General features: G+C 40.3%; 4 protein-coding genes and 1 long non-coding RNA gene across 5 annotated transcripts; 3 read left to right on the top strand and 2 right to left on the bottom strand.

Annotated features, from left to right (window-relative positions):
• Positions 1–1,603: 1,603 nt before the first annotated feature.
• Positions 1,604–10,484, top strand: lyplal1 (lysophospholipase like 1). The gene is made up of 4 exons (XM_062992135.1): positions 1,604–1,688; positions 7,823–7,922; positions 8,170–8,339; positions 10,399–10,484. The coding sequence occupies exons 1-4, from the start codon at positions 1,604–1,606 to the stop codon at positions 10,404–10,406; spliced, it is 363 nt and encodes a 120-aa protein (XP_062848205.1). The 3' UTR covers positions 10,407–10,484.
• A 35,359-nt stretch (positions 10,485–45,843) lies between these two features.
• Positions 45,844–47,460, bottom strand: LOC134310527 (uncharacterized). Its single transcript, XR_010011318.1, has 2 exons — positions 46,839–47,460; positions 45,844–46,070 (listed from the first exon to the last, which is right to left on the bottom strand). It is a non-coding gene; the product is annotated as an uncharacterized LOC134310527 (long non-coding RNA).
• A 3,541-nt stretch (positions 47,461–51,001) lies between these two features.
• On the bottom strand, positions 51,002–63,253 carry preb (prolactin regulatory element binding). Its single transcript, XM_062992133.1, has 10 exons — positions 63,211–63,253; positions 59,698–59,856; positions 58,525–58,711; positions 57,103–57,329; positions 56,943–57,023; positions 56,722–56,849; positions 56,424–56,597; positions 55,888–55,960; positions 55,644–55,803; positions 51,002–52,422 (listed from the first exon to the last, which is right to left on the bottom strand). Exons 2-10 carry the CDS (start codon positions 59,830–59,832, stop codon positions 52,328–52,330), a joined length of 1,260 nt encoding a protein of 419 aa, XP_062848203.1. The 5' UTR covers positions 59,833–59,856; positions 63,211–63,253; the 3' UTR covers positions 51,002–52,327.
• Positions 63,254–70,040: 6,787 nt separating this feature from the next.
• adcy3a (adenylate cyclase 3a) lies at positions 70,041–107,231 on the top strand. The gene is made up of 17 exons (XM_062992132.1): positions 70,041–70,715; positions 78,674–78,823; positions 84,700–84,830; positions 84,937–85,048; positions 85,983–86,110; positions 90,662–90,820; positions 90,935–91,100; positions 91,226–91,345; positions 92,724–92,866; positions 93,136–93,297; positions 95,162–95,249; positions 96,399–96,515; positions 100,596–100,754; positions 101,138–101,254; positions 101,331–101,457; positions 103,345–103,469; positions 105,814–107,231. Exons 1-17 carry the CDS (start codon positions 70,041–70,043, stop codon positions 105,994–105,996), a joined length of 2,862 nt encoding a protein of 953 aa, XP_062848202.1. The 3' UTR covers positions 105,997–107,231.
• Positions 107,232–117,315: 10,084 nt separating this feature from the next.
• On the top strand, positions 117,316–143,809 carry wdr26a (WD repeat domain 26a). Its single transcript, XM_062992131.1, has 14 exons — positions 117,316–118,012; positions 127,277–127,376; positions 130,323–130,379; positions 130,467–130,603; positions 133,912–134,009; positions 134,760–134,916; positions 136,526–136,664; positions 136,825–136,965; positions 137,052–137,171; positions 139,124–139,269; positions 139,349–139,427; positions 141,517–141,646; positions 142,145–142,339; positions 142,439–143,809. The coding sequence occupies exons 1-14, from the start codon at positions 117,714–117,716 to the stop codon at positions 142,459–142,461; spliced, it is 1,821 nt and encodes a 606-aa protein (XP_062848201.1). The 5' UTR covers positions 117,316–117,713; the 3' UTR covers positions 142,462–143,809.
• The last annotated feature ends 370 nt before the right edge of the window (positions 143,810–144,179 follow it).

Here is a 144,179-nt window from a genome sequence, read left to right as displayed (position 1 = left end):
AGAGCTCTGTTTATTAAAGATAAAACTCCAGATCCAGAATGTGTTTAAAGTGAAGTGTAGATCCAGACATTCCACTAATACTTTACTCAAAACAGAACACACTGGAGCTGGTGGGTAAGTTTTTATCAATCAGGCCTTTTTATAGAACTACACAGCTCAGAAATTCTGACCTACACAGGGTTCCATATAGCACGAAAAAAAAAAACAATAGTCACATGACTGAAGCTAAAACATACATAAAACTATGTAAGATGCTGGTTGGACATAGCTTAATGCTTCATTGATCTGTCTTTGCTATATACTGATCAGGATCATGGAGTCTAATCAGGGTCATTGGGTCTGGAGCCAGTTGGTATGTCACTGCTTCTTTAATTTTGCTGCAATGCAGGTTCCTTATGTTAAGTGGTTACTGTGGATAACATTATTAAATTAAGTTTTATTTAAGTTTTAACAGGAGGCATATTGTTGTAGCTCTGAAAGTGTTATTTTCCCATTCTTGCTTAATACAAAACTTCAGCAGCTCAACAGTTCAGGGCCTCCATTGTCATTAACAGCATGTCATAATGCACCCCACGTTTCAGTAAGATACAGATCTGAAATTCAGGCAAGCAGGAACTCAGTGGTATTTCTGCTTTCTCCTTGAGTAACAGAGTTTCAGGTTGCATTTATTAAAGCAGTGATGGACTGTGTAAAGTGACAACAGTTTTGTGAAGTACAACTGTGCCCGTGTGGCTATATTTATCACAGTAGCATGACAGTTTCGTACACAATGTTGCTTGAGGGCTTGAAGGTCATGCACATTAAATAGTACATTTCTTATTGGCAGATACTAGTACGGATGTTCTATTTACAGTAGAATTTAATAAATTATGTCAATATATGTATTACAAATGTGCTCTTTGTTTAAGCTGTACATATGTTTGTGCCAGTATTAAATTACATTTATATTTATATTTACACATTCTGGTTGCTTGCTCTGGTTGGTCGCAACATGAAAGTAAATGGAAACCTTGCAAGTTGTTGCAAGTACTAAAGTGCTTTATAGCATAACAACATTATGTTACATTTGTTGGCTGCATTTTAGTGCGTTTACTACGTGATTATGGGCAGCACGGTGGCCCTGGGTCCTGTGTTCGATCCTCAGGTGGGGCGGTCCGGGTCCTTTCTGTGTGGAGTTTGCATGTTCTCCCCGTGTCTGCGTGGGTTTCCTCCGGGTGCTCCGGTTTCCTCCCACAGTCCAAAGACATGCAAGTGAGGTGAATTGGAGACACTAAATTGTCCATGACTGTGTTCAATATAACCTTGTGAACTGATGAATCTTGTGTAGCGAGTAACTACCGTGTCTGTCATTAATGTAAATAAAGAGTGTAAAACATGACGTTAAAATGCTAATAAACAAACAAACAAACAAACAAACAAACCACGTAACTATAATATACCAGAGGCAAGGGTAGCGTTCGATTTTAAGTAAAAAATTGGAATGCAAATCTACAAGCCATATACAACACACAAGTCATAGACATATCATATACAGATCAGTAAAAAAAAACACATCGCGCGGATTGACTTTTCTCCAACTATCGCGAGAAGACACGAGCTGAAAATGGCCGCGGTTCAGAAGTTACAGAAGTGTGCAGTATCTCAGACTGGAAAACACAGCGCGTCTGTTATCTTTCTGCATGGCTCAGGTGCCTCGTTTAGTTTCTGATTTTAGTCTTAATATGGTTTAACTAGAGTTTAAAAGTGCTTTCTTTTTTAAATTTCGTTTTCATAAAACTCAGAAGAGGCTGTTACAGCAGTATATATGAGCTACTATTGTGGTGTAGTTAGTAAACATATGAGCAGTAAGTGTATAGTGACATTAACAGGCTAATAAATATTGTTTACATTCCAAAACTGCAGCTGTAATGAAATGAAGACTTTTATATAGAGCTAGAAAGTATTAGTTTAGTTTTATTATTGTTTATTTTCTATTAGAGAGATAGGAGCATTCCCTTTTTAAATACGTTATAATTAATCTAGTGTACTGAACAATTTGCCAATAAAAAAAAACTATTCATTATACACATCTAATTATTGACATGTTTAATTCATCTACTACATTCATTATAATAATCTGATATAAGATAAATATATTCTATTCATCTGTGTAGTACATGCACATTTAAATAGTGGTTTCTTAATGGCAGATCCTAGTACAGGTGTTATATTTACAGTAGAATTTAATAAATCATGTCTACATTTACATGAATATAAAATCTCCTAACGTAGTCTAATTTATACCGGAAATTATGAACCTCCTCATTGCACTCAAATTATAACTTAAAATCCAACACCACCCTTGACAGAAGTATCATAATTATGAGGTAAAAGCACTAGAACGTGAACACAATTTTATGACCAACAAACAAATGTTAATGTAATGTTGTTACATTAAAACCCCCCTAAGTGTCTGTTTTGACACCCAATTAATTTGACACACTGTTTAGCGTATACACACTGATCAGCCATAACATTAAAACCACCTCCTTGTTTCTTCACTCACTTCATGCACTTTGTAGTTCTACAATTACTGACCGTAGTCCATATGTTTCTCTGCATGCTTTGTTTCATGCTGTTCTTCAATGGTCAGGACTCTCCCAGGACCACTACAGAGTAGGTATTATTTGGGTGGTGGATCATTCTCAGCACTGCAGTGACACAGACATGGCAGTGGTGTGTTAGTGTGTGTTGTGCTGGTATGAGTGGATCAGACACAGCAATGCTGATGAAATTTTTAAACACCTCACTGTCACTGCTGGACTGAGAATAGTCCACCAACCAAAAATATATCCAGCCAACAGCACCCCGTGGGCAGCGTCCTGTAACCACTGATGAAAGTCTAGAAGATGACCAACTCAAACAGCAGCAATAGATGAGCGATCGTCTCTGACTTTACATCTACAAGGTGGACCAACTAGGTAGGAGTGTCAAATAGAGTGGACAGTGAGTGGACACAGTATTTAAAAACTCCAGCAGCGCTGCTGTGTCTGATCCACTCATACCAGCTCAACACACACTAACACACCACCACCATGTCAGTGTCACTGCAGTGCTGAGAATGACCCACCACCTAAATAATACCGGCTCTGTAGTGGTCCTGACCATTGAAGAACAGGGTGAAAGCAGGCTAAAAAAGTATGTAGAGAAACAGATGGACTACAGTCAGTAATTGTGGAACTACAAAGTGCTTCTATATGGTAAGTGGAGCTGATAAAATGGACAGTGAGTGTAGACACAAGTAGGTGGTTTAAATGTTAAGGCTGATCTGTGTATGTATAATTCAACCTAACATGCAAACTGGTCATTATTATTTTTCTGTAAATTTACATTTGCCCCTGTAGACCTGTAGCCAATTGTAGCATTTTTATACACATGCTTGCAAGCAGTGTATTGTCACCTCTCAGTGAGAAGATCCTTGGGTCGATTCCCGGCTGGAGAGGTCCGGGTCCTTTCTGCGTGGAGTTTGTAGGTTCTCCCCATGTCTTTGTTGGTTTCATCTGGAAGCTCAGGTCTCCTCACACAGTCCAAAGACATGCAAGTGAGGTGAATTGGAGATACAAAATTGCCTGTGACGGTGTTTGACATTAAACTTGTACTGATGAAACATGTGTCACCTGTAACTACCAGTCCTGTCATTAATATAAGCAAAGTGTAAAACATGACATCAAAATCCTAATAAATAAGTAAATTGCATGCATGACAGTTGGTGAATAACTTGAATTTAAATACATTCTACAAGAAAGAGTAAAAAAAACTTAATAAAGAATAGAAAGACTTTTTGCAACACAAACTTATATCTGCCAAAGAGGGTGTACAAACCTTTGCAATTTTTTTTTTAAATATTTACTTCTGTTCACACATAAAAAAAAAATAAACACGTCATTTGGCCATAGTTGACCAAATATTTGCACAAGGTTTTTAAATCATAATGCAAATTATTTTCACTGAATAAGATTTCCCATTGTAAGCAGCCACCTTTAATTTTAAGGTGCACAAATTGCTTAAAGAACAATATACATCTGTTGTGCCTGGTATAGTCATACAAGTACAAACACCCAATGCCATTCTACAAGAATATATTGCACTAAAAATGGTCCCCCACTTAAATAAATCTGTGCTGCCAGTTTACTAAAATAGGCTGTGTGTGTAAGCTTGTACCAACTATTAGAGCACTCAACACTTTAATTATTTTCTTATGACTCTGCTCTCTGACATAGCCTTCTTATTCTGCCTTTTGCATCAGTTTAGATTTGTTTGCTTTCAAATACAAACCTTCCTTTCACCACCTACTAATTGCTTTAGGTTTCTCATGCACACAATTTTTCTCTGAATCTGTGTTGTTTTTTTGGGACGCTTAACTACTTCTTTGAGCGAATAATCAGATCACGGCCAAACAGCATGATTAAATACAGCTGGTTAACGTGATTTACTGCCTGATGTTGAAATATGAGTCTATTATTCAACGCTAAATATAACAACAATCATTTTAAACAGTCTGTATATACAGAGTCTTAGTGGTGCATAAAGCATAAAAACATATTTAATACGTGAGGCAAAACACAGTGACACATTCTGCATAACTCGGCCCTGATTATTCTTTTTATTGGATTACATGTTGGAATTGCCACACTTATAACAGAAGAGGATTGAATGGGGATTAATCGAGGCAAGCTGTGATCAAAACTGTTTAGCGCTATATTGGATTGTATATTATAGTATATTAGTATTTTTAAACTAGAAATTAAATGGTTGGGTTTTAGTTATGATTCTTCACTGTTTCCATACTGTAAGATTTTTATTTTGCATTATAACAATTTAAAAATGTTATTCTAAATGGGGCTCTTTATTTTCTACATTTGACGTTTGCATCAGCGAACAAGTACATCCAAGGCCCCTAAAGGGTGGGATGGCTCGGTGGGTTGCACTGACATCTCACAGCGAGAAGGTCCTGGGTTTGATTCCAAGGTGGAGCATTCTGGGTCATTTCTGTGTAAAGTTTGCTTGTTCTCCCCGTGCTTGTGTGGGTTTCCTTTGGGAGCTCCGGTTTCCTCCCACAGTCCAAAGACATGCAAGTGAGGTCAGTTAGAGATACAAAATTGCCCATGACAATGTTTTACACTAAACTTGAACTAATAAATCTTGTGTAACCTGTAATTACCTGTCCTGTCAAGAATGGAACCAGTGTAAAACATGACATTAAAAACCTAATAAATAAATAATAGAAATGTATTGCTACTAAAATTGTGTTTTATTACAGTACTTAATAGCCACATTTTTTCAGTGTGTCTTTGCACTATTGTCTCTCGTTGTCTGCACAGGAGATGTAGCCTGGCAGTGTTTTGTTATACTGTATAACTCTGTATTGTATAATGACAATTGAATTGAATTGATTTTAGTTAAGGAAATCATAAAATATCAAAGGTTAGCATCACTTCCATGTGCAATGTTGTTTTCATAAATTTTTTTTAATGCATTTTCTCCCCATTTGCCTTCCGATTTAGCGCAGCCAATTTTGTCTTCCGCTGCTGAGGGATACCCGATTGCATCCGAGGAGAGCACGCTGCTGTACACGCCTCTACCGACACGTGCACAGCCCTCCTCTTCTCGCCCCTGCATTCTGCACAGGGGTCTTTTTTTACACAGCGTATGAAGACCCACCCACCCACACATAGACCGTCCCCCACCCTGCAGATACGGTGGCCAGTTAGTATCTGCTGCAGGCACTGCCAATTATGTCTGCCAGATGGTGCCCAGTCGACTGGTGGCAACACCGAGTCTCGAACTGAGGAGTTCAGAATCTCGGTGCTAATGTGCTTGCGGAATATCCCACTGCGCCACTTGGGCGCCGTTTTCATACATTTTCACCAGATCCTTAAGATATGTACAGGGCGATTTAAGCCCAAAACAAGTGCTTAATTACATTAGCAAAAAGGAAATCTGATGCCTTTTCATTACAAACTCATGTTTGCATTTGAAATGTACTCTCATTTGCCATACTTGAAGTGTGTCTGTGGAAATGAGTGTCTAAATAGTCAACATAGCACTTGTAATGTCAGGCACTGCTGTTGGGCAAGTTGTTGTTCCAGTTCGTTCTAAAGGTGTTCAGTTGTGTTGAGGTTGGGGCTCTGTGCAGGCCATTGAAGTTCCTCCACACCAAACATGTCAAACCATGTCTGTATGGACCCTGCTTTGTGCTCAGGGACACAGTCAATCCTAAAATGTAATAAAAATAATTAATTTACTTTAATATCAGGAGTTTTATGAACCTTGTAGTGAACACCTGTACTCAAAATCAGGAGGGCTGTGTACATTCTAGTGGTGATAGTGTTGGTACATAATAGTGATGATTGTCTGTGTAAAGTCTTGATTAGCTACCAAAAGCTATAATTTTGTACTGTAAAGAATTATCACTGTAGTCTGTTTACAATGCACACCTGTACATGCTCATAATTTTATGATATGATTATTAAACAGGTCACATGTGCAATGGCATTTTATAAATCATTCATAGGAACTTTAAGTAATTGTATGTCCATATATTTATAAACGAGGCTTGGAGAGAATTAGACATCAGTCCTGCCAGTCGGCTGTAACCTTATCTGCAGTGAGAACAGGGTGTTTAGGAAAGCTGGCACAAAATATGCCAGCATGCACATTACTAATGCCCCTCTGTCTTCCTACCAGTGACATTAAATGCCTTAAAAACAAGTGTAGCTTTTTTGTAAGAGCAGTGGAATAAAGGCTGCACAGATTATCTTACCTTCACTAATCCTTAACCGCACTATTTGCAAGTGCACCCAACAACCTTTTTAGTGATTGGCAGGTTGCAATGACTCACTGAACAAGTGGTATTTCTGGCCATACTTTCTCTTAAAAACTATTTGACCACTTTCTAACTAAATGCACGGCTGATAAGATAGTTTTTAGTAATATCTAATGCCAAGAATGTAGACACCCCTTCTGCTGTTTTATTTAGACCACCTATTCCAACAAGAAATGTGCCATGCCATGTCTATAAATAACAGTTAATAATAGTCATGCATCATCTGACAGACAAATGTAGAAAATGCTAAGATTGTCTACCATCTGTTTCTCTGAATGCTTTGTTAGCCCCCTTTCATGCTGATCTTTAATGGTCAGGACTCTCCCAGAACCACCACAGAGCAGGTATTATTTGGGTGGTGGATCATTCTCAGCACTGCTGTGACACTGACATGGTGGTGGTGTGTTAGTGTGTTTTTAAACACCTGCTGATTGAGTTTTTAAACACCCCACTGTCATTGCTGGACTGAGAATAGTCCACCAACCAAAAATATCCAGCCAACAGCGTCCTGTGGGCAGCGTCCTGTAACCACTGATGACGGTCTAGAAGATGACCAACTCAAACAGCAGCAATAGATGAGCGATCGTCTCTGACTTTACATCTACATGGTGGACCAACTAGGTAGGAGTGTCTAATAGAGTGGACAGTGAGTGGACACTGTATTTAAAAACTCCAGCAGCGCTGCTGTGTCTGATCCACTCATACCAGCACAACACACACTAACACACCACCACCATGTCAGTGTCACTGCAGTGCTGAGAATCATCTACCATCAGTATTAGTAATTGTAGAACTACAAAGTGCTTCTATATGGTAAGTGGAGCTGATAAAATGGACAGTGGGTGTAGAAACAAGGAGGTGGTTTTAATGTTATGGCTGATTGATGTATATTCACTGTTTTACACCATATCCTTTGTGTTAATGTGTAAATGCTATTTTGTTTGTTTATAATGTTAGGAGACACAGGACAGGGATTACGAGCATGGGTTCGTGATGTGTTGGGACAAGACATGGCTTTTGAGCATATCAGAGTGGTCTACCCCACAGCTCCAGCAAGGTACATCAATCAAATATTTAACTTATGACCGGTCTTGAAATTACTGTCACTTTCTGTAACTTTTTTTTTTTTTGGAATATTTAAAAATAGCCGTCATTGTGGCACAGACCCACAATGAAGAAGAAGTATGCAGTCACAGAAAGCACAGTTGTGGAAATCATTGAAATCCCAAAACTTGCGTGACATACATACAAGTGTTTTTAAATTAAATTAATGATTTCACATTTTATTTGTCTTGTCTTTTCAGGCCGTACACACCGATGCACGGGGCACTGTCTCACGTGTGGTTCGACCGTCACAAAATCTCTCGTGACTGCCCAGAGCACTTGGAATCCATCGAAGAAATGTGCAGTAATTTAGGAGCCGTGATCCAAGACGAGATCCGAGCTGGTGTATCCAAGCACAGGATGGTCATAGGTACGAGTCCTGTTTTATTGGGCCTCCTTGCACCTCGCCTCATCTTACTTCTCACCTAATGCTTACCAACTCTTATACTTCACTTGATCTAATTAAGTCGAGCTTTAGGTCGGCGCTCTTGTATCTTTCCCTCGGATAAAGCGAAGAATGAAACTTATCGTATTTCTCGTTCCTTTCATATGTTGCCAGCAATGAAACTGAAAGGAATTTCTGGACCATTCTCAGGTTTCTGCACGGCTTTATCTGAAAATATTTTCACTTATCAGGTTCTCACACAATCCACTACGAAATAAGAGTTGCAGGAAATAGAACACAGAAGGAGTAAAGTTCCCTCAGGAAAAGTGCAGGGGGTTGTACATAAGATAAGTCACTCAAAGGTTATAAACGTTAATGCTGCCAGAGTGCTAAAACCAATCAAACAGTCGGGGAATTGTTAACTGTCGAGGCAATAAACATACAAATATCCATAAATAGAATTCAATGCAACGTGCAAAGGGAGAAAACGCACAGCTTTGTGTGAAAAACTCTGTGTTAGAAGGACAGAAAAGCCCCTTCACCCAGTTCCAAAGAAACTGATTGAAAAAACACATGTTCCTGTGAGACTGTTGAAATATTATCTTCCTAAATCATAACATTTTGCCATTAACTATAAATACTCACTCTGCACGCTGGAGTAACGAAGTGGTCTGTACCCAGAGTCCACTTCTCAGCCTGACGGACTGACAAGCGCCAAAACTTTCCATGGAAAAGCTTTTTCTAGCAGGCAGTCGTAGGCTATTGTGTACGTTATTTAATTTTTTAGGTGTTCTGATCTATGGGAAAAGCCCTGGAGAAATGAGGTATCGAACACACGTGCAGGAGTCCTTTAGCCACACAATGGAGTGCTTGAAACCATGTGGAGGAGAACTAAGGCTCCACTTTACAGACGGAGGTGGCAGTATGAAGACTGAGGAATAGATTTCTTTTTAGTAGGGATGTCCTGATCCCAGTTTCCCTGTGCACTCTGGCGACCTCTGTCTGCCTTATTACACTCTTGCTGGCTAATGAGGGTCTAAAGCTAGCACAAGCATCCGGCATGTGTGCAGCCTCCAGATGCATCTTTACACCAGCCAGAGCTACTGTCTGTCGAGTGCCCGGCCAGGCTGGTAGCACTGTTGAGTGAAATCAAGAGAAATCAAGAGAGCCTCTGCAGCTGTGGGTTAATTAGACTGCTGCGTCATCTGAACTCAATGTAATACATTTATTTATTTATTTATTTTTTGCATTTTCTCCCCATTTTCCTCCTGATTTAGCTCACTCAGTTTGTCTTCCGCTGCTGAGAGATACCAGATTGCATCCAAGGAGAGGACGTCGCTGTACACGCCTCTTCCGACACGTGCACAGCCCTTCACTTCTCGCCCCTGCATTCTGCACAGGCGTCTCTTCTGCCAATCAGGGTCCTTACACAGCAGCATATGGGGCGGCACGGTGGCTAAGTGGGTAGCACTGTCGCCTCACAGCAAGAAGGTCCTGGGTTCGATCCCCAGGTGGGGCGGTCTGGGTCCTTTCTGTGTGGAGTTTGCATGTTCTCCAAAAACATGCAAGTGAGGTTAATTGGAGATACTAAATTGTCCATGACTGTGTTCGATATAACCTTGTGAACTGAAGAAACTTGTGTGAAGATAAACTACCATTTCCTGTCATGAATGTAACCAAAAGTGTAAAAACATGACGTTAAAATCCTAATAAACAAACAAACACAGCGTATGAAGACCCACCCACCCACCCACACATAGTCCGGTCCCCACCCTGCATATACAGTGGCCAATTAGTATCTGCTGCAATCATGCCCGCCAGATGGCGCCCAGCCGACCGGTGGCAATGCTGAGTTTCTAACCAAGGAGTTCAGAATATCTGCGCTGGTGTGCTAGCAGAATATCCCGCTGCGCAACCTGCGCGCCAGTGTAATACATTTTTAATTTAATATTTTTATTTTAGCTGAGGATCATCTAATAGCGATTTGAGTAGCAGTATTCTTAAAATAACAGCATTGAAAATTTGCCGATTTTTCTGTGCGCAGACTGTTAACGATGCAGACGGACCTCTACCAGAGCTTCTCCAATGTCATGGGACGGCGGACGAGCTGGTGTCCCATGCCTGGGGAGAAGAGACCAGCAGGCTGCTAAAGAAATTTGGCATGACTACCACTTTCCATTCTTTCCCAGCCCTGAACCATCAGCTGTGCCTGCCTGAGTTGGAGCTTTTACGCTCCTGGATCCTGAAGAAGCTTCCATCTGAAAGCTCTCCTCATACTTTACCTTGATCTGTTGTCCGGATCATTTATGATTAATTGTTCTATTTGTTGTATTGTTGATTTTGTCAGGGTTTTTTTCTTTATAAACTTTGTACTGCTTCATAAACTGTGCGGACTACTTTGCACCTGCTAGCGATAATTTGTTTACTATGCAACATATCCAGCCTGTATAAACAACCCTGTGTAGAAGCCTGAGTTAATACAGCTGTAAAACCTTTCTCTGGTGGTTATACTCTGCCCACATGTGTTGCCCTTCAAAAAGCTGCAGTTATCATGCACATTTCCCAGCTGGCAGCAGTAACCACATAAAGGTTTTGGCTGAAGACGGTGCAGCCGTGCTGCAGTGCTGGCATGGCCGTTTCCCTGTGCTGCCTGCTTTCATTATAGCTGTGGTCAGGCTGGAGTGGCAGGTAGAGCTATCACACCGCAGAGCAGGAATGCCACTCAGCTTTGCGGTCTAAAGCTGGATCTTAACCCGTTTGACACCCTGTCCGTTTCCTGCAGGTTTGTAGTAGCGCTCTCACTTTTTCCCCCCCTCAGCACCAGTATCACTCAGTATTATGAAATCTGCTGAACACGTGTTTGGAAGTCAGGACTGTTTGCTCAGGCTGCAGCACAGATTGCTTTATTAATGGTTATTGGGGAAGTGTTTAGTGATTTCACAGTGTTTTAATTGAGGGTGTTTGGACCCTTCTCCCCGATTGCGCAGTGAAACTACAGACCAAATCAGCCATAACATTAAACCACCTTTTTGTCTCTACACTCACTGTCCATTTTATCAGCTCCACTTACCATATAGAAGCACTTTGTAGTTCTACAGTTACTGAATGTAGTTCATCTGTTTCTCTACATACTTTGTTAGCCCCCTTTCATGCTGATCTTTAATGGTCAGGACCCCCACAGGACCACCACAGAGTAGGTATTATTTAGGTGGTGGATCATTCTCAGCACTGCAGTGACACTGATATGATGGTGGTGTGTTAGTGTGAGTTTTTAAACACCTCAGTGTCACTGCTGGACTGAGAATAGTCCACCAACCAGAAATATGTCCAGCCAACAGCACCCTGTGGGCAGTGTCCTATGACCGCTGATGAAGGTCTAGAAGATGACCAACTCAAACAGCAGCAATAGATGAGCAATCATCTCTGACTTTACATCTGCAAGTGGGACTAACTAAGTAGGCGTGTCTAACAGAGTGGACACTGTATTTAAAAACACCAGCACAACATACACTAACACACCACCATCATGTCATTGTCACTGCAGAGCTGAGAATGATCCGCCACCCAAATAAGGGTGGGAGGAGTAGTAATTGGTCGTGTGTGAGGTACTGATAGAGAGCTTATAGTTTATGGACACTTATATAGTTATATAGCTTAGATAGTTTTTGGACGCTCAAAGAAGCTTTAAGGGGAAGATTTTCATGTGATGATGATGCAAAAGCAGTGGGGCATCAGTGGCTACACGAAAAACCCTCTGTCTGCACAGAGCCCTGACCTCAGACCCACTGAACAGCTCTGGAATGAACTGGAACATCAGTTGAGGCTTTCGGGACCAGCATCAGTTTTACAAATGCTATTTTGACTGAATGGGCACAAAGTCTTGTGAGAAGCCTTCTCAGAGGATTGGATGTTGTTAGAGCTAAAATGATCACATAGAGGTCACTATGTTTTATTACATTCATATATTCATTCTGAATATATGTTGTATGTATCAAATTCTAAATGTGTTTATATTTACAAACTACAATGATCAGTTGATCAGTGACTTTAGAAATCTTGTTTTTTTTTATCAATTGAATAAAGTTTGGGGAGATTTGACAAATCACAGATTCTTCTTTTCCCTGTATTTATATGACCAAATGTATGCACACACAAATCTTGATGGCACAATGTGGCAGTTTTGGTTCCTTTACAGATTTGCTGGGAAACACATCAGTATTAAAGTCATATAAGTCATATAATGATCACAAACAAAAGCAGAAACTTAGTAGGCCATGCATCATATGAGGGATATTCAAAAAGTTTCTGCACTTTTATATTATGGTTGGAGACAGTGAGAGTGGGAGGAGTAGTAATTGGTTGTGTCTGAGAGACTGAGAGAGAGCTTATAGTCTGGATTTAGCTGCATCTGATTGTCACCTTTTTAGACGCTCAATAAAGCTTTAAGGGGAAGAAGATTTTCATGTGATGATGTAAATCAGTGGTACATTAGTAGCTATGCGCTCAACCAAAGACATTTTTGCTGATGGCATTAAAAAGTTGGGAGGACTCTGGAAAAAATGCATCGGAAGGTGACTGTGTAGAAAAATGATGTAATTTGTGTTTGAAATGTTTCATAAATAGAGTTTAAAAAAGTGCAGAGAATTTTTAAAGACCCCTTATATATTTCTGAGCCAGCGTAATTTGGGGATAACCTAAAATAGGTGTTCAATTGGTGCAGTAGGTGTTCTGATTATATAGTCATAAAAAGGACAGTTCCAGACATTTTTTGAAATTCCAAGACTTCCATGACATACTTGGCTACACTTTTAAATGTAACTGTTTAATGTTTTGGTTTCTCCACCAATGGCAATAATTCTGGCTTGCAGTGGTATATTAATTCATCTGAAATGTGTTGGAGTGGCCAGAAATATGAGCTTTGTGAAGGCCAGTCAGGTTCAACCAGACTCAACAAATCATTTTTTTGTGCCTTGCTTGGTGCCCAAAAAGAAGAATTTGTTTTATTGAACTGGGAAGGACACACTGGTTTACAGTTGGCACTTTGTTTTCAGGCAGCCAGCTCTAGCAGGCCAGAAATTTGACCAATATTTGCAAAAGCTGTCATTCAATGACAATTCTAAACTGAAAACTGCTAATGCCTAGTCCACACTACACGATTTTTGCCCTGATTTTCGCTCGCCGACTAGTCGCCGCTAGATGTGGCAGCTCAGGAGCAACTCGACGTTCGCTTGGCGATCTAAACTCGGCTCTCAATCGTTATGTGTGAACTACTCAACAACTCGATCCGTGGCTCATCGAGTGCTCGCCGACTGAGGAGAGATATCTAGCATGTTGAATATCTGGATCAGTCGGTTGCAACTGGCAATGAGTGTGGTGAGGGGGATAATATAATTTCTATCAGAATACATCGGCAAACACACAAGCGTTACAATATTTGTGAACTTATCATCCACGCCAAACCATAATACCAACACTGCATTACAAAAAAATATTTATTAACCTCCAACTCGCTACAGAACAAAACAATCCCTGCTGGTTGCGTTGCCAAATCCACTCGGATTCATTTATTTTTCTCTTCGATTTATTGCATATTAGCGCACAAACAACTTTGATCGCTCGCTACTTTTTGATGTGCATTTTTGGACGTGGTATCGTTAAACCTTTCGTCACTTCTCGCATTTGTTTTTGTGACAAAACGTAGTTTGGGAGACCAGAGAAGCTCGCCTGAGAATTCAGTTGGTGATAGATGGTGTAGTGTGAAACCCCCTATCGCCGATCAGTCGTGTAGTGTGAAAGCCACACCGACTTGAAAGACTCCCGATTACAAGAGATCCAGTCGTGTAGTGTGAACTGTACAGCGACCTGACGACTTGGAAAGTCGTGTAGTGTGAACTTGGCATAAGCTCTTCAGTACAGTACACGTTCTGCTGTCAGTATTTTATACACCTGTTAACATTGAATGACAGTAAAATGGTAAAGGATGTCCACATACTTTTGGCAATGTTTTTGATTTTGAAGTTCTAATCTAGGTTGAGTAATATCAGCTGACATCAGCGTAAGTGACTTGCCAGAAAGCATCACCAATATAATTTCATAATTAAAAAGAAAATGTTTCCCATTTCATTACATCACTTCTACGCTTGATTTCATTTTAGCTTATAAACCAAATGCCCAAAACAGTTTGGCAGCAGTAATGTCGTGTTTTACTGTGCCAGAAAAGCCTGTCCCAGAGAATTATATTCTGAAAAGTGTGACATTCTGTAATTTGCACTACCATTTTTCTACACTCTATCATGTAAACCCCATATGCCCAGTGCAGTCTTCTGCACATCAGTCAATGTCAAGGTCATTTTGAGTTAACCTAAAATAACCTACAGTGTATGGATAAAAGAATGATAACCTATACCCATATATCTGTATCAATCTACAGTATATACACTATATTGCCAAAAGTATTTGCTCGTCTGCCTTCACACGTATATGAACTTGAGTGACATCCCATTCTTAATAGATACATAGGGTTTAATATGATGTCGGCCCACCCTTTGCAGCTTTGAAGGCTTTCCACAAGGTTTAGGAGTGTGTTTATTAGAATTTTTGACCATTCTTCCAGAAGCGCATTCGTGAGGTCAGACACTGATGTTGGACGAGAAGGCGTGGCTCGCAGTCTCCGCTCTAATTCATCCCAAAGGTGTTCTATTGGGTTGAGGTCAGTCAAGTTCTTCCACACCAAACTCGCTCATCCATGTCTTTATGGACCTCGCTTTGTGCACTGGTGCGCAGTCATGTTGGAACAGGAAGGGGCCATCCCCAAACTGTTCCCACAAAGTTGGGAGCATGAAATTGTCCAAAATCTCCTAGTATGCTAAAGCATTAAGATTTCCTTTCACTGGAACTAAGGGGCCGAGGCCAACTCCTGAAAAACAACCCCACACCATAACCCCCCATTCACCAAACTTTACACTCGGCACAATGCAGTCAGACAAGTACCGTTCTCCTGGCAACCGCCACCCCCAGACTCATCCATCGGATTGCCAGACGGAGAAGCGTGATTCGTCACTCCAGAGAACACGTCTCCACTGCTCTAGAGTCCAGTGGTGGCATGCTTTACACCACTGCATCTGAGCTTGGTGATGTAAGGCTTGGATGCAGCTGCTCGGCCATGGAAACCCATTCCATGAAGCTCTCTACGCACTGTTCTTGAGCTAATTTAAAGGTCACATGAAGTTTGGAGGTCTGTAGCGATTGACTCTGCAGAAAGTCGGCGACCTCTGCACACTATGCGCCTCAGCATCCGCTGACCCCGCTCTGTCATTTTACGGAAGTGATTGGAACACCTGAATTCAATCATTTGGATGGGTGAGTGAATACTTGAGGCAATATAGTGTAACTACGGCCACGCTTTGCCTCCAGAACAGCTTCAATCCCTTCTGGAATGATCTCACACAAACGCTAAATGGTTGGACCATTCCTTAAGACAAAAATCTTTTAATTCTTTAAGGGATGGAGGAGGTACAATGATTGGATTGGATTGAGTCACAATTGTAAGTCATTATATACTGTATAAAACATCCGCTAAATGACAAACAGATGGTTGGGGTTCAACTCCCACCGCTGCCAAGTTGCCACTGTTGAGCTTATGAGATAGACCCTTGCCCTCAATTGCTTGGATTGTAAACTACTTTTAATAAAGACATTTGCTGAATGCCTGAAACGTAAGTGAAATGATTGGGGGAGCATAGAAGGTGCTTGACTTTATCCAGGTACAGTATTATCATTGTGAATGTTAAGACATCATCAGAAAATAGTGCTGGTCCTCTAAAATTACCTTAATTTTATTACCTGTTATACAACCATGCAATTCAATCACAGGAGTTTAGGATTCCAACCAGCTGGCTGCCTTTACTGTTACGGACACACGACCGTACATGACAGTTGGCAACAGTCATTGTAGGGTAAAAGCATTCTTTGGCCTCCTCCAAAAAAGTCTTTGGGCATTCTTCTTGGATATAAAACCTTTTTGAATAGCTGCTCGGCCATAAAGTTTTGTGAACCTTGGAATGTTTATAAAGGTGCCCAAATCATGCTGTAGTTTTTTTGTATCTGTTTTATAGGGCATTTAGTAACTATCCTGTAAAGTGCTAGTTAACCTTGTCAGAAGTCTAAACATCCCTGTTACAATGTCAGATTTTTGTGATGTTAAAAAAGATAAATCATTTTAGGACTTGAATGTGACCTATAATATGTACAATTTAATTATAAACAAATTATAATATAATATTTATAATTTTTATTATAAAATTTAAATTAAAATATTTTAGGGGGGAAATAAAACTATAAATAAAATAATTAAAAAAATAATAATAATTAAAGGCCGCTCAGGTGGCGCAGCGGTAAAAACACACGCTAGCTCACCAGAGCTGGGATCTCAAATACATCGTATCGAGTCTCAGCTCTGCCTGCTGACTGGGCTGAGCGTCCACATGAACAACAATTGGCCTGTTGTTCATTTAGGGGAGGGATATTAAGCCGGATAGGGACTAATGCAATTATGACCTCTGCTGGCTGGTTGATGGCGCCTGCACAGGGGTGGGAAAGGAGTGCGTTGATGTGTTTCTCCGTACACAGAGCTGACAAGTGTCGGAGGGGGCGTGGGTTAGCTTCGTTCTCCTCAATCAGAGCCGGGGCCCTAGTGGAGAGGAAACATGACGCAATCGGGCAATTGGACATGGGAAAGTCGGGAGAAAAAGGGGAAAAAATGCATAAACAAAATATTAAAAACATTTACAAAATACAAAATATGCTAATGTTTTCTTATAGCACTATATGATTTTATGACAGCATTAAATCTTTTTGGGTCAGAGTCTATCAGCATGGCACATGTATATATTTATTTATTTATTTATTTATTTATTAGGATTTTAACGTCATGTTTTACACTTTAGTTACATTCATGACTGGAACGGTAGTTACTCGTTACACAAGATTCATCAACAATCGACAATTTTGTATCTCCAGTTCACCTTACCTGCATGTTTTTGGACTGTGGGAGGAAACCAGAGCTCCCGGAGGAAACCCACACAGACATGGAAAGAACATGCAAACTCCACACAGAACGGACTCGAACCGTTCCACCTGGGAATCAAACACAGGACCTTCTTGCTGTGAGGCGACAGTGCTACCCACTGAGCCACCATGCCGCCGCATGGCACATCTTGACTTTTGCAAAAAGGCCTTCGCGCACAGGCCTCCTCAAGTCACCCCACTGAATAACAATTGCATTCAGGTCTGGGCTCTGACTGGACCATTCCAAAACTTTGATCATTTTCTCGTGAAGCCATATTTTTGTTGATGTGAGGGTTTGCTTTGGGTCATTGTCATGCTGAAAGGTGAAATTCCTCTTCAGCTTCTTGCAGAAGCTTTCATGGGTTTTTTCTTCTGAAATCGATATTTAGAATTATTTATAAATCCCTGGTTTCAGCTGAGAAAAAAGAACCCCAAAACATAATGCTGCCACCACCATGCTTCACTGTGGCTATGGTGTTCTTTTGGTGATGCACAGTGTTGTTTTTGCACCAAACATATCTTTTGGAATTATGGCCAAAATGTTTTACCTTGGTCTCATCAGACTATAATACATTTTTTCCATGTGGTCTTATCGGACTGGAAGTAGGGTTTTTGCAAAATGTTGCCAGGCTTGGGTGTTAGTCTTGCCACCTTACCCCACAACCTAGACATATGAAGAATATGAAAGATAGTTGTCACATGTAATACACAACCAGTACTTGAAATAAATTATTGAACCGTCTGTTATGTTGTTGTAGACCTCTTGACAGATTCCTGGACCAGTTTTCTTGTGTTTTTGTCAGTTTTGGAGGGACGTCTTTTTGGTAATGTCACTGTTGTGCCATATTTTATCCACTTGTTAATGAGGTCTTCACTGTGTTCCATGGTATATGTAATGCCTTGATAATGTTTGTACCCTTCGTCTGACTGATACCTTTCAACAATGAGATCACTTTGATAATCTCTCAGCTTTTTGAGGACCATGATTTTGCTGTAAGATGCAACTAAACATTAATTAACTAAATGTTAATTAAATATTATGAAAGTCTCTCCAGACGAGCTGAACTTTAGATGGGGTTAATCTGAGTCATTTTATTTAATAGCTACTGTTTACCATGAGTTTGAATGTAATTGGCTAATTCTGAACAAAGCCACATTCTTAATCATAAGGTGGTGTGCATACTCATGCAACCACATTATTTTAGTTTTATTCCCCTATAAATGATTTCAGTCTAGGGTGGCAGGGTGGCAGGGTGGCAGGGTGGCACGGTGGCTCGGTGGGTAGCACTGTCACCTCACAGCAAGAAGGTCCTGGGTTCGATCCCCAGGCGGGGTGGTCTGGGTCCTTTCTGTGTGGAATTTGTATGTTCTCCCTGTGTCTGTGTGGGTTTCTTCTGGGAGCTCTGGTTTCCTCCCACAGTCCAAAAACATGCAGTCAGGTTAATTGGAGACACTGAATTACCCTATAGGTGTGTGTATGTGTGTGTCTGCCCTGTGATGGACTGGTGCCCTGTCCAGGGTGTTACTGTGTGCCTTGCGCCCATTGAAAAGCTGGGATAGGCTCCAGCAACCCCCTCCTCCCCCTCCCCACGGGATAGGCGGTTAGGAACGTGAGTGATTTCAGTCTGTTTTTTATTTGAATTGCACAGATTATAGGTCACATTACAGGTGGAAAGAAATCTGAAATGATTAATTTTGGTATGATTTACTTACATTACAAAAACCCAGGCATTTTAACAGGGGTGTGTAGACTTTTATATCCACTTTTTGTTTGTAAATGTGATTGGCACTTTAAAATCAAGCTTTTTTCAGCTTGTATTTCTGCTATTTTGTAATATTTTCTTTCTTAGTTGTAGTTGTTTAAAAAAAAAAAAAAAGCTTTCTCCGGTCTTGCAGCCTCCTACGCCATCACACTCAACCCCATCCCTCACTCTTACCCTCCCTTAACACACCTCTTTCACTCACCTCTTTTCGAGAGCCAGATTTGAGTTCAGTCATTTTTATGATTTAATGACGGGGCTAAATGGGGGTAATGAAGAAGGCTCCATGCCGTCTACGTCTTACGAGTTGAAACCAGGTGAGGAAATGAAGAAATCAGTCAGTGTCTTTTAAAGGAAATTACCTTTGCAATCGAGACCCAGAGACGCGGCTGTGGTCAGACTAACGACGGCACGGTATCAGACTCCTTTTAGTTGTCTAACATATATAATATCCTTTCACGTAATCTAACAATAACAGTACTGTTTTAATCCTGTGAACTTCTCATGACTGGGTTCCGAATGACATGACCTCTTTATATTTTCTCATATTACACTCCCTGTCTGTCATAAGCAACCTACCCTTTCGTTTGAGGAGCTCACCTTTCTCTAAATTGCACTTCGTCCACTTATATGATAATCCGCTTCACAGCGCATGTGTTAGATGGAAAGAATGCTAATTTGGAAGAGGTGCAGAACTTGGGCTTTTTTGGCAGCCAGTTTCCACTGCACACCACTTTCCATGTGGTGCCGCTCCAGAGGCCTGGGGAACGCCTGTTTAGGGAATGAAAAGATGTTGACAGGGTGCAGATTGCTCCTTTAGAAGGTCAGTCTCTACTGGACAGCTGACCCTCGACCCAAGACAGCATTTCTCTGCCGAGCTATGAACGAAAGTGACAGATTACATCGTGCAGATATTAGCATGTCATTCAATTTGAGAATGCATCAGGTAAAACGTAGCTCAGATAAGTCTAAGCCATCTTACAATATGAACTCCATAACCTTCACCCTTGAGTTGAGGTTTATAACCCAAACAATAGTTTAAATCATATGTCAGGAGTGTGTACTGACTTTTTTTGGCTGCTTTTAACTAATCTGTCTCGGTTTTCTGCATTTTTCCTGCATTAACCCACTACTTTTACTCAGTTTGTATAATATGGAAGAAGGTAGGAGCTTGTTTGTTCACTTTTCTGATATAATTTAGTTTTGATATAATTTAGTTTGGATATTATTCAGAGGAAACAGGAAGTATTGTTTTTCAGGCTTGGATGGTTATTTTCACTGTGCAAATGCCTCTTGTCTCGGAATGTGGGAAATGTAAACTATTGCAGCCTAGTGGAACATCAGGTGGCGTCGGTACCACAAGGCCTACACTAAACAATGATAATAACAATAAATAATTTGGCAAACAAATACTGCTACTGGTCATACTTTTGCCTAATGTTCTGCATTACACATGGTATCAATGCTAATGTGTACAGGTTTACACTGTGTTGGGAACCTACCTAATTAGGACTCTCAGACTCAGATGCTTTATAATACAAAGGTTTGATCTTAGGGTGAAGCCATTCTTTTGTTGATGTGGTGGTTTGCTTTGGGTCATTGTCATATTGAAAGGTGAGATTCCTCTTCATCTTCAACTTTTTAGCAGAGACATGAGGCTTTTGTGCCATAACTGACTGATGTTTGGAACTGTTCATAGTTCCCTCCACCTTGACTAAAACCCTGCTTCCAACTGAGGAACTGAGGAAACAGTCTCAAAGCATAATTGCTGATGTACAGTGTTGTTTTTGCACCAAACACACCTTTTGGAATTATGACAGAAGATAAAAGTGTAACCTTGGATTCATCAGACTATAGCTCATCTTCCCCCTTTCCCACTTGCTTCTGGAAGACGTGATGTAGGTTTTGCAAAATGTAGCCAGGCTTGGATGTTTTTCCTGCCACCCTACCCCACAACCAAGACATATGAAGAATACAGGTGATGATGGTTGTCACATGTAGTACCAAACCAGTAATCAGATACATTATAATACAAAGATTTGCCAATGACGTTGATTATCTTTACAGCTCCAGTTTAGATATTACTTCCTGGGGTTTTTTTTTACTACTGTTTTTTTTTTCTTCTGGACCAGCTTAGGCATTGGTTTGGATGCACATTTTACTAAAAAATGGTAACAAATAAATGATAGCAAACAAAGACTTATGAAGTTATAAGAATAAAAGCATGCTTTCACGATTCAGCATCAGTGCTGCTTTACTTGTTCACGTCACACAAGGTCAACATATTGAACCTACAAGTCTTTATTCCTGCCTGAGAAATACTTGACTTTTAAATAAGGTATGATATCTGCTTCCAATCACTCCCTGGGTCAGTGTGGGTTTTCTCTGTGTATAACAGTATCCATCAACATTGCAATACCATGCCAGTGGGTGGACTGTTACACTTAAATCCTTAGTGACATTTACAGAATAAATGGACATCTTTTCCATTTTTCTATTGTGAAAAGCAAATTAATCTTGGCCAAACTGCTTTACAAACAGTTGTTATTACACACAAAATAGTATGAAAAGTAGTCCTAAACCTTTTTTATTTTTTAAATTTAATTAAGTTCAACCATAACATTAAAACCACCTCTTTGTTTCTACACTCACTGTCCATTTTATCAGCTCCACTTTCCATATAGAAGCACTTTGTAGTTCTACAATTACTGACTGTAGTCCATCTGTTTCTCTGCATGCTTTGTTATCCTCCTTTTCTGCTGTTCTTCAATGGTCAGGACTCTCCCAGGACCACTCCGGAGTAGGTATTATTTGGGTGGTGGATCATTCTCAGCACTGCAGTAAGACTGACATGGTGGTGGTGTGTTAGTGTGTGTTGTGCTGGTATGAGTGGATCAGACACAGCAGCTCTGCTGGAGATTTTAAACACCTCAGTGTCACTGCTGGACTGAGAATAGTCCACCAACCAAAAATATTTCCAGCCAACAGCGCCCCGTGGGCAGCATCCTGTGACCACTGATGAGGTCTAGAAGATGACCAACTCAAACAGCAGCAATAGATGAGCGATCGACTTTACATCTACAAGGTGGACCAACTAGGTAGGAGTGTCTAATAGAGTGGACAGTGAGTGGACATGGTATTTTAAAACTCCAGCAGCACTAACACAGCACCACCATGTCATTGTCAGTGCAGTGCTGAGAATGATCCACCACCTAAATAATACCTGCTCTGTGGTGGTCCTGTGGGGGTCCTGACCATTGAAGAACAGGGTGAAAGGGGGCTAACGAAGCATGCAGAGAAACAGATGGACTACAGTCAGTAATTGTAGAACTACAAAGTGCTTCTATATGGTAAGTGGAGCCGATAAAAAGGACAGTGAGTGTAGAAACAAGGAGGTGGTTTTAATGTTATGGCTGATCGGTGTATGTACAACAGACAATCACGTTGGTCAGCCGAAACATTTAGTATTTTCTTTGCACTTTTGTCAATGAACACGTCATATTTTTATGTTGCATTTTAAAACTGTCCCAACTTTTTCTGGTAATTGAGTTCATATAATTTCTCCCTCTTTTTCTCACTTTTTTTCTTCATCTTGGTTCCTGACAGAACAGTTGAGAAGACTACACGGCCACCCCTGAGTTAAAAGAAGACTACGGTTTTCCTTTGCTTTTCCTTTGGTTTAACTTCTGTTTCTTAATGTCCTCTTGGGGCTTCTCAGATTTGTATGGTGAGTTGCTGGTGCGTCTGTTTCGGTGGACAGCAGCACAAGAAACACTTATTAGACCCTGGTGCCTTAGAAGCGGTGGGGAACCACCATGATTGGACCTCCATGCTGGTTGGCCTGCATAGTTACACTCCGTGAGCTCCGAGCCCGAGGGCCAGTTTTGCTGGGAGAGGTTGTTAAGAGGAAACTTTAGCTTAGCTCATCAAAATCATTCTAATTCAATTTATCCTTTCCTGTTCCTTATGGATGGCTTCATGACGGGTAACATGTTAACGAGGCCTTAAAATCCTGCTTGCTGCATTATGCGTGGAGCAGTAACCATGTAAACAAGGTAGCGACTGAAAGTGTGTACCTCACTTAAACAGCAGTAATGCACTTTCAATTAAAGAATGAGAACATATGAGGGTATGCATAGTAAAACTGAATAAGTGTCCACATTCCTCTATAAACTGATTATTGTCAGAATAATTATAATCATTATTAAATTGCTTAAGAAATCTCATGCTGCGATAAATGCAGACTTGCTTAACATGATGATCTCAGTCATAAATGTACTCGCGTCTCGGTTCAGACGATTCTTTCTTACTAGTCATTCTGCATTCATTTCATATGTGGTAATGTCATTGCACTATGACTCATTTGGAGACTCATTTCTCTCTTTGCACTTTCACTTTCCAGTTTTTTTTTCTGTGTAAGTCAATTTTATCTGGAAAGCTTTACAACTTGCCAAAAGAACACTCATCCTTATTTGAGACGTAAACACATGGTATAATATCTTAGAATAGAGATGTTAAACACCTTACAGCGGATCAGACACTGCTCGAGATTATGATGTCACCATGGCACAAGCGTGTAGTAAGATTAGTCATACTGTTACTGAGTCTCAGTGATATCATCACTGTTTTGTGAATCACCGGCTCTGTCTGCACTTTTAGATTTTGGTGACAAATGCATTATTTTGATACACAGTCACCCCCAGTACTACTGGCACCTATGGAAAAGAGAGTATGACTAATCTTACTACACACCATGGTACACACAAATCTCGAGCACAGTCTGATCTGCTGTAAGATATTGAACATCTCAATTCTATATATACAGAATATATATATATATATATATATATATATATATATATATATATATATATAACATTAAAACCACCTCCTTGTTTCTACACTCACTGTCCATTTTATCAGCTCCACTTACCATATAGAAGCACTTTGTAGTTCTACAATTACTGACTGTAGTCCATATGTTTCTCTACATGCTTTGTTAGCCCCCTTTAATGCTGTTCTTCAATGGTCAGGACTCGCCCAGGACCACTAAATAGTAGGTATTATTTAAATGGTGGCTCATTCTCAGCACTGCAGTGACACTGACATGGTGGTGGTGTGTTAGTGTGTGTTGTGCTATTATGAGTGGATCAGATACAGCAGCGCTGCTGGAGTTTATAAACACCTCACTGTCACTGCTGGACTGAGAATAGTCCACCAACCATAAATATATTCAACCAACAGCACCCCGTGGGCAGCGTCCTGTGACCACTGATGAAAGTCTAGAAGATGACCAACTCAAACAGCAGCAATAGATGAGCGATCGTCTCTGACTTTACATCTACAAGGTGGACCAACTGACAGTGAGTGGACACGGTATTTAAAAACTCCAGCAGTGCTGCTATGTCTGATCCACTCATACCAGCACAACACACACGAACACACCACCACCATGTCAGTGTCACTGCAGTGCTGAGAATAATCCACCACCTAAATAATAAGTGCTCTGTGGTGGTCCTGTGGGGGTCCTGACCATTGAAGAACAGGGTGAAAAAATATATATATTTATATATACGTATATATATATATATATATATATATATATATATATATATATATATATATACAGTATATATATATATATACAGTATATATATATATATATATATATATATATATATATATATATATATATATATATATATATATATATATATATATATAGGTGTGTAGCTTTTTTGTAGCAATTGCCAGAGTAATGAAAGTCAATATTAAATACATAAATAATATTTTTTTAATGACCCTTTAACAGATTGCCCCATAATGGACTACTTACTCCATGATGGTGTTTCCTACCTTTCACCTGGTGAATTGTATCCATCATGACCCTCAATAGGATAAAGCCATGGTAACTAACTGGCAGTTAATGAATGTGTATACAGATAAAAGTGTGTCGACTTTATCTGGTTTGTAGCAACTGCCTGATTAATTACTCACCTAAAAATCCACTGTTAGGTAAATCAAGTTTAAACTATTCTGCCAAGAAAAATTCTGGACATAGCCAGTTATGTCTGTGTAGATGCCCGGTTGACTAATTGAACCGCTTAGATGGTGAGCTAGCTTAACAGACCATTTTGGCCATTTCTATTTGTTCCTAGTACTTTTATTTCTGTATTTTTATTTTATTGGTCATATACAGTATTAGGACCTCATGAATACAGGGGCTTCACCTGCCCCATCGCTACAAGGAGAGTTTGATGGAAAAAGAACTAAATATTCATTGTTAAGGATCTGTGATGTTTTGTTGTTTCCTCCAAAGTCACTGAGAAACATGTAAGGATGGTTTGATGATTTTAATTACTAGGATAATAAATGAAAACCTGTCTTCCTCTGCCAAGACCTGAGTCATGTTGTAATGCATGCTATAAACAACTGCATGTGCCCAACCAAACCCTTTTTCTTTTCTGCTTTATTGTTTGTTTTGATTCTGCAGGCTTGTAGTTAGCCTTATCCCAAATGATTTCACACTCTGTACATTAATTTCAGAGCACAGTTTTTTTATTATGAGGCCAATATTAAGTAATTTATGATTATTCTCCCTGGCTCTTGTTATTGTTAAATGCAGCAAGGTGGGTTTATATAGTTGTATGGGCACCATTTCCCAAAAAGCCTAGCTACTGTAATTGGACAGGTTTGTGTGAGGTGTTATTTACATTTTCAGCATTTAGCAGACGCTTTTATCCAAAGCGACTTACACAGTGAGCAGAACACGATGAGCAATTGAGGGTTAAGGGCTTTGCTCAGGGACCCAACAGTGGCAACTTGGTGGTGGCGGGGCTTGAACCGGCAACCTTCTGTTTACTAGTCCAGTACCTTAACCACTGAGCTATCACTGGCCCTTATGGGAAGGTTCTGCTCAAGATAAAGCAGAAGATAAATAAATAAATAATAATTGTGCTGGTATGAGTGGATCAGACACAGCAGCGCTGCTGGAGTTTTTAAATACTGTGTCCACTCACAGACCTTGACCAGCTTCAAGCGGATAATGAAAACAGAAATTAAAAGAAAAAAAATAATGCTCTGAATATCTTCATTAATATACATGAACAGACACCATCCTGTAGATAGATCAATCAGATTGTACCTTGGTGTTCCAGTATGTTCGGAGTAATAATACAGGAGTGTGGGTCGGTGTATAACCAGTCATACACGCTAGTGTGTTCATGTGCAACTGTCAGCGCACCTTCACATTCTCACAGGAACCTGATAGGTTTTCCTGAGATTAGAAAAGCAGTCGCAGGTCTCCGTCAGCAGACGATAGTGGTGTTGACTCAAGGGCTTGAGGGGACACTCACTTTTTTGTGGTGTTCAGGGGTCGGGCAGCTGGAGTGACAGAAACGTGCTCACATTTTTTTTATTGTGGACTGCTTTATTTGGGCTCTTCAGGCCCTTCAGTGCCAGAGCAAACCTCTCAGTTGAGCGAGCGTGGCCCAGCTCAAGAATAAACACTCCTTACTCCAATCACAATATGCACAGCCTGGTGCTGCTTATTTTGAATTGAGATCACATTGAAATTTCACACTATTAACATTTCAAAGCGTGGTCGAATCGAGTGCATTTATTTTATTCTCTTCCTTAAACTTCAAGAAGCTCTTTTTTCATTCTTAACTCAATAGGATGAGGAAATCTAATTTGTCATAAGCTTGCATTAACAAACTCCCTCCCGTCCATTTCAGTGATTCGATTAAATTTTTAAAAGCATTCTGACATCACAGGAAGACAGTAACCGTCCCCGAAAGTTTACACAAGTGCCTGGGGTAGGTTCCGTTTTTAATGCTGGGCTCACGGCCAATATACATATTATTTCTACATTCGTACTTCCACGGAATTGTACCTGCACTGTGTTCAGATGCCATCCATGTTCCCCCCATTTAAGGCCTGATGTATACTTCCATGTCTAAACGGCTCACACCACTGAGTAACAGCTGCTAATTCCTTAATCAAAGGCCTGTTTAGTGATATCAGCCTTTACTCAGGTGGCACAGTCCCAGGGTCCTGTGATTTGTTAATTCTCCTAAATCTTTAACTAACTCTAGAAACTGAGTAAAAAGTTTCTATAATATTGAAGTTAGTGTTCCACAATCCAAGATTGCGAATAATTTAGGTCTTTCACCATCTAGAGTTCATTCAGGGAATCTGGATAAATCTCAGTCTATGTAGGGTAAGAACAGAAACCACTACTGAATGTGTGTGACCTTCAAGCCTTTAGACATCATTGTTCACATGGGCTCAGGGGTACATCAGAGAACTTAGTTAACACAGTCCGCCACTACATCAAGAAATGCAACCTGACGCGCCCAGTTGTTTTATGTATATATATATATATATACTGATCAGCCATAACATTAAAACCACCTTCTGGTTTCTACACTCACTGTCCATTTTATCAGCTCCACTTACCATATAGAAGCACTTTGAAGTTCTACAATTACTGACTGTAGTCCATCTGTTTCTCTACATGCTTTTTTAGCCTGCTTTCACCCTGTTCTTCAATGGTCAGGTCCCCCACAGGACCACCACAGAACAGGTATTATTTAGGTGGTGGATCATTCTCAGCACTGCAGTGACACTGACATGGTGGTGGTGTGTTAGTATGTGTTGTGCAGGATCAGACACAGCAGTGCTGCTGGATATTTTAAATACCGTGTCCACTCACTGTCCACTCTATTAGACACTACTACCATCTGTTGCTGATGTTTGAGATGGTCATCTTCTAGACCTTCATCAGTGGTCACAGGATGCTATTGGCTGGATATTTTTGGTTGGTGGACTATTCTCAGTCCAGCAGTGACAGTGAGGTGTTTAAAAACTCCATCAGCATTGCTGTGTCTGATCCACTCATACCAACACACACTAACACACCACCACCACCATGTATGGCTGATCGGTATATATACTGTATATTTAAACTTTAGAAAAAAACGATACTCTCTGAAGTATCTAAAGAAAAAAGCTGATTTAACATCTTACAAGTAGCATGATATGTTTAGCCATTTTGACATTCTGAGGTGTATTTCAGCGGTGTAAATCCATCCAGCGGCTGATACACAGCACTGCATCACAGACGCTCTGTTTTCTGTATCAGCATCGCATGCATTGTTAGTAAAAGTTCGCCAGATTTTCTGAGCTGTGACATTTTGTTCCAGATTCACAGGGCATTCTGCAGTGTGTTGTTTATGAGATCGCTGATTGTTTTAACAGAAAAGTTACTTTTTTAATTTATGATATTTATAGAAGTGTAAAGCCAACCTCTTAAGTAACACATTCTTTAAAGAGAACAGTTGTTAAAGCCGTTCTTACTTTTAACGAAGTGAAAAGCCGTTTAATGCATTTCATATGTGGAGAGATGATTACTGGCATCTTTGATAATGTAATGTAGGGTTCAAGAGAGCAATCATACATGCATGTAAACTCTCTCTAAACGTCAAAGCATTCAGAGTTTTGATCAGTCTGATTTTCTTTCTTTCTTTTTTTTGCAATGCAATACGACCCTGCATAGCTTTTAAGGTCTAAAAGTATTAGTTCACCTTTATGCCCAGAGTTTCTTATATCTTATATGTTTTAAGGTTATAATACATATACTGTATATGCAGAGCGTGGGATGCCAAAAATTGTCTTTGAAAAGGCTGATGCGGTTTTAAACTGGGTTATTTGGTTCTTAAGGCCACCCAACACATAAAAAACTTCTTAAGACATGCCAGTGCTCTGGCACCAATGTAAAGCGGTTATGTCTAAAGCCATTAGCTTTTAGGTTTTAATTCTAATTCTTTATTTTATATTAGAACCCGTTCCCAGCATTGTGACATTCCATAAAACCAGAACATTCTGACCATTGCTTTTGAATCAAAGCGTCGATTTAATTGCTCTTCTAAACTGGTTCAGAAATAATGATTACATTTTTATAACATTTTACCTCTTACCTATATATTCATGTGTAAAATAGAAATTTGTCCCCTGAGTGTCGTAAGGCACAACTGTAGCGGTCATATAGTATGGGATTTTCATAAAACAGCTGACGTAAAGTTTCAGAATCCTTTGTGTTGTAATGCTGTGCAGAGCCATGTACTGTTTTAAATTATGAATAGTGTGCATTACAATTTTTGCACTTGAAATTAAACTCTTTCATATGAATGTATATACACCGACCAGACATAACATTATGACCACTGACAGGTGAAGTGAATAACACTGATTATCTTCATCACAGCACCTGTTAGTGGGTGGGATATATTAGGCAGCAAGTGAACATTTTATCCTCAAAGTTGATGTGTTAGAAGCAGGAAAAATGGGCAAGCGTAAGAATTTGAGCGAGTTTCACAAGGATCAAATTGTGATGGCTAGACGACTGGGTCAGAGCATCTCCAAAACTGCAGTTCTTGTGGGGTGTTCCCGGTCTGCAGTGGTCAGTATCTATCAAAAGTGGTCCAAGGGTGGCGCAGGGGTAAACCGGCAACAGGGTCATGGGCAGCCACGTGGGGAGCGAAGGCTGGCCTGTGTGGTCCGATCCAACAGACAAGCTACTGTAGCTCAAATTGCTGAAGAAGTTAATGCTGGTTCTGATAGAAAGGTGTCAGAATACACAGTGCATCACAGTTTGTTGCGTATGGGGCTGAATAGCCGCAGACCAGTCAGGGTGCCCTTGCTGACCCCTGTTCACCACCTGAAAGCGCCAACAGTGGGCACGGGAGCAATGGAAGAAGGTGGCCTGGTCTGATGAATCACGTTTTCTTTTACATCACATGGATGGCCGGGTGCGTGTGCATCGCTTACCTGGGGAACACATGGCACCAGGATGCACTATGGGAAGAAGGCAAGCCGGTGGAAGCAGTGTGATGCTTTGGGCAATGTTCTGCTGGGAAACCTTGGGTCCTGCCATCCATGTTGACACGTACCACCTACCTAAGCATTGTTGCAGACCATGTATACTCTTTCATGGAAACGGTATTCCCTGATGGCTGTGGCCTCTTTCATCAGGATAATGCACCCTGCCACAAAGCAAAAATGTTTCAGGAATGGTTTGAGGAGCACAACAACGAGTTTGAGGTGTTGACTTGAACCTTGAATTGGACCCACCACGACCCTAACTTGGATGAAGCGGTCAATAAATGAATGAAAATGAGAATGCTTGGCTGGATGATTGTCAACATTTGTTAGTAATGGAAGTAGCTGAAATTAATTTTAAACATACTCAGATCAGCCATAACATTAAAACCACCTTGTTTCTACACTCACTGTCCATTTTATCAGCGTCACTTACCATATAGAAGCACTATGTAGTTCTACAATTACTGACTGTAGTCTATCTGTTTCTCTACTTACTTTTTTAGCCTGCTTTCACCATGTTCTTCAATGGTCAGGACGCCCACAGGACCACCACAGAGCAGGTATTATTTAGGTGGTGGATTATTCTTAGCACTGCAGTGACACTGACATGGTGATGGTGTGTCCACTCTATTAGACACTCCTACCTAGTTGGTCCACATTGTAGATGTGAAATCAGAGATGATCGCTCATCTATTGCTGCTGTTTGAGTTGGTCATCTTCTAGACCTTCATCCGTGGTCACAGGACGCTGCCCACGGAGCGCTGTTGACTGGATGTTTTTGGCTGGTGGACTTTTCTCAGTCCAGCAGTGACAGTGAGGTGTTTAAAAACTGCATCAGCGCTGCTGTGTCTGATCCACTTGTACCAGCACAACACACACTAACACACCACCACCATGTCAGTGTCACTGCAGTGCTGAGAATGACCCACCACCCAAATAATACCTACTCTGTAGTGGTCCTGTGGGGGTCCTGACCATTGAACAACAGCATGAAAGGGGGCTAACGAAGCATGCAGAGAAACAGATGGACTACAGTCAGTAATTGTAGAACTACAAAGTGCTTCTATATGGTAAGTGGAGCTGATAAAATGAACAGTGAGTGTAGAAACAAGGAGATGGTTTTAACGTTATTTAATGTTATTTTTATGTAGAACTGATTTCATCATAGTCATTAATCTAGACTTTAATGTAGATTTTTCTCATGTTTCACATGTAGCACAGGTTGTTGAAGGTTTTTTGCTTTATTTTATAATGTGCTTTACACAACCCATGAGTCATTTAAACCATGTAAAACGAGTCGGTCTTTTGAATCCATGCTTACTTTCTGCTTTGTAGGACCACAATAGTTTAAGTGTAGGTCGCAGCTGTGAAGCTCATCATGGCCTTCAGATTGGTAATGTTTTACTGTAATTCACCTGATAATGAAGCTGCCCACATGTAAGGAAGAGGTTAGCGGCCACCATATGGGAGTGTGTTCCAGCGGGACAGAGCGGAGAACAGCTGGACAGGGCCTCTGATTTATTTCACCTTATACCACTTAAATTCGCCCCTGCCCGTGTTTTCCCAACCAACCATAAAGCGGTGTGAGGGACCGAGCGTTCCCCCCCTGCCATGCACACCCACACCATTTAGCCATTTTTACTCACACGTGTTGCAAATACACATTAAATCCTCCTGGTGGGGCAGAGAATCATGCCACACTGAATCACAGTGTTTGTTCTGTGAAGCAGATGTATAATTTTATTGAGGCATTTATATGTGTGTGAGTCGACTGTGGGAAAAAAAAAAACTATGCTGTCAGCGAGAGAGAAGCCCCCCGACACACTGACTACAAGCCTGTGTGTGTGATGCCCCCCTCAACACATCCCCCTCACTGATGGGAGAATTAGGGAGCAGACTGCATGTCGCTGGGTGTTTCTGTAACTCTTACTATCTCGACCACAATCTCACCACATACACACCCTCTTATTTTAACTCTAAACAATTTGCTCTTTATTTGCTGATTTATAAGTCAAGCTTTTATAGTTGTGTTTAGTGTTGGGAGTGTTTTTATTACTAGCAAGGATGATAAAGGTAATTTTACAAATTGTAAAATGTTGTACTGAACCTAAACTTAAAATCTTAAATGTTTAATGGTTAAAATCTCTTAAATTACTGATCAGGTTATACATTCTCATCACACTTAAAGAGCAGGGCTGGTTGAAAGAAACAAGTAACAAAAATGTATTCATGGCCAAATACTGAATAAACAAATACAGTGGACCCTTGAGTTACGAACGGTTTACCATACAAACATTTTGGGTCACGAACAATCTTTTTCAACTTAACGGATTACAAACCGAAATTCATGAAACACGTGACGTCACGAACAAGTTGACTCCGACCGTCTCTCTCTCTCTCTCTCTCTCTCTCTCTCTCTCTCTCTCTCTCTCTCTCTCTCTCTCTCTCTCTATATATATATATATATATATATATATATATATATATATATATATATATATATATATACAGTGAGCAAACATGCGGACAGAGGACAGTGTTTTTCCGGTGTTTTATTTATATTTTGTAAAATTCAATATTAAAATGTCCCCAAATAAGGTGCAGAGAAAGCGTAGTGTTGAAAAATTAAAACATCTATTGCATTTGCTGTTGTGTAATTATCCTGCCAGTAGCTGTCGCTGTGTATCAGACAGAGGGGACAGTGAGTAAGAGAGAAGAAGGAATTCGGCTCAGTAAAGTATTCTTTCTTTCGAGCAATTACACCTAAAAAATACAACACTACTGAAATAAATAAGGAAATAATAGAGAAATATGAGATTTATTGTTGTTTCTGGTAGATACATTTTATAAAAAAAAGAAGGAAATGTATTATGGTGTATGGTACAGAACATGTACTGCACTGAAATGTGGTGTGTGTTTTATGTACAGTACAGTACTACTGTGTATTATTGTTTATTATTGTTTATTACAGTAATGTTTATTGTATAATTTAAGATTTAAGGGAAAATACACTTGAATTTATAACAAAAAAGAGCATTTAAGACATTAGAAAGGTTAGGTAAGGGGGTGGCTTGGGAGGTCTGGCACGGATTAATTCTATTTACATTATTTCTTATGGGAAAAATAGGTTTAACTAACGAACATTTTGACTTAAGAACAGTCCTTTGGAACCAATTAAATTCGTAAGTCAAGGGTCTACTGTACTAACAAACAAAACTATACTAAATACTAAACTACTATGTAAACTGAATGAAATGCATCAGTAGCATATTTATTTGAAATATTAAATAAGCATGGCAAAATTCATTGAAGTGTCTCCAGTTCAGTGGCATTTTAAAGCAGCCTGTAACCTTACTGTAACCCTATACAGTGGTACCTTGAAACTCAACATCAATTGGTTCTGGGAGTGGTGTTGAGTTTAAAAGGCATTGAGGTATTTTTTCTAATAAGGATGTATGGGGAAACCTGTTAATGCATTCCATGGTCGCATGGAATTGCATATATTTCAGGCTTATGTAAAATAAAGGGGTTGTTTTTGATACTTATACACTGAAAGTATAATATAAAAACACAAAAAAAAAAAGGCGCCCAGGTGGCACAGCGGGATATTCCGCTAGCACACCAGCGCTGAGATTCTGAACACCTCCGTTTGAATCCCTGCTCTGCCACCGGTCGGCTGGGCACCATCTAGCGGGCACAATTGGCAGCGACTACAGCAGACAATAATTGACCATCGTGTCTGCTGGGTGGGATGACTGGACAAAGTCATTCTATGTCATTCTTTTAATACATTAAGCCTTTTTATCAATTAGATTAGATTCTCTCTGAAAAGCTGATTCTCACCATTTCTCAGAACCCAGAGCTATAACACAAGTTGGAGCGGCAGTCGCACACACATCGAGTTTGAGGTAAACGTCAAGTTTAAGGCTACAAATTTCTGGACGACGAGCCAACTCAAACAGCAGCAACATGAGCGATCGTCTCTGACTTTACATTTACAAGGTGGACCAACTAGGTAAGAGTATCTAATAGAGTGGACAGTGAGTGGACATGGTATTTAAAAACTCCAGCAGTGCTGCTGTGTCTTATCCACTCATACCAGCATAACACACACTAACACACCACCACCATGTCATTGTCACTGCAGTGCTGAGTATGGTCCTGTGGGGGTCCTGACCATTGAAGAACAGGGTGAAAGCAGGCTAAAATAGTATGTAGAGAAACAGATGGACTACAGTCAGTAATTGTAGAACAATAAAGTGCTTCTATATGGTAAGTGGAGCTGATACAATGGACAGTGAGCAACTCATGGCTGATCAGTGTATATATTAGTACACTGTCATGTTCTTGTCTCGTGACCTGTTTTTGTCAAAATAAATACATTATAAACCCTCAGTCACAAAACACCCTCAGTGTGTTGGCTTTTATTAGCTGAAATACCATCTGAGCGTGTGTTTAACCTCAGACACATCACCCATGTAATTTAGGTGCCGACACTCGTACTGTGTGATTTTGTGATTCTGACTCATTAGCCGAAATAGAAGTCAATCGAGACAAATTGAGGGGTGGGAGGCCACAGAGTGCCCCTCTCTGGCTGGAGGCTAATTGAAAGCGGGTAGACGCCGGGGCGGACAAAAACCACTCGGCAGAACTGAGTTATTGCAAGAGCCACTGTGCAACACACACCGCTTTATTGTGGCCAGACTGCTTCTGTAGTCATGGACCGGATCGGAAACAATATCATGTCAGCAAGGGGAATGACATACAGAAAACATTTAGCTACCGCCCCTGACCATGCCACATCTATGCTGAACACATCCTATTTCTTTAGAGTAAAAAACAGGGAACTTTGGTTTGTGTTGTTGGACTGGAAAAAGGACTGTAAATCTGATTTAATGGTTGTAATAAAACATGTAATGACTTATTTTGTGCTGTCATTACAGCACGAAATACAGTGGTTTAATACTGACCTCATTTTTCAAAAGGCTCCTGTGAACTCATTTTGGTCAAGTTATTGCATATATATCAGTAAAACAGGCCCAATATTGATTACCATTATGGTTACAATAATAGGCCCTTCAGAGGTCCTTAAGAAGTGAAAGGAAACCTGAACCTCTTGGTTGTTTTTACTGTTTTTGGCGAGCCTGTATTTTTCAGTCTGGTGTGTTTACGCGCTGCTTTTAGCCACACGCAGTGGCTTTCCACTGGGTTTGTGGCGACCCACAGACTGACGTCAGAGTCAACGGGACCGTGCAGACACTCGTGGTGAGATAGAGGACGGGGCTTTTCTCTCTGGAACGGCCAGCGTACGCATGGCTCTGAATCACAGCAGGGTTTCCTCCCATTTACCGCAACAATTCGGTCATGGCAGAGCGGCCAGGTGCGGTTCGTCTCAGAGCGTGGCACGGAGCGTGTCGAGCTGAGCGAGAACGATCGGAGTCAGAGCAGTGGCAGGGAACAGGGACTAGACTCTGGTCCAGACTTCAGGGCTGAGTCACTGTCTGCCGTACAGACATGGGCTTGAATCATTTCTGATCAGGGGCCCTGCAATTAAATTCTTCTGACACACATTTTTTGCTATTTTCTTCCATCCCGTCCCCACAGCGCTCCATCAAAAACAAACTTTTGCTCTTACTTTCCTTGTCAGCCTTTTCGCCCTACAGATTAAGCTGTGTGAATCACATTTAACTCTCGACTCGACCACCAACAATCTAGTTAGCTGTATTTTGTTTTGTTTATTTCGAGTTTCCATGTGCTCATCAGCTGGGCACTACTGGTTTGTCTAAGTGTGCTTGTACCCATACAGCCCTGATAATATTTTTTTGATAATAATTTGTGGCAGTTTTGTATTAATTTGACTAGGATTTTATTTGTTGCATACATATGTACAACAGTACAGTTTTTATAGTGTCAAAATTAGAGCTAGATTTTGTTATTTAAAAATAATTTAATGTTGCACTGGGTCAATGTGCTTAACCTTTCTTCCCACTAGCTACATTTATATGCTTATCCATTAATAATCCAACTAAAAACTCAATCGGAATAGAATATGTCCTCACATACACCTCAGTCGGAATAGACTAGTCCAAATAAGGCCATTCTAAATACAATTTTTTACTTGATTGAATGAGGTAGGTAATCCTTTAAATACGAGGGTTCTTCAAAAAGTTTCAGCACTTTTTTTTAAACTCTATTAACTAAGATTTCATCCCAGCGTTTTACCAACTTTTTAATGTCATCAGCAAAAAATGTTTTTGGTTGAGCGTGTAGCCACTGATGTACCACTGCTTTCACATCATCATCACATGAAAATCTTCTTCCCCTTAAAGCTTCTTTGAGCGTCCAAAAAGGTGGAAATCAGATGGCGCTAAATCCGGACTATAAGCGTCTCTCTCAGTCTCTCAGACACGACCAATTACTACTCCCCCGCCCTCACCATTTATAAAAGTGTGAAAACGTTTTTGAGAATAAGTAAAAATTCGTACAATAAAAAATAAGTCATTCCCAATCGGACAGTTAAATTCTCAATTAATTCCCAATTACATTCCCAATCGGACAGTTTAATTCTCAATTAATTCCCAATTACATTCCCAATTGGACAGTTTAATTCTCAATTAATTCCCAATTACATTCCCAATCGGACAGTTTAAGTATGTTCTGCTCATGTGTGTTTGCGTGCAAAGCGGTGGGAGTGAAAAACTGATCTGCAGAAGAGACAAAGTTTATTAACTTATTACCTTATTAATTAATACTGCAAATTATGTGATTCGGAATGTTTTAGAACATGAAGTTGTAGGACACACCTGTAGGACTGATAACATACTGCTGTTGTTCTTACTCTGACTGGACCCACGTGATGCTCATTGTCATGATAACGTGTACATTAAGTGGTATTAAACACATACCGGTAGCAGAGCTATCACTTGAACTTACGAATTTGAGATGTTAGCTTTGGTGTGCTACACCTAAGCACCTTCTTTGCTTTGTTTTTTTAACTTAATTTTGATTTCCATGTGAGGGCAACATATTGCATAATGATATAATACGATGAGCATAATCACTTTGAAAAAACTATTCTTATATTTTACTACATTTTTAGTATCTTAAACAACGTATTCCACATGAAAGAGCTTAATACATTTGAAACATGAGTCGATATTTTAAATTGGACACAAGGCTTAATACTTTTTAAGGCACAATATGCTGTACAGGCACAGATTAGTTTTAAACACAGATGAAAATAAATGTAAAATTTGTATCTGTGGAATTTAAATCTGACCCATTACTCTTCCGCTGCAAAGTGGTCAGGACGAGCTGGTGGTAGTGAAATATTATGTGGCTTAAAACATGCTGAAGCAATAATACTCCGTAATGTGTTCCATCTCCCATGAAGCGCTGTACCTGGTGCCACTCTGGCTACCCTCCACCTCATACAATCACATAGCCACCCCTCTCCCCACAAAGACTCACACACTTCTGAAAAACATATGCACTAGTGTATACGACTTGACGTAAGTTTACACATTTGAGCATATACACTTGCCATAATCTTTCAAACATACACTTACTAAAGATTTTATCTATATAAATACAATTTCATGCCCTAAATGATCTTTTTAAATGCCTTTCAAATGCTTCCACACGCACATGCAGGATGAGCAATCTGCCAGAACAAAAGACGCCTTTGACTTGTTTTGAGAGGCGGTATTCTTTGATGGCTCACAGTAATGGATGAAAATGCTTATTGAGCAGTTGTATATCATACATATAAAAGTTTTACTTCAGCAGAAAGAGATTAACAGGCTGGTAATTAGAAAATGCTCTCCATTTGGCTTTGTAGATGAGTAAGACTGAAGACAGATTGAGTCACATACAGCTGGTTTAAGACATATAGTAGGGTAGTGTGTGAGAAAAGTATGGTTTACATGAACAAAGGAGACATAAGGCGATGCTTTGACCTACACTGACCTGCCCTAACCACTTACTCTCTGGAGATGTACTGTAGTTGCTATGGAAAAGTATCCTGGTGCCCTTACTGACCTGTTTATACACCCTGAGAATTAAATGTCAAACTTCATTCTGCTGGGTTTGGGTCTATGTTTTGACCATAGTCATGACAGATGCTTGTCAAAATGTGCATTTTATTTGAAGGACCACTGTAACAAACAGTGTTGGTTATAACTAATAGCTATAATATTAATACATTTTAATTTAATAATTAAGTTTATTTTTAACCTAATGTCACCTAGAATATTTGCAAGAGACGAATCACCAGTGATTTAAAAAAAGATGCAGAGTCTTTTGTAGAAGTCCTGAATACCACAGACACAGGTGTACAGCACTAAAGCCCTCACTGAGGGACAAGTAGGTGACATCTCAGCACCTGTGTGGAGCTACACATAATTTCTTTGTTTTGACATGTGGAACAGTAACTTCTAAACACCCACTAAGGAGCCAGTTTTTAAAAGTCCTCTGATTATTAATGGTAACTGGCTTGAACATGCAAGAATAGTCACTTTTACTGTACATGCCGACCTGTAGCCTATAATGCATTTTAATAGCTTCTCTAGTGGTCTGTAGTTCTGATGCATTGTTGTACAAATTTTTAATGAAAGCCTGGCAACATTAGGAACTTGCCATGTGTGTTGCTTTACAAACTGGACCTGGTCAGGCTGAGGTTAAAAGCTTTTAGCCAACATTGTAGTTAAGTTAGCCATACAGCAGTGACTTACTTGGAATTTATTCTAGTTTTATAAGCTTAATATATTCAACATCCAGAATTTAACAAAATGAGTTCCTTTGTGTTATGAGTTATGAGATGTTTGTCCAATTCATAGTTAGCAAGCTTACCAATTTTGATTCATTCTAATTCCTGACTAATTGCAAACCATGTCACTACATTTTAATTAAACAATTTATAGTCAGGCTGGGTAATAACCTATTAACTGTTAGACAGTGCACTACTGTAGTAGATGCTTACTGGATTTTGGATTGACCATGTATTAAAATTAAGAGCTTCTCCACTTTAAAGGACAACACAGCGGAGCAGTCTTCTTAATGGTCATAGCAAAGTTTAATATGAGCGTTCTTCAAAAAGTTTCCGCACTTTTTAAACTTCGTTTATTAAGAATTTCAAAAACACAAAAACCTTCTGATGCATTTTTCCCAGCGTCATACCAACTTTTTAATGCCATCAGCAAAAAATGTTTCTGGTTGGTTGACGCACCGCTGCTTTCACATCATCATCACATGAAAATCTTCTTCCCCTTAAAGCAGGGGTGGGCAATTAAATTTTCCAAGGGGCCACATAAGAAACTGGGACTGTTGTGGAGGGCCGGACCAATATGGTGAACTTAATTCTGCTCAATAATAATTTTATCTCTTTATTAAAAGCAGTAAATTGTGTAGTTCTGATAATCTGTTAATGTTTAGATGTTACAATCACAAAATTAGAAGTAGGCAAAGTAAAAACATCAACATTATTTTACTATTTAAACAAATGCAAAAAAAAGCTAATGTGAACAAAATGTGCAGGTTTTTAAACTTTACACTATTTTGTTTGGAGTCGAATTACACTGTTTTTCAGTCCTTTGTTATTGTTGGATATTCTTTTTGAAATCACAAAGCTGATCCTGACTGCTGCAGTCCTGGATGTGTTGAACTTTATAAAAGTCCTTGTTGCTTTTGCAGTTTAGTTAGAGAAGCTTCAGGTGTGACGCTCTGCATCGGTCATGTTCTTGTATTTCTCTGTTTAGTAGTGTAACAGCAATTTAAAGTCTAAATTGTGATCGTTAAACAGCTTTACATCTGACTTCAGTTAATAAATAATTCAGAAGTTCACGTCTTGTTAAAAACTCGACCGTCAATCACACTCAGTTCTGTTCGCTGACACATTACGGTGAAGCTGGATACACTCGTAAAACAAAACTTACGGAAATTTAAAGACATAGCGGTTCCGTCAAAAACAATCCTGTTATATTGCATGTTTGATGTACATTTATTTACGTCTGATTTTTAATCATGCGGGCCGTACAATGCTTAGGTCTGCCTTAAAGCTTCTTTGAGCGTCCAAAAAAGGTGGAAATCAGATGCCGCTAAATCCGGACTATAAGCTCTCTCAGTCTTTCAGACATGACCAATTACTACTCCTCCCTCCCTCACCATTTCCAATGAAAATATAAAAGTGCAGAAACTTTTTGTACATTTTGAACTTTGCATGAATTTGTTTTCTCAGTTTCAAGGGAGAATTGGATCACCACTGGAAGTTTTTTAATGCCAAACTGCTTAATTCCATAATTTTATGTAATTTTATGCATAACAATTTAACATCCAAAAACCTGGTGTAAACGGGTCTTTAGACAGAATTTGACTGAAATAAGAAAGCAGCCGGACAAGCAATATTGTTATGGCCTACATTGTCAAATTTACTTAATTTTAATAATACAAGAACTAAACATTGACCCTTGTCTGAAGACAGGAACATATTTACAATTTTGACTAATGTAATCTCTGTTTACTTTGTACCATGGTTAGGTTTAATACCTGGACAAAACAGTTTGTTTTGGTCAAGTCATAGTTATATTCATGACAGGACAGGTAGTTACAGGTTACACATAATTTATCAGTTCAAGTTCAATGTCAAACACTGTCACAGGCAATTTTGTATCTCCAATTCACCTCACTTACTAGCTTTTGGAAACTGGAACTTCTGAAGTAAAACCCATGCAGACACGATGAGAATATGCATCCCCACACAGAACCCAGGACCATTTTGTAGTGAAATGACAGTACTACCCACTACGCCATCCTGCCGCCCAGATAAAACACATAAAAGATACTTTTTACTAAGAAATGTAAAAATATAAATCATAAACAAATAATAAATTGGGCGGCACGATGGCTCAGTGGGTAGCACTGTCGCCTCACAGCAAGAAGGTCCTGGGTTCAATCTGTGTGGGTGCATGTTCTCCCCGTGTCTGTGTGGGTTTCCTCTGGGAGCTCCGGTTTCCTCCCACAGTCCAAAAACATGCAAGTGAGGTAAATTGGAGATACAAAATTGTCCATGGCTGTGTTTGACATTGAACTTGTAAACTGATGAACCTTGTGTAATGAGTATATACCGTTTCTGTCATGAATGTAACCAAAATGTGTAAAACATGACGTTAAAATCCTAATAAATAATAATATGATAGTTTATTAAGATCTCAATTTGATTTACTTCTACCTAAAACTGTTTGGAACATGACCTGCTATTAACAAGGAGTTAATTATAAAGAGCATCAGTTTATATTTAAAAAATGTAGAACTGGTGCTAGTCAGTTGAGCATTGGTCGTCCCTAATCTCTTAACATCCTTAACTGCCTCCCTATAAACTAACAATGCCTAAATAAAAAGTGTTTTCAAGATCATCCTCACATTTTTAAAGCAGACTTTGCCGGATAAAAAAAGTTAAAGACTGTATTATGTTGTTGGAAGTAAAGATGAAAGAAGGGAGCAGTACCGCCATGCCTCTCTGTGATATCCCAGTTGTTTGTGGTGCTGACACAAGCAAAAGACGGAGATGCTTGGCAGCACCCTGCCTGGTTTACATTATCTTTCATGCTTACTTAACTGCTCTATGTTTAAGAGAAGGTTTTATGTGAATTTGACCCCAGGAAACCTTTTTCATCTGGCAGAATGGACTTTTTTTTCTCCAGCTAATTTGAAATGCTTGATCTTGCAGTGCATGTGAGGCAGCAACATGAGAGGCTTTTATTTATAGTGGAAACATGCATTTTTTATGAACTTTAGCTCACAACTTTGAAATTTGGTCACGGCATTGTTCACGGCAAACTATAACTCGGTCCATAAATGAACTATTTTTGTAGAGAGTAGATGTGAGGGACTGAATGTTAAGACTTCTTTGTGTGAACTTTGATGATTACAGTTCTCACAGGACCTACTGTACCCGGTATTTCAACTTAGAGACAGTTATCATCAGGATTTCAAAAACTAAACTGGACAGTTGTAGCCTAGCGGTTAAGGTACTGAACTAGTAAGCAGAAGGTTGCTGGTTCAAACCCCACCACTGCCAGGTTGCCACTGTTGGGCCCTTATCACACAATTGCTTACACTGTATAATGTAAGTCGCTTTGCATAAAAGTGTCTGCTAAATGCTGAAAATGTAAAACTAAAATTCCTGATCCTAGCCTCCGGTCTTAGTTTCCCTCCATCTCCCAAAACCGGCCAATGGTGCATTGGATTTTCTTTATTTTTAAGTGGTTAAGTGTATATTGCCCTGCAATTGATTGGTGCCCTGTCCAGAGTATATTACTGCTTTGTGCTCAGTGTTTCCATGTGGTGCCAGACCCACCACATAAGGCACAAATACATCCCAAAACAAGGCACCAGTCCATTACAGTAACCACTATATCCTGGTAATAGTCATGGTGGATCCAGAGACAATCTAGAGAATACCCTGGACCGAGTGCCAGTCCATTCATTGCAAGGCATCACACATTCACTTGCCTGTACACATGCTGTGCTTTTTTGGGGAACCTATTTGTTCTCCACATATAACAAATTTGAGCTCCAGGATGGCACAGCGGTAACAACCAGTGCTGACATCTCAAGTTTGCAAGTTCAAATCTCAGCTCTACAGCTGGCTGGCAACTACACGGAGAACAATTGGCTGGTCTGAGGATGGGAGGCCGTAGAGTTTCCTCATAATTGCTGAAATTACTGCCTCTGCTTGCTGATCAATGGCCCCAGAGAGACGGGGGATAATAGGGATCAGTGTGTGGCTCATCATGTGTGATACGGATCCCTATATGAATCCACCTCATGTAGGTGAAAAGAAGGGGCATGTGTTAGTTAGGAATGAAGGTCTGCAGCAGTAGAGATGAAAATACAGTTCTTAGACTAGTAAAAAAAATTGAGGGGAAAAAAAGAAACCAGAGCTCAGGATCAAACCTAGTTAACGGATACTGTGTGAAATGTTGTGTGACTTCCTGGAATAAGAGCCCCAGATGACATTTCAGCAGTCCTGCCATTCCAAACTAGTGTTTCCTCTATTTAGAGACAATAGTACACAATAGTGAAAGGATTCCTACATGCCCTAAAATTGGCTTTGTATATTTTTAGGATGATTATTTTTAGTTTTCTGGAATTTAGTTTCAGATTACATCATACTGTTTCTGTAGAAATCTGACAGCTTGATTGTGATGGTAGCATTCAAGATGAGTTACATTAATTATCTACAGGGTTGAATAAAATTAAGCCCTTTAATCATTTTGCTTGAACTGGCTTATTAATAACGTTTTGTTTACCCGTTGGTTGAGAAATGGAGACAAAATAGAGACGTAGTTTTGTTCCCCCTAAATAAAGGAAAGGTGGTTCACAAAGAGCATGTCTGTTCAATGGTACTAGACCATTTGGTATGACAAACAGACCTACTTTTGTACTCCCGACATGACCTAGTATACCAATAAAAATTAAAATGTGAATTAATAATAATAATAATAAAAAAATTAATAGAGAAAACAATAGGTTGTGAGTAGGGCTGGCACTGTATCGGTCCGATATTGGCCCGATCACTGGATCGGATACCGAAAGGAAAAAAACGTGTATTATAAAACGGATAGTTCCGGTCCTAAAATCTAATTGGCTGAGCCGCGTTCGAAGCCGTTGTAAAATCCCCGATAAACACACCTATGACCACCTCACATCATTCCATATTAATACGCCACTGAAAAGAAAAAGTTTGTGTTATTTTCGCCCTCATGTTGCCTAGCAACACTGTTAATCGAACTACCTTGCGTCGCGGAAGAATGCTTTATTGTAAGTTCATACACAATAAATACATTTATGAATTAAACATTGTTGTATTTATTGTATTTTATGTTGACCGCCGTTTTATAAAAGCAATAAGCCGAGACCGTGCATTACTGTTATGATTTTAGCACGGGAAGGAAGTTTTAGGCACTCCGCTTCACGTCGTGCCAAAAATGTCATTCCCCGTGCTAAAGTCACAGTAATGCACGGTCTCTCGTGGCTTATTGCTTTAATCTGATACTGTTGCTTAATGTAAATAACACAATGTAAATAACACTTAATGTAAATAAGGCCATAAGATACGTTCCAACAGAGTGCCATTTATTGCCAGCTTGCATCTTGATGACATCATTAACATGTGCCACTGATCTACAACTCATCCGCAACAGCCATTCAGAAATTAAAACACACTGATCTACTTAAACTTTTAGCATTTTAAAAAATCATCTACTACTGCCACATCTAAAACAGTTTAAACACAATTAAAGTCGCTTTATAAATGATAAATCACTCACCTGAGATAAAGTAAATCTATCTTGTCCCGGCTTGGAGATCTCTCACATCCTCAACGATTAATCCATTAGTGTTATAAACACACATAAATAAAACAGACTACACCGTTTCCCATTTAGCCACAGATGTCCTCTTCAAAATCCAGCAGGGTTTAATAATCTAAAAACGTGACAGAACTTTAACGGAAAATCTCAACTCTGCGTCAATTGTAATTGGTCCATCGCGTTTGATTGCTCGAACGTAAGTGAAACCAAAAATGCTGCTAAATGTTCTGTGTGTAAAAGTTAAAATAAAAACAGCAGTTTTGCATAAGTGTGATGTTGTAGGTTCTGTATTTTTTCCTTTAGAATATTTGTTACACAGTCTGAGCATTGTTATTTAGATAGCTAGTTTAACCATGGTGCATTGAGACATGTATTATTACTGCTTAGTTGTTTGAGAGGAGAAATGACGGTATCGGATTGGTATCGGTATCAGCAGATACTCAATTTGCAGTATCGTATCAGACATAAAAAGTGGTATCAAGCCAGCCCTAGTTGTGAGTATATAAGAATGTCCATTATACCGTCTTTACCAAACTGCAGTTCTTTTACAGGCCACACTGATCTGGAGCCTTTAGGTTATTTTAGGCAAGAAAAGGGACATTATTTTTTCTTTGTGGAGTCTGAGACACTGGTCTGTCTGGAGTGTTCATTTCCTGCTGGGCTCCAGTGTAGGTGAGAGGTGGGTGTTGCGTTTCCTGCCCACTGCCGCAGGCCCTGAATGAAGTGAAGGGGGGGGTTTAAAAAGTTAAAAATCTCCTCTAGAGTTTGTACAGAGGGATGACGTTTTACGCGGCCTGCGTGACGACTGCTGAACTTTGGAAATGTCATTTTCCATAGTTTTCCAGTGGAGTAGACAGAAACGCGGTCATGTCGCAGTAAACCCCTGAATTACTGAGGTGGTTTTTTGGATGTCACACCACAAACCATGGACCTCTGGTCTTAAGGCAACATTCCCACGTCTGAAATGAAGTGTGTGTGTGGGAAGGTGGCAAGAGGGAAAGATGGTTAGGTCAATAGTACAGTGGCACCGCAGCACCAAAACAGACTTGGTTAACAGCGCCACCTGTTGGGTTTTTGGTCTCTTAAGTCTACGGGGTGTCCCTAAAGTCTGGACACATAGGAAATATCACTTACTATAACTACATGTTTACTAAAATACAAATACACATCACAAATACATGTAGTGGAAAACACATTGAATATGTTATTGATTAATATTCTAATTAAATAAAATGTTGAAAATATTTATTGAAATTTATTGAAAATATGTATTTTGCCTACGTATCCAGACTTTAGGGACACCCTGTATGTTAAAGGTACGATATGGTTTTTCTTTCTGTTTTTACTCTCTGTTTCACACCGAAAATAAACTGTACAGTTAAGGTCAAAAGTTAGATACAACAAGGAAAATTCTATTATTATTATTTTATTACAGTATTATTATTAATAATACTCTACTCCAGACGTCTCCAAAACTCCTATGTATAATTCATTCATTGTCTGTTTTACCACCGCTTTATCCTCTTCAGAGTTGCAGTGGTTCCGATTCACTGGGCAAAAGGTAGGAAACACCCATGACAGGTCGCCAGTCCATCACCGGGCAAACACACATTACTTAACAGGATGTTTTTGGGCACCTGGAGGAAACCCACACAGACACAGAAAGAACATGTAGACTCCACACAAAAAGAACCCATACTGCTCCACCTGAGAATCAAACATAGGACCTTCTTGCTATGAAGTGACAGTGCTACCCATCTAGCCACCATGCCACCCCTCAAGTGTATCATCAATTATTCTATTTAATTTTTGACCCCTATTTTAATTCTTCCAAGGTTTATTCTTATTATACTGATTCTTCTCTGATGACCTCTTTGAGTTCCATCAATAGCTCCTCTTGTTTTCTGTCACTTATGTCTAGCATCTGAAATTGGTTCCTGGAATTCAGGTTCCTTGAAGGCAGGTGGTATGTTCACCTGGTCATATTTTTAAGTCTGATTGTTTGATTGTTGTAGCTTCACTCAGAGCTTGCACATTAGAAGATTGTGGTCGGTTCCACAATCAGCTTCAGCCACATCTCAACAATTTAAATTAAGCTCGTCCACCTATTGGTACAAAGAATCAGGTGGATTTGGTATCATTGAACTCCATCTAGTGTTGTCTTGCTTGAAGCTATGTTAGCTATGAAAGAGACTTTGTTGTTGTAGCCTAGCGGTTAAGGTACCGGACTAGTAATCAAAAGGTTGCTGGTTCAAGCCCCCCACTGCCAGGATGCCACTGTTGGGTCCTTGATCAAGGCCCTTAACCTTCAATTGCTCAGACAATATACTGTCACAGTACTCTAAGTCGCTTTGGATAAAAGCGTCTGCTAAATGCTGAAAATATGAATGTATAAATGTACTCACAAAAGTTTATTAGTCGTTCTCCAAGGCAGTGTTGTTCAACATTATTTCCCTAAGTCCCAGCCTCCCATAAGCATCAACAGTTTGTTGATGATAAAAGCCAGTCCATTTCTTCTTTTCCTTGGTTATGATCTAAGTGATTTTGTAGATAGTGTATTCTTCTAATTGAAAGTGTTCTAATCCTGTCCATTTCAGTATATGATCCCAATGATGCTGATGTGTAGACATTCCACTTCCATGTTCATGATTTCCAGCTTGCTATGATTCATACTTGAAACATTCCAAGGTCCAATTGTAATTTTATTTGAGCAGCTTTGAATTATCTTTGCTTGTTAACCTCAGAAACTAGGCATTTAATAGTCTGTGGCCTAGCCATGCCATACATGCAACCTGTACTCGAGATGAGTGAAGGACATGAGGGACCCATCTTCTGGCACTAAACCGAGAGTCATTGTGTTGTTGTATTCCACTTGTTTTTCTTTGTAGAGTACAGCAGTGGTTCACACAAAAATGAATTGAAGTAATTGCCTTTGTCACCTTTGTGATTGCTGCCCAAAATAGGTGGTGGTGTTAGTCTGGCACCTCGCTAAGAACCTTCTGCCATGGGAGGAACCTGACAGGAAATAAAACTACAGACAGGATAGATCTCTGCTTCCCTGACGCACACATCCTTCTCACCTCAAAAAGACACCTACTGATATTTCTATAATATTCTTGTAATTTATCATAATATTCTTATGTAATTTAAGACTCACCAGATAAAATTTGTCATGAATAATAAGCTGCTTACATTTAGCCTAACACGAACATGAAAAGGCTAACATTTGTTTTTGCTTTTGGAGTGCTTTTTAAATACAACCTTTCTGACCACCCACACTGCCCAATCCCACACTGAAGCACTATAATGCAACTGCTGGTTTTTCTTCTTACATCACTACTCCCATACAAAGCGTCCACAATTATGTTGTTGGCCTGATCTGCAGCCTCCCACAATCCTCTCTTGTGACTTTTCTACACCAGCCCTCCACTGAGTTTCAACTAAAGTAAAGCCAGGACCTCCAAGGTCTCACAAATGCAGGCATCAATCAGTGTTTCGTGATACCTTAAAATCATTCTGCTTTGTTGGCAGGTGAACAACATTTGTAAAACAATCAATAAAAGAAGCAGATCAGGTAAACAACTCAGGCTTGCTTTACACAAATGTGTGTGGCAAAGATATTAATTTATTTGGGTTAGAAGTCATTAATGTGCATTTTTTTTCTTTCACTGAAAGTGAATTTCTGGTTTAAGACAGAAAAAACTAGCCAGCCAAAAGAGTTGGTTGACCAACCAAACCAGCTAAATACTACTTTTCCAGGCCGCTCAGGTGGTGCAGCGGTAAAAACACATGCTGGAACTAGAGCTGGGATCTCGAATACATCATATCAAATCTCAGCTCTGCCTACCGTCTAAGGCTGAGCGGCCACATGAACAACAATTGGCCTGTTGTTCAGATATGGGCGGGACTAAGCCAGATGGGGTCTCTCTCTCTCTCTCTCTCTCTCTCTCTCATGACTGGTGCAATTACAACCTCTGCTGGCTGAGTGATGGCGCCTGCACAGAGATGAGGAAAGAGTGTGTCAGGGTGTGTCTCTCCATACACAACGCTGAGCTGCACTGCACTCGTCAAAGTGTAGGTGATAAAATGCATACGGTACGTGTCGGAGGGGGCGTGGGATAGCTTCGTTCCCCTCAATCAAAGCAGAGATCGGCATTGGTGAGAGAAAGCATGAAGCAATCGGGCAATTGGACGTGCTAAAAAGGGAGAAAAAGGGGAGAATAAAGAAAATACACAAAAAGAAAAAGAAAATATACACTTTTCCAGTGGGCTCAAGTGTTGAATCCGAGTCTTTTTTTATTTTCCCTTTTTCTCCCCCTTAAGCGCATCCAATTGTTCAATTTGCATCGTGCTTCCTCTCCGTCTATGCTGAATCCTGCCCTGACCGAGGAGATCGAAGCTAACCCACATCCCCTCCGAAACATGAGCAGCAGCCGGATGCATTTTGATGAGTTTGGCGCCACCTAGAGTTGCATGCGGAGAGACACACCCTAAGGGCACTCTTCCTCATCTCTGTGCAGGCGCCTCTAATCAGCCGGCAGAGGTCGTAATCGCATTCTGACAGAGAGAGACCCACATCCGGTTCTTTGTATTCAACAAATTCACTGTCATAATTTTGACCATGTAATGTACTGTATCTTGGTACAAGCTATGTCTTACTGTGTCTGAAGAAATAGTGAACGGATACCGCAGGTGGTGCAGCGGTAAACTACGCTAGCACATTAGAGTTGGGGTTTCGATTACATCGTATCAAATCTCAGCTCTGCCTTCCGACTGGGCTGGGAGGCTGCATGAACAATGATTGGCTGTTGTTCATAGGGTTAGGGGTAAAAAGATAGATCATAGGTCCTCTTAACTGGTGCAACTGCGGCCCCTGCTGGCTGACTGATGGCGCCTGCACAGGGCTGAGGAATAATGCTGATGGGGGTGTGGCCCTCCATACACGGTGCCCATCAAGTGTATGAACTAGACTCGTGCAGGTGAAAAATGCAGTCTGTACTCACTGTACGTGCCGGAGGGGGCGTCCTCAGTCAGCGGTGAAGGGTAAGTATAGAGGATGCAATCAGGGTACTTGGACACGACTAGATTAGGGGAGAAAATTGGGGCAGGGAAAAGTGGGAAAAATAGAAAATTAAATAAATAAATAAATAAAAATAAAACAGTGAACGGCATAGACAAAGCACAATGTGGACCTGTAAGTACGAAAAGTAAAAAAAAAAAAAAAAAAAACATCTTAAACACAACTTGTTTAACTGAACAGAACAAATGAAGATTTGTTGAGGGAGAGGTGTTTCAGTTACTAGAAAAGAGCACTTTATACATGATTGTGCTCTTGAGTGGTGGTTTATTAAACCACGGAAACAGTAATGATTTAAGTCGGCTCTATATACAAAGTCTTCACATAGATCACCAATAAATTAACTTGTTTCTTCCTTCTGGTTAATTATCCTCTAAAAAATGTGCACACATGAAAAAAATACTCGTTTATAAACAAGACATCATAATACATGCACAATTATATTAAGTAAATATATTAAATTATCTGTTTAAAGTGATCTGTCCTATATGCATAAAATTTAATTCAAGGGATTGGATGATTTTTATTATATTCAATTCAGCTAACCACTTACTTCATACTGATCCAGGTTGCAGTAAATCTGGCACCATCCAGAAACACTGGGCGCAAGGAAGGAACGCTTCCTAGATGGGGTGCTAATTCATAGCAGGGCAGCGCACACCCAGACATTAACTTACTCCCTTACTTATACCTAGGGGCAACTTAAAATAGCCAGTACTCCTTCTAGATGTTTCGGAAGGCAGAAGGAAATCCATATAGACATGGAAAGAATATGCAAAACGTCTCACAGATGGTGACTAGAGGTGAGAATCAAATTTAGAACCTCTGGAAATCATAGCAAACAAACTGGAAATAATTGATATTGGCCGGTTCTAGTAGATTACACTAATTAAGTAATTGGGTCATCATCATTTATCGTGTATCCACAGCACATACACCATATGGCCTAAAAGATGAGCATCTGACCAGAAGCTTGTTAGACATTAAATGTCAATACATGGGTATTAATATGTTGTTGTGTTCTCCCCGTGTCCGCGTGGGTTTCCTCTGGGTGCTCCGGCTTCCTCCCACAGTCCAAAGACATGCTAGTGAGGTGAATTGGAGATACTAAATTGTCCATGACTGTGTTCGTTATAACCTTGTGAATTGATGAACCTTGTGTAATGAGTAACTACCGTTCCTGTCATGAATGTAACCACAGTGTGAAACATGACGTTAAAATCCTAATAAACAAACAAACAATATGTTGTTGACATTGTTTTCATCTATACCAGCCCTTGTGTGCCTGGAAAGGCTTTCCACAAGATTTTAGATTGCATCTTTGAGCATGTGTGTCTAATTAGTCAGAAGATCAGTTGTAAGGTCAGGCCCAAGTGTTGGACAAGACAGTTGTATACCCACAAAGCGAATTCACAATGTATAGTAAGTAAAGCTTATAAAACAGTCCATATGTGCACAGCTTTAGGAATGTAAACCAAGTAAAGACATAAAGATTCTTATTCCCTTTTATTTTGTATTTTCTGTGATGACATTGTTCACCAACTCGGTCCTTATGTCTTGCTGTCCTCTAGTGGTGTAATGTGGCTAATGTCTAAACCCCCTTGTTTATTGCACGGTACCCTACAGAATAGTAAGGACATTTGTGAAAGTTTGAGAAGTTGAAGGTGAGGCTGTGATGGCATTCTTCACCAGACACTAACTGTAAACAACAGCATTAGCAACAACATCAAGATTTTCGGTTAGCTTCACTGAAGTTGTCACAGTGTGTGATTTTCTTGACAATACTTTAATGAAAAAACACTTAAGTTTGTTTTTTTATTAAATACAGCTATTGTATTTGTATAACTCTTGTTTGACCAGCTTGACCCATACGACCCTATTTGTTGCACTTGGTCCCTGGTCAAAAAAGGTAAACTAATTTAGCATGGGTACTTAAGTACAGTAGGGGCCACTTGTCAATGGAAATAACGACTAAATTTGGAATACAGATTTAAAAAACATACCGTATCATAGGGTACCGGGCAGTAAAATGTCATACAAAGGGTAGCAGAACAAGGCAAACCTCCTTTCAGTGACATTTGACTACATGTACACAAAGACAAAACATAAATGTTCGGACAAAGAATGATGAAATGCAATTGAAACAAGTTATTACAATAAAATAATGAACACATTAATAGGGGTATGTGTAACTAAGCATTAAATATTAGCATTCTAATTTGAAGATAGTATAATTGCTTTTACATTCACCTAATTGACAATCTTGACACATCTTTGTAAGACTATTCTCAATTATTCATATAAATTGTATTTTTAGACTGTAAAATAAAACACAGGAATATTACTTTTTAGTAAAACGATTTGAGAAGTAAACTTATATATATATATTTTCAGTTTGGCTTGAATAACTAAAACTATCCCATTAAGGCTCTTGCTGTGTGCATTCATGCATTATACAGTACCTGCAGGAGGAACAAGCTGAAGCATCCATCAGGTAAAAGAAAACAATTTTACTGTCAAGTCCATGATGCAGTATTATAAGATAATTGTGTGGATGAACAGACATATAAACAGATTTAAGTCCCAGTTCTCTCATTTTTATGACTACTGTGAGCAAAGGTGAAAGCTCAAACAATGATCAATTCCAGTATTCGCTATCTCAGCAGAATTCGCTCATTAATCATTAGTACAACTATTCCATATTTCAGCAGTTCATGTTCTTGTCGGTCTGCCATGTGCTTTGAAAGCAGAGTCGTTCCATGGTGGTAAAAGAGGTTTTCCACCACATTTTTCCACCACTTTGGGAATAAGCTTGTATTAAATGAACCCTGGGAAGAGATGCTGCAGAAGCAGAATGACACCCACTAGCAGTGCAGCACACAGGAACAACACCAGCCATATTGGAACTGATCCTGCACACAACAGAAAGAAAAACATGTTTACAGGATCTCAGAGATTACACAATAGTTTTAATAGTGCATAAGAGGGACAGCTATTCCCCCACTTTTGTTTGTTATTTAATATGCAGTTAATGTTTCATACTTCTACACTATATGGCCAAATGTATTTGGATACCTAACCATAAACTTTTTGGATATCCCTTTTTAAATTCTTGGGCATTACAGTAAAGTTGCTATCTATATTTCCCCCTCTGGCAAAATGTTATTAATTCCCAAAGTTACAAGGGTCTAATGGACTCACAAATTTAAAATCAGCCATACATTGTTAATAATATAGGCAGTAAGCCCTGTCGTCACCAAGTTGCCACTGTTAGGCTCCTGAGCAAGGTCCTTAACCCTCAATTGTTTGAATTGTATTCAGACATACAGTGGGGCCAAAAAGTATTTAGTCAGCCACTGATTGTGCAGGTTCTCCTACTTAGAAAGATGAGAGAGGTCTGTAATTTTCATCATAGGTACACTTCAACTATGAGAGACAAAATGAGAAAAAAAAATCCAGGAAATCACATTGTAGGATTTTTAAAGAATTTATTTGTAAATTATGGTGGAAAATAAGTATTTGGTCACCCACAAACAAGCAAGATTTCTGGCTCTCACAGACCTGTAACTACTTCTTTAATAAGCTCTTCTGTCCTCCACTCATTACCTGTATTAATGGCACCTGTTTGACCTCGTTATCTGTATAAAAGACACATGTCCACAGCCTCAAACAGTCAGACTCCAAACTCAACCATGGCCAAGACCAAAGAGCTGTCGAAGGACACCAGGAAGAAAATTGTAGACCTGCACCAGGCTGGGAAGAGTGAATCTACAATAGGCAAGCAGGTTGGTGTGAATAAATCAACTGTGGGAGCAATTGTAAGAAAATGGAAGACATACAAGTCCATTGATAATCTCCCTTGGGGCCAAGATCTCATCCCAAAATGATTATGAGAACGGTGAGCAAAAATCCCAGAACTACATGGAGGGACCTGATGAATGACCTGCAGAGAGCTGGGACCAAAGTAACAAAGGCTACCATCAGTAACACACTACGCCGAGAGGGACTCAAATCCTGCAGTGCCAGGCGTGTCCCCCTGCTTAAGCCAGTACATGTCCAGGCCCGTCTGAAGTTTGCCAGAGAGCATATGGATGATCCAGAAGAGGATTGGGAGAATATCATGTGGTCAGATGAAACCAAAATGAAACTTTTTGGTAAAAACTCAACTCGTCGTGTTTGGAGGAAGAAGAAGAACCCAAGAACACCATACCTACTGTGAAGCATGGGGGTGGAAACATCATGCTTTGGGGCTGTTTTTCTGCAAAGGGGACAGGACGACTGATCCGTGTTAAGGGAAGAATGAACGGGGCCATGTATCGTGAGATTTTAAGCCAAAACCTCCTTCCATCAGTGAGAGCATTGAAGATGGAACGTGGCTGGGTCTTCCAGCATGACAATGATCCCAAACACACCGCTCGGGCAACGAAGGAGTGGCTCCGTAAAAAGCATTTCAAGGTCCTGGAGTGGCCTAACCAGTCTCCAGACCTCAACCCCATAGAAAATGTGTGGAGTCCGTGTTGCCCAGCGACAGCCCCAAAACATCACTGCTCTAGAGGAGATCTGCATGGAGGAATGGGCCAAAATACCAGCTACAGTGTGTGCAAACCTGGTGAAGACTTACAGGAAACGTTTGACCTCTGTCATTGCCAACAAAGGTTATGTTACAAAGTATTGAGTTGAACTTTTGTTATTGACCAAATACTTATTTTCCACCATAATTTACAAATAAATTCTTTAAAAATCCTACAATGTGATTTCCTGGATTTTTTTTCCCTCATTTTGTCTCTCATAGTTGAAGTGTACCTATGATGAAAATTACAGACCTCTCTCATCTTTCTAAGTAGGAGAACCTGCACAATCAGTGGCTGACTAAATACTTTTTGACCCCACTGTAATTGTAAGTTACTTTGGATGAAAGTGTCTGCTAAATGCCAAACATGTAATGTAATACAATGTAATATTTAAATCAGAATGACTAGCTGATACAAGCAAATTTATCTTCTGTTTTAGAAAACAGGGGTGGCACGGTGGCTCAGTGGGTTAGCACTGTCACCTAACAGCAAGTAGGTCCTGAGTTCAATCCCCAGGTGGGGCGGTTCAGGTCCTTTCTGTGTGAAGTTTGCATGTTCTCCCCGTGTCCACGTGGGTTTCCTCCGGGCGCTCCGGTTTCCTCCCACAGTCCAAAGACATGCAAGTGAGGTGAATTGGAGACACTAAATTGTCCAAGACTGTTCGATATAACCTTTGAACTGATGAACCTTGTGTGTAATGAGTGACTACCGTTCCTGTCATGAATGTAACCAAAGTGTAAAACATGACGTTAAAATCTTAATAAACTAACAAACAAAACTTGGACAATGAGATTGAAATTTTTTCTAATATGTTCTGGTCCATCACTAATGTTTTTTTTAAATGACAAGTATGATGCTCTCTTCGGTTTCTTAGAATCAGCCATGCAACCTTCTTTTCTCCAAACATGATGAATTATATTATTTATACAGTTTCATCCAGCCGTTCTGATCTGTCCAAATGTTTGTGTGTAAATTTAGATAAGTATTCTCCCTCCTTCTTATGCAGAAGTGCTTTATGCAAGAACAGACACTGTAATGCAGATGCTTGCTTACTGCTTGTTGTTCCTGCTGCCCAAAGTTGTCCTGCAACATTCTCTTAAGATTGACAGTAGGCTACTTTCCTTAATATTATTATTGTTAATATTATAAGAGCATGTTGTAAAATCTTGTGTGGCACACAGTTACATGCATGTTTACAGAGTCAGGCTTTGGTGTTGCTTTATATTTTTATGTCTAAGATCTTAAGGAAGCTCCTACACCTTCATGTTGCTACTTGTTGCATTAAGTCCTTTTAAACAATGGCAGAATTTTTTATAAATAGAGCAGGTGCAATTTTTTCACCGGAACACATTCATTTCTTTTTTGCAGCATTAGTATCTAGAACTTGATATACTTGTTTGTGCATTTTTCCTCCCAATCTAGTCATATCCAAATACCCCATCGCATTCTCACTTCCTCTACTCCTACTAACCTCTCTGACCCACTCTGACCGAAGAGGACCTTGACTTTTAAGTCTATTTTAGAAACTATGCGTATCTTAGCTCAGTGTATATTATACTTACTCCGATTGGGCACTGCATGCATCTGGCAACAACTGTCTACAGCCACACTTAACATGGCAACTTCATTATTTCCCTTCACAGGTTTGCTTTTAGGGGCATCAGGCAGGAATGCCAAGTCTGTCACCACAATACCATGAGATTCCTGTACATAGTACAGCTTCTGCAAAATATATACAATTTAGAAAGAAATTAGTTTATTCTTGCTTACTACTGATGGATTACAGGTGTCTATATGTGTCTTTACCTGCAGCGAGAATGCAATATAGATGGCTACCGATCCTGTGACTGTGCCCAGACCAAGAAAAGTTCCTGAGTCACTTGGGAAATAAAAAATGAAAATAAATAAATAAATAAACAACATTAAAAAAATCACAACAAACCACATACTGTATACATTTATTAATTCAATCACTGTCAGTTTTACCACCACTTTATTCTGGTCCGGGTCATGGTGGGTCTGATTCAATGGGAAAAAATGTAGAAAACATTCTACATGGTCGCCAGTCCATCACAGTGCACACACACACACACAAACATTTACACACTCCAGTTAATACTGAATGTCTTTGGACTGTGGAAGGAACCCGGAGAACCCAGAGAAAACCCCCATGGACATAGGAAGAACATGCAAATTCCACACAGAAAGGACCCTGGCTGCTTGACCAGGAAATCAAACCCAGGACATTCTAGCTGTGAGGCTTCAACGCTACCCACTTAGCCATCGTGCCATCCCACCACTCGTACAACAAAACGATAATAATAAAAACACTCAGTGCCTACCTTACACTCAAACAGGAGATCACTTCATTACCACATGGTTTAGTGAGCAAGGGCAGGAAACTTTTTCCATCCCATTTCGTGAGGTAGCATGGGGGTGGTTTACGATCTCGTTTGTGGGGAATCTGGACAGTGTACAGCCTTAATGAATCTTTTTGGTCCTCCACCTTTGCAAACCTAGAGGAAAAGTCCAAGCAAAAACATTTTGATGATCAGAAAAAAATAATTTTATACAATATAATTAGTTGTTTTGTTATAAAATTTCTAAAAATAATATATATAAAATCTAAAGATAACTTACCGACAGGACTGGTAACGATACATCTTCTCTTTTATATGGGGCATGTTGTCATGCCAACGTAAGCCCAGCATCAGCTGATCACCACTCCATACGCTACATGCAAAATCTCGCCCGACTGTTACGATGTGCTAAACAAAATACAGAGACAATGTCTACCTATGTCTGCCGTAGTTGTTTACGAATTACATTTGCATGTATGACCTTTGTTGCCATAACGATACCTTGTTATCAGGACTGATGTCTACATCCTCCATTTCATCTTGGTGTGCTTTGAAGTTCAACTTCTCCTTCAAGGAGGGGAACTGAAAGAGGAACAAACGTCTAATGTTAATTAGCAGCAATCAGCTCAAGTGAGTTAAAGATTCATCTAGGCATGCTCACCTCCCACGCTCTTAAATAACCATCGGCTCCCCCTGTGAGAAGAAGCTTTAGGTCGGAGCTGAAGCGCACACACTTCTGCAGCGGGTCCTGAGTGCTGAGGTCTGACTGCACCTCTCCAACACGCTGCACTAAAATCTGCACTGATTCGTCCTTCATCTGCGAAACATCGTTACCTCCATTCTGGCTTTTTCCTCCTCTCCTTCTGGCACCTCCCTGCTCTTCAGGTCCTGCACATTTACAATCATATAGCACACCAAATCAGTTGACCAGAGGCTTTTCAAGCTTTTTAGGACTACTGTACATGATTAAACATTGGGAAACTCGATAATGACCCTTAATCTCCTTTAGCTGTGATGTTTTCTAAAAACACCACCAGAGATGTAATGATAATGACCCGAAGAATACTATCCTCATGGTCAAGCATAGAGGTGGGTCAGTGATCATGCGGTGATGCTTATTTGGTGCACAATCTTGACCATGTGACTGGCATAATGGAATCAGAAATACCAAGTCATTTTGAGGAGGAATGTTATGCCTTCTTGAAACTGAAACCTAGTGATAAGTGGACTTTTAGCAAGATGATTGGATGGGTGGATGGATGGATAGATGGATGGATGGATAGATAGATAGATGGATGGATGGATGGATTAATTAGATAGATAGATAGATAGATAGATAGATAGATAGATAGATAGATAGATAGATAGATAGATAGATAGATAGATAGATAGATAGATTAGATAGATTAGATAGATAGATAGATAGATAGATAGATAGATAGATAGATAGATAGATAGATAGATAGATACTTCATTAATCCCAAAGGAATTTAATTAATGATCCCAAGCACACTTCCAAGCTTGGTCCACAGAGTTAAATCCCATAACAAAATCTTTAATTTTGTCTACATTTAAAGACAGCAGTTGCAGCATGAAAGCTATCAAACCTCAATGACCTGGAACCTTTTGCATAAGAAGAATGAGTGAAGATCCCACAAGAGAGGAAATCACTTATTAGAGGCCATCAAAGCAAAAGTATGTTCCACCAAGTACTGAGGTTGGGGGTTAAACAACTAAATTTTTTTTCATTTAAACTCCAAATTGTGTCTAAATTGCTTGTTTTTGTTTATTGATATGTCTTGGACGGATGAACAGAAATGGTGTGAAATGCTAGTCTGCAGCTCTCCTCAGCCAGTGAGTGGTTGGTGCAAGCAAAAAAAATCCAAACAGATACAGCTGTAATATTATTAAATTGTGCTATACTGAATCTATGTACAGTAACAGCTGTATTGCATGCACCATGCAGACACATTATTTTAAAGGATGTGCAAAAGTAACACACAAAATAAACACATAACATAAAACATGACCATGTTACATATGTCTATGTTAAAGCAAGCAGGGATTACAGTCTTATACTAACCATCCTTTGCTCGTCCCTCTTTAGGTGCACGTTGCTTGAAGCGCATCACACTACAGTTGCCATCTTGTCCTGCAGCGATTACATCTCCTCCCAGTGCCATATTCATGGTGGCACATGACCCTGTTTCATGGGTGTGCACCAGAGTGGCAGTGTGCTGGCTGCCAACCAGCTCTAAACTCAGGAAGTGCTGTAAGCAAAACTCAGAAGGTTCACCATCACACAACTTTCAAGCCTGAGCAAAATAAAATAAATTTAATTATTTAAACTATGCTGGAAGTAATTTACACTGATCATAGAACAAGTATAAAGTATAATAATACATAGTAGCTGCACAATATATTACAATTAAGAGCTTTGATTCCTGCATGATCTTAAAATCTCCCAATATACTGTACAACTGGTCAAATGGTAAAGAAGCAAAATTTATGGTGTGTTTTCGGTAATCACAACCAGATAAATCTATTCGGTGAAGACTAATGCATGCCCACCTTTAATAATAAGTCATCACAGGTTCACCTGCTTTAAAACATTGACAGACATAATGTCATTGGGCAGTTGTAGCCTAGCAGTTAAGGTACTGAACTAGTAACCAGAAAAACACTGGTTAAATCCCAACCACTGCTAAGTTGCCCTTGTTGGGCCCTTGAGCAAGGCCCTTAACCCTAAATTGATTAGACTGTATACTGTCACAGTATCGTAAGCCACTTTAGCCATAAGCTTCTGTTAAATGCCAAAAATGTAAATGTAATAGTAAGGTGTGGAATATTGCAATATGCAAGTCGTTTCTTCAGCTCTTGCGTCATGCGTCATCCAAAAACACTTGGACAGGGAGCCAAGTTAGTCACAGGTCAACACATGTTCTCTTACTCACTCACACAAAGGAAAATTTCGAGTGGCCAATCTACCATCTATATGTTTTTGGGACATGAGATGAACCCAATACACCCAATGGAAACACACATGACCACGATAAGATCATGAAAAAATCCGGACAGACAGTGACTTGAGGTGAGGTTTGAAACCAAGTCCTCAAGGACCTTTGTTGCTGTAAGTACCTCTCACTATTTATTGTGCCATCTGCAATATGCCATTTCTGTCCATGTTGTGCAGCCCTTACATATTTAAGTAATTGCAGATTTTTAGTACAAAAAAAAGCGTGATAAATATGCTCACCACTCCATTCTTAATTCCCGTCTTCGATGCTCCACCACCTCCGGCGGTAATGATGAATCCAGTTTTAGGGTCGATTTTAACTGTGTAGAGAGGGAAGGGGGCACGGTACAGGTGTGGTACCTTCCGTCTGCCCATGATTGTATGTTTTCACGAGGAATCCTGTATTTGGGAGAGATAGTGTTTATTTAAGCAGCATACAATCAAACAGTGTCATAGAAAATGGAACTTAGTAGTGCCTGAGTTACTTACAACAGACTATGCTACATTTTAAAGCAAAAGGCAGAAGGCATTCATAATGTGAACAGAAATAATCACATTACATAGCCAAAGGTTTATGCACACTGCACATGACTGTCTTAAACAAACTAAAGGTTTAATATTAGTTTTAGTTTGTTGCCTTTGCTGCTTTAACTAATATTGAATCAAAAATCCTGCCTGCAAACACGTCCCACTTTATTTGGAATGTGTCAAATGGGGTTCCGATCATTGGTCTGGGCACGTCAATCAATGTCTACTGCGACTAAACATGAAAAACCATAAGTTTTTGGACCTAGGCTTGTATAAAAGTCTTAGTCTTAGTGCAATAAGAAGGAATCTTTCCAAACTGCTGCCGTATTTGGGAACATCATTCTCTAGAATATCAGTGCATGCTAAATACTTAATGCATTTCAAAATGTATTACTGTATATTTATTTTAAAAGTACTCTATTCTTGAAACACCGATAGTTCGAAACCCGGCTCTGCCATGCTGCCACTGTTGGGCCCTTGAACAAGGCCCTTAACCCTCTCTGCTCCAGGGGCGCCATACAATGACTGACCCTGCTCTCTGACCCCAGCTTCCAAACAAGCTGGGAAATGCGAAGAAAGAATTCTGTTGTACTGTACACGTGTATATGTATTCATGACAAATAAAGGCATTCTATTCTATTATATTAAATAATAATTAATACCTACATCGATCAGGCATAACATTATGGCCACCTTACTAATATTGTGTTGGTCCCCCTTTTGCTGCCAAAACAGCCCTGACCCATTGAGGCCTGGAGTCTACTTATTGCATCTCTGTGTGGTTCTCCAGCTGCACCACAGCACACAAGAAGGCCATACAGAGGGTCATCAACACCACCCAGAAAATCATTGGGCACCCTCTCCCATCACTAAAGGAGCTCTACAGCACCCGCTGTCTCAGGAGGGCACACAAAATTAAAAAAGACAGCACACACCCAGGGTACCGGATGTTTGAACTGATGCCCTCGGGTAGACGGTACAGGCAAATCAAAACAAGGACTAATAGACTGAGAGACAGTTTTTACAACAGGGCCATAGCTCTGTTAAACACAAACATGTGACACATCATGTGTCATTCAACGGGTATTGTGCAATTGCAATTTCATTCATTCACTTTAATGGGACATGTGCAACTTATAATTTAAAAAATTTAATTGGACATTTATTGGACATGTGCAATAGCTTCTTTTCCTGCTTCGGTTTTGTTTAAGTGCTTTTTTTATATTTATATTTGTATATACTAGTACTATTGTTTGCTGTGGTTGTTTTTTTCCTTGCACCGAGAGGGGGGGGGTTGTATTTCAATTTCGTTGTATAAGTGTACAAGTACAATGTGCAATGACAATAAAGGATTCGTATTCGTATTTGTATTCATATTCGTATTCGTATTCTTCAGCAATCTGAACTACAGTAGCTCGTCTGTTGGATCGGACCACACGGGCCAGCCTTCGCCCCCCCAAGTGCATCAATGAGCCTTGGCCGCCCATGACCCTGGCGCTAGTTTACCACTGTTCCTTCCTTGGACCACGTTTGATAGATACTGACCACTGCAGACTGGGAACACCCCACAAGAGCTGCAGATTTGGAGATGCTCCGACCCATTCGTCTAGCCATCACAATTTGGCCCTTGTCAAACTCGCTCAAATCCTTACACTTGCCCATTGTTCCTGCTTCTAACACATCAACATTGAGGATAAAATGTTCTCTTGCTGCTTAATACATCCCACCCACTAACAGGTGCCGCGATGAAGAGATAATCAGTGTTATTCACTTCACCTGTCAGTGGTCATAATGTTGTGCCTGGTTGGTGTATTTAGTACACAACTTCTGCAAACTGTACATCCTGTGATGCAGCACTTTAGAACAAAAAAGTCTGACTGACCGGACACACTTTGGCCCAACATGGTCATGTTTTCTAAAATTGTGTGGCCTGTCACTAGCATATGAGCTGGGGTTGCTTTAGATTTTTCCATCAAACAACAATAACACTGTTGTAGTAGAGCTGTGGGTTACCAACAGGAAGGTTGTGGGTTTGAATACAATTACTGACTGTAGTCCATCTGTTTCTCTGCATGCTTTGTTAGCCCCCTTTTCTGCTGTTCTTCAATGGTCAGGACCACCACAGGATCACCACAGAGCAGGTATTATTTGGGTGGTGGGTCATTCTCAGCACTGCAGTGACACTGACATGGTGGTGGTGTGTGAGTGTGTGTTGTGCTGGTATAAGTGGATCAGACACAGCAGCGCTGCTGGAGTTTTTAAACACTTCAGTGTCGCTGCTGGACTGAGAATAGTCCACCAACCAAAAATATCCGGCCAACAGCGCCCCATGGGCAGCGTCCTGTGACCTCTGATGAAGGTCTAGAAGATGACCAACTCAAACAGCAGCAATAGATGAGCGATCGTCTCTGACTTTACATCTACAAGGTGGACCAACTAGGTGGGAGTGTCGAATAGAGTGAACAGTGAGTGGACACTCATACCAGCACAACACACACTAACACACCACCACCATGTCAGTGTCACTGCAGGGCTGAGAATGATCCAACACCCAAATAATACCTGCTCTGTAGTGGTTCTGTGAGGGTCCTGACCATTGAAGAACAGGGTGAAAGCAGGCTAAAAAAGTATGTAGAGAAACAGATGGACTACAGTCTGAAACAAGGAGGTGGTTTTAATGTTATGGCTGATCAGTGTATAAACATAATCTCCAGTAATTTATTTGCATATATGCCAACCGTCCATGATCACCTGCATCAGCTGTCAAGATGGACTTTAATGTCATGCATGATCCTCTTGTCAATCGGACATTGGAATTAAATCAGATCTGCTGTATAGATTGACTGCTGGTTTGCACTTTGTTCAGTCAGTCTGTATTTGCTCAATCAGTTTCGATAAATATGTGGACACAGCAGTGGCAACTGCCGGGTGACTGACAACATACATAAAAGACAGGACACATTTTAATACTACATAACTACATACTGTAATCTGTAACACGTGATTACACAATAATCCGACCTGACAGGTATTTAGCCAGATTGCTAGCATCACACAAGCTCATACAACCGATTCCCTGCTTCAGGCAGCTACTCTGCATTTCTACCCGCACCAGCTTTTCTCCATACCTCACAATATTGCATTAATAAAACATGAAATAAAGCACATATTTCATAACAGACTTAATATAACACAGAACACATAAATATTTGGACACTTCCTTACCTACACGTCAGCAGCGCATATCTCGTATGTGCGTGTCCGGCGTCCGCTATTTGTTACGTCTGTTTCAAATTTACCGTACAGTCTATAATAAACGCGCACATCAATATAGTCGTTCAACATGTAGGTTATGTTTTAAAAAGCTAGGTTTTGTTACTTTGTCATTCACGTTTTTGAGCATTTATATCAAATAAGTATAAATCTAAAATTTCTGCTAGTGCATTTCGATTTATTTATATCATAGCCATGAAAGATTAGATTCTTTATTCGTTTGAAGGTTTGCATTATTTATACTGGAAGTGAAAGTGGAAGAAGACGAACCCTCCAAAATAAAAGCGTAATAGTCAAGTTCAAACAATATTGCAGTTAAAAAGAGATAGAAATAAGAGTGATGTGATTCTCTGTAGTTCTATAGTACTGGTCTGTAGTTTAAAATCACTTTGTTTCTTTTTGTGTGGCACAGCTGTCAAAAGACGATTTATGGCTCCACAAACTTTACATTTGTTGTTTATTAAACATGCAATATTGGGAGGGATATTTAAGGTGTTTACGGTTTTTTTCTGTTTAAGTGTTATTCAAATATTTTGTCATTAAAAACTTAAAAAAGTTAATTCACTTTCACTATAATTTACGACGGCGTATTAGGGCCACTGTAAAAAATATTTTTAAGTTTTGATTTCGAGATTAAAATCAAAATATTATGGGCCGCTCAGGTGGCGCAGTGGTAAAAACACACGCTGGGACCAGAGCTGTGATCTCGAATACATCGTATCGAATACATCGTATCGAATCTCAGCTCTGCCTGCCGGCTAAGGCTGAACGGCCACGTGAACAACGATTGGCCTGTTGTTTAGATATGGGCAATTCTACCTCTACAGTACCTTGCAAAAAGAGTGCTTCCCAAGAAAAGAACAGGTGGATTGTAGTTCCTGTGGGACCAGATCCTGATGGCTGTGCACAGCATGACAGGCACAGGGCACTTTGGAAATACTACGATCTGGAGGCAGCTGGCAGAAAGGTTTTATTAGGTTGACTCGAGTGCAACCCAGGGGCATTGATAATGGGGCCTCTTCTGGACCTCATCCTTAGTCAGTGGCCAAATGACCAGCTGCCCAAGCAGTTCATGTGCACTTAGCTGGCTTATGAGAATGCTACAGCAGTTTGGATTCTGACAGCAGAGGTATCAGAGACCTGAGAGTAGGTCTGGCTTTACAGTTTTTGCTGCAAGGGCTGCACACAAAGACTCTCCAGTGATTGGATGGGGCAGTGCACAGTACTGGAGAAACTTTCTAACATGGTGTGTTGGGTTGGCACCGGTACACTGTGTCAGGTGGTGCTGCACTGGGACTGGTTGGCCCCGTAGACCCAGAAGGAGCCACCAGCAAACCTGAGGTCCCTTTCACCATTTTTTTTCACCCCACAGAGTCCCAAATACAATTTAGACCTAGTCATGAGAGCAAATGTGTTGCATCACTACGTATGGTTGAAGGTGTAACATTTTTCTGCTTACTAGAATTAATAAAACTAGCTTTTAGCTTCAGAGAGTACAGGGAGAGGAAGGTTAAACTGGTAAACTGGGGAAGAAAGTTTGTCTGTCAGTAAAACAATGACCCAAATCCCACTGTCACAGCAACATTTAAGTGGTTTAAATTAAAATAAATCTTGAATAGCCTAGTCAAATTTATAAGAAACATTTTTTGGACCAACGTATTAAACTGCTGTACACCACCACTCCCCAACTAACTAACAGAACTTTTTCTGTTTTCAGTTTTGTAAAGGGTAAGTGACCAATTTGCTTTATGTTGGGCAAACTTAATTGAGACTTATCCAAAAGACCACTGACTATTATACAGTAGTTGCCTGTAACTTTTTATTCATTTATTGAATTTCACTTAAGTTTGAAGCTAAAGACTTTTTAAGGCACCAGAAACAGTGGCTCATGAGACAGATTAATAAATTAAAGAAATAAAATTGGTGGTAAGGTCATTTGGGGTAAAGACTTGTGTTCCAATAACAGTGGACTGGTTTAATGTTAAAATGTTTGTGGCTTTATAAAAGTCAGCCATCCAGGCACTGATAACAAGGGCACCACAGGATTACAATGGAATAATCAATAACACCCTGAGGTGATGTCAATGGAAACATTCGGACTCAGACATTGTGTGTGTGATTGTGTTTTAATCTGTAATGATTCATCTGACGTATTCATTTAACACAGCAAGTGACCTTTATAACAGGGACATCTGGCTCAAAAGTGCATGACAAAAAACAGCAATTATTTGTATAATTTGTGGCAAAAATAATAGTATTAAAAAGATGTCAAAGTATATACAGTACAAAGTTTAATCTTATGTGTTGCTTCAGTTTCTGAATTTCAAACCAGGTGGAATCACTAATATTGTATTATTTAAAATAACAAATCCTCATCATCCTGATTGTAATAACTTTTACATGTTTTTTTTTATTTTATTGTGGGTGTTTGGTTTACTGGCTACTAATGTATGTAATGTTTTAGGATGTAGCTTACTCCATCCTGCATTTTCTCCCTTATTTTTAGCATGTCCAATTGCCCAACTGCGTCATGCTTCCTCTCCACCAATGCTGATCCCCGCTCTGATTAAGGAGAACGAAGCTAACCCACGCCCTCTCCGACATGTGGGCAGCAGCCGTATGCCTTTTGTCACCTACACTTTGACGAGTGCAATGAGGATCAGCACTGTGTACGGAGAGACACACCCTGACAGCACTCTTTTCCCGTCTCGTAATTGCATTATTCCAAGTTCACACTAAAGGGCAGGGACTGATCGTCGATAGGGGTTTTTCACCTATCACCATCTGGAATTGCAGGTGAGCTTCTCTGGTCTCCCAAACTACGTTTTGTCATGAAAACAAACGCGATAATTGACGAGGGTTTAATGATACCATGTCCAAAAATGCACGTCAACAATTAGCGAGCGATCAAAGTTTGTGCACTGATGTGGAGCGTAAAATCAAGGAGAAAAAATAAATGAATTTGAGTGGATTTGGCTAGTCGAGCAAAATGCAGAGGCAAATCTAGCGCCGACCAGTCGGCGAGCGAAAATAAGGGCAAAAATCGTGTAGTGTTAATTAGGCATTAATTATGAGAGAGACCCTATCCGGCTTTAATATCCCACCCCTATCTAAACAACAGGCCAATCATTGTTCATGTGGCCGCTCAGCCCCGCCGGGGGGCAAAGTTGAGACTCGATACTATGTATTCGAGATCCCAGCTCTGGTTCCAGCGGACTTTTGACCAGCTTTGACCCTGATCAGAATACAGCAATTTTAAGAGCTCCAAATAATCTGACTGCATGTCTTTGGACTTGTGGGAGGAAATCTCTGCACTTAGAGGTAACCCACACATGGAGAACATGCAAACTCCACTCAGAAAGGACCTGAACCACTCCACCTGGGAAACAAACCCAAGACCTTCTAGCTGTAAGCATGGCTGGATTACTGACCGGGCCAGTGGGGCCAGCGCCCAGGGGCCCTTGAGGTCAGGGGGCCTTGGGGGGCCCTGGCCCAAAACATTTTGCGATGCCTATCAACATTTATGATACAATATATTTTTATTTCCGAGGGCCCTCCATTTTAAGGATCCTCTGACTATTAGGGACTTTGACCCCAGGGCCTCTTGGGGGCCCTAGCCATGCTTTTGGGGCCCCTAGCCATGCTTTTGGGGGCCCTAGCCATGCTTTTGGGGGTCCTAGCCATGCTTTTGGGCCCCTTATGAAAATGGATGAGGCGTTGTGGCACTGCTCTGACTTCGACTTCTGGCTATTAGGGGTCCTAGGAAAGAGGGGGGCATATTTTTAGAGGGCCCTGGTTATGAGAGCCCCTACCAGGGGGCCCTAGAGAAGAGCAGGGCATACCATTAGAGGGCCCTTGATCACGAGGGCCCCTGCTATGGGGCCCTTGACTTCCATAGAAGTCGTTTACCATGGCTCCTTGACTTTCTAGGGACCTAAAAATTGCCAGGCAAGCTACCATATTTCATAACAGACGTTTTGTTGCAAATATGCGATTCAGGCCCTTACTTAATGTTTCTGAGTTTGTATTGTTTCAAAATTATTATGTTCAATTTCTCTTAAGCGCAGAGACAAATTAATTTAGCAATTTTGCAATTATTTAAATTTGAGACAAGCAATTTCAAGCAGTTTGAATGCATACACACACTTAACTGAGCTATTTGATGTTCTTTTCATGCCTGACAATATGTCCAACAGTGAGCTCACTTTAAAGGCTAACTCACTCGCTGCAGCATATCCTTCAGATCTGAACATGAGCCTGGCAGATGAATTGATACAATACAAATCATTCATAACAGAAAAAGAAAAATGTCCTAGTAAAATGCTCAAAACCATGATACATTTGAATTTACAGTCAACCTTTCCAAATGTCTACATAGCACTTAGACTTTTTTTTGACTGTGCCTATCACAGATTGTGAAGGGGAGCGTTCATTCTCCAAACTGGCTCGTATTAAGAATGAACTCGGGATTAGGATGCGCCAAAACCGCCTGAACTCACTGTCACTTCTGGCCATTGAATCAGATTTGGTCAGACAGCTTAATTTGGATGAATCAGTGGATGACTTTGCAAGAAAGAAGAGTAGAAAGAAACTTATATAAAATAGATTCTTGTGTTAGGGTTAGTTATTGACAGGTTGTTTAATGTATTAATTTATTTATGTTTTTGGAGGGGGGGGGGGGGGGCCCTGGCCAACTCTTTGCCCAGGGGCCCAGACTATCCTTAATCCGTCCTTGGCTGTAAGGCGATAGTGCTACCCACATAGCCATCGTGTTGCATGAAGTTACAGTTTAGCTAACTAACAAACCCCCAACATCCCCCTGGTGTTTTTATCTTTTTTGGGGGGGCGGGGGGGGGGGGGATTGGGTAACTCAATGAAACTATGCACTTTATTTACACACACAGTTACTAAAAGTTTGTACACCCCATGGGTACAGAGCGGGTGAAGGCACAGGGAAACAGGGTGGGAGGGGCTTGTGTGTGAGCTAATAGAGAGAGTGTCAGTCCGTTTGCGTTTTCGGGTTTTCCGCAAGCAATGCAGTTAGCTTTAGTGATTGTAACCTGATCTATTCCTCGATCGTTTTCTAAAAACCGAAAGCATAAATCGGCAATCCACAGTCAACGGTGAGTGTTAATAGCGAGGGTGGGAGTGCTTCAGTAATACGGGTATGGGCTGGATCTGCAACCATCAGCAGCTGGATCTCCGGTGGCTGTTCTGCGATTGAATTTCAACAGCATCTGGGATTTATTTTTCAATCACAGCCGTCATATGATGATCACACAGCATGAGGAGTTACCTGTAACAGGACGCAAAGCTTTGTGATCATGTGGATCGTGTACAGATCAGAGATTATAAAGCGACAATCAAGCAAGCATCATTCCAGCGTTCCTGTTTTGCAGCTGTGTGTCGCGATCTGTTTTCCTGAAGTGTAGAAACCTCTTTAGATCGATTTAAAACAGCTAATGTGCCCTGTATACCATGCATACCATGCCAGCTTTGCGTAAGGATTGTTTTTATTTGTGATTATGATGATTCTGCATTTCCACGTTTCATGGAGACAAACATGCGCTGTGTTCCTGTGCTCACAGAGCAACATGTATTTCCTGTAAGTGCTCCTTTCACCCCCCATGGATCATCATCATATGTTGTGCAATTTGATGGACTGATCTGATATATGCAAGTATACTAAATTCAGGATGAAAATTGAAAATCCACATTATACCAGGAAGGCCTTTTTAATCATAATAGAGAATGCCATTGGTTCCAGGGTTGCATATTTTGTCAGCATTTTCACCCGTTCATTTTGACTCCTTCTTGTTTTCCATCATCTACTTCAGCTCAATGCTTTTTGTCTTAACCACGTCTCATTACATGTAAATCAAAATAATAAGAATAATGGTATTGCTTCCTTACTGAATCCATCATTCATTGTCCTTCACCATGGAAACCTGGCTAAAGCAACCATGATGGCAAACCGGGCAGGAAACACACACTGATCTGCACATATGTAAACAAACCGTGCTTAAATCGAAGAATCTATTGTAAACTGGCATTTCTGTGCTTGCTGAGACTTTTCGTTTCAGTTGCATCTAGACAGGGGCACCAGTACACATTCTGATCCCTCTGGTGAGCTATTGCACTGGTGCCCCCCTGCACTGGACATTTTTATACCCCAGGGACCTCATGGGATGCATCCCTGATTGTTCTGTGGCCTTGCTGGATCGTCTTTCGACATTTCTTTGAGGTGTAGATAATATCACGAGTACAAAATTTGGGCCCTATGACAGGCTAATGCCCAGGTGCCCAGGGCACCCCGTGTACTCAGAGTACTTGGGATTATCCAGACTCCTACTTCCCCCTTTTTGTCACACTTACTTGTGGAGCTAAGAGAGTTTTTAGATATAAAGAACCTAATAAATCACAAAGGGGAGCCTACACAAAGGTAGACAATGCAGTCACATTGGTGCTTGCCATGTGTCCCTCTTTTATACTAGGCTGTCATCTCAAGTGCCAAAGAGTTCAACCCTGTCAGTAAAAGGATCCAGGTTTATAATGGCTGGTATTAAGTATTTAAGTCTTTGCAGGACATGAAAATCAGGAGACAAAATTGAATCCAGTCCTCACGTCCAGTAACTCTCAGGGCCGAGGCTTGTTCAACTGGAGTCAAGACGGTGCCAGACAAGCAAGCACAATGTTCCTTGAAGAAACATTTTAGGATCTATTTGCGTAAATACTTACAGGGACAATAAAGACATTTTTTATTCTTTAGATTAGTAATCGAAATGCCTCGGAATCGGGCCTTCTCAGAGCCAGAGTACTCTGCGGAGTACTCGGCAGACTGCTCAGTCACGTTACCGTCTGACCCGGGCCAGAGTGTTGGACGTACCCATGAGGTCACGGTGCGCAACTCAGGCTGCTGTTTGTGTCTCCCTCGCTTTATGCGTCTTACATTCGCCCCGGACTCGTTGGAGAACCTGTACCAGACCTATTTCCGCCGGCAGAGACACGAAACTCTGTTGGTACTGGTAGTGTTTGCGGCTCTCTTTGACTGCTACGTGATTGTAATGTGCACCGTGGTCTATACAAGCGATAAGCTGGCATCTGTGGTAGTAGCATGCGTAGCCCTGGCTATAGACATCGTTCTCTACCTGCTGTGCCGCTACGGTTTGCTGCCTGAGCGCATCTCTCGACGACTGGTTCCTTACGCCCTGTGGGTGCTCATAGATGCTCAGATCTTCTGTTACCTGGGACTGAACTTTGCACGCTTCCACCAGGCAAGTGACACGGTGGGCTGGCAGGCCTTCTTTAGCTTCTCCTTCTTCTTGACACTGCCGCTGCGGCTGACGCCCATCGTGCTCATCACTGCTGTGTCATGTGGGGTGCACACGTTGGCGTTGGGGGTCACCATCGCACAGCAGCAGCAGGAAGATATACAGGGAGCAGCTCTTGGGAGACAGGTAAGAAGACTTGGGACAGGGGACAAAAAATTGGGTGTGCAATCTTATTTACAGTGGTTGGTGTTGCTGTTAGGATTTCATTTCAACCAAGCAGTGTGTCAGCTGTTGTGACATCTGTTTCTATGTGTAATTAGTACAGTGTTTAGTCAGTTTAAATTTATTAGGTAAATGGCCTCCTAAATAAAAACCTGCAGCCACACCAGCCCTTTGTTTATTTGATTGAACATCACTGATGTAGAAGAACAGAAGCATGTGGTGGATTTGTAAGGATCAGTAATCTTTTATGCTAAATAATAAGGAAGTAATTATTATTCTGGGTTATTTCACACTAAATGGATAGCTGCAGCCTTTACTGTCAGATTTATAGTGAGCAGATTCCAACCTTGGTCCTGGAGTCCCACAACCCTGAGGGTTCAGTGTTAATCCTGCTAAAACACAACAACGGTGGCTAAAGAAGGTCATTTTAAATACAACGATCAGCCATAACATTAAAACCACCTCCTTGTTTCTGCACTCACTGTCCATTTTATCAGCTCCACTTACCATATAGAAGCACTTTGAAGTTCTACAATTACTGACTGTAGTCAATCTATTTCTCTACATACTTTTTTTAACCTGCTTTCACCCTGTTCTTTAATGGCCAGGGCCCCCACAGGACCACCACAGAGCAGGTATTATTTAGGTGGTGGATCATTCTCAGCACTGCAGTGACACTGACATGGTGGTGGTGTGTTAGTGTGTGTTGTGCTGGTATGAGTGGATCAGACACAGTAGCGCCGCTAGAGTTTTTAAATACCATGTCCACTCACTGTCCACTCTATTAGACACTCCTATGTAAAGTAGATGTAAAGTCAGAGATGATCGCTCATCTATTGCTGCTGTTTGAGTTGGTCATCTTCTAGATCTTCATCACTGGTCACTAGATGCTGCCCACGGGACACTGTTGGCTGGTTATTTTTGGTTGGTGGACTATTCTCAGTCTAGCAGTGACAGTGATGTGTTTAAAAACTCCAGCAGCGCTGCTGTGTCTTATCCACTCATACCAGCACAACACACACTAACACACCACCACCATGTCAGTGTCACTGCAGTGCTGTGAATGACCCACCACCTAAATAATACCTACTCTGTGGGGGTCCTGACTATTGAAGAACAGGGTGAAAGCAGGTTAAAAAAGCATGTAGAGAAACAGATGGACTACAGTCAGTAATTGTAGAACTACAAAGTGCTTCTATATGGTAAGTGGGGCTGATAAAAAGGACAGTAAGTGTAAAAACAAGGAGGTGGTCTTAATGTTGTGGTTGGTCGGTGTAGCTCGGTGTAGATTCAGTCAGGTCATTTGGTCAGGTAATAATAATAACGACCATTTTTGGGAGCAACTGCCTGGATCATTTGGTTTTACCACTAGAAAAAGGCATACACCTCAATTAAATTTGGTCAACTAAGGAATACATTTTCTGACTGATATCTCTACCTTCTTTATGACATATTACCCAACACCATATACTTTAAACTGTATATAATTATACATACTGGACGCTAATTATTGACTGAATGGAGAGGCATTAATAGACACAAGAAATAAATTAATCCTAATCAGAGATGCATTATGCAGCCATGTGAGTACATTTTCCAGGAGGTCTATTTAAATGATGGAAAACACAACATAACACAAGGTTACCAGTTTTTTTTCCCTGAGTAAGGCTCATGATGAATGGGGTTCTGCAATCCTGTTTCGGTTGTTACTTATAACACAAGCGCAAGACTGAATAAAAGAATCGGGACAAACCGTGAAAGGAGGTCTGCTACATTCATAATATAACTGCAAAATCTATTTATCATAAAAAAAAACAAAAAAAACATTTTGCTTATGTAACACTGCTCTGTCAACGCTGATTTAATACTTAATATTTTTCTTAATTTTGCTTAATATATTTCACAAAACATTGACTATATAAATATAAATGATAATATGTATCATGTAGAAACATCAAGGCATCTTGTACGTTCTTTAATATTAATGTACTGTAATATTTGGTCTTTTGTTTGGTTATTAATAAATAACTTACACCGATCAAGCATAACATTATGACCTTCCTAATATTGTGTTGGTCCCCCTTTTGCTGCCAAAACAGCCCTGACCCAATGAGGCATGGACTCCACTAGACCCCTAAAGGTGTGCTGTGGTATCTGGCACCAAGATATTAGCAGCAGATCCTTTAAGCTTAATCCTCCTGTAAGTTGCGAGGTGGGGCCTCCATGGATCGGACTAGCAGTTTGTCTAGCACATCCCACAGATGCTCGATTGGATTGAGATCTGGCGAATTTGAAGGTGAAGTCAACACCTCAAACTCGTTGTTGTGCTCCTCAGTTTATTCCTAAACCATTTTTACTTTGTGCCAGGGAGCATTATCTATTTTTCCTGCTTCTAACACATCAACTTTGAGAATAGAATGTCACTTGCTGCCTAATATATCCCACCCACTAACATGTGCCGTGATGAAGAGATAATCAGTGCCATTCACTTTACCTGTCAGTGGTCACAATGTTATGCCTGGTTGGTGTATGACACAAACATTGCTAGTACAAAGACGTCCCATGTAAAAATGATGCTACACACAGAATTTAAGTAAGGAAGGACATAAAAATTCAAATTCAATGATAAATAAAAAAAATCAAATGCTGCCAATCAATAATAGAGATATTACAGACTAGGCTTGTTGCAGTTTGACCATACATTAATACATTAATACATTATACATTACTTCATTACGTAATACATTACTCTCAGGACTAAAATTCAGTTGGAAATTGTCCAACTTCCAACATTTAGTAGTAAAATATATGATATTTATTATAATGCAGTATGTTGGGTTCATCATACAAATAATTTTATAAGCAACTTTAAAGGTGTAATGTTAGCATAAAAAGAAAAGACACCTTACACGATCAGGGAGTAGGCCTGTCACAATTAAAACATACACCGATCAGCCATAATATTAAAACCACCTCCTTGTTTCTACACTCACTGTCCATTTTATTAGCTCCACTTACCATATAGAAGCTCTTTGTAGTTCTACAATTACTGACTGTAGTCCATCTGTTTCTCTGCATGCTTTGTTAGCCCCCTTTCTTGCTGTTCTTCAATGGTCAGGACTCTCCCAGGACCACCACAGAGCATGTATTATTTGGGTGGTGGGTCATTCTCAGCACTGCAGTGACACTGACATGGTGGTGGTGTGTTAGTGTGTGTTGTGCTGGTATGAGTGGATAAGACACAGCAGCGCTGCTGGAGTTTTTAAACACCTCACTGTCACTGCTGGACTGAGAATAGTCCACCAACCAAAAACATCCAGCGCCCCATGGGCAGCGTCCTGTGACCACTGATGAAGGTCTAGAAGATGACCAACTCAAACAGCAGCAATAGATGAGCGATCGTCTCTGACTTTACATCTACAAGGTGGACCAACGAGGTAGGAGTGTCTGATAGAGTGGACAGTGAGTGGACATGGTATTTAAAAACTCCAGCAGCACTGCTGTGTCTGATTTACTCATAACAGTACAACACACACTAACACACCATCACCATGTCATTGTCACTGCAGTGCTGAGAATGATCCACCACCTAAATAATACATACTCTGTGGTGGTCCTGTGGTGGTCCTGACCATTGAAGAACAGGGTGAAAAGATATGTAGAGAAACAGATGGACTACAGTCAGTAATTGTAGAACTTCAAAGTGCTTCTATATGGTAAGTGGAGCTGAAACAAGGAGGTGGTTTTAATGTTATGGCTGATCGGTGTACTTGCTTAATGTCAAATATTTACATATTCTAATTAAATATTGTAATTAAAAATCGCTGAATATAACCATCTAGTTCCATACACCAGATTTATTATCAAAGCTCAGCCTAGCTGTTCTTAGGCAGGGGTACATCGTCTCTTACGGTCTGAGCTCAGCATGGCTGTTCTTAGGCAGGGGTACATCGTCTCTTACGGTCTGAGCTCAGCCTAGCTGTTCTTAGGCAGGGGTACATCGTCTCTTACGGTCTGAGCTCAGCATGGCTGTTCTTAGGCAGGGGTACATCGTCTCTTACGGTCTGAGCTCAGCCTAGCTGTTCTTAGGCAGGGGTACATCGTCTCTTACGGTCTGAGCTCAGCATGGCTGTTTTTGCTATAAACTGTAGCCTCAGGAGACTCAGGCAGTCTCTGGCATGAACGGAGCATAAGGGTAGAATGTGCTGCAGCAGGAAACCGTGAAGATAAGGGAGAAAACCGGGCATGAACATGTTAGAGATTTAAATCTTATATTTTAGTATAGAATTTTTTTTATAGTGCAATTTCAAGTGCTCTATGTTCTTTTTTTTTAGCTCAAAATCCACTTATAACTCAATTATGTATATTTATATTTGTTGTTTATATATTTTATCGATTACAGTGAAAACTAGAAACTAGAGACTGGTGCATGGAAATTACCGTTCAGCAGCTGATAAGTCAAGATGTGTGATGCAAACATCATTTTTTGGCACTGCGGTCATACGAGTGACTAACTGGCTGATTAATGAATAAACAACTGTATTTAAAAATCAGCCAGTCTTTATATAGTCTTTATATACCACTGTCTTTTTGTTTTATTGCCTATTTTTAGGAACACTTCTAAAGCTGTTTATTTACATCAGTGCCCAAAAGTGTGAATGTTTGCATTAAACATCAAAATGCGGTTTAAACATGACACCTAGGTGACTTCTTAGCTGCTAAACGGGAATTTTTATGCACCACAATCTCTAATGTTTGTGCAGAATACTATATGGAAAATAACCTTTTTGAAGAGAGAATTCTGAGAAGAGCGGCACGGTGGCTCGGTGGGTAGCACTGTCGCCTCACAGCAAGAAGGTCTTGGGTTTGATCCCCATGCGGGGCAGTCCGGGTCCTTTCTGTGCAGAGTTTGCATGCTCTCCTCGTGTATGTATGGGTTTCCTCCGGGAGCTCCGGTTTTCTCCCACCGTCCAAAAGCATGCAGTCAGGTTAATTGGAGACACTGAATTACCCTATAGGTGAATGGGTGTGTGTCTGTGTATGTGTGTGTGTGTATGTGTGTCTGCCCTGCGATGGACTGGCGCCCCGTCGAGGGTGTTACTGTGTGCCCTGCGCCCATTAAAAAGCTGGGATAGGCTCCAGCACCCCCTGCGACCCTAATTGTTTACGCGGTTAAGAAAGTGAGTGAGTGATTGAGTTCTGAGAAGAATGGGTAAACTGATTCAGGCTAAAAGAAAGGCTATGGTAACTAAAATAACCTCCTCACACCCATGATTAGCAGAAAAACAACTTGAAACACACAACACATCGACCTTCAAGGCGAATGGATTACCACAAAATAAGACCTCAAAAGGTTTCACTACTGTCAGCCCACTATGTCAAGGCTGGATGATTAAAAATCACAAAAAAGTTGCATCATCTGACAAATCCTTACTTCTACTGTTTAATGTAGATGCCAAGGTCAAAGCATCATTTAAATATCACACTATTGTGCATCCCACCATTTGTTTTTAATATTTCTTATGGAATCCATGTCACAAAAAATAGGGTTGTGCTAAAGGCAAAGGTGTAGTATGGTGCAGTATAGTATTATATAGTATGGTGCTTCTAATAAGGTGACCAATAAGCGTGTAATATAAAAAATATATTTAATATATTTAAGTCTTTGAATTTGCTACTATGACTTTTGTCTAGTGTATTGCTGGAACCCTTATCAACCAGGCTCTTCATCACTGAAGAGAGGACTTAATTTGGATCAATCACATTGAATTTAAGCTACAAATTGGTTACCAATCACTTCTGCAATGCATTTTAGTCTTCTGGTTGGCTTATGTGGCTTAGTAAGTTTACTGTGGGCCAAGTAAGTGTCTTGATGTATTAATTAGCTTCAGTTGCTAATTACTGTAATAGGATGAAGCAAGTTTAAGTAGCTAAGTTAACTCTACACAGACACCTATTACTGCTATTTAATCTCTGACGAGAGTAAATTCTAATGAATTTGTTGGGTAATTTTGGCTATAAAATGGATGTGATTAAATACGTAAGGATTGAAACACACTCAGTTTGAATGCCAGTCTATGCCTTAAATGTACGGCAGTGTGCAAATCGACTGGGTACCAAATCAAACATTACTGAAAGTATATACTAATGTCAGGAAATCCTTTATAAAATAGTTGCAGGCTGTTTTGTACCATTATAAGAAATATTTGTACAGTAGTGCTAAACAGTTAGCATTGCCCAAAGCACAAAAAATGCATTGAAACATCTTTAGGAAAACTGAAGTTGCTTAAATCGAGGACATGATATTGTGAGCTGTGAATAAAATTCCAATGTTAAGTGGGCTTTTGGAAAAATATGGCCCTGGGCACACTTGATTTCAGGACTACGTGTAGCCTTTCATAATTTTTTGTATGATTTAACACAGACAACAAATCTTGTTTAAACGATACTAATTTTAATTGTTTCATGTGATGTTTTTCTTTTTCCTTTGCTTTCTTTCCTTTTTGTCTCTCTTCCTTGTTTTATTCTTTCCTCAAGTGCTCCTTGGCACTTGCCAGGCTGTCATTGTAAAAAGGAACTCAATTATGGTTCTTAATGTCTCTTGGTTAAATAAAAGTAAATAAATAAATAAATGGCAGCTGGCCTTGCAGGATTACAAGTAGTTCAGATACCATATTATCATCATTTCTATTTAATAAATGATCATTGTTGTTCAATTGCTGCTTCTGTTTTGCAACCCATTATGCAGAATTCAGATATCTTTAAATTTACAGGCCAACGTAGTACTTGTGAGGAGTCATAGTTTAGCATAGTTCTTTTGCCTCACCCATTCAAGTAAAAAATTGAAAGATGCACCCGCCGCTCAGGTGGTGCAGCGGTAAAACACACGCTGGTACACCAGAGCTGGGATCTCGAATACATCGTATCGAATCTCATCTCTGCCTGCCAGCTGGGCTGTGCAGCCACATGAACAACGATTGGCTTGTTGTTCATATAGGGGTGGGATATTAATGCCGGATAGGTACTCTCTCATAACTAATGCAATTGCGACCTTTGCTGGCTGATTGATGGCGCCTGCACAGAGACGGGAAAAGAGTGCTGGCAGGGTGTGTCTCTCCGTACACAGTGCTAATACGCATTGCACTCGTCAAAGTGTAGGTGAAGAAATGCATACGGCTGCTGCCCATGTGTCGGAGGGGGCGTGGGTTAGCTTCATTCTCCTCAATTAGAGTGGGGATCGACATTGGTGGAGAGGAAGCATGAAGTAATCAGGCAATTGGACGCGCTAAAAGGGAGAAAAAAGGGAGAAAATGCATACGATAATAATAATATATTATAAATATATATATAAGAAAGATGCACCCCATTGGCCAGGCAATACAGAAACAGTAGAAATTTGTCTGTATATAAAGATTTGGCTTTTTCTGTTTTGGTCTTAGTATAGATACGTTAGAGCTGACAATAAACTTTACTATAAATAAAATCAGGGTTTATTTGTAGATACACCAGCAGCAACCTTTTCTACTAAAGGTGCCAGCAGTTAATATATATTTACATTTAAATGTTTGGCATTTAACAGACGCCTTTATTTAAAGCGACTTACAGTAGTGTGACAGTATCCTGTCTGGGCAATTGAGAGTTAAGGGCCTTGCTCAAGGGCCCAACAGCAGCAACCTGGCAGTAGTAGGGCTTGGACCAGCAACTATTTGATTACTAGTCCAGTACCTTAACCGCTAGGCTACAACTGCTCTATATACATGATATACTGTATTACTGTGATACAAAATTACTTGACAGATTTTGTCTCTTAATAATCTAAATATAGTTTGCTAATTAATTAAAAAAATGGACACTTGGAAACAACAGTGTCAACCTTTATTTTATTTATTTATTTTTCATTATTATTTTTACTGTGTTTCTAGCTTCTGGCCAACATCCTGATCTACCTGTGTGCAATAACAGTGGGGCTTATGTCTTATTACATGGCTGACCGCAAACACCGCAAGGCCTTTTTGGAGGCCAGACAGTCGCTGGAGGTGAAGCTCAATTTAGAGGAACAGAGCCAGCAGCAGGTAAGTCGATTTTCTACAGTTTGAGAGCAGTTGGCCACCAGCGTATTAGATGGTGTTGGTTTTGCACAGGTACAGAGACATGGGTTTGATTCTCGCTGTCTGTGTAAATATTAATGCATGTTTTGTTCTAGTTCTTATTGGTGTCATTTTTGCCATGTCCTAAAACTTGCCATTAGGTTGACTACTCTAAATCGCCCAAAACTGGGAATGAGTGTGTAAGTGTCTTGCTTTGTATTGGACTGGATTCCAGTCCAAAGTATAAGACCAACTTTTGCTGGAGTAGACCTACTATGACCCTGTATCTACTGTGACCCTGACAGGATGATTTAGCAAATGACATCAGTAAATTAATACAAACCCCATTTGTGGGTGATCAACTTCATTGTATTTTTTTACAAATAAAAATGTGTTTATTTGATGCCTTCAACACATTCAGCAATAAGCAGATGAGTTGGTAACAGACGATGGTATCATGATTGGGTACAAAAGGAAGATCCACCAAAGAAAACCCATTTAAAAAGATAATTCCTTAATGATTTAGGTTTTTCACCATCTACAGTACATAATATTGTAAAATGATTCAGGGTATCCCACAAAATCTCAGTAGGTCAAGCCTGAAACCACTGTTGAATGTGCACAACCGTCAAGCCTTTGGCAAAAGAAACCATCATGATACTTTAATAAATATACCAATATCTGTCACTTAATACAGTCCACCACACAGAGATGTGTATTAGGATGCTATCGAGGTGACGTCTTTTCCTGTGAAGTCCAGGGTTATTTCTGCAAAGTAATGCAAGGCCTCATTCTACACACACTACAACTGTGTGGCTTTATAGACAAAGAGTACATGTGCTTGACTGGCCTGCCTGCAGTCTAAATATTTCTCCTATAGAAAATGTACGGTCTATAAAGAGGGGAGTCAGACAACAGAAACCACAGAATCATTCTATCAAGCAAGAATTGCAAAAAGTCTCAGTTCCCATACCATTCAAACAGTGCAATTAATAGAATATACAGTGTATCACAAAAGTGAGTACACCCCTCACATTTCTGCAAATATTTTATTATATCTTTTCATGGGACAACACTATAGAAATAAAACTTGGATATAACTTAGAGTAGTCAGTGTACAACTTGTATAGCAGTGTAGATTTACTGTCTTCTGAAAATAACTCAAAACACAGCCATTAATGTCTAAATGGCTGGCAACATAAGTGAGTACACCCCACAGTGAACATGTCCAAATTGTGCCCAAAGTGTCAATATTTTGTGTGACCACCATGATTATCCAGCACTGCCTTAACCCTCCTGGGCATGGAATTCACCAGAGCTGCACAGGTTGCTACTGGAATCCTCTTCCACTCCTCCATGATGACATCACGGAGCTGGTGGATGTTAGACACCTTGAACTCCTCCACCTTCCACTTGAGGATGCGCCACAGGTGCTCAATTGGGTTTAGTCCATCACCTTTACCTTCAGCTTCCTCAGCAAGGCAGTTGTCATCTTGGAGGTTGTGTTTGGGGTCGTTATCCTGTTGGAAAACTGCCATGAGGCCCAGTTTTCGAAGGGAGGGGATCATGCTCTGTTTCAGAATGTCACAGTACATGTTGGAATTCATGTTTCCCTCAATGAACTGCAGCTCCCCAGTGCCAGCAACACTCATGCAGCCCAAGACCATGATGCTACCACCACCATGCTTGACTGTAGGCAAGATACAGTTGTCTTGGTACTTCTCACCAGGGTGCCACCACACATGCTGGACACCATCTGAGCCAAACAAGTTTATCTTGGTCTCGTCAGACCACAGGGCATTCCAGTAATCCATGTTCTTGGACTGCTTGTCTTCAGCAAACTGTTTGCGGGCTTTCTTGTGTGTCAGCTTCCTTCTGGGATGACGACCATGCAGACCGAGTTGATGCAGTGTGCGGCGTATGGTCTGAGCACTGACAGGCTGACCTCCCACGTCTTCAACCTCTGCAGCAATGCTGGCAGCACTCATGTGTCTATTTTTTAAAGCCAACCTCTGGATATGACACCGAACACGTGGACTCAACTTCTTTGGTCGACCCTGGCGAAGCCTGTTCCGAGTGGAACCTGTCCTGGAAAACCGCTGTATGACCTTGGCCACCATGCTGTAGCTCAGTTTCAGGGTGTTAGCAATCTTCTTATAGCCCAGGCCATCTTTGTGGAGAGCAACAATTCTATTTCTCACATCCTCAGAGAGTTATTTGCCATGAGGTGCCATGTTGAATATCCAGTGGCCAGTATGAGAGAATTGTACCCAAAACACCAAATTTAACAGCCCTGCTCCCCATTTACACCTGGGACCTTGACACATGACACTAGGGAGGGACAACGACACATTTGGGCACAATTTGGACATGTTCACTGTGGGGTGTACTCACTTATGTTGCCAGCTATTTAGACATTAATGGCTGTGTGTTGAGTTATTTTCAGAAGACAGTAAATCTACACTGCTATACAAGCTGTACACTGACTACTCTAAGTTATATCCAAGTTTCATGTCTATAGTGTTGTCCCATGAAAAGATATAATGAAATATTTGCAGAAATGTGAGGGGTGTACTCACTTTTGTGATACACTGTATGTGATGCAACACCGTTTTGGTTTTGCCCCTACTGTTTTGTGATGCAGTTATCAAATTCAGTATGTTGATATTTATCATCTAACAGTAGAAATGTGTCCAAAACCAGTCATATTTTTTTTAGTTTTTATTGCATTTTACAAAATGTTGAACTTTTCAAGAAATTGGGTTGTAAATGTATACATAAACTGTTGGTTTATACTGGAAAATAATCACTGAATACTAGGGATGTAGCGATGCGATACAATTCACGATACTGGGTTCACGATACGATTTTTCCCTGATTTTTTTAAACAAAATGAAATTGAAGACAAATTTACTTTTATTATTTCTCTTTAAAATAAAATAAAATACTGTATTTGTGCTTATCTTTTATTTATCTAAATAATAAATCCCTTTTATTTCTGAGGTAGGTACAAACTATATAATATATAATAATAATAATAATTATTATAATAATAATGTATAAACTACAAACTATGCAAATAATGCTTATTGTGGGCAAAAACACTGACATGGAATTTTAAAACAAATCCAACATTATATAAATAAATGAATAATAAATGAATAATACAAATAAAGAAAGTATCCTCACTCAAATAAATTTGGCTGGAAAATTTCGAACCTGGCATAACTGTAGTGACGTCAACCAGGCGAGGTGAATAGCATCAGTGCCCTCTGCTGTTTAAAGTGAATATTGATTTATCTTAAATGAATAGACAGATTTTAGACAGAAATGAAAGCCCCAGTGGCATTATACAACAATGAAAATACATGCTGTAAAATTCGACAGTACAAATACGAAAACAGAATAATACCTGTACTTTACACATACTGGATAATTGTAGAAATATACTGGATAAGTGTAGCAAATCCAACACCACACAAAATGCCATATATCTGGAGACACTCAAGTCATACACACATGCCTTTTTGCTATCTGGGATGTGTTAAAAAGGTGAACAATATGGTTTCTTGCTGTAATTTACCTTGTAACTACTGACACTAAAATTTTATATACATACATCTACAGGAGTTGCATCATGCAACTTTTTCTGGCATTATAACCTTGCTTAGTGGTACTTCATTTTGATAAAGGTGCAACAGGCACATTTGGGTATTTTAATACCAGAAAGTGATGTGTAATAAAAAAATCATAGACCTCCTAGTTTGCAAAGAGTAAGGTCCCTGCTTGATACAGACAGTTTCATTATTTGTCCCATTTTCTCTGGCTGTTTTCATATATAGTTTTTGGGAAAAATAAGTCTGTTTTGCTGTTTAAAATAACAAAACCTGACTGTTCCGCTTCAAGAGTAACCTAAATAAAGCTTTCTCTGGCATTAATAAAGCTTTTATCTGGCATTGCTCTCTCTATCTAAGTGTACCTAAGTGTACACTGTGTTAGCTGTTAGGAGTGTATGACACACAGCAGCCGGATACACAACAAGCTCCATGAGCAAAGACATTATGAGAAAATTGGTGATATCCATCAGGATAAGCGATGACCTTCTGTTTGTAAAACATGTTAGCATGTGTAAGCTGAACTTTGAGTCATGTAGTCTCTGGTGACTCTTGTGTGCGAGTGTGTGTGTGTGTGTGTGTACACTCTGTTATGACTGTGCACACCTTTGTGTGTGTATTTACACAGTCAGCAGTCAATTTTTCCCCCTCTCTGCTCTCACAGCTGTAGCCATTGCGTATTCTGGATTGATTCTATAAATGGAGCAGACAGTTTTGCTACCAGGGGAGGGAGGTACAGAGGGAAGGAAATGATACGAACGGGATACAGGAAGGAAGATTTGGTGTGTGTGTGTGTGCACATGTTTACATGTGTATGAATGACTATGAGTAAATGAGAGGAGAAGGAAACAAAAGCACTAATAGCAGCAGAAACTCCCAGAATACTAATAGAGAAACGAGAGCTGCTGGGAGACCGCTAGCCAATCAAGCAGCAGCCAATGGCTGCAGGTTACCATGGCGACCAGCCTCCTGAGACAATGTCAACTGTAATCACACTTCTGACTCCTGTAGCCTCTTGATTTTTCTGCCTTTACTGTCTTATTATGGACACATTCTGAGTTAAACACATACAGTGCTTGGGCAGTTGGACAGTCCAGCTCCTTGTGCACTGAATATTTTTCTTTTGGATTTCTCAGATTTTGAAGCATTAGATTGTACACGCTGTTCACTTCTATAAAAAAAGTTAGTAAAGTTACAATGGAAATTAGATTCATCATTATGCCTAAAGCCCTCAAAAGGGTGCGACCTCCGAAAATGTGAAGGTTCCATATCAAAGCATTATACACCGATCAGCCATAACATTAAAACCACCTCCTTGTTTCTACACTCACTGTCCATTTTATCAGCTTCACTTACCATATAGAAGCACTTTGTAGTTCTACAATTACTGACTGTAGTCTATCTGTTTCTCTGCATGCCTTGTTAGCCCCCTTTCATGCTGTTCTTCAATGGTCAGGACTCTCCCAGGACCACTACAGAGCAGGTATTATTTAGGTGGTGGATCATTCTCAGCACTGCAGTTACACTGACATGGTGGTGGTGTGTTAGTGTGTGTTGTGCTGGTATGAGTGGATTAGACCCAGCAGCGCTGCTGGAGTTTATAAACACCTCACTTTCACTGCTGGACTGAGAATAGTCCACCAACGAAAAACATCCAACGAACAGCGCCCCGTGGGCAGCGTCCTGTGACCACTGATGAAGGTCTAGAAGATTACCAACTCAAACAGCAGCAATAGATGAGCGATCGTCTCTGACTTTACATCTACAAGGTGGACCAACTAGGTAGGAGTGTCTAATAGAGTGGACAGTGAGTGGACACGGTATTTAAAAACTCCAGCAGCGCTGCTGTGTCTGATCCACTCATACCAGCACAACACACACTAACACACCACCACCATGTGATTGTCACTGCAGTGCTGAGAATGATCCACCTAAATAAAACCTGCTCTGTGGGGGTCCTGACCATTGAAGAACAGAGTTAAAGCAGGCTAAAAAAGTATGTAGAGAAACAGATGGACTACAGTCAGTAATTGTAGAACTACAAAGTGCTCCTATATGGTAAGTGGAGCTGATAAAATGGACAGTGAGTGTAGAAACAAGGAGGTGGTTTTAATGTTATGGCTGATGTGTGTATGTGAATCAGGGGTGTCCTGATTAGCATTAAGTAAAGTGATGCTATTGATTATACAATTATACGAGCTTTAGTGTGATGTAACCACACACATTTTGTTATCACTCTTCACACAGGAACGACTCTTGCTGTCCATTCTGCCAAAGCACATAGCAGATGAGATGCTCCAAGACATGAAAAAAGAGGCCAGTCAAAAAGAGATGCAGCAGTTCAACACTATGTACATGTATCGGCATGAGAATGTCAGGTAAGAGCATTATCAAGAGAAAAATGCTTAAAGCAAATTCAAACTAATGAAATAATTGAAGTGAATTATGTTATTATTCTAATTCTTTTGTATTCTTCTTTTGCAGTATTCTGTTTGCAGACATTGTGGGATTTACCCAGCTTTCCTCTTTCTGTAGTGCACAGGAGCTAGTTAAACTGCTCAATGAGCTGTTTGCCCGCTTTGACAAACTGGCTGCCGTGAGTGAATTTCTCTGCACACACATGTGCATTCAGAATAGTGCAGTTGTATAATACTCACCTACAATTCACACCAGAGGCATCGTGTATGTGTAATGCGTTGCTTTGGCAAGCAATCTAATGCTTGTAGACCACTGAGAGGTGGTGGGTCAAGCTGGGCCAACTGTATTTCCACACAGTATACTTACACATGTACAATGTGTAGAATGAAAATGAGACAGTAGGACAGTAAAAGTGCCCCTGAATTTAAAAACCTTCTGTATGGTCTGATTTTAATTATGTAAATGTAATGTGGTGTAAAATTGCGCCTCGCCACTTTCTGGTGTCACAATATGAAGTGGGCCTCACATATGGATCCACAGTTATGCGTTTCCTTATATTTACTTTTTTTTCCAAGAACTTGTTGCATGTGCTTTAAGCAGCTTGTCATATTGTCTAGTTTTCTTCTCTGTGCTATCCCGTTTCTATCCACGTTCTCCGTTGTGGGCTGCAGATATATTTCTGTTTCTGTTATTTTGGCCACAGCTTTTGTTTTCCCTTTACCCATTTTGTCTGGGGCTTTTTACTGTAGCCACAGTATTGTTTTACCTTGGTTAAGCATCCTGCAAATTGGATTCATTTTCAATTCTTGCAGATGTGTGGCTACACTTCAATGGCAAGGCCTTGTTTGTATTAAATGTCTTTGTTTTAAATGAACATTAACTAGTTCCCCAAAATTGTGTGCAAAACCCAGATGTTTGAGAATATGTTATTATGACTCATCAATGAGACTTGATAAAACTTGGGAGCTTGAGTACTTGAGTACTGCTAATCCCTAATAGTCCCAAACCTTATACTAATCAATGCAAGTTGAAATCAAGTTTTTAGGTTAGATTTTAGATATATCTTGCACCTTATATGCTCATTTTGTTACATGCTTATTTTCTGTTTATAGAAATACCACCAGTTGAGGATTAAGATCCTTGGGGACTGCTACTATTGTATCTGTGGCCTTCCAGATTACAGAGATGACCATGCAGCCTCCTCGATAATGATGGGTTTAGCAATGGTGGAAGCTATTTCGTAAGTCATGCTATATTCTAAACCAACTGACAAATAGTTTATTAAGAATCCACTACTGTTTAACTAAAGTTTCTATCAGTTAGCAGCTCAGGTGACGCAGCGGTAAAACACGCTAGCACACCAGCGCTGACATTTAGAACTTGTCGGTTCAAAACTCAGCTCTGCCATCCGGCTGGGCTGGGCGGCTACATGAACAACGATTGGCCTGTTGTTCATACACGGGTTGGGAAGCTGGAGAGGGACCTCATAACCAATGCAATTATGATCTCTGCTGGCTGATTGATGACACCTGCACAGAGTCGAGTGTGGACAGGGTGTGGCTCTTCGTACACAAAGCTGTTCCTCATATGAAGTCGCCTCGTGCAGGTGAAAAGATACAGTCGGCTACTGCACACGTATGGGGGGGGGGGGGGGGGGGGGGGGGGGGGGGGGGGGGGGGGGATACGACTAGATTGGGAGGAAAATTGGCAGGAATGAAAAAAAAAAGTTTCTATTAGTTAAGCTTTAGTAAATGTAAGTATAAAAAATGTAAGTATAATAAATAAAGAGATAATGTCATGAGGAATATATCCAGCATTAAATGACCTAGTGTGAAGAAGTAATTGCCCCCTTAGTTAATCAATTCATTAACCAAATGTAATTAATAATTGGTTTAGGGTTGGGTGGGGTTTAATTACTCATTACTCTTAAGTTTGGTGAATCTAACATCACTTAATAACACATAGAACCTCTTCATCAATGTTAATATGGCTTAAAGGCAAAAACAAGCAGCATATTTTGCCACAATCACATGTAATTCAAAAATAGATGAGAAGGTAACTAAAATACAGTGGTGGACAAAACTTTTAGACAGATGTGCTTCTATCACACATTTTCCCAATTTTTTGTATTACAATATAAACAGCACAACAAATTAAGTGACAATGTAAGCACATTTGTAAAACTGACCATGTCAATTTAAGCACATGCTTAGAATTAGAATTCATTTAAAGTTCATGCATTTGCAGCCGTTGTCACCAATGATATATAACTATATATGTGAAAAAGTTGGGACACCCCATGAGAACCTTTGTCTTTTTGAACATATTTAAACATATGGACATTTGAGATTCATTTAAACAGTATTGAGAGATGGAGCTTATATAACTAAACAAATAAAACTGAAAAAAAATTACTTTTTAACACAAGTTGTAAAATGTAATGAACAAAAATGGAAATTTATTGTGAGCAAAAAGTTAGGACACCCTATGTTCTAGTAGCTGGTGTTTCCCCCTTTGGCTTAAATAACCTCAATTAGACATTTTCTATAACCATCTACCAGTCTCTGTTTTTCCCACTCCTCCATGCAGAATTTCTTCAGCTGTGTGAGGTTTGAGGGTTTTTTTTTGCATGCACAGCCTGTTTCAAATCACCCCACAGCATCTTAATAGGATTAAGAACTCTCCATTTCTTTCTTTTGAGCCATTCCTTGGTGGATTTACTGGAATGTTTTGGGTCGTTGTCATGTTGCATGGTTCACTTCCGCTTCAGCTTCAGGACAGATGGTCTTACATTTTCCTCAAGCACCCTCTAACACAGTGAAGAATTCATCATGGATTCTATAATAGAGAGCTTGCCAGGCCCTGCAGGAATGCAATGGGTCTGATCCATTGGGTGAAAAGTCAGAAACACCCCATTTAGGTCACCAGTCCATCACAGAAACTTACATCATTAGTAATCCCAGGTGGTCTCCCATCCAGGTACTGACTGAGCCAAACCCTGCTTAGCTTCCAAGATCAGGCGAGATCAGGAGCTCTCTGGGTGGTGTGGCCCTAAGCTATAATTAATTAACCACAGACATCCCATAAAAATGTCATCTTTATAGCAGTATACATCTTTCTAAAATTCCAGTAGTCACCTCTTTGTATATGCAACTTTTATACACATGCAAGACACCCATGCCGTGGACACTGATACTAGCCCAAACCATGACAAATGTTGGCTTTTACTAATAACATTCTGGATGGTCCAATTATACATATTTAACTGTTTAACTGTTCTGTGTATGACTAAAAAGCTGTTTGATTATTTTCATCTAATTTCCATGTATTTTGGTGTGCTGAAAATGACAAAAATATTGAAAAAAATCCTGGACATCAGGATTTGCCACAAAATGCAAAATTCTCTTCAAATTTAGTAAATTTTTCTCAATTTTTGGTATTTTTTGATCTTAGGGTTTTTAACCAAATTTAAAGTCAAAATTACTATTAATTAATTCACATCAGTGCATTCAAGATATACAATGCCAAAAAAATATAACTTTCAAAGAAATGAACTTTCACAGTGAGCTAATGAAACCAGCATCAACATGTTGCAAGCTGAACGCGCAGGCTCTGACATGCCTGGGCTTGATTCAATAGTTTTTTCTTGGTTCTCGCCTGTTCACACTTTTTTATCTCAGTTCGTGTTAGCTCGTTATTATTCAACCGTGTTTCTTAAAATTAGCATTATGGCTCAGCGGAAGTGTATTAATTCGCCTGACAGTTTCTGTTACATTTGTGGTGAATATACAGTGTTGAAGCAACAGCTGAATATTACAGACTTTGTGAAAAAAGTATACTTCGCATACTTCGGACTAAAGCTTGGAGATCAAGATAAAGCTTGGGCGCCTCATAAAGTGTGCAAACGGTGTGTTGAGGACCTCCAAAATTGGTTCAAGGGTAAGAAAAAAGCTTTCCGTTATGGGATTCCTATGGTATGTCGAAAGCAAAAGAACCATAGTGACGATTGTTACTTTTGTTCATGCGATGTGAAAGGGTATAATTCAAAATGGAAGCATTCCATTTCATACCCCAATCTTCACTCAGCAATTCGTCCCATCCCCCATGGCACAGATATACCAGTACCCAAGGCCCCTGCTACCTTGGAAGAGATAACTAGCTCCAATGAAGATGGAGTCATACCTGAACCAGATGATGAATCAAGTTCTGACTTTGAAGATGATACAAGACCAAAATTGTTTTCCCAGGAGGAGATGAATGATTTGGTAAGAGACTTGAATCTTCCCAAAGATGCCGCTGAGTTACTCGGATCAAGGCCCAAAAGCAGGAATTTATTGTTGCCAGGAGTGTCTTTTTCATGGTTCAGACATCGTGAAAAGGAGTTAGTTCCTTACTTTGCCCAGGAAGATAAGTTGGTTTATTGCATCGATGTCGAAGGTTTGATGGGTCAATTCAAAATCCAATATGATTCAGCGCAATGGCGTCTTTTTATAGATTCTTCAAAAAGAAGTCTCAAAGCAGTTTTACTCCACAACGGCGGTTTTTATGCTTCCATCCCTGTAGGTCATTCCATACACCTCAAGGAAACCTACGAGAACTTGGAATTGGTTCTTCGTAAACTTAAATATGAAGACCACGGTTGGCAAGTGTGCGGGGATTTGAAAGTCTTGTGCATGCTGCTCGGGAAACAAGCTGGGTATACCAAATACCCTTGTTTTCTGTGTCTATGGGACAGTCGAGACCGACAAAATCACTGGACCAAGAACAGTTGCCAGCCGAGGGTGCTCACAGTTGGTGAAAAAAATGTCCCCCGAGAAACTTTGGTACCTCCCGATAAAGTTCTTCTACCACCTCTCCACATAAAATTGGGATTGATGAAGCAATTCGTAAAATCCCTTCCAAGAGATGGAGAATGCTTCAAATACTTGGTCATCAAGTTTCCAGGCCTCTCGGAGGCAAAATTGAAGGAAGGTGTGTTCGTCGGACCAGACATTAGAAGGCTTATAGCTGATCAAGAGTTTATCAATACCATGACAGATCTTCAAAAAGAAGGGTGGATTGCATTTACAGAAGTCATAAAGAAATTTTTAGGCAATAACAAAGATTGTCGGACGAATGCTGAAAGCATTTCAAGCTTTAGGTTGCCTGATGAGTTTGAAAGTGCATTTCCTCCACTCCCACCTTGACAACTTTCCTGAAATTTTGGGAGCTGTGAGTGAAGAGCAAGGTGAACGATTCCACCAGGACATTAAAGAGATGGAAAGAAGATACCAGGGAAGATGGAGCATTACAATGATGGCAGACTACTGTTGGATGCTTCAGAGAGACATTCCAGATGCTACTCACAAGCGTAAATGTACCAAGAGGAGCCTCACAGGGAAGAAGAATCGATTTTAGTGTGTGTTAGTGAGCTCATTCCAGTTAAAAAAATGATTTTCATGAAAATTTTTTAATAAAAAATCAATTTTATAAGTCTACTTTCATTTATTTTGAGGTATTGCCTCATTTAACATAGTTACCTAAATTGTCAGAAAATGTAATGTCCTATGACAAAACGGAGGTCATTTTCGGATTCAGCGCGCCCAAAAACATAAAGATTACGTGGAATAACCAAAACAGCTCTTGAAAAAATTTTTTTTGCAGACCTGTGAATTGGTAGGAGTTCATTTTGACCCATAATGATAAACTTCACAAGCTGTTAGCACTGTTAGAACTAAGCCAATATGTATAAATGGTTGTTAAATTAGTTCTTATTTCTCTCACATTGTGTCGATGCACTTGTGTTTTCAAGCTATGTTCGAGAGAAGACACAGACAGACGTAGACATGCGTGTCGGGGTGCATTCTGGGACAGTTCTTGGTGGTGTTCTCGGACAGAAGCGCTGGCAGTACGATGTATGGTCTACAGACGTAACGGTGGCGAACAAAATGGAAGCTGGAGGAATACCGGGGTGAGTCCGGAGCACCAGTTACAGAATGTAGAAATGCTTACTATTTAATCACTTTATGCACTTCAGTTTGTTTAAATGTAACTGTTCTGTTATGATAATACACTCCTGTACTAGGCGGGTGCACATTTCACAGAGCACACTGGAGTGTCTGCATGGAGAATTCGATGTGGAGCCGGGGAATGGAGGTGACCGCTGTGAATATCTAAAAGAGAGAGGCATTGAGACCTACTTGGTTGTTGTTTCCAAAGCTCCTTTGAGCAAGAATGGAATTAATGGAGTTGTGAGTTTATTCTTCCACTTACAGTCCAGCTGTTTTTACTCTTCTACACAGAGGTCATGGGAGTCCATTAATAATGCTTTTTGTCTTTGTTTTTCTTTGTCTTTGCCTTTATGGATTTGATTCAGAAGCTGTCAGTAACCTCATCTAATGGAAATTCTCCACTGTTAATCAACACGACTGAGTGTAACGGCAGTGTGCACACAGGCTGCACCACACCGGAGGAGCCAGAGGAGCTGGACACACGGGTACTGATGCAGTTTTTAACCAGGATACACACTGATCAACCATAACATTAAAACCACCTCCTTGTTTCTACACTCACTGTCCATTTTATCAGCTCCACTTACCATATAGAAGCACTTTGTAGTTCTACAATTACTGACTGTAGTCCATCTGTTTCTCTACATGCAATGGTCAGGACCACTACAGGCTAGGTATTATTTAAGTGGTGGATCATTCTCAGCACTGCAGTGACTTGGACATGGTGGTGGTGTGTTAGTGTGTGTTGTGCTGGTATGAGTGGATCAGACACAGCAGCGCTGCTGGAGTTTTTTTTTATACCGTGTCCACTCACTGTCCACTCTATTAGACACTCCTACCTAGTTGGTCCACCTTGTAGATGTAAAGTCAGAGACGATCGCTCATCTATTGCTGCTGTTTGAGTTGGTCATCTTCTTGACCTTCATCAGTGGTCACAGGATGCAGCCCACAGGGTGCTGTTGGCTGGTTATTTTTGGTTGGTGGACTATTCTCAGTCCGGCAGTGACAGTGAGGTGTTTATAAACTCCATCAGCGCTGCTGTGTCTTATCCACTCATACCAGCACAACACACACTAACACACCACCACCATGTCAGTGTCACCACCCAAATAATACCTGCTCTGTGGTGGTCCTGGGAGAGTCCTGACCATTGAAGAACAGCATGAAAGGGGGCTAACAAAGCATGCAGAGAAACAGATGGACTACGGTCAGTAATTGTAGAACTACAAAGTGCTGCTATATGGATAAAATGGACAGTGAGTGTAGAAACAAGGAGGTGGTTTTAATGTTATGGCTGATCAGTGTATATCCCTTGTTGCTGTCATGGGTAAAAGTACCATGGGTAAAATTGTCTTTCCAAGGGCGAATGGGATCTTCCAAGACAATGCGACATGCCACACAGCTAGAAATGTCTGACATTGGTTGGAAGAGCATGATCAACACTTCCAAGTACTTCTCTGGCCCCCTGATTCCCCAGACTTGAACTCAATTGAGTATCTGTGGGACCACCTTGATCGTCGTGTTCGCTCTATGGATCCTCCCCCACACACCCTCAAGCTGCTGTGGGATGCACTGCAGTCAGCATGGCTCCAGATACCTGTTACAACCTTCCAGGACCTTATTGAGTCACTCCCAGCACGTCTAGCTGCTGTCCATGCTGCACATGGCAGTTACTCTGGATATTAGCTGGTGGTCATAATAATGTGACTCGACTGTGTTTGATCACGAGTGGTGATTTGTTTTGCCTGTAAATCTGACTTAAAAAGTGCTGAAAGGATGTGCATCTATAATTAAAATGATCATTCTGGTTTGAAAGGTTGGATTATTAATATTCCCTATTGTGCATTCTTTGTGTGAGTTTAGGTGGTAAACCCCTCGTTCCCTAACCCCCGACGCCGCTTACGTCTGCGAGACCTGGCTGAAAGGGTTATCGATGCTCAGGAAAACGAGCAAGAGCTAAATAAACTTCTGAATGAGGCACTGCTGGAGAGAGAGACGGTGCAGGCGTAAGTGTTAAATCTCTGAGTGGATGTGATGTTAACGTATAATAAATCACGTATATTTGCACTGCTGCTTCCAGTTTATGTGGTCGAGCATAGATGGCCCCTGAATTATGTTGAATCCTGATCATAAATACATTTTTTATTTTTATTTTATCTATGTGTATGGATGGGACTTGGTTCACATTCACCCTTTGTGTTATAAACACCCTGACAATGACAAAAATATTTGATGTCTTTTGGTTAATGTTACACCATATGTATGTTTGTTTCAGACTAAAGGGGAAGTACACTAACCGTCTTTCACTGCGCTTCGTGGACCCTGACCTGGAGACACGTTTCTCAGTGGAAAAAGAGAAGCAGAGTGGAGCTGCATTCAGCTGCTCGTGTGTAGTGCTGCTCTTTACTGCGGCCATTGAGGCACTTATAGACCCTCTGTGAGTTTCTCACACAGAAACACAGACACAAAATACAGTCTTTTTTTAAGAGAAATAATAAATCTTCAATTTCAGTTTTAAAGCATCGCATTGTGGGTAGAAAGTATCGTTACATCCCTAGTTAGCAATCGAAGTCAAAATGTCCAAGATGTTAAAGTCTAAAGCAGCTAAAACACTACTCTGGTAACTGAGTTTTCCAAACCAATTCTGTGGACATGGGGGGTGGGGGGTGGGGGGGGGGGGGGGGGGGTCAAAACACGGGCGAGAATTTTTGACCCGTCACTGAAGTTTTCATTCAACTATTAAAGGTGTATTGTAGCTTCTATTTATTCTATCATTCAATGTACAGTATGTGTGTTATTTAATGTCTGCCATGAAATGTAACACTTCCGTGAAATTGGGATTTTTGGAAAACAAGGTCCATGAAATTAAGCACATTCTCCTGTGAATTTAGTAGGGCCCTAGTTATAACGAAACAGATTTTTGTAAATATACTCTCTTTAAGTGTCGACTACAACATGTTCCAAAAAGGTGGGACGGGCATGTTACCACAGTGTTACTTTACCTTTAAATTAATTACAGAAGTATGACAGTTTTTGATGCAGTGCCACCTGAGGGATACAAAAATTACATTGCTTTTAGGCCACATAGAGATTTATCTGGTTTGTTTAAATATAAATGTTATGGATTGTAGATGGTGAAATTCTGAGATTATATGCATTAATGGCTTGAGAAATGCTGTTCCCGAACCAAGGCCGTAAGAGGACAGAATTCCATATCAACAACTGATGTGAACATTGACGGAGCCTAACATTAGGGGGGCATTTTGAGCATATCTGAACAATTAATGTACATGAAATAAATGAAACATTAACTTCTCTTTACCTGTACTGAGGAGAGCTGATGGCATACGTGGAAGGTGGAGAGGAGGAGGGATGTTGGTGAAACACCAGTTGTCACCAGTTGTTATTTGTAAATCCAGACAATCAGATTCAGATGCAAAAAGAATCAGTCACTCACAACATTACCCCTTTTTGTTGCCTCTTTATTTTTCAATATGTACAATATTGTCGATTTCGCCATATTGGGTGGCCAGGTTTTAAATAAAAAGCAATAAAATAACATAATGCTTCACAGAGCTTATAAAAATGATTTTTAGTGAACGAGAGCCAACGCGAGACTGATCACATGACTGGAGCGGATCTCTTGGTTTGGTCTGAATTCCAGGGAAAAGGACAAATGCTGCTGTACGAGTAGGAAGGTGGTTGAATGGCAGGGTTCTGGTGTGTTTCTGACATTTTGAGCATATCTGTGCCCCCGATATATATTGTCTCAAACTGTTGGACTAAATCCTCAAGCAGTTTTTCTGCAAAGTGACAAACCTTGACCCAGCCTTGCTCGTGATCAACTGAGCCTTTCATTAATAATCTGTTTATTCCCAATTATTACCGGTCACCCGTTCATCTGTTTTGCTGTGTGAATTTCCAAAACAGGTGTTTGTTTTTATCATTTATCATTTAACAAACTTCCCCTGTCTCAACTTTTTTGGAATGTGCTGGAGGCATTAAGTTAGCTAATATTGACAGCAATAATATTTCCAACAATAAATAAAAAAATATGAAGTAAAACTTTATATTAAAAGAAATCTGTTCTTTGTGCTGTTCTCAGTTAAATATTGGTTTTGTAATTCAGGCAACTTTTACTGTTAAACAACAACAAATAGTCCATTACGTTAGCTGTCATAGATAAAAGGTATTTACAGGTAAATAGTATTTATTTAAGTAGCTGGAATAAGTAGCTGGAATTGATGCCTAACACTGGTCTTACTGTCCCTTTAATTTATCTCTGCTGTTTGTCCTGACAGGTTGATAGCTAACTACGTGACACTGGCTGTAGGGGAAATTTTGCTGCTCATTCTCACCATCTGCTCCTTGGCAGCCATTTTTTCACGGGTGAGTGACTTGCTCACGCACTTGCTACAGCTAAACACACCCAACTTGCGTGTGTGCTCATGGGATCTGGAGACGGTTGACATCATTAAATGCACTCTATGTGTCATTTTGGTGCACCGGCTGTACATTTTCACCTGAATGATTTTTTATCGACACATTCACACATCCAGCCCATTTCAGTATGGTAGTATTTAGTGTATTGTTATAGCAAGAGATATAAGACTATATTTACTATATTATTTAACAGACTTAAACCAACCTATCGGTCATGTTCAGAGTCACTCACAGTGTACAGATGTTCCTAATAAAGTGGCTGGTAAATGTCTTTGACCTTAGTTCAGTCCATGTAATCCATCATGCATTTAATCTAACATTATTAGTACGGTCATTGCTCTTGTAATTGACAAACTCAGTTTATTACAGTATTGAGTGGTAGTGCTGCTCAATTTGCCTGAAGGGATCACGGTCAACAATGGAAACAACAAGGGCGAAAGTTCAGGAAAAAAACATAGACCCCAATTCAATATTCCAACAACACAGCACATACAACATATAGTATTGTAGCATATTGGTGTTCTTAAAATGCATAATGCAATATGAACACGGGTACCTGATTAGCATCATAATGAGTCCTTTCTGTGTGGAGTTTGCACGGTGTCTGCGTGGGTTTACCCCGGGTGCTCCGGTTCCTCCCACAGTCCAAAGACATGCAAGTGAGGTGAATTGAAGACACTAAATTGTCCATGACTGTGTTCGATATAACCTTGTGAACTGATAAACCTTGTGTAATGAGTAACTACCGTTTCCTGTCATGAATGTAACCAAAAGTGTCAAACATGACGTTAAAATCCTAATAAACAAACAAACATGACATAGTCCTGTAATAAGGTTGTAAATCATTTGTTACCATGTAGACAAGAATACTGATCATCAGTCCCCTCAGGAGGTTTGTATGTTCATGCAGAATGTAATTAGAGCTCTGTCACTTCAATTAGAATCGAACCACCGGTAAACGAGTCACCTCATAGGATTTCTACATTCCAATATTGTGCAGCTTGTCCTTTGTAACTGGAATCATATGTGTGAGTGTGTGTGTGTGTGAAAGGATTGTGGTGTGGGATTAATGTTTTTCTCAACATTTTTTCATAGGTATTTCCTAAGAGACTGGTGTCATTCTCGACATGGATTGATCACACACGCTGGGCTCGCAACACATGGGCCATGGCTGCAATTTTCATTCTCACACTAGCGGATATAGTAGACATGGTAAGACTGAGTAGACTTTACTGAATATTGAGCATTTTTCATCTTTATTCATATTGCATTGTGGGGAAAACAATTATTTAACCATTTTGTATTATTTTAATATACGTTCAGTGCATTTACCCACTAAAATTTCTTTCATACGTCTTTTGGTTTTGAGCTTAGAAATAGAAACATAAAATGTATTTATTTATACACCGATCAGCCATAACATTAAAACCACCTCCTTGTTTCTACACACACTGTCCAATTTATTGGCTTTACTTACCATGTAGAAGCACTTTGTAGTTCTACAATTACTGACTGTAGTCCATCTGGTACTCTGCATGCTTTGTTAACCCCCTTTCACCCTGTTTTTCAATTATCAGGACTCTCTCAGGACCACTACAGAGCAGGTATTATTTGGGTTGTGGGTCATTCTCAGCACTGCACTGACAATGACATGGTGGTGGTGTGTTAGTGTGTGTTGTGCTGGTATAAGTGGACCAGACACAGCCGCGCTGCTGAAGTTTTTAAATACCGTGTCCACTCACTGTCCACTCTATTCGACACTCCTGCCTAGTTGGTCCACATTGTAGATGTAAAGTCAGAGACGATCGCTCAACTATTGCTGCTGTTTGAGTTGATCATCTTCTAGACCTTCATCAGTGGTCAGAGGATGCTGCCCATGGGGCACTGTTGTCTGGATATTTTTGGTTGGTGGACTATTCTCAGTCCAGCAGTGACAGTGAGGTGTTTAAAATCTCCATCAGCGCTGCTGTGTCTTATCCACTCATACCAGCACAACACACACTAACACACCACCACCATGTCAGTGCTGAGAATGATCCACCACCTAAATAATATATATATATATATATATATATGTATATATATATATACAGTATATATACTGTATATATATATAGTTAGGTAAAATCAAACTTCCAGAAAAGTTGGGACATTTTGTTAAATGCAATAAAAAACAGAATCATTCATTTGATAATTCTTTTAAATCTTTATTTAAACAAAATTAGGAAGAAAATATTTCCAGTCTTTTCACTGATCAACTGTTAGATTTCGATGCTCTCAACACATTTCAAAAAAGTTGGGACAGAGGCATGTTTAGCTTTGTGTTCCATCACCTTTCCGATTATTAACACTTTTTAATACTTTCCACTTCTAGCTGAGCTGTCAGGCACCACAGCCTACAGGGGACGTCTCTCCAGCCCCGGTGGGACAAAGAGGCTGTCTGGAAAACCCTAAATATTACAGCTACATAGCTGTACTAGCGCTGATAGCCACAACCATGCTGGTGCAAGTCAGTCACATGGTTAAGCTAACGCTCATGCTGCTGATCACTGTGGCAACTGGAATCGTCAATGTCTACAGCTGGACGGAGATTTTTGACCAGTATGATCTCACACACTATAAGGATTACAGGTAAGCACTCATCATAATGGAATATATATTGGAAACTGAATATTTTTCATTAGTATTATGCACAGAACAATCTGAATGTCTAATGATTTTATATGTTTTGAGCAGGTTATACCTTGTGCCCTCAAAATATACAATGACTGTAATGATCTTCATCATGATGGTCAGCTTCTACTACTTTGCACGACATGTACGTTGCTCCCTCTATTTGTTTTTTGACTTCTGTTTAAAATTTATTTTACAATGAATATGTTTCCATGCCCAGTAACTGTCTGATTTTATCAGTAACCTGAATATACTGTATGTGTATCCATATAGCACCATATAACTATATCTCAATTCTGAATAATTCATTCATTTATTGTATGTTTTACCACCGATGAATCCTATTCAGGGTCACAGTGGGTCTGATTCATTGGGTGAAAGGCAGAATACACCCCAGACAGGTTGCCAGTTCATCACAGGGCAAACACACACGATTTCACACTTACGGCAATTTTAGTAGTTCCAATTAACCTGACTGCATGTCTTTGGACTGTGGGAGGAAACTGGCGCTTCCGGAGGAAATAGACACACAGACACAGGGAGAACATGCAAACTCCACACAGAAAGAACCTGAACTGCTCCACCTGGGAACCAAACCCAGGACCATCTTGCTTTGAGGCAACAGTGGTACTTACTGTGCCACACATTACATTATAGCATTTAAAATTAGGTATTGTGATTTATATTTCTCCCTGATGGTTTGGCACCCTGTCAGGAATGTATTGCCAGCTTTTGGTCAGTTAAACCAGGATAAGCTTAAGATCTACCAAAACCCCACTAGGATAACACAGTTAACAGATAACACAGTGAAAATAAATGACTCCCTTTACTCAAACTTCTTTCATTGTTGGGTGGTGACTTCAAACGCTGTGCAAGGACCCTGGTTAGCAGACCGAGACACCTGTGCAAAAGTGGATGAGCCTCATGTGCAAATCGACCGAAGCACAGGCGAAAAAGAAGGGCTTGAAGGACTAAGCATGCGTTGGGGGGGGGCGTGAAGCAGGCAGATATACCCTCCTTGACGCAATCGGGATCCCCAGCAGCGGAAGACTACTTAGCTATGCTAAATCGGGAAAAAATGCATAAATAAATAGAGTAGAAAAAATGGTGTGTACAAATGGTCTTAATAAAACATAATTAGATATGTAAAAAGAAAACTTGGCTACATCACAATGTTATTATTATTATTATTTTATCAACCACACTAAACAGAGTTTAGAACAGTTTAAAACAGAAAGCTGACCAAAAAGACAAAAGGGAAAAAAGCATAGATGACTGCTCTACAGCATGAGGTTAAAGATGGAAATGTAAAGAACACTGCAGATTTAAGCATTGGTTCGAGTTCGAGTATGGAACGCTGGTGGACTAAGTAGCTGGCGTGCTGTGCTTGATCATATTTTTTTTTGTTTATGCATTTTCTCCCTTTTTCCTCCGACTTTTTAGCACGTCCATTTGCCCGATTGCGTCATGCTTCCTCTCCGCTAATGCCGACCCCTGCTCTGATTTGAGGAGAACGACGCTAACCCATGCCCCCTCCGACACGTGGGCAGCAGCCATATGCATTTTGTCACCCACTTATTTTGTCAGCCGGATGGCAGAGCTGACATTCGATACGATGTATTCGAGATCCCAGCTCTGATGCGCTAGTGTGTGTTTTTACTGCTGCGCCACCTGAGCGGCGTTACTATTTACTTTTTAAGTTTCTGAGTTTCGCTTTGATATTTAGAGAGAGATCAAGATTCCTAACCAAACACAAGCTGTATTTCTTTCCAGCACAATCCAAAGACTCATCACTGAGCTGAACTCTGAACCTGTTTATATAGTGTTGAGTTCTGACGCTCCAGAGCCCCTGGTGCATGTAGTTTGATTTACTGCTGGTTTTCCTTTGCACTTCTCTGCTGACGGAAGATGGTGTCACATGCCGATTTTTACACTTCTAATAATAATTGGACACATTTTTGTCATGAGAAGAGACAGCAATATTATGAGCAGTTTGCAGCTTTAAAAATAACAATTTGTAACCAATCGTGCTTCAGACCCTTATACTGCCAAGAAATGAACACTATTTCTATTTCTGCAATTTCCCTCTGGGATCAATAAAGTATTCTGATTCTGATTCTGATTATGGATTAAAAATAATACCTTGATATATCGTCAGTAGGTTATTTGGGTAATTTTAAGCTACTACATTTTAACAGTCTTGATGCTAGCATAACCATGTTAGGGAGGCACAGCTCGGTGAGTTGGTGACAAACGGCACCATAGGTTTTGCTGAGTTCAATACTCACCCCAGTCATTTGTTTGTTAGGAGCATGGATTTTTTAATACCACACTATATTGCTCTCACCTTGCAAAAAATGCCCATAGCTATGGCTAAGTGTGTGTTGCCCTCTGATATATTGGAGCTCTTTTTAGGGGGTATAAATCGCTACCGCAACTAGTTCACTACATGAAGCTATTGAAACAAATCCAATTATTTTGTGACTAGCATAAATCTGGAGAGTAAGTAAATGCATGTAGACAGTGATTTCAATATTGATAAAATTAGATTTTCTACAGTTATTTATTTTGTGCTTGTAAACACTCATTATTTAATTGTTTGTATTTAATTTCTGTTAGGTGGAGAAACTGGCTCGCACTCTGTTTCTGTGGAAAATTGAGGTGCATGAGCAGAAAGAGAAGGTGTATGAGATGAGGCGCTGGAACGAAGCTCTGGTCACTAACATGCTCCCTGAGCATGTTGCACGCCATTTTCTAGGCTCCAAAAAGAGGGATGAGGTAAAGATATTCTGTTTACCTGGTTTAGAAAACCAGTAGCACAAATAAGAAAAGTCCTTTGGATTTTTAACTTTGGAATGTATTATATGCCATACAGGAACTGTACAGCCAGTCCTACGATGAGATTGGGGTCATGTTTGCCTCTATCCCGAATTTCTCTGACTTTTACACAGAGGAGAGCATTAATAATGGTGGTATTGAGTGCCTGAGGTTCCTCAATGAAATTATATCTGATTTTGATAGTGTGAGTAATGTTCTTTTATACGTTTTTCCCATTATTTACACAAATTGGTTTTAAAGGAGACAAATTGTTTCGGCTTGACATAAAGAGAAATTGAAAGCATTATAATTTGCTGTATTTATTTATTTATTTGCTTTAATAGCTTCTGGATGAGCCTCAGTTTCGCTGTATTACTAAGATAAAGACTATTGGCAGCACTTACATGGCAGCATCAGGAGTCACTCCCGACACCAATGCTAATGGCTATGCTTGCATGAAGGTGAGAAAGCCAGAATTTCAGTTCTGTTTTCATAAGTGATTGTCAAAATATTGATGACATTATTGTTTTTTAGCAGAAGGAGGAACTATCTGATAGGGAGCGGTGGCAGCACCTGGCTGATCTGGCAGATTTTGCCCTGGCAATGAAGGTTACTCTCATGAACATCAATTACCAGTCCTTCAACAACTTCATGCTTCGCATTGGTAAGTATACACCCCATGAACAACAAGATTAAATGTAAAGTTTAGGACTGTACCAGTGGGTGGTTACTGATCATTTGTTTGCTTTTAATACCTTCTATACCACAACACTGTTACACCAGGTCAGACTCCATGTGATATTTTCTTTTATAACAGCACTGTTCTGATGTGAGCAGCAAATTACAGCTGTGTATTAACGTGCTTATTTTAATGATACTTATCTTTTGTTACCATAGCAACAGTTAATTCACAAAGACTTGTTATCTGGGTACTCTATCAAATATAAGCAACAATAAATGGATTGAAAATTCTTGTCATAATGATGCTCTGAATTTAAACATATCTTTTTTTCCCTTAAAATTGGTGCTTATTTTACCCCGGTTCGAACCTCGGCTCTGCTACCGGTCGACTGGGCACAATTGGCAGTGCCTGCAGCAGACAAAATTGGCCACAGAGTCTGCTGGGTGGGAAAAGAATGGACTAAGTGGATGGGGTCTTCAAACGCTTTACAAGGACTAATAGCAGATTAGCAGACCGAGGCAGACAAGAAGGGGTTAAAGGACTGAGCATGTGTTGGAGGGGACGTGGAGCAGGCAGATATATCCTACTCGAATGCAGTCAGGATCCCCAGCAGCGGAAGACTGATTGGCTATGCTAAATCAGGAGAAAAGGGAGAAAATGCATAAATGAATAGAGAAAAAACAAAAATGGTGCTTATTGGATGTACTCACCTTAGTCCTAACAGTATGCTTAGTTTTTAATACATTGGTTGTGACTTTTAGTGGTGTGCACACATTGTTATTGTTACTATTAGCAGTATAAACCCCATTTCTAGATAAAAGTTGCAGTAAATAGGAATTACGTTTTAACACACAGAACTTGCATTTACATAATTTTGCAAATGCTTAATGATTGTGACTGAATATGATGCAAGCAATTTAGAGATTGCAGCTGCTACATCAATAATGCAGCCTTTATCTTTTTTTATGCAAAGAGAAAGCCATACATCAGTTCTATGCAAAAACACTGCAGAGTTCTCGGGGCCTAAAGTCCAGACAGTGGAAAAATGCTATGGTCAGATGAGTCAGGAAAAATGGACATTGATGACTTTGTGCCAAAGACAAAAAATAACCATTTACATTGATAGCAGCAAAAGTTGCAAAAGCCAACATCTGTCATGGTATAGGGGGGTTCATCAGTGGCCATGACATGGGCGACCTGCATAGGTATGTGGTACTTTTACCCATATGCTGCCATAAGAGTGATGTCTTTTCCCAACAAGTTTACAACAGTGTGAATTTTGTAGACTCGGTTTGTCTCAAAACCTAGTAAGCTGCCTTGCTGCCCACTGCCTACCTAGGCAGCTGCCTAAGAAGAGAAGATTCTAACTGACATTGAAGGCAAGAGGGCAGGTTATTGGGATGCTTCCACACACCCTGCCAATCTGTATGGCAAGTGCGCCCTTTACACTCCTATTGTAAATGTATGACACATCATGAAGAGGAGAATCAGACAAAGGCGACCACAGACTCTTAAGCAGCATAAATTTTATATCAAGTAGAAAACAATAAAAATTCCACTTGCAAAACTGCAACAGTTAGTATTCTAATTAGTACTAATAAAGTATCCAAAAACATGTATCTTACTGCTTTTTGGAATATTTTAATATATTAATACTAAATACTACAAAAATATATTCTTATATATATATAATAAAAAAGGTATGATATTTCCACTGGTCATAATGACTGGCCTATAGACAGCACTCCCCTGTGGTATAAATGAGTGGTTAATTGTATTGTAGTTATTTAAATGCATTAGGGACTTACCAGCATACCACCAGTACAGTCTGTGCAGTATTTTTCATCACACACCGTCTTTTTTTAACAGGGTTAAACAAGGGCGCTGTATTAGCTGGCGTCATAGGGGCTCGGAAGCCTCATTTTGACATCTGGGGAAACACTGTTAATGTGGCCAGCCGCATGGAGTCTACAGGAGTGATGGGAAACATTCAGGTAAACAGCATTTACTTTTCAGATTAAGAACATTCATTTTTAGGATTTATCAGACACTTTTGTCCAAAGCGACTTACAGTACAGTGACAGTACACTGTTTAAGCAATTGAGGGTTAAGGGTCTTGCTCAAGGGCCCAACAGTGACAACCTGGCAGTGGTGGGGCTTGAACCAGCGACTTTTTGATTACTAGTCCAGTACCTTAACCTCTAGGCTACAGTTCCCCTACAAGAACATGTCTTGGAATTTAAGTTAAACATTTTTAGTCAATCACATGTGATATGATCTGGTTTGCTATCCAGCCTGTTAGATATGTGCTACTGTATCATACTTACATATACAGTATACTTTAAAGTCCAGCTATTATTAAGTAAGAGGATATTATGATGCAAATGACTACAATGTTAATAATGCCAGCTTTCACTGTCGCCTCACAGCAAGAAGGGCCTGGGTTTGATCCCCAGGTGGGGCGGTCCGGGTCCTTTCTGTGTGGAGTTTGCATGTTCTTCCCGTGTCTGCGTGGGTTTCCTCCCACAGTCCAAAAACATGCAGCCAGGCTAATTGGAGACACTGAATTGTCCTATAGGTAACTAGCCACTAGGATGCATAAACCAGTGCATTGTAGTGCTGGTCCCAAGCCCGGATAAATAGGGACGGTTTTATCAAGAAGGGCATCCGGAGTAAAAACTGTGCCAAATCAATAATGCGGATCCCAATCCGCCGGCGACCCCTAACGGGAGCAGCCGATGAAAATAGATAGATATATTAATAATGCCAGCTTTGCTGTTTAGTTGGCAGACATTTTTATTTCATTATGTAAGATGTTCATAAAAAAATGTTACAATAAAAACAGATCAATTTAAGTAAAATTGGACACTATTGCTCATATATTACATTGTGAAAAATGAGTGTCCCAAGTTTATATAGGCAATCAAAGGTTGGCATACCTAATGTGTACCGAATCTCAGGCTGGGTACCACTTATTGCCAAGTACTAATTACACTATCAATAGTGCATTAAGTGTATTTATGACAGATTGGCTAAGAATGTTCTGGTTTATTTGAAGTCCTTTATGAAATCAACAGCCTATGATATACAGTGTTATTTAAACACCCCTGCTCAAATACTCTGTCTTGTTAATTCTGAAGTGAATTACACCTCACAAAAAGCTAAAAAAAAAAAATACACAGGGCGCAAGGCAAAAATACCCTGAACATAGTGCCATCCACCCCCCCACCCCCAACCGACATAGTCAATTATGTCTGTTTAAACACCAAGCTGATAGCAACCTACTAGTCAGCAGTGAATGGCTGACGTAAGAGACCACTTGTTACTGCTAGTAACAAATAAACAAATGGGATTTAGAACTTCATTAGAAAATATCTAATTGCTCTGCTATTATAGTATGGCATACGTCATGTGGTTGGTTCCAGTTTGCAATATTCATAGACTTAGTGATCAGCCACAACATTAAAACCACCTCCTTGTTTGTACACTCACTGTCCATTTTATCAGCTCCACTTACCATATAGAAGCACTTTGTAGTTCTACAATTACTGACTGTAGTCCATCTGTTACTCTACATACTTTTTTAGCCTGCTTTTACCCTCTTCTTCAATGGTCAGGACTCTCCCAGGACCACTACAGAGCAGGTATTATTTAGGTGGTGGATCATTCTCAGCACTGCAGTGACACTGACATGGTGGTGGTGTGTTAGTGTGTGTTGTGCTGGTATGAGTGGATCAGACACAGCAATTCTGATGGAGATTTTAAACACCTCACTGTCACTGCTGGACTGAGAATAGTCCACCAACCAAAAATATATCCAGCCAACAGCGCCCCATGGGCAGCGTCCTGTGACCACTGATGAGGGTCTAGAAGATGTCCAACTCAAACAGCAGCAATAGATGAGCGATCGTCTCTGACTTTACATCTACAAGGTGGACCAACCAGGCAGGAGTGGACAGTAAGTGGACATGGTATTTAAAAACTCCAGCAGCGCTGCTGTGTCTGATCCACTCATACCAGCACAACACACGCTAACACACCACCACCATGTCAGTGTCACTGCAGTGCTGAGAATCATCCAACACCTAAATAATACCTGCTCTGTGGTGGTGCTGTGGGGGTCCTGACCATTGAAGAGCAGGGTGAAAGCAGGCTAAAAAGATATGTAGATAAACAGATGGACTACAGTCAGTACTGTAGAACTACAAAGTGGTTTTATATGGTAAGTGGAGCTGATAAAATGGACAGTGAGTGTAGAAACAAGGAGGTGGTTTTAATGTTATGGCTGATCAGTGTAGTACATACTGTTTTTAGTAACTAATATTGTGTCTCCCTCAGGTGGTGGAAGATTGCTATAACATCCTGAAGGACTATGGATTCCGTTTTGTAAGAAGAGGACCGATTTATGTCAAGGGAAAGGGAGAGTTGCTCACCTACTTTTTAAAAGGACGAGAGAAACAGGGTTCCTTCATTAACGGCTCTTCTGTCACACTGCCTCACCAGGTGGTGGATAGCTCCTGACTGAAAATATCCCAAACACACACACACGGAAGGCCAGCACAATAACCCCCAACCCACACATGTAATATGTAAATAATGATAATGGGAATTCCATCCATTTGTAAAGTGAAATCAGCTTGTTTTAATTGTTTATAAGTAGGATTCATGCAGAGTACTTTGGGAAGCAAGGCTCCATTGTAAAGAAATGAACCAAAATCATTCCAGTTTTTTGATAGAAGCAGGGGTCACACTTAACTGGCTTTTTTACAAACAAATTAAGCATGTAGTGTCAACACCAATGTTAAGTTTGGGTTTGCTTTTGTCAGAGTATAGTCACTGGTGCTCTCTTTTGTAGGAGGTTTGATTCCTGACCTCTGACATTCTCTGTCCATAAGAGGTTTACCACCATGGCAGTATTATGACTGGAAAAAGCGGTTAGCTCAATTTTGACCGACTTTATCACTCATGCATTGTACTACAGAAACCTTTCAGCGTTGCCAGAAAGCAGGATGAAAAATAAACAGCTTTAAAAATAAACAATCACTGGAAAATAATTACTTTAACAAAACCAAAATCTTACTTTTTTTTTTTTAATGAATTTTCTCCCTTTTTTCTCCCCCTTTAGCGCGTCCGATTGCCCAATTGCATCATGCTTCCTCTCCTCCTATGCCGATCCCCGCTCTGACCGAGGAGGTCGAAGCTAACCCACGCCCCCTCCGACACGTGGGCAGCAAGCCGCATGCATCTTATCACCCACACATTGACGAGTGTTGCGCCACCTAGCGTTGTGTATGGAGAGACACACCCTAAGAGCACTCTTTCTTCATCTCTGTGTAGGCGCCTCTAATCAGCCAGCAGAGGTCGTAATTGCACCAGAGAGAGACCCATATCCGGCTTAGTCCCGCCCATCTGAACAACAGGCCAATCGTTGTTCATGTGGCCGCTCAGCCTCAGCCGGCAAGGCAGAGCTGAGATTTGATACGATGTATTCGAGATCCCAGCTCTGGTTGCAGCGTGCGTTTTTACCGCTGCGCCACCTGAGCGGCTTCAAAACCAAAATCTTACTTGAAAGAAGTTGTTTTTGTCAGAAAATGCGGTTAACAGTGAAAGTAAGTCTGGTGTTTGGCACCTAAATATTTTCATAAATTTTGTCACTGCAGCTAACCAGATAGACCCAGAATAAAATACTTTTTACTGTGCAGACAAAAGTGTGACTGGAAATGAGGTATTCTAAAAGTAATTCAATGTCTTAAAAAAGAGAGAAGCTACAGCTTACATTAGCTGTGCTGATTGCTTCTAGCTGTATGCTAAATAGGCTGGTAACAGCTGGTCAGGTAAAACCAGAGAGCACTGGAGAGTAAAGGGTGTCAAATTGTGGCAGCACCAAAATGCATTATTCCTCATACACGTATTATTTATTTGTATAGTTTCATTGCCTGCTTTATCTGGTCATGGTTGCGGTGGACAGGGATGCGCCCTGACAGTGCCAGTCCTCTGTATGGCATCACACCCTTACATATTCTTAAATGTGTGTATGTGTGTCATTTTGCAATTGGTGCCTTGTCGTGGGTGTGTTGCTGCGTTGCACCCTGTGTTTTAGAATGGTGCTGGACACGCTGTGACGCTGACCAGGAAAAAGCATTGAAGATAAATGAATGAAAATTGCATTTGGAGCTTGAAAGCCTGGTTTCTTTTATTGCTCCACTGCGAATTAGGTTTACTAGCAAAATTTACAAACTGTTTGCTGAACAAGAAGAATTTAAGTAGCTATTAGCAACACTACCAATATAACAAGTGGTTTTTTCAAATTCAACACAAAATGCCACTTTTAATGACTTCTGCAGTCTCAGAATGACTTAACCTCTTTTATTGTTATGACCTGCTGCAAACGGGATGCATAGGTAGACACAAGCTTCTTGCGGCGTTCCTGAGGAATCTTAACCCATTCCTCATGAGCTGTGGCCTAGAGTTCACTAATATTCTTGGGTTTGCGTGCTGCAACCACCTTCTTCAAGTCAGGTTCAAGTCAGGCAACTGTGATGGCCTTTCCAGAATATTCCAGGCTTTCTTCTGAAACCAAGTTTTGGTGGACTTTAAGCTATGCTTGGGATCATTGACTATTGGAAGGTCCAATGATTCCCAGACTTCAGCTTCCTCACAGTAGGCATAAAATTTTCTCCTCAGATTTGCCCTCCACTCGCTGCAGGTTTCCAGTGCCAGAGGAAGCAAAGCAAAGAAATTCTTCAGACATACAGAGATTCATAGGCCCAAAAAGTTCCAGTTTTGTTTTATCGCTTCACAGAACAGAATCCCAAAACTTCTGTGGCTTATTTATATGTTTTTGAACATATTGGAGCTGACTTCTCTTGTGCTTTCTGGTCAGTCTAGGTGTATTTCTTGAAGTTTGGGCATGGTGGCAATGTTTCGTTGAACAGTTCACACATGGCGGTCTGGAGCCGATGTTTAAGCCCCAAGCAAACCACGAGCTGTCTCCGAGCTGCCACACCTAACGACGACGAGTCAGCGAAAATTAGATCAAAAATCATGTAGTGTGAACTAGGCATTACTGTGCAAACTGAAACACAACCGAGACTTCTTAACAAGGCAAGACCAGACAATTATAACCAGGTGCCGAATTGGTCATACTGCCCTCACTCACCTACACCTCCTGGTTGGCGAGCAGGCACCAACCTGTCAATTATGTGCTACAACCCTTACAATTAAACATATTTTGTTAGAATGTCCTAGAATTTCAGCCATCAGCGACGACTTTTATAGGGTTGAGAACATGAAAGACTTCGAGAAGATTCCTCCAATTGAAATTCTGACTTGATATAAAACAAATGATCTGAACAAATAATGATGTACAGTTTCAATATCTGTCTATGCCATAAATATATAGCCAGTATGTTGCTGATATGGCAAAAAACCCAAACAAACAAACTGAATCCTCAGCGCCTGCTGCCACATATCTTGGTGAAGGTCTTTTGCAGTCACTTGAAGGTTTTTGACCACCTGCCTCCTCAAGAATCTGGTGGCAGCCAGTGATAACTTCCCTTTCTGCTATGTACATGTAGTGTAGCCAGTGTTCCTTTAACTGTGAACTTGTGAACTATGCTTTTAACTGTGTCTCTAGAAACATTCAGTAATTTTGCTGTTTTTTTTTTTTTTTTTTTCATGCATCGTCTCCCCTTTTTCTCCCCCTTTAGCGCGTCCAATTGCCCAATTGCATCATTCTTCCTCTCCGCCTATGCCGAACCCTGCTCTGACCGAGGAGGTCGAAGCTAACCCACGCCCCCTCCGACACGTGGGCAGCAAGCCGTATGCATCTTATCACCCACACGTTGACGAGTGTTGTGCCACCTAGCATTGTGTACGGAGAGACACACCCTAAGAGCACTCTTTCCTCATCTCTGTGTAGGTCGTAATTGCACCAGTCTGACAGAGAGAGAGCCCTATATCCGGCTTAGTACCGCCCATCTGAACAACAGGCCAATCGTTGTTCATGTGACCGCTCAGCCTCAGCCGGCAAGGCAGAGCTGAGATTCGATACGATGTATTCGAGATCCCAGCTCTGGTTGCAGCGTGCGCCACCTGAGCGGCATTTTGCTGTCTTTTTGTGTCTTTTTTCCTTGTTTGTGCAAGTCAATTATATCTTCTTTTAACTTTTTGGACAACTCTTTTGACTTATTTCTAACATACAATGTCATAGTCAACAACTCCCAAGCCAGTCCAGGTATTTAATGTGTTTTATCAGCTGTGATTCAACACCTGATTTGCAAATGTGTGCTCTTATGAGGGATTCTACTCTGGAGGTTGAATAATTCCGAGACTGCAGTAGTCATTACAAATGGCTTGTTTGGCTGGTTTATTGCAAACAGCTGAACGTTTTAACGTTGTACCTTTTGCTAATAAACCTAATTTGCAATGGGGGTTGAAAAGGTTTGATTGTAACTTATCAACATTTCAATGATTGCATTTCACAAACTGAGTAAAAATGGTGGAGTTCCCATTTCAATTTGGAAAAAGGAGGGAAGCACATTTCAGACTGTAGTAGAAAATGACATACCCTGTAGTCACACTGGGGAAATACAGGACCATTCTGTACTATTTCAGTGAGTGAATGAATGAATAAGTGAATGCTTTTCCAAAAATAATTTACCTACGAAATGAGTAACCACTTTTTAACAGTACTTTTGTGATCATACAGTGGCTATAATAGCACAAAATGGATAAGGATTGTACATTGCACACAATGTTTTTCAAACTGAGATGAATTTTAAACTATTAATCTATTGTTTATTATCGAGTATTCTGTTGTCAAGTCTTAACATTTATTTCAATTTGTTTTGTAATTAAAGAGATTTTAAGTGTGTAAAGCAAACACACGGATTGCCTCTGCGATGTAAGTGCAGATGCATGTATGTCAAAGTGTGTGTAATTTTACCTGCTGTTCCCAATGTCTATTTATCTACCCCTGTTTATTTCTGTGGCTTTGGACTTTGCAGCCATTTTTAGTTAATTAGATTTTTTTTATCCCCAGATTAAAGTATTTTAGTGTGCCATACAAAAAGTGCCATAACAAAGTCATGTACGTCCTGTATATATTTGGGGTGATCGACGTGTCACTGTGAGCTGGCTGTGTGCAAGTGTATATGTACAGTATGCATGCACTGGTTGAAAGTACATCTGAGGTTGAGCTTTTTTCACCAGTATTGGGGGTGGAAATGTTCCTCAGATTTCAGATTATGATCTCCTCTATGTCTTTCCTGAAACATTAGATAAATGTGCAATAGTTTATTCTTTTACAACACTCCGCTCTTCAGTACCTTTTGCAAAAAAAAAAATATATATACAATATTAATAATAATAATAAATCTTCTCCCAGTAAGTCATATTTTTATATTGTATATGTTTTAAATTACTTCAAAATAGTATTGTGCAGTTTTATCAGATAAAAGACTGGAAAGGTGTGCATGGCAACACTGGTGACTGGTTCATGTTGATTTATTACAAATGTTAATGTAAAGGATAATGTTATGAGGAACCACAGACAGCATTTCATTTGTTTCTTAATACTTTCATGGATTCTTAGGGAAAAGCACGGTGATTTTACAGAAATTTCATTTGCTTTTTTAAAATATCTGTACACATGAGAATAAAATGGCACTTTGACTGATTTGAGTCTCTTATTTGTAATCTGTTGATGCATTGCAGTGTTTTTCCGCAACATGTACATTTGCAGCATTTAGCAGACACTTATTATGAGTGAATAAAATTTAAACAATTCAGGGATAAAGGCCTTGCTCAGGGGTTTAACAGTGGAGACTTGGCAGCAGTTTTTTTATTACTAGCCTATTAACCTAACCACTGAGTTACCACATACCAAGCATATGGTAAGTCCATGGCACACTCTGGACTACATTATAAAACCTTGGATTAACTCTAGTGAGTAGCAAAGCATCTCAGTGTGGTTAATACATCAAATCTTTAGGCAGATGAAGTACTACAGCAGAGGACCACATCGGGTTCCACTCCAACAAGCTAAGAACAGTTATCTAAGACTACAGCATGCACAGACTAACTCTACTATAAGCAGTAAATCTTCTTGGATGCATCACTAAAAATTTGCATACATGGATTTTAACCCTATTAATAATTTTCCCCACTTTTTCCCCCCAATTTTCTCCCCTAATCTAGTCGTGTCCAATTACCCTGAATGTGTCCCCTTCACTGCTGACTGAAGACGCCTCTCAACTGACATACGCCCCCTCCGGCATGTACAGTCAGTACAGACTGCATTTTTCACCTGCACGAGTGAAGTTCATACACCGACGGGCGATGTGTACGGAGGGCCACACCCCCATCAGCATTATTCCTCAGCCCTGTGCAGGTGCCATCAGTCAGCCAGCAGGGGTCACAGTTGCACCAGTTATGATGACCTATGATCCGACTTTTTACCCCTTACCCTGAACAACAGCCAATCATTGTTCATGCAGCCGCCCAACCCAGTCGGAAGGCAGAGCTGAGATTCGATACGATTTATTTGAAACCCCTGTGGTGCGCTAGCGTACTTTACCGCTGCGCTACCTGAGCGGCCCCCTATTTTTAATAGCAGATCATTTTAATCTCCCTCAGAATAAAATAGTGATCATGAGTGAACGGTCAGTTTCAGGTCTCTTTACAACTGTTCAATGGAAATGACGTCTGTGCTTTGTCTGGCACTCTCAAGGAACAGTCAGCCAAGGCCAACTTTATATGGATGGTGGCACAGTGGCTCAGTGGGTAGCACTGTCACCTCACAGCAAGAAGGTCCTGGGTTTGATCCTCAGGTGGAGCGGTCCGGGTCCTTTTTGTGTGGAGTTCTCCCCGTGTCTGCGTGGGTTGGAGGTGCTCCCAGTACACCTCCAATGGCTTGAATCCAATGGCTTATATATACTGTATATTTAACCAACCTAAACACTGCCACATCACCCCACTGCTGCGTTCTCTTCACTGGCTTCCTGTAGCTGTGCTCATTCAGTTTAAAACACTGATGCTCGCCTACAAAGCCAAAAATGGACCAGCCCCAAGTTACCTTCGCGGTCTAATCAAACCCCGCTCTGTACCACGCATTCTCCGAACCACTAGTCTTGCTCGACTTGATCCTCCACCCAGGACTCAAGGAAGACAAGCATCAAGGCTCTTTTCTGTACTGGCACCCAAGTGGTGGAACGAACTTCCTCTGTCTGTCCGAACAGCTGAGTCTCTTGCTGTCTTTAAAAAACGATTAAAAACCCACCTCTTTACTAAGCACTTAAGCTGACTTGTACTTACTTACTAACACACTTTTCCATTTCTTTAAAAAAAAACCAAAAAAAAAAAACCCAAAAAAACACCGTGGTTCTAACAGGTTTTAACAGATTTGTGTTCTTGGACTGTTGTTTACTTAAACTAGAGTAATGAAATGTTTACTATGGAAGCACTTCTGTAAGTCGCTCTGGATAAGAGCATCTGCCAAATGCCGAAAATGTAAATGTTTTTTTTTTTGTATATTTTTTATACATATTTTGTACATATTTTTTTAATGTTTATATATCTATATACATTAAAAAATATGTACAAAATATATATAAAAAATATAAAAATTATATATAAAAAATATGTACTATTATTATATATATGTACTATAAATATGTACTATTATATATATATATATACAGTGTATCACAAAAGTGAGTACACCCCTCACATTTCTGCAGATATTTAAGTATATCTTTTCATGGGACAACACTGACAAAATGAAAATTTGACACAATGAAAAGTAGTCTGTGTGCAGCTTATATAACAGTGTAAATTTATTCTTCCCTCAAAATAACTCAAAATACAGCCATTAATGTCTAAACCACCGGCAACAAAAGTGAGTACACCCCTAAGAGACTACACCCCTAAATGTCCAAATTGAGCACTGCTTGTCATTTTCCCTCCAAAATGTCATGTGATTTGTTAGTGTTACTAGGTCTCAGGTGTGCATAGGGAGCAGGTGTGTTCAATTTAGTAGTACAGCTCTCACACTCTCTCATACTGGTCACTGAAAGTTCCAACATGGCACCTCATGGCAAAGAACTCTCTGAGGATCTTAAAAGACGAATTGTTGCGCTACATGAAGATGGCCAAGGCTACAAGAAGATTGCCAACACCCTGAAACTGAGCTGCAGCACAGTGGCCAAGATCATCCAGCGTTTTAAAAGAGCAGGGTCCACTCAGAACAGACCTCGCGTTGGTCGTCCAAAGAAGCTGAGTGCACGTGCTCAGCGTCACATCCAACTGCTGTCTTTGAAAGATAGGTGCAGGAGTGCTGTCAGCATTGCTGCAGAGATTGAAAAGGTGGGGGGTCAGCCTGTCAGTGCTCAGACCATACGCCGCACACTACATCAAATTGGTCTGCATGGCTGTCACCCCAGAAGGAAGCCTCTTCTGAAGTCTTTACACAAGAAAGCCCGCAAACAGTTTGCTGAAGACATGTCAACAAAGGACATGGATTACTGGAACCATGTCCTATGGTCTGATGAGACCAAGATTAATTTGTTTGGTTCAGATGGTCTCAAGCATGTGTGGTGGCAATCAGGTGAGAAGTACAAAGATAAGTGTGTCATGCCTACAGTCAAGCATGGTGGTGGGAATGCCATGGTCTGGGGCTGCATGAGTGCAGCAGGTGTTAGGGAGTTACATTTCATTGAGGGACACATGAACTCCAATATGTACTGTGAAATACTGAAGCAGAGCATGATCCCCTCCCTCCGGAAACTGGGTCGCAGGGCAGTGTTCCAGCATGATAATGACCCCAAACACACCTCTAAGACGACCACTGCTTTATTGAAGAGGCTGAGGGTAAAGGTGATGGACTGGCCAAGCATGTCTCCAGACCTAAACCCAATAGAACATCTTTGGGGCATCCTCAAGCGGAAGGTGGAGGAGCGCAAAGTCTCGAATATCCGCCAGCTCCGTGATGTCGTCATGGAGGAGTGGAAAAGCATTCCAGTGGCAACCTGTGAAGCTCTGGTAAACTCCATGCCCAGGAGAGTTAAGGCAGTTCTGGGAAATAATGGTGGCCACACAAAATATTGACACTTCAGGAACTTTCACTAAGGGGTGTACTCACTTTTGTTGCCGGTGGTTTAGACATTAATGGCTGTATATTGAGTTATTTTGAGGGAAGAATAAATTTACACTGTTATATAAGCTGCACACAGACTACTTTTCATTGTGTCAAAGTGACATTTTGCCAGTGTTGTCCCATGAAAAGATATACTTAAATATCTGCAGAAATGTGAGGGGTGTACTCACTTTTGTGATACACTGTATATATATATATTAGGGCTGTCGAAGTTAACGCGATAATAACGCATTAACGCAATCTCAATTTAACGCGATTAAAAAAAATAGTGCCGTTAACGCAAATTCTATTTGGCCCTGCGAGTCATCCTTAGTTCATGTTGAGACTTGACCGTGCACCAACGTTTTAACGTCGGACTTGCCACCGTTTGTTTCATTTGCGGTTTGTTAACATAATGTAACCGAGCATTGTAGTGATGCACTTCCTTAATAAAGAAATAAATACACGGTATATTCACAAGTTGTCAGGAGCAGAACACTTTATTACTTCTTCTGTTACGGTACCGAATAACCAAACAGCTAGAGTCATACCGTTAGCCAAGCATGCTATTCCATGCACTATGGAAGCCCCAAAGGGTCAAAACACACTCACAATGTTTGCTGATGGAGAAATTTTAACCTACAATCTGACATATATACAAAGTCAAAGGTCTCTGCTGGATAGTATTACTGCCCAGTATGTGAGTGAATAAAACTCCCTTACAGTTTTCTCTTGTCCCAGCAGTTTTTAACATAAGTACATTTAGCATAAAATGTGTTCACCATTTCAATTGTAACATTTCACTTAAAAATCCTTGTTTTCTATAACATAACACAGATTTGTTTTTAAATGCGATTAATCGCGATTAACTATATGAAATTCTGAGATTAATCACGATTAAAAATTTTAATCGTTTGGCAGCCCTAATATATATATATACTGTATATATATATATGTTTTTTTTTTTTTGTTGTTGGTACATATTTTTTTATATGTAAAATGAATTCGACTTCTGCAATATAACAACATACGGAGCCCCTTAGGGGTCATTAAGGAAAAAAAATATGTGAAGACAAAATCCGTACCCTCGGTTTAGTAATCCGTACCCTCGGTTTAGTAAACCGTACCCTCAGTTTAGTAAACCGTACCCTCAGTTTAGTAAACTGTACGCACGGATTTGTAAACTGTACTCTTAGTTTAAAGTCCGTCCGCAGTCACGCTAACTGCGCTACAAGTTTTACTGCGCGCCTAAACATTGAAGAGGATAAAGCATCTTTTTGCAGCTTAATATACTATATATTAGATATAATAACACACACACACATACAGTATATATATATATATATATATGTGTGTGTGTGTGTGTGTGTGTGTTATATCTAATATATAGTATATTAAGCTGCAAAAAGATGCTTTATCCTCTTCAATGCTTCGCAACTATATATATATATATATATATACATATATATATATATATATATATGTATATATATATATATATATATATATATAGAGGCAACAAAAGACCTACCCTGGTAAAATTATGCAAATGTAAAAATTTAAAATTCCATTAAAACAAGTGAAATTGTTACAGACAAATTTGAAAGGTCTAAAATAAGCAAATCAAATTATTATCAAAGCACTCCACTTTTTTCTTTAAGAGCATTAACTCTTTTATTAATGGAATACATTTCAGACATCTTTACTGTAGTAATCTGGGGTGATGGGATAGCAAACTTATTAAAAAGTCAAATCAATAACAATAAATAAACAATAAATAAGTCAATAAATAACACTAGTACTCATCTTGTGATTTTGAGACTATTTTACCCTAGGAATTTAGAATAATAGGATTGCAAACCAACGTAAAGTAAAATGCAAATCAAATTATTATCAAATCACCCCATCAGACTCTTAAAGAATACTCCTACTTCTACTTACTGACTTTATGAGTCTCAGACATTTATACTGTACATTTCACTTTACGTTGGTTTGCAATCCTATTATTATTATTCTAAATTCCTAAGGTAAAATCCTCTCAAATCACAAGCTAAGTACTCGTGTTATTTATGATTGTGGGGTGGCATTTGATAAGATTTTGATTTGACTTTTTAATAAGTTTGCTATCCCATCACCCCAGCTGTAAAAAGATGCTTTATTCTCTTCAATGCTTCGCAACTGTATTACCGTAAAACGGGGTGTGGGCGCACAGTAAAACTTGTAGCGCAGACAATCTGTGCGTACGGTTTACTAAATTGAGGGTACGGTTTACTAAACCGAGGGTACGGATTACTAAACCGGGGGTACGGATTACTAAACCGTGTGTACGGATTACTAAACCGAGGGTACGGATTACTAAACCGTGCGTACGGTTTACTAAACCGTGGGTACGGATTACTAAACCGAGGGTACGGATTACTAAACCGTGCGTACGGTTTACTAAACCGTGGGTACGGATTACTAAACCGAGGGTACGGATTACTAAACCGTGCGTACGGTTTACTAAACCGAGGGTACGGATTACGCTCTTCATATATATTTTTTTCCTTAGTGACCCCTAAGGGGCTCCGTACTAAGGGGCTCCGTAACAACATCAGGGAAACAGGACTAAACTTTTCTGGGCATTTGTTTTTGTAATCGTGTGAAACATTATGGAGCTCTTGAAGGCACCATAAAGCTCAAGGTTGTTTAGGGCTTCCCGGTGACGTCATTGCGCATAGACGTCCATAGCGGGTTGCAGCTGTTCGGACAAACAATAACACAAGCTGAGAAATAAAGTGCAGATACCGCAGTGAGCCTCATCACTTCATTCAGCCGCAACCGTACCCTGAACCAACACTGCGGCTGTCCTGTCACCGACTTCCTCGCTGAAGTAACTCTGGCCTCGGCTTGTTCTTCCAGTGACTCGGAACAGGGCGGAGCTTCTCCACCGCGGAAGAAACCCCGAGCGTCGGCGGCGGAGGGCGCAGGAGAGACCGGGGCTTGTGCCGGGGCTGCTGCGGGCCTCTGTGCGCCTCTTCTGGGCTTCGCTTCTTACCCGAACCGCCGCGCTGTTCCTGCTCTCAACATCAACCAGCACTCGGGCACTGATATTAATTCTAACATGCAGGCCAACGGGGCAGGACAGGAACAAAACTCTGAGCTGTCCTGCCTGAATAGCGCCCAAAACGGCGAGTCTTCGGCGGCCGGAGAAGCGCACTCGAACGGGCTACTGTCCTCCACTAACAGCGGCAACGGCACCGCTGTCCCTGCTAACAACGGAGTCCCAACCCCGGGGAATCACTCTTTCACTGCGATCCTGACCTCCGACACGGGCTCGATGAAAAAGAAAAAGCGACTGTCTCAAGCCGACGAGGATGTCATCCGTTTAATAGGACAACATCTACACGGACTAGGGCTTAAGTAAGTCCACCTATTGCTTTAATCCGAATGATTTATTCATCTATAAAACTAATTTGTCATAACATCAAAAAAGCTAAACTACAATGTTTAAGCTCCTTGTATCTGTGTTATTTGTCACAGCCATCAAAACAAGTCTTAACTGACAACACGGCACGGTAAACAAACAGAACACAGGGGGCTCCATTTTGCACAATGCAGAAATGAATAAAAACATCATACATTCTGAAATACAGTTAGAAACCCTGCTAAAACTCTAGATTATTACTAGTTCTAGCTCAAAAGTTGAAAGGTAAAACTGAAAATGCCTTATTATTGCTGTTTGCATGTTCTCCCAGTGTCTGCGTGGGTTTCCTCCGGGAGCTCCGGTTTCCTCCCACATTCCAAAGACATGCAGTCAGGTTAATTGGAGACACTGAATTGCCCTATAGGTGAATGGGTGTGTGTATGTGTGTGTCTGCCCTGCGATGAACTGGCGCCCCGTCCAGGGTTTTGCTGTGTGCCTTGCGCCCATTGAAAAGCTGGGATAGGCTCCAGCATCCCTAATTTGATAAGCGATTAAGAGAGTGAGTGAGTGATGTTACCTTTGCTTTATTATTGCTGTTAAGTAGTGGCACAGTGGCTCGGTGGGTAGCACTCTTAGCAAGAAGGTTCTGGGTTCGATTCCCAGGTGAAGCAGTACAGGTCCTTTCTTCGTGAAGTTTGCAGGTTTTCATCCAGGAGCCCCGGTTAATTGGAGCTACTAAAATTGCCCTAGATTTGAATGTGTGTGTGTGTGTGTGTGTGTGTGTGTGTGTGTATACAATAAACATACACATTAAACCATACACATGTAATCATACAAAATCATAGGCAATGAAAATTCTTTGATGTTACCTTTGCTTTATTGCTGTTATTGTTGTTAAGTGGTGGCACAGTGGCTCGGTGGGTAGCATGCTCAGTAAGAAGGTCCTGGGTTCGATTCCCAGATGGAGCAGTCCAGGTGTTTTCTTTGTGGAGTTTGCATGTTTTCCTCCGGGAGCTCCGGTTTTCTCCCACAGCCAGGTTAATTGGAGCTACTAAAATTGCTCTAGATTTGAATGTGTGTGTGTGTACAGTACACATACACAGATAATCATACACATTGAAAATTCTTTGATCTTACCCCTGCCTTATTATTGTTGTTGTTGTGAAGTGGTGGCACAGTGGCTCGGTGGGTAGCACTCCAGGTGTTTTCTTTGTGGAGTTTCTTTGTGCATGCTTTCCCCCGGAAACTCCGGTTTCCTCCCATAGCCAGGTTAATTGTTGCTACTAAAACTGCCCTAGATTTGAATGTGTGTGTGTGTGTGTATACAGTAACCATACACATGTAATCATACACATTGTAATCATACAAAATCATAGGCATTGAAAATTCTTTGATGTTACCTTTGCTTCATTATTGTTGTTGTTTTTGTTAAGTGGTGGCACAGTGGCTCGGTGGGTAGCACTCTCAGCAAGAAGGTCCTGGGTTTGATTCCCAGGTGGAGCAGGTCCTTTCTGTGTTTGCTTGTTTTCATCCGGGAGCTCCGGTTTCCTCCCATAGTCTGGTTCATTGGAGATACGAAAATTGCCCTAGATTTGAATGTGTGTGAGTGTGTGTGTGTGTGTGTATACAGTAACCATACACATTGAATCATACACATGTAATCAGACACACTGAAAAATCTTTGATCTTACCCCTGCTTTAAGTGGTGTCACAGTGGCTCGGTGGGTAGCACTCTCAGCAAGACGGTCCTGGGTTTGATTCCCAGGTGGAGCAGTACAAGTCCTTTCTGTGTCGAGTTTGCAGGTTTTCATCCGGGAGCTCCGGTTTCCTCCCACAGTCAGGTTAATTGCTACTAAAATTGCCCTAGATTTGAATGTGTGTGTTTACCCTGTGATGGACTGGCAACCTGTCCAGGCTGTTTCCACCTTTCGCCCCGTGAATCATACCTACCGCGACCCTGAAAAGGATAAAACAGTGGTAAAACAGACAATGAATATTAATATTAAGCCAGTTGGCAGTTGTAGCCTGGCGATTAAGGCACTGGACTAGTAAGCAGAAGGTTTCTGGTTCAAACCCCATCACTGCCAGGTTTTCACTGTTGGGCCCTTGAGCAAGGCCCTTAACACTGAATTGCTTACACTGTAAACTGTACTCAGATTTACAGGTGGCTTCTAAATAAAGCACACAACCTCAAATAAATTAGCAACCAAACAACAAATACAGATTTATTTACGATATTATACAATTAAGCAATATAATCAGATCTATAAAACTTTGAAAAAGGTGGTTTTATGACATGGCTGGCAGGAGCTTCAGGCACATAGCCTGCTCAGCTTATTAATAGAAACTGGGACAAAACTGCATTTCCAGTCAAAAATGTACATCCAGCTGTAGGGGACTTGTATGTTTAAAGAAGAACAAGTGAGACAACATTCTACCTACTGTCAAGCATGATGGTAATGATTTCTTGGGCAGTCTGGCTGCCAGTGGAATGTCACCAAATAACAAAGGGAAAAGTTTATCCCAACATTTTTCCGTGTCCTTTCTGTGTGGCGTTTGCATGTTCTCCCCGTGTCTGCATGGGTTTTCTTTTGAGAGCTCCGGTTTCCTCCCACAGTCCAAAAACATGCAAGTGAGGTGAATTGGAGATACAAAAATTGTCTGACATTACACTTGTGAACTGATGAATCTTGTGTAACGAGTACCTACCGTTTCTGTATGAATGTAACCGAAGTGTGAAACATGATGTTAAAATCATAATATATAATAAATATCCCAACATTTTTAGCACCACCTTAAACTTTAAGCCAGGAGGTTGAATCTTTAAAAAGACTGGTGCTCTTATGGAGCACTGTGATGACTCAAAACTGTCTAAATCAAAACACAGAATATAGCTGATGCAATAGTCTTCCGGATGTCATGACCTCAACACTATTAATAATATGTGGATTGCATTAAAAAGTCCAGTCCCTGCCAAAAATGCACCAAATGTGGTTGAGCTCTGCAATTTATACCAAGTAAAGTGGTCAAAGAGCCAAGCACAGTAGTGTCAGATGCCAGCAGTGCTGCTGATGTCTATCAACAGGGACTGATCAAGGTGAAAAGAGCTAAGTGAAATATAACTAAATGTTAGGTGTGCTGTATGAATGTGTGTTTGTTTTTGACCCAGAGTTTCCCTTCATTAAAAAAAAAAAAAACATTTAGTGTTTGATTAATTGGAACATACATCGATCAGCCATAACATTAAAACCACCTCCTTGTTTCTACACTCACTGTTCATTTTATCAGCTCCACTTTGTAGTTCTACAATTACTGAATGTAGTCCATCTGTTTCTCTACATGCTCTGTTAGCCCCCTTTCATGCTGTTCTTCAATGGTCAGGACCCCCACAGGACCACCACAGAGCAGGTATTATTTAGGTGGTGGGTCATTCTCAGCACTGCAGTGACACTGACATGGTGGTGGTGTGTTAGTGTGTGTTGTGCTGGTGTGAGTGGATCAGACACAGCAGCGCTGCTGGAGTTTTTAAACACATCACTGTCACTGCTGGACTGGGAGTAGTCTACCAACCAAAAATATATCCTGCCAACAGCGCCGTGGGCAGTGTCCTGTGACCACTGATGACCACTCAAACAGCAGCAATAGATGAGCGATCGTCTCTGACTTTACATCTACAAGGTGGACCAACTAGGTAGGAGTGTACAGTGAGTGGACACGGTATTTAAAAACTCCAGCAGCGCTGCTGTGTCGGATCCTCTCATACCAGCACAACACACACTAGCACACCACCACCATGTCAGTGTCACTACAGTGCTGAGAATGATCCACCACCTAAATAATACCTACTCTGTAGTGGTCCTGTAGGGGTCCTGACCATTAAAGAACAGGGTGAAAGCAGGCTAAAAAGGTATGTAGAGAAACAGATGGACTACAGTCAGTAATTGTAGAACTACAAAGTGCTTCTATATGACAAGCGGAGCTGATAAAATGGACAGTGAGTGTAGAAACAAGGAGGTGGTTTTAATGTTATGGCTGATCAGTGTATACTTCTTTCTTCAAACACACAGTCGCAGAAAAAGAACAGGTGCAAACTAGTTCAAATCTCAAGTGTATGCAATTTTTTATCATAATTGTGAAGCTCTTGAAATTCTGACTGCAAGTGCACATTTAATGACGTTTTTAGTGCAGTGTTTCAGGGACAGCAGAGAAGCAGCTGATCATTAACTGGCTGAGAATGTCAGTTAATTTTTCAGATGAATATGAAGGAACATACTGACAGTGTTCCAATCTGCAGAGCACAAGTGGTCACTGAAGGGTTTGATGTGTGTAAAAACATAATGTAAGGCCTTCACAGTTACTAGCACCAACAAAACACCCACTGCAGTTTTTTTTTGGAAGATAAGGTGCTCTAGCTCAGTCAGTACAGTTTTGATTAAACACCTTAGTGCAGTTTTTTCTTAGTCACCGCTGTTGTAGTCATTATTGTCAATAGTTATTATTGTCACACTCCTGTTGTATTTATTTTCCCCCCCAGTTTCCCTTTCAATCTAGTTGTATCCAATTACCCAATTGCATTACTCCTCCTCTTTACTGATGTTCACCTCCACTGACTGAGGAGAGCTGTGACTGACACACGCCCCCTCCGACATGTGTGCAGTAGCCGACTGCATCTCTTCACCTGCACAAGTTCATATGAGGATCAGCTTTGTGTACGGGGAGGCACACCTGATCCTAATTATTCGTCATCTCTGTGTAGATGGCATCAGTCAGCCAGCAGAGGTCGTAATTACATCATTTATTAGGAATCCCCTCCTGCACCCATTCTTGAACAACAAGCCAATCGTTGTTCTCAGCCTGCCGGTAGCAGAGCTGACATTCAAACCGACAAGTTTGAGACACCGCTTTGGTGTCCTAGCAGGGCCGGCGATGGGGTGGGCATTGGCCCCCCCAGATTTTCTCACTGGGGGTCTGTGTACAAAGGGGTCTGTGTACCTTTGGTTATTCGTTTTTCACTTCAAATCCCAAAATTGAAAATATTTTCAGAAATTGAAAAACGGTGTGTACCGAAATTAACATTTTCTAACAGTTCAACTGAAAATAAACGCACAAGCGTGTGCATGCGCTGACATGCGTGTATTTGCTTCATATATAGACGGTGTAAATCAAGCACAAGTGTTGAAAAAGTAATAATAATGTTATGACGCGGTCACCTGACGTCCGAGACATCATTTATTTATTTTTCTTGTATTATAGTATTTCTTTGTTCTCAGCCAATAAACATCCAAAATGAATACAATTGCACTAACATTAAACTAACTCTGCAGTAAACAAGGAGCAAACAACAATCAAATATATTTCAAAAAGTTATTTTGTTAATTTTTAGTTAAAGCTATTTCTTAAATGTAAGGTTCATCTACAATAATTAAAAAAAAACAACTTAGGGAGCATCTAAAAAGTGCATGAAGCAATGACCAAGGTTTGGGGTGTGCATTGCCCCCCTAGATTTTCTCATTGTCCCCCCCAAGCAATGCAGTCCAGAATCAGGGCTGTGTCCTAGCTTGTTTTACCGATGCACCACCTGAACGCCTGTAAATAAAAACTAATCAATTAAAAATGTCCCAGTGTCATTTTACATAATGCATATATTAGAGCTGAGTATTGTTTAATACAATTATTGATCCAATACTGGCAGCTTCCCAATAATAAAGCTAACTAGTGAACCGGTTTTACATGTACACATCTCTGTAAGGTTTCATATGAAAGCTTTTTAAAGTTAAAATACCAGAGAAATTTACACCACTGACACTGACTTTGTTGACTTTGATAATTACCAGGTTGGCTCATGTGTGAACGAAAGCAAGTGCATTACAGGGAAAAGACACCTACAATGCTTGGTGATTAGCACTGTAAATTGAAAATGTTTAAGATCGCTGATAGGCTGGATTCATTTTTTTTGTTACAAGATTACATATTGGGTTTAACAATATGTTCAGCTGTTTGCAATAAACTAATCAAACACGAATCATTTAAATAGCTCAACACAACTAATAACAAGTGGTTTCTCCAAATTCAACACAAAATGCCACTTTTAATGACTACTGCAGTCTCCGAATTATTCAACCTCTTAATGACAAGCATTATCAGTACTTAGTACTTAAAATACTTAGTAGAGCACTCTTTTGTTGTTGTAACCTGCTGCAAACGTGATGCATAGTGAGTCACAAGCTTCTGGAAGAGTTCTTGAGAAATCCAAGCACATTCCTAATAGGCCACAGCCTCCAGTTTACTAATATTCTTTTTCACTATTTTATTTATGCATCTTTTCCTTTTTTCTCCCAATTTAGCGTAGCCAATCAGTGTTCCGGTGCTGGGGACCCTGATCACATTTGAAGAGAATATATTTGCCGGACAAAGTCTCCCTCCGACACATACATAGTCCAACCCCTTCTTATTCGTTCATACTTTGGTGGATTCGCATCAGAGCAAAGTTCTACAGTACAAACAATTACAGGGAAACTTTCAAAACCTGCTTAAATTCTTGAAAGCACTCACACTTAAAAATGCCATATAAGAAAAGATAAAGACAAAACAATTAAGACTCACATTGTTACATAATCACTCTAATCACCATACAGACTTGTTAAGAAAGCAATCGACCCACCACTTTGACTTTTAAAGACTATTAGCTAGCCATGATGATAGCCAAAGCAACTGACATGGCGTTAAGAATTAAACAACAAACAAACAAACAGGTGCCTTGGGCTACTATCCAGGGTCCTTACACAGCTTCAAAGACCCCATCACCATTTTGGTCTGGTCTTTTCCCACCCCACAGACTAGTGGCCAATTTTGTCTGCTGTGCCTGCTAGTTTTGCCTGCTAGGGGTTGCCCAGCCAGATTCAAATTTGGAGAGTTCTAAATGACAGCGCTGCTACGCTAGTGGAATATCCCGCTGCGCCACCTGGGTGCTCTAATATTCTTGAGTTTGCTTTGACCGCCTTCTTCAAATTCCTCCAAAGATTTTCTATGGGTTTCAAGTCAAGCGACTGTGACACGGCCATGGGTTCTTTTCCACGTATGCTTCATTCTTCCTCCTCCAGACATACCACTGATCCAAAGGCCTGAAAAGTTCCAGTTTTGTTTCAGTGCTACACAGAGTAGAATCCCAAAACTTCTGTGCAAACTGAATCCTCATTGCCTGCTGCCACCAAACTTTGGTGCAGGTTTTTTGCAGTCACTTGAGGGTTCTGACCACCTGCCACCTCAGAAATCCTGTGGCAACCAGTGATAGCTTCCCCTTTCTGCCACGTCCAGGTAGTGTAGCCAGTGTTCCTTTAACTTTGAACTTTGTAAACATTCAGTGCCTTTGCTATCTTTTTTAATCAATTTTTTTGTTTGTACAAGGCAATAATCTCTTCTCTTAACTTATTGAACAACTCTTTTGACTTTGCCATATTTCTAACATGCAATCAAATGTAAGTCAACAAACCCAGAGCCAGTGTAACATGGAATCAGAATTAGAATTAGATCCACAAGATCATCTTAAAGGTCACAGCTTCATCAGCAATTGCCTGCAGAACCTAAAACAGCTCCTGAGCTTCTTGTGAAATTCTTGTTTATAACATTGAAATATTGCAGATGTGTAAATCTGTCGAGGTTGCATTCCAAACCTTCAAGTGATTTACTGTTCACACTTATTATTACATACAAACTATCAAAGGATTAAAGCTAATCAGGTTTCTGCAACATTTGATTGACATTTACAAATTACACATTGAAGATACCTACCACATACCTACATTTGCGATGATAGTGCAGGGATTCCAGTATTTGCACATATTATAATTTATTACACTTCTGTCATTGAGTTATCGTACTGTATTTAATTGCAGTTGGGTGTGACTGAGTGAATAAGCGAGCGTGTGTTGCCTTGTGATGGACGGTCGCTTTGTTCAGGGTGTATTTCTGCATGGTTTGTTGTCCTTTCTGTGTGGTGTTACCAGATGTGTTTCTGCTCCCCCTCAATTGTCACCTATCTTTTCAATTCTCAAGTCCGGCATCAAGCTGTGAATTTGGTTTGGATTGGTTTTTACACCTGACACTTCTGTCACAAGTTTCCAATATTTCTATGTTTGCTGATGTGGCTGTTTAGAAGAAGTGATGTGTGTAATACCAAGTGTCATGTAGAGCAGTTGTAGCTTAGTGGTTAAGGTGCTGGACTACTAATCAGAAGGTTGCCGGGTTCAAGCCACACCACTGCCAGGTTGCCACTGCTGAGCAAGACCGTTAACCCTCAATTGCCTAGACTGTATACTGCCCAAAGTCGCTTTGGATAAAAGCGCCTCCTAAATGCTGAAAATGTAAATGTATAATTTTCTGTTGGCTTATTTAAAGATCTATTCCGGACCCCCCTCAAAAAGGTCACAGACCCCACTTTGTGAACCACTGACATAAAATACATTATTTTGATTAGCTTGTAAATTGAAATTCAATATGCTGTTTATTCTTTTCAGTTTTTAATCACTATTGGATCATGTTTGATATGCAGTGTCTGATAAAGCTATAGTGTTGTGTCGTGACCCGACAAGAAAAATAGTTCACAGAGAAAAATAATAATAATTAAATAAACAAATTTTGCTGATTTAAATATTTACTATTATAATGATAATATAACCCTACCTTATTTAATGCGATGACTGAGCCTGTTTCTGTGAGCAAATCATAGAAATTTGGTGTTCAATATCAGTTACAGCTAGTCATAAACCGTACACGGTACTTGCTTTTGATGTAGACGAGAGCAGAAAACGTTCCTTCACAGAGCCAAGTACTGGCAAAAGTACATAATTTGCTAAGTTCACCAGTTCAGGATACTCTGTTATAACTGACAGCCAAAACTATTGATGTGGATTGCTTATCGGCATTGGTGCTATGGCCTCACTAGTGGAGTCCTAGGCTGAAACAACGCAGTCATTGTTTTTGTCACCGATTTATCTTCACTGTTAGCCCTTTTTAAGTTTTGCTAGTCAATGGTCTGTTTTTCAGACTGAGCTGGATAACATCAGATGTGTGTGTGCGTGGTCAGCGAGACTAATCGAATATGCCTCCTGTGGGTGAAAATTGAATTGCTTTAGTTTGTGTCATGTCATGCCCCCCTGGACAGGTACCTTGTGTACATCTATTAGTATGTTGCATTTGAATGTCCTCACCTCAGTCATGTTCATTAAAGTGAGTAAATAAATGTGTTCATTCTTGTTTTTCAGTCAGACCGTGGACCTGCTCATGCAGGAATCTGGCTGCAGACTTGAGCATCCGGCTGCCACCAAGTTTCGCAACCATGTTATGGAGGGAGAATGGGACAAGGTAATATTAACACGTTCATCCGGACAGCTTGTTTTGACTGCTAATGCCTTGCAAACAACAGATGTGTTTTCTTAGATTGGATGGAAAACAAATCACATTTAAAAGTGCAATTATTAAAGAGAATTACTAAAACATCAAATAAATAGGAGGGAGCTTGAAGTGACTAAATAACAATTAGTCAACCAAAGCTGTACAGATATGTCATGTTAGGCTGATTGCCAATGCATCACCAGCATGTATCAAAAAAAAAAGAAAGATCCATAGATGGATGACATTTTGCAGGATAGTTACTGAATACTGCAAATGTATCACAGGAAAAAAACACCACCACCAGGATATTTAATTAGCAGCTATAAGACCCACTTGGCACAAAAAAACTGTCCATCATAATCTTCACAAAGCTGATATTCATAGCCAGGCTGTTATCAGAAAGGCTTTTGTATGAAAGGGCAACACAAAATGTAACACACAATGTAAGGAGTACCAAACCTGGACTAGTAAGCAGTGATGGAATACTGAATGGTCTGATAAGTCCTAGTTTTCACCAGATAACAATCTGGACAATAGTATTTAAAGACGCATTAAAGGAAAACATGGTGGCTAAGTGTTTTTTTAATCTCAGGAGTGGCATTTTAATGCTAGAGGTTTTGATTTTGCTAAAAAAGCTAGAGAAAACTGGGCCAGTTAAATGACTGTATCAAGCAGGGTCAAACTCTAATTTATTCCCCAGACTTATTTACTAATAAGTCACCGACTTGGCTTATGTAGTTTTGTGGATTCCTGAGAGTCGAGTCAGACAATGTTCACTTATTGTGTTATACAGACACTTAATGTCATTGGTCTAGTTGTCTCTTGGTGTTACTTATAAATGAATAATGTCAGAACATTTTTTTTGCCTCAATCATCTGATTCTGATATAAAAAAATGAATAGCCAGAGCAATTTCTCACCATTGAAGCTGTTCTGGAGGTCAAGGCTAGCCATGTTCCTCATTAGCTTCATTGTTTGTTTGTTTGTTTGTTTATTAGGATTCTAACGTCATGTTTCACACCTTGGTTACATTCATGACAGGAACTGTAGTCACTCACCACACAAGGTTCATCAATTCACAAGGTTATATCGAACACAGTCTTGGACAATTTAGTATCTCCAATTCACCTCACTTGCATGTCTTTGGACTGTGGGAGGAAACCGGAGCACCCGGAATAAACCCACGCAGACACGGGGAGAACATGGAAACTCCACACAGAAAGGACCCGGACCGCCCCACCTGGGGATCGAACACAGGACCTCCTTGCTGTGAGGCGACAGTGCTACCCACTGAGCCACCGTGCCACCCTATTAGCTTCATAAAATTATAATATTGTTATTAGATAGTTGCAACTAATGAATATTTTAATAATCAATTAAACTGTTTATTATTTTCTGATGAATCATTAACCAATAATCACCAATTGTCACCAAACTCATTCCACTATTTCTGCCCTAAATTTCCACCATTTAAGTCCAATCTAGCATTTAATCTATATGTAATGACTCTTCGTACAACAGAATGTAACATTGTGCACATTCTTATGCTCTTAAACGTATTATACACAGGGCACTATGAATAAAACATACAAAACCTAAATAAAATGAACTTTGAAGGTTGAAAACGTATAATTTTTTTTTTTATGCATTCCCCCCCCCCCCATTTTCCTCTCAATTCAATTTTGTCTTTTGCTGCTGAGAGATACCAGATTGCATCCAAGGAGAGCACGTCACTGTACACGCCTCTTCCGACACGTGCACAGCCCTCCTCTTCTCGCCCATGCATTCTGCACAGGCGTCTCTTCTGCCAATCAGGGTCCTTACACAGCGTATGAAGACCCACCCACCCACACATCGTCCGGCCCCCACCCTGCAGATATGGTGGCCAATTAGTATCTGCTGGAGGCACTGCCAATTATGCCCACTGCATGGTGCCACCGACCGGTGGCAACACCGAGTTTCGAACCGGGGAGTTCAGAAACTTGGTGCTGGTGTGCAAGCGGAATATCCGGCTGCACCATCTCGGCACTGTTTTATGCATTATTTATCCATTTTCTCCCATTTTTCTCTTGGTTTAGCATAGTCAATTTGTCCTCCGCTGCTTGGGATTCCTGATTGCATTTGTGGAGGGTATATTTTATGCTCACGCTTCCTCCGACCCGTGTGCAGCCCTCTCTATCTGATAATCAGGGTCCTTGCACAGCATTTGAAGACCCCACCCAATAGTCCAGTCATCCCGCTCTAGCAGACATGGTGGCCAATTAGTGTCTGCTGCAGGCACTGCCAATTGTGCCCGCTAGATGGCAACGCCGAGTTTTGAACCGAGGAGTTCAGAATCTCTGCACTGGTCCACCTGGGTGCGTGTATTTTTAACCCAAAAAAGTTTTGCCCAAAATAACAGGTGACAGTATTTTCTGTTGGGTTACAAACTAAACACAGTACTCTGCATTAATGGGCGTGGTTTAGTGAGAGACATTGAATTATGTTGGCTACAAATAAATGAACACAACCTGAATTACTCATATCATCCAGCACACTAATTCTAGCATGACTATGAATGTTCATCAGCAGTTTCCTATTTAGCCATGTCAGTGTGGAATAAACAAAAGACCAACTAATCGATGATAAATCTTGTTGCCAACTATTTTAAAGATCGATTTTAGTTTATTTTGTTGTCTATTCCAGTTGTTGCAGCTTGTTTGATACCTATTTCTAATATTTTGTCCATCCACTCTTTGATGGTAACTGTATTAGGAGATACTGGCTATAGTAGTAGCATTGCACTACTGCTGGTATGGAGCGACAGATTTAGCAAGTTCCTTTAATTATTAGCAGAATTAAAGGTAAATCTACTTTCATTCACTCAATAAGTTGCAACATTAAACTGTCTTCTGTTCTTTTGCTTTATTCCTGACAGGCTGAAAGTGATCTGAATGAGTTAAAAGCACTGATGCATTCATCAAACGCTATTGTGGTAAGATAACAATGTCTCATGGATGCTTTTACAACTGTAGCTTTTGCTTAGCTTTTTATTTAATGATTTTGTTCTGTTACACTCTAGCGTATGAAGTTCTTGCTCCTGCAGCAGAAGTACTTGGAGTATTTAGAAGATGGGAAGGTTTTAGAGGCACTGCATGTTCTGAGAGCCGAGTTGACTCCTCTGAAATACAACACAGAACGCATCCATATCCTGAGCGGGTAAAGTGCTGCTGCTTTGTTGTCTCATTTACTGAGAAGAGTTTGTTTATATGGCTCTCTGCCATGCATAAAATGCACTACATGCTCATTAATAATGTACAGTTGCAGTCAGAAATATTCAACCCTGACCTTAAAAAACATATTATTGTGATGCGTCAAAAACTGAATGGTAATATACAAACTAGAAATCTCAGTAAACAGATGAAGAATATTTATTGATACGTGCAAGCAGTGTAATAAGTCAGTGATAGCTCAGTGGTTAAGGTACTGGACTAGTAAACAGAAGGTTGCCGGTTCAAGCCCCGCCACCACCAAGTTGCCACTGTTGGGTCCCTGAGCGAGGCCCTTAACCCTCAATTGCTCATTGTGTAAGTCGCTTTGGATAATAGCGTCTGCTAAATGCTGAAAATGTAAATGTAATAACGTATGTTGATCTTTTTCTGCAAATGTCTCAACTGCTTTCTTTAAATCCCACCAATGATTTTCTATGGGATTTAAATCAGAAGATTGAAAAGGCCACTCCACGATATTCCAGGACTGATTCCTTAATCAGGCTTTAATTGACTTGGAAGTGTGCTGTGGATCGCTGCTGTAAAGTCCAATTATCATCAAGGTTCAATTTCACCACATGAGGCATAAATTCTCCATCAGAATGCTTTGATAATGTTTGTGAATCCATGATTGAGTTCACACAGATGCATAAAAAACATCCCTATATTATCACTGCGCTCTCCCACCTCCGTGCTTGACATTAGTGATAGTATTCTTCTGGTCACATGCCTCACTTTTCTTGTGCTACAAAACCACGAAACCATATGGGCAAGCAGTTCCAGTTTTTTTTTTTCTCCAATTTTCCCCCCAGTTTTCTCCCCTAATCTAGTCATATCTAATTACCCTGGTTGCGTTACACTTCACTTCTACCAAGAGCCACACCCCGATCAGCATTATTCCCCAACTCTGTGCAGGCGCCATCAATCAGCCAGCAGAGGTCGTGATTACACCAGTTATGAGGAACCCTGGTCCGGCTCACCCCATCCCTGAACAACAGCTAATCGTTGTTCATGTGGCCGCCCAGCCGGATGGAAGCAGTTCCAGTTTTGATTTTTCACTCCATAGTTTATATTGATCTTCTTTTTGTCCTGCTTTTTATTGTCCAGCATTTACATCCATAAAGAACTACAGAAAAAGATTATAGTCTGGACAGTTCTGATCTTTGTTTGGAGAGACAAATTATTCATTTGTTACTCAGTTGTTTATTATTTTTCTTTAAAGACACAGTAGCACACCAGAACTGGGATTTCGATTACATCATATCGAATCTCAGCTCTGCCATCCGGCTGGGCTGGGCGGCTACATGAACAACGATTGGCTGCTGTTCAGAGGGTGGGACAAGCCAGACCAGGGTTCCTCATAACTGTTGCAATTATGACCTCTGCTGGCTGATTAATGGCGCCTGCATAGAGTTGGGGAATAATGCTGATCAGGGTGTGGCTCTCTGTGCACAAAGCTGATCCGCATATGAACTCGCCTTGTGCAGGTGAAAAGATGCAGTCGGTACTGCACACGTGTCGGGGGCGCGTGTCAATTGTGAAGCTCCTCAGTCAGCAGTGGAGGGTTGTATCGGTAGAGGTGAAGTGTAACACAATCAGGGTAATTGGATACGACTAGATTAGAGGAGTAAATTGGTGGAAAAAATTGAAGAACAAGAGGAAAAAAAAGATATGGTAGGAGGAGTTGCATTTTGCATAGCACTATATTGACTGTAGTCAAAAATGGTATACAAATTTATAAAATCTATATTAAAACAATATCAGAATAGCATTTTTATATCATCATTCTAATCTAATATTTATAGACAATTACTCTAGCTCTTACAGCTTGCAATATACACTGATCAGCCATAACATTAAAACCACCTCCTTGTTTCTACACTCACTGTCCATTTTATCAGCTCCATTTACCATATAGAAGCACTTTGTAGTTCTACAATTACTGACTGTAGTCCATCTGTTTCTCTGCATGCTTTGTTAGCCCCCTTTCATGCTGTTCTTCAATGGTCAGGACTCTCCCAGGACCACTACAGAGTAGGTATTATTTGGGTGTGGGTCATTCTCAGCACTGCAGTGACAATGACATGGTGGTGGTGTGTTAGTGTGTGTTGTGCTGGTATGAGTGGATAAGACACAGCGGCGCTGCTGGAGTTTTTAAACACTTCAGTGTCACTGCTGGACTGAGAATAGTCCACCAACCAAAAATATCCAGCCAACAGCACCCCGTGGGCAGCATCCTGTGACCACTGATGAAGGTCTAGAAGATGACCAACTCAAACAGCAGCAATAGATGAGCGATCGTCTCTGACTTTACATCTACAAGGTGGACCAACCAGGCAGGGGTGTGTAATAGAGTGGACAGTGAGTGGACACGGCATTTAAAAACTCTGTCACTACAGTGCTGAAAATGATCCACCACCTAAATAATACCTGCTCTGTGGTGGTCCTGTGGGGGTCCTGACCATTGAAGAACAGGGTGAAAGCAGGCTAAAAGGTATGTAGAGAAACAGATGGACTACAGTCAGTAATTGTAGAACTACAAAGTGCGTCTAATAGTAAGTGGAGCTGATGAAATGGACAGCGAGTGTAGAAACAAGGAGGTGGTTTTAATGTTATGGCTGATCAGTGAACACTGTGAACTGCAGAATATTAGCAGTTAGGACAACTGTAAAAGTCATGGCTAGATCTGAAGGACCCAAAACAAATGGTATGCTGTCCAGTAAGACAAAGCAAACCCCAATATTTTAGCAAAAATCTGGTGGCAAACCATTGTGCTTGTGTTGCAGCCGGCAGCACAGGAAACACTGCACAGGTAGATAATTGGATAATGATAAATGGATTCCAATATTTTGAAAGCAACTGTAAAAGCAACACAGTCGGACAAAAACAAAAAGCAGCTAAAGAAAACAGGCTTTTATAACAGGACAATGATCGAAACATCCATTATGAACCACTTCAGGAAATGCAAGCTATAGCTTTTGAAATCCTTTTGACTGAACAACATAAACATGAGACAAAAATGCTAGGCAGCCCAGGAATATATTAGATGTAGAAGCATTCTGCAAGAAAGAATGGTAATGAATTCCTAAAAACAAAAAATGTGCCTTAGCAATTGCCAAAATGTGCTATTCTATTTATTTTAGTATAATTTGCTGCACAGGAAATGTACAACTGTAAATGCACGCTGAAAAAAAGCGAACATTTTGTAGGACACAAACCATTTGTTGATGAGGATGGTGTCATTTGCTGGCCGCTTAGGTACCTGATGTGTAGCCATTCTGACGATCTCCGAGCCAAAGCTGAGTGGGAGGGAAAAGGAACGTCCTCCCGCTCCAAGCTGCTTGACAAACTCCAGAGTGAGTGGATCACACACCCACACACACCCCTTACACATTCATGTATAACTAATCTCTATTGTTTCCAGTACTCATAGTATGGTGTATAATGGTCAAATATTGTTTTCCCCTCTGTCCTTTCTTTATTTTAACCTCTGACTAACCTATCAGTGTCATGTAATTCCCTTTTGTCTTTTACATCCAAAAATATGGATTGGATCAGTAGCCTTTTGATTTAGCCATGTCAGGAGACATTAAATTAAATTGAATCGAGAGGTTATGTAAAATAAATAATTTATTGATACATTCAAGAGAGGTTAAGCTAGTCAACTGAATTTAGTAATTCTCCTTGTGTGGCTAAGTTCAAAAGGTATGGACTCTAAGGCTTGGAGCGTGCTCAGTGCGATTATGTAAACGTAAATGCTTCCAGCTACGCGCGATTGGTTTTACATGGCATTACATTCTAATTTAAATGGCTATTTTCAGGCAGTTAAGCTAAGCCTGAGCTAGTTTACTAGAGCGAACATTGCTTACAAATACTCTGGCAAGAAAACGGTCTGTGTACACAGTAAGCAATGATGTAAGAATGCAGTACAAAGAAATGCGCTGTGTTAGCCTGGCGTAGCCGTTTGTGTGTACAGAATTGTGTTGAGTACGTTCCTAGCCCAACCCTGTCTATAGTCTGTAATCACCTTCATCTGCCGTAATTTATACGGCCGCCTGCCACTCCTGCCTGGTCTCTCTCCATTTCTTTCTGTCTCATTTCTACAGCCTATCTGCCCCCTTCTGTGATGCTGCCTCCACGCAGGCTACAGACTTTACTGCGCCAGGCCGTGGAGCTGCAGAGAGACCGCTGCCTCTACCACAACACCAAACTCGACAACAGTCTGGAGTCTGTGTCCTTGCTGGTGGACCACGTGTGCAGCAGGTACATTTTCCAGACTTGACCACAGGCTTGTTGGTCAGACACTAAGGTTGAATAAGAAAACCTGGCTTGCAATAAGTGTTCCAAATGATATTGTGTTCAGTGGGGTTAAGGTCAGGGCTCTGTGAAGACTTTTTGACTTTTCTCACACCAAACTCATGCCAGAACCAGAAAGGCCCATCTTTAAATTGTTGCCACCAAGTTTGAAGCATATGGGTGTGGCTGGAACAACTAAACTCAGCTCTTATATGTTAAGACCTGCACACCACTGGTTGGTTACCTTGCTCATTTTTACCCAATTTTGGCCCATCATAATATAGAACAGTGGTCCCCAACCACGTGGGCTATTTAATACCGGGCTGCACAGAAAGAATGAAGAATTAGAGATCGCTAGAAAAGCAGTTTTCATTGCTTCTATTTTGGGTGTTATTGTCTTATTGTTATTCCTAGGTGGGAGCAGCATCTCATTGCAGCGAAAAAAGCTTTACATTAAATTTTACATCGTTTGTGAGCAATATTATTAAATCCTCTCTTCCCCGCTGGTCTGAAATGAAATCGGTCCGTGGTGCAAAAAAGGTTGGGAAACGCTGATATAGAATAACATAGAATAAAGATGGATAGTAATGTAGCTGGAATAGTTGCTAAAGTTGGCTCAATGAAGTACTAAACATGATGAATGAACTGCTGAAATAATTGTTTACAGTATCTTTAATACTAAAAATGTTGGCTCAGTGGGTAGAACTGTCGCCTCACAGCAAGATGGTCCTGGGTTCGATTTCCAGGTGGAGCGGTCCGGGTTGTTTCTGTGTGGAGTTTGCATGTTCTCCCCATGTCTGAGTGGGTTTCCTTCAGGACTTCTGGTTTCCTCCCATAGTCCAAAGACCAATGCAAGTAAGGTAAATTGGAGATTCAAGATTGTCCATGACTGTGTTTGACATTAAAGACTTGAACGGATGAATCTTGTGTAATCAGTAATTACCTGTCCCGTCATGAACGTAACCAAACGTGTGTAAAACATGATGTTAAAATCCTGATGAATAAATAATAAATACTGAGAATGTTAAGTATTAACCAGTTTAGCGATAACGGACAAGTAATTCATTGTTTAATGCAGTCGGTAACATGCCATATACATACATTTCCACCATCTAACTGATTTGATTGGTAGGGTCATCTACTCTGGGTTCTTGACCTCAGTGTCAGCTGTAATTGATGACCAGTATTTCTGAAATACCCAAGTTCTTACATATGCTGTGGTTTGCTTGTGAAATAGGGCGTTGGGCACTATTGTTCATGTTGAATGTATATATTTAAATTTATTCATATAGAAAGGCATTTTGGGCATTTGGGCATAGTTGCATCATATGTTTACATGTAAAATCCACATGTTAATAGAAGTTAATGTTTATTTGAGTGGTGCATGCCTATTTGTCTTTGTCTTCTTGTCTGGCCCATGATATTAGGTTGAGTAACAGCAGCCATATTTTAGAAACTATTAAGGTTATTATTATTGGACAATTATTGGACGGCTGCTTTAAAATGTTAATGATTTGTCGATTGTAAAAGCTGTACAGATGGCTCATTTAAAAGTCATTATTTTTGTTCTATCCAGAAAACAGTTCCCCTGTTACACGCAGCAGATCTTGACAGAGCACTGCAATGAGGTCTGGTTCTGCAAATTTTCTAATGACGGCACCAAACTGGCCTCTGGTTCCAAAGACACTACAGTAATTGTCTGGCAGGTCGACCCGGTATGTGCTTCAAACCTATACTAAGTAAAATATTGTGAAATTTTAATGTCTTCAGCATTACAGCAATAAAATGTAAGAAATCAACAAGCTTATAGAAATATAAAGATCTTATCTAAGAACATTAAAAAAGTGTGTGTGTATGTGTTTCATGGGTTGGCAGGAGACACACTTGCTAAAGCAGCTGAAGACACTGGAAGGCCATGCCTATGGGGTGTCATACCTGGCTTGGAGCCCAGACGATGCATACCTGATAGCTTGTGGCCCAGATGACTGCTCCGAGCTTTGGCTCTGGAACGTTCAGGTGCAGCCTTACACCACACAGTTATACCCCAGATGGCTGGTTTCAGCCTCATTTGTCATTCGTAAATGTGTGTTTGTGTTATTCAGACGGGAGAACTGAGAACAAAAATGAGTCAATCCCATGAAGACAGCCTGACAAGTGTAGCATGGAATCCAGATGGCAAACGCTTCGTCACTGGAGGTCAAAGAGGCCAATTTTATCAATGTGTATGTATCATTATTATATTATCCTAGTGATCTGTATTCTTCATTTTATCCCTATTTATCTGATTTTTTTTTACATCACCTTAAAAAATTACTTAATTACTTAATTAATTACTTAATTACATAATTACTGGCTTAATTATAGGTCAGCTAATATATCTACTGACCAGTTTACACAGGGCTCGTCGCACCAACGTGACCTGCATTTTCAATTCACACTTCCAATTTTTTGTGTCCTGGTTGCGAGTAGCACTATGCATCACTGCTAGGTTGTGTCTATTGTGAAGTGACTTTTCATTTCTGAGACACTTGACACAACATATACACACCAGTCATGTGACATGTCACTTAGGAATTTAGTGTTATTTGTGAAGCAGTGCCTTGGACATACTGTTCATTTTTGTCACTGTTATTAATGGTGGATTTTAATTCATAGGGCTGTACTAAATTTACAGTCACAGATTTCACAGATTATTGAAGAAAAGTGCCACATTTCATGGCAGTCAATAAATAAAATTGAATGATAGAATATATCGAAGCTACAATACACAGCACAGCCTACATTAACCGTTGAATTTAAACCTGGAACATCCAGCGACGGTGCAAGGTTCTGTCTCAGATACGAACATCCTCGTCCATGTTTTGACACAGCCCCCTCTGTGTCCACAAAATTGTGGACCCTAGTAGTGTTTTTAGCTGCTTTAGACGTCGACATTTTGACTGACCGATTGCTAACTGAATTGCCGTAGGATTGCTAGGATCACCTCATGTACAAATTAACCAGTAAATGTAAGGCACTTAAATGCTATGCGAATGAAACACATTCTATTGATAAACACAAACCTTAAAATTTGAATTTCACAGCAAATTGCACGTTACACAGCTTATTTCATGGTCCGTGATGTGATTTTCACAGACGTGAATTAGGTAGGGCCTTAATACACTGATCAGGCATAACATTATGACCACCCTCCTAATATTGTATTGGTTCCCCTTTTGCTGCCAAAATAGCCCTGCAACTGCGATGCACTGTGTATTCTGACACCTTCCTTTCAGAACCAGCATTAACTTCTTCAGCAATTTGAGCTACAGTAGCTCGACTGTTGGATCGGACCACACGGGCCAGCCTTCGCTCCCCGCGTTCATCAATGAGCCTTTGGCACCTATGACCCTGTCGCCGGTTTACCACTGTTCCTTCCTTGGACCACTTTTGATAGATACTGACCACTGCAGCCCGGGAACACCCCACAAGAACTGCAGTTTTGGAGATGCTCTGACCCAGTCTAGCCATCACAATTTGACCCTTGTCAAACTCGCTCAAATCCTTACGCTTGGCCTTTTTTCTTACTTCTGCTGCCTTATATATCCCACCCACTAACAGGTGCCATGATGAAGAGATAATAAGTGTTATTCAATTCACCTGTCAGTGGTCATAAAACATCAAAAAATCTGGATGTCAGGATTGATTGTATTGATTGGCGTGTTTATTAGGACTGGAACATTTCTTATTATTTGAGCACAAAGCAACTGAATAAAACTATTGCAAATGAACAATGATCACTGAAATCTGAAGGGCCAGGCTAAAATTCACAAAAAAGTGTTTTGGCATAAAAGTCAATCTTTATTATGTGTTAAAATCACATCACAGTGATTGACAACCTGCCAGCTGTTCCTGAGTGGATCATGTAAACAGCTGCATGGCTTTAAATCTTTACTCTGCACTCACCAAACACTGAGCTTCGGCTTGGATGCATTCCTGCCACCCCACCTTACATACATCTTTTAGATCTATGCAAAGTTCAGAGGTTAGCTGAAATAAGGTGGGACTCACACTTTAAACGATCTAAAGAATTTATTCTGTCATTTCACTGGTGTTGCATTTTCACATTTTTTTTTAAATTGTTCTGGTTCGGTAACTCACTACTATTCTATTGATATGGTTTCTGAATAAATAGGATCTTGATGGAAACCTGTTGGACTCGTGGGAGGGGGTTCGTGTTCAATGCCTGTGGTGCTTAAACGACAGCAAAACTGTACTGGCTTCAGACACACACCAGCGAATCCGGGGATACAACTTTGAAGATCTGACTGACAGAAACATGTAAGGACATGTCTTTACTTCTAAAACCAGTCTGACTGGAAAGTCTGAATTACAACTAACTGTTAATTGTGTTCCACAGAGTTCAGGAAGATCACCCAATAATGTCTTTCACCGTGTCAAAGAATGGCAGATTAGCGCTTTTAAACGTTGCGAATCAGGTAATGCTTTTTATTTAGATCAGAGTTTGCCAATCATTAGACAAGTTGTTTGTTACTATGCAGTAGCAATGCAACACATAAACTTTCAGCTTTTTGCAGAGAAGCGTTTAATGCTCTTTAACAATTATTATCATTTGTGAGGTGTTTGTGACCTGAACTTTTATTATTACATTTACAATGCTTACATTAAATCATAACAAGAGGCATGACGCAATTGAGTACAAATTGGATGCCCTAAAAATCGGGAGAAAAGGGAATTCTCTTGAATCTTTATTTACTCTACAAAATTAAAAGAAAAGATTTCAGTTTTCACTTATCAACTTTATTGTAGTTTGTAAATAGAAACACGTTTAGAATTTGATGCCTACAACATACTCAAAAAGTTGGGACAAAGGCAAAATAAGAGTAAAGGTTTTAGAGAATATTCAAAAAACATTGTTTTGCAACAAGCAGCTAAATTGGTAACGGGTAAAGGAATCATGAAGGATCCAACAAAATCTTTGTGCTCAACTCTGTGTCAAACTTTAGGGGAGTATTGCCAGTCAGTTAAAAAACATTTCTCAGTACAGTTTTCTAGATTGCAAATAATTTCACCATCTACTGTACATACATAATAATGTGAAAAGATTCTGGTCAGGGCTCTGTGCAGGCCACTGGAGTTTCTTTAAACGAAGCTATTCTTCATGTCTTTATAGACCTTGCTTTGTGCACAATAATGCAACAGGAAAGGACCACACACAGAAAAGGGGGGGTTGTAGAACTATTGATTGGAAGGTCACTGGTTCAAGTGCTGCACCACTGCCAAGTTGCCATTGTGGGGCCCCTGAGCAAGGCCTAATAACCCTTATTTGCTTGCATTGGTTTTAGGTCAAAATTGTTTAGGTTGCCTTAGACCAGTAGTCTGCTGTGATTTGTATGGACAATATATTTATGTTAGTTAGGATACTATTAGCAAAATCCAGCTTATTGGGTGTGTTCGAAAACCTAGTGAGCTGCCTTGCTGTCTTACTGCCTACATAGGCAGCTGCCTCAGTAGAGAGGATTCTAATAAGTCAATGACTTATAAGTCAGGTTATTCGAACGCGCTACTTAGACAGCGATTCCATCGGATTTAGCACTTAGCATCTTGCCATTCAAACCAATATGATGGGGTGGCACAGCGCGCTCGCATGTCAACTAACAGCTCTCTTGGTGTACCGAAAACGGTTACATTTGCTGACAAGCCCAAACTTGCAAATATAAACACTTGTGCAAGTTTATACAAGTTAAAAATCAATAATAATTTATTTACGTTTGAAAGTAACTCCATTCGTTTCTCAGCCGTCAGCCATGTTTTTTTATTTTTCTGCGAGAGAAGAGCTGCCGCACTGAATGCTGGGATTGCCTTGATCACTAAGGACGCTTCCAATGCTCACTCGTTCTTGAGTCAAAATAACATTGAAATTTTAAGATGCCTTACTAGTGAGCATATTAAGGCACCTAAGATTTCGAACAGTCTCCTTCTCGGGAGCGCGCATAGGATGACGTAAAATGCTGTCTATGTAGAGAGCTCACTTTTCGAGCACACCCATTGTTCCCCAGCTGCATACTACATACTACTAAGTCTTGCAAAATACTAATACTATATCATAATTATGATTAATTATAGATTCTAGAGTAAATTTAATTTAATAACATTGTGTACCAATTCCTAGGCTATTTAAAGCGGTTTCTAGAGAATTAAAAAGAGACATATAAACTCCACAAAATGATTTTTATGGTATTAAACGACCTGTTCAGAGTGCTGCACACACATGCAGCTCTATTTTAGCTCATATGAAATTTAAACCTAGCTAAAAGGATCAGCAATTTACAAACACCCACATTTTAATACCTTCATTTTATGTTATTTAAAAATGGTTCACAAATTCACTTAACATATAGCAAAATCTGCTTTCCTACACTGACACACTGATTTGTCAAAAAAATGCACTAGGCTACGATCCAAACTACCCCTGATCTAGAACCCATGTTTTAAAGTATTAAAATTTTCTGTTGTGTCTGTTTGCTAATGGAATAAAAAAGTGTGGTACTGCTCACATCTGTGTAGGGAGTTCATCTGTGGGACCTGCATGATCGGGTTCTGGTGAGAAAGTACCAAGGTGTGACCCAAGGATACTACACCATCCACTCCTGCTTCGGAGGCCATAATGAAGACTTCATTGCAAGTGGTAGCGAAGGTAGCTTTGGCTGGTCAGAATTAACCTGGCTCTTACATTTACATTAAAATGTTCGACATATTGCAGACGCTCTTATCCAAAGCGACTTACAGAAGTGCTTCCACAGTAAACATTTTCCTACTCTAGTTTAACTTAACAACAGTCCAAGGATACAGATCTGCTAAAATACTTGACACCACCATTTTCTGTATGTAACATTCAGTGACACTTTCTTGTTGCCATGCCTTATCGATGTTAACGCGTGCTAATGAGGAGTGACTACTGGTGACTCTCTGGTACTGATGAGCAAGGCATATTCGGGCTGTCAGGGCTTTACACTAGTCTATTCTTTACACTTGTCTATTCTGCTAGGAGACATCAGTACTGTCAGAAAATTTACATCACTAAATCAGATTACCTAGTCCAAAGCCGACTTGACATCCAAAAACATTTATCACTGAATTTTATTAATGATCTTAATAATTGAGTGTAGCTTTTGTATCAAAACTTTGTTTGTAGACCATAAAGTGTACATCTGGCATAAGCGCAGTGAGCTGCCCATCGCCGAGCTGACAGGCCACACTCGTACTGTGAACTGTGTGAGCTGGAACCCCGTCCTGCCCGGACTCATGGCCAGCGCTTCTGACGATGGCACTGTCCGGGTCTGGGGTCCTGCTCCCTTCACCGACTCCCAGGATGTTGAGGGGCTGGGAGGTAAGAGCTCTTTTTACAATCCACACCAGTATATTGGTTGACTAATTACCTGACATATTGATTAAAGTTCATATGCTGACTAATTTCTTTTCTCTGTAGAATGCTGTAGCATGGACAGTTGATATTGGCTGTGAAGCAGTCAGGAATCCAGAGTAAACACTGCAAGAATGAAGTAAAACGCACACTGATGTTTTTTTCTGGAGGTTTAACCCCGCGTAGTAATGGAATGGCTGAGCTAACGCAGAAATGCCGGACCACTTGAATAAAACTCACCCAGCCGCTGGCCTTTCGCCCTCAGACCTGAAGGCTCGTTGAGCTCTTAGTCTGGCATCCGTCTCTTCTAAGGAGCTGCAGCCTCGTAGAAAAACCACATCAAATTATTATTTATTTCTACTATTATTTATTATAAATCCCTTGAGGTGCCCGAGTTGTAGTCATGGAATGCTCTGTTCTTTACAAAATTCATGTAGTAAAGTTTTCTTTTATTATGATCATGATAAATATTTTAATTAGTTTAGCTCATGTTATCTTAAAGACCCCTTAGAGATAGGTATGAGGGTAGATTGGGTTTGAGGTTTGAGGTCCCAGGAGATCGTTTTTCCCACATGAACATTTTTCTAGGTATGGCTGCATGCCTGAGAGAAAGCTTTCACCAGCAGAATAAACCAATCAAGTCATTTTCTTTCTAAGTGATAATCATTTTAATTGACTGAGTTAGTTTGTGAGCATTTTTAACAGCTGGATCAGATCCATTTCAATTTCTGAGGAAGATCTTAAATGTTTTTTTGTCTTTCTTTATTTCTTTATTTTTATGATTTCTGAAGTTTCATCTTGTCAGTTGCGTCTAATGGTAAACCAATGCCAGGAGATGCAGCTCAAAATAAATAATATCTTTTCACAGTGGGCCAGGGGTAAACCGGAAAAGAAATTGTTCCATGAACTGACCTTACTTGAATCTTTGAACCTGTCAGAAAATGACTGACTCATCGACGAGATGTTGATGACAGAGGATTTCAGATTAGTCACCCATGGCCATTCTCTTATCTGCATGCTCCTCGTGCTGTCCTCTTTGCCGACGCCGTATAAGACTTAGACCTTATTTATAAGGTTATGAGCACATGTATATACTGACCATCCCTAGTGCAAGAAACGCCAGGAATGTTTTCTCTTTGTAAATTGCTGATAGGTGTTGGTCATATCTGGATTGTGTTATTGTAGCAAAGTGTTTTTGGTGAATGAGCTGTTGGTTTTGAGAAATCAGGTGTCATGAATGATAGGGCTTTGGCTTTCTTTTTACTTACTTTACTTTCTTTAAGCTTTTGTTGTTCAGCTTCAAGGGGTATAACGATACACACATTTTATGATGCCGTTGGCTAATCAACTGTTTGTATGCGCGCGCGCGTGTGTGTGCACATTTGCTGAAACTAACCAATGTTCTGTGCTCAAATTTTAGCATACCTAGCAAAGTTACAATAAAATCCATGAGCAAACTGTGCTAAAGAAAATTCTAAACAAAGTTCCATACAGCTAATGAATCAACACAGCTTTTATGATACTATGCATGTGTGATACTATAATGTATCAGCTAAACCATGCAGGTATTTTATATGTACCTGACGCTTTTGAGCACTCTTCCCCAATGGTTCTCCTTGCAGCCCCACATGGATTGGCTCTGAGATCTCTTAAAAACATGCAGGAACTGGACTGGCTACACCGACTTGCCCTAATGTGTAAAAGTGTGACTGTGTGCTGCCGTTAGATAGAATGGCATCTGATCCAGTGTGTATTCTTATCCTGCATGCTTTGTTTCTGGGTGGCTCTTGACACATCACAACCCTAA

Source organism: Trichomycterus rosablanca, chromosome 3 (genome assembly GCF_030014385.1).
Source record: "Trichomycterus rosablanca isolate fTriRos1 chromosome 3, fTriRos1.hap1, whole genome shotgun sequence".
In the NCBI taxonomy this organism is placed as follows: Eukaryota; Metazoa; Chordata; class Actinopteri; order Siluriformes; family Trichomycteridae; genus Trichomycterus; species Trichomycterus rosablanca.
This window is presented reverse-complemented; position numbering and strand designations above follow the sequence as displayed.

What these genes read in the sequence shown, in the direction of transcription:
- lyplal1 (XM_062992135.1), top strand. Translation starts at nt 1,604, where the DNA reads ATGGCCGCGGTTCAGAAGTTACAGAAGTGTGCAGTATCTCAGACTGGA. An exon ending in TATCTTTCTGCATGGCTCAG is followed by an intron (nt 1,689 to 7,822) that starts GTGCCTCGTTTA and finishes TTATAATGTTAG; the next exon opens with GAGACACAGGACAGGGATTA. An exon ending in TACCCCACAGCTCCAGCAAG is followed by an intron (nt 7,923 to 8,169) that starts GTACATCAATCA and finishes TTGTCTTTTCAG; the next exon opens with GCCGTACACACCGATGCACG.
- wdr26a (XM_062992131.1), top strand. Translation starts at nt 117,714, where the DNA reads ATGCAGGCCAACGGGGCAGGACAGGAACAAAACTCTGAGCTGTCCTGC. An exon ending in TTGTCTGGCAGGTCGACCCG is followed by an intron (nt 136,665 to 136,824) that starts GTATGTGCTTCA and finishes ATGGGTTGGCAG; the next exon opens with GAGACACACTTGCTAAAGCA. An exon ending in CATTGCAAGTGGTAGCGAAG is followed by an intron (nt 141,647 to 142,144) that starts GTAGCTTTGGCT and finishes CTTTGTTTGTAG; the next exon opens with ACCATAAAGTGTACATCTGG.
- preb (XM_062992133.1), bottom strand. Translation starts at nt 59,832, where the DNA reads ATGGGCAGACGGAAGGTACCACACCTGTACCGTGCCCCCTTCCCTCTC. An exon ending in GTTATTTAAGAGCGTGGGAG is followed by an intron (nt 57,024 to 57,102) that starts GTGAGCATGCCT and finishes TTCCTCTTTCAG; the next exon opens with TTCCCCTCCTTGAAGGAGAA. An exon ending in ATATTGCATTCTCGCTGCAG is followed by an intron (nt 55,804 to 55,887) that starts GTAAAGACACAT and finishes TATATTTTGCAG; the next exon opens with AAGCTGTACTATGTACAGGA.
- adcy3a (XM_062992132.1), top strand. Translation starts at nt 70,041, where the DNA reads ATGCCTCGGAATCGGGCCTTCTCAGAGCCAGAGTACTCTGCGGAGTAC. An exon ending in GAGAGAGAGACGGTGCAGGC is followed by an intron (nt 92,867 to 93,135) that starts GTAAGTGTTAAA and finishes TGTTTGTTTCAG; the next exon opens with ACTAAAGGGGAAGTACACTA. An exon ending in GAGTGATGGGAAACATTCAG is followed by an intron (nt 103,470 to 105,813) that starts GTAAACAGCATT and finishes TGTCTCCCTCAG; the next exon opens with GTGGTGGAAGATTGCTATAA.